The 130,591-nt window shown below is 50.3% G+C and overlaps 1 protein-coding gene across 3 annotated transcripts; it reads left to right on the plus strand.

The window, feature by feature from the left end:
- Positions 1-36,124: 36,124 nt before the first annotated feature.
- Positions 36,125-103,296, plus strand: LOC119953555. 3 transcript variants are annotated; one of them, XM_038777945.1, is made up of 7 exons: positions 36,125-36,289; positions 43,691-43,840; positions 75,690-75,720; positions 78,229-78,310; positions 89,501-89,661; positions 90,106-90,247; positions 102,773-103,296. In XM_038777945.1, the coding sequence occupies exons 2-7, from the start codon at positions 43,746-43,748 to the stop codon at positions 102,970-102,972; spliced, it is 711 nt and encodes a 236-aa protein (XP_038633873.1). In that variant the 5' UTR covers positions 36,125-36,289; positions 43,691-43,745; the 3' UTR covers positions 102,973-103,296. The 3 variants fall into 3 exon arrangements, with proteins under 3 accessions (XP_038633873.1, XP_038633891.1, XP_038633883.1); XM_038777963.1 differs by having other exon boundaries at positions 90,109-90,247; XM_038777955.1 differs by having other exon boundaries at positions 36,235-36,289; positions 43,740-43,840.
- Positions 103,297-130,591: the final 27,295 nt, after the last annotated feature.

Here is a 130,591-nt window from a genome sequence, read left to right on the forward strand (position 1 = left end):
TGGACACCAGGATCTTGGCCAGCAGTTTAGCGTCTATATTAATCAGGGCGATTGGCCTATAGGACCCACAGACCTCCGGATCCTTATCCCGTTTTAATAGCAGCGAGATGGTGGCTTGCAACATCATCGGGGATAACACCCCATTGTCCCTCGCCTCGTTAAACACCCTAACCAGCACCGGCCCCAGTATACCCACAAACTTTTTGTAGAACTCCACTGGATACCCATCCGGCCCCGGGGCTTTACCCGACTGCATGGCCTTCAGGCCCCCCATTACTTCTTCAGCTCTAATCAGGACCCCCAGCCCCTCGACCATCCCCCTGCCCACCTTTGGGAAGGTCAGCCCATCTAAGAAGTGCTTCATCCCCTCTGGCCCCGTGGGGGGATCTGAGGTATACAGCTTACTGTAAAAGTCCCTGAATCCCCTGTTCAGTCCTGCCGGGTCTCCCACCCGGTTCCCTGCCCCGTCCACTACCGTCCCTATCTCCCTGGCCGCCTCCCTCTTCCTAAGTTGCTACACAAGCATTCTGCTGGCTTTCTCCCCATACTCGTACACCGCGCCCCTGGCCTTTCTGAGCTGCTCTACGGCCTTCCCAGTGGGTAGCGCTCCCAGCTCCGCCTGCAGTCTCCGTCGTTCCCTAAGTAGCTCTGCCCTCGGGGAGTCCGCATATTCCCTATCCAACTGTGTCATCTCCTACACCAGTCTGTCCATCTCTGCCCTATCCGTTCTGTCCCTATGGGCTCGGATTGAGATCAGTTCCCCTCTCACCACCGACTTCAGTGCCTCCCAGAGCACCGCTGCTGAGACTTCCCCTGTATCGCTGACCTGCAGGTAGTCCTGCATGCATTTCCCCACTCTCTCACACACCCTCTCCTCTGCCAACAATCCCACCTCTAACCTCCATTGTGGGCGCTGGTTACTTTCTTTGCAGACCAGCAGGTCGACCCAATGTGGAGCATGGTCCGAAATAGTGATCGCCGAGTATTCTGTATCCCTCACCCCCTCCAAAAAGTCCCTACTCATAATAAAGAAGTCAATACGAGAATAAACCTTGTGAACATGTGAATAGAATGAGAACTCCTTCCCCCGTCGGCTGGCTGATTCTCCAGGGGTCTACCCCCCCATTTGTTCCATGAACCCTCTCAGTTCCCTTGCCATTACCGGGACCCTGCCCGTTCTGGAGCACGACCGGTCCAGGTCGGGATCGAGGACTGTATTAAAGTCCCCACCCATAATCAACTTGTGCGAATCCGCCGTCTTCCTCCGGTCTTTTTCCAATCTCGGCGATTCTGTGTGGCCTTCTCCAGTGGGGGGGAGGAATGGAGAAACAGAAAACAAATGTGTTAGACAGTCCGCGCATGCAGCCCTCGGGGTGGGTAGCTGGTGGCCTCAGTGACCAGGGCACCCGACAATGGGGGCCGGTATGGGTACCGATATGTTTAGCCGCCCTCCGGGTCGGGGGGTGTTTGTGGGTCATGGGTTGGTGCCAGGGGTACAGTGCTGCCTACTCACCCTGGTCGCCCTGAGGAGGTTGTGTAGTTCCTACCGGCACTAGTGGCCATTCGGGCGGTGTTGTCCATGGCGCTCACCTCCTCTGCCACCTGCGCCCAGGCACGATGAACGTCAGTAGCTGGCAGCCTCCTTCCCGGGCCAGTTACAGGGTCATCTGCCTCTCCTCCACCGCGCCCAGGAGGGTCTCCAGCTCAGCATTGGTGAAGCATGGAGCTGCTCTCCTTGCTGCCATCTTGTTAGCTGGGATGATGTGTGTGGGGAGTGCAGTGTGTATATATGGCTGCAGCTTATCAGCTTCCTGAGTGTCAATCGGGAAACCAGTGAATCTGGCACCCTTTCTCATTGATGGAACCATCAATTCACCAGACACGTGATTCCGATGTGAATCTAGGCTTTAATCGACTTACTTCAGAGCCAGCCTGTTACCTGTCGATGAACTCGTAGTGACCCAGGTTGACTCTGGACACGGGTATTTATACAGCTGCACTAGGGGGAGGAGTCATGGGCGGAGCCAAGGGTGGAGCCCAGTACAAGTTCCTAAGTGCTCCCAGCGCTACTCCCCCTAGTGGTAGGATGGCGCTACTGCGCTTACACTAACAGTGTGAATTAGTATATATACATTCCTATATTACATTCACCACACTCATTACAATTCACTTTGTTCCACATGGCACCGGTGCTAGCTGCTTAACAGTAACGGAATCGGAATAGGTGTGTCGCCAGTTGAGCTGTCGTGAAAGTCCACCAGTTCTGTGTTGGCGTCGACACTTAGTCTCAGGAACGGAGAATCCCACCCGCTGAATTTAAATGCTGGAAAGAGAAGAAACTTTTACCACACGACCTAAGTATCAGAAACAGATTACCACGACTATTCCTTCATATGTGACAGACCAAGATTGTGACGAACTGTTGAGACACCAGGTTTTGTTGTATTGTGATGATATGTGCCTGCATACATTACAATGTCAGGTGCTCGGCAGAGCAAGGGTCAACACGGGACTGGAAAGAGGCACCGCCCACGGAGTAATGTAGGCAGTCACATGGTCAGAGAATGGTCTACTCGGTAAGCAGTAAGCTTTAATGGAACAGCTCCATGCAAGAACATATTTGGAACTGAGCATAGTTAAAGTCTGCCAATAAAAGTGTTTATATTTAAACACACAAGTCTCAAGATCTTATCAACGATTCATCACCACTGCAACATTAAAAAACTCATATTAAATATATAACATGGCATAGTGTCATAATATGAAGCGTCTGTAATGGATCAAGTTGGATCCTTGGAATTATTGTTTCTAAGACCGGACGCCTCTTGTTCCAAGTGGATATGGGGGGGGTCAGATCGTTCGTAAGCATGTCGACCACTTGAGGAGTAGTGAGGCCCCCAGCAGTCAGTATAGCCATCCAGAAATATTGTTGAATCCATAAGCACCGAAGTACCTGCACTATCTATTATAGACGTAACTGACGTCTCCGTGGAAGCAAGTAGTAATGAACTGCCGGTGGCAGATGAGGTACCTGTTATTGCAGTTCTTATTAATGTCGATCCTGTGGAAATATCCCAGACGACAAAATTACACTGCCATACAAGAGACAGAAGAACCCCTCAGAAAGATTCATAATTGTCCAACTCATGTATATAATGTTTAGTTAGAATTTAGGTTATAGTAGCTTAGGCATGGAAGATTGTATTAAGGAGTTAAAGGGGGTGGAATGGAGGGCATCGCAGCAGATTAACAATCACCTGGCCTGGGGCACTAATCGGGACTCGAGTAGGGGATCACCACAGGGGGTGGAGTCCTTTTCGGCAGAAGGCACGTCGGAAGCAGGCTGCAGTCATACAGCTGCTGAATAATTCTTATAATTAAACACCTTTTGTGTTCGCGAAAGAAGTCTATGAAAGGACACCCTTACACTCAGATTCAGTAAAGCATTTAGTTTATGAATTGAAGTCCACAGAAAAGTAAGAGTAGGAGAAGCTAGTGTCATTGTAAGAATCCTTTGCAATATGCACAAAATGCTAATTGCCCATTTGCATCTATTGAAGATGTAAAAATAATGAAGTTTAAAATATACTGCAAACAAACCAATGTGATGTCGAGAAATGGCACAGCACAGCGGTGACAACAAAAGCTATAGGGATAGGTTCTGATATCACCCCTACCGGAGTGCTGAAGACCTGTACTCCAGAACTAACCACATTGCTAACTAACATGTTCCTGTGCAGCTCCAGCACTGGCTACAACCCAACAATATGGAAAGTTACTCAGGTATGTCCTGTCCAGAAAACACAGGACAAGTTCAATTCAGGAATGTCAGAATACTTTGCACCTGCCTGGGATGAGTTCAACTTCAGCACTCAAAGAAACTCAACACTGCATAGGGCAAAGCAGTCTGCTTGATTCCCTCCCCAACCCCTCATTCACGAATTTAACCTCCATTCCCTCCACTCCCAGTGCATGGTGGCAGTGTGTACCATTTACATTGCAGCAACTAGCAAAGGCTTATTTGGCAGCACTCCTCAAACCCTCACCGCCTGAAGAAACAGCCGGAGATTACAGCACCACCTCCTAAATTCCTTTTCCAGTCACACAACACTGACCCGGAAATATATTGTAGATACTTCATCATTGCTGGTCCAAAATCCAGGGACTTCCTTCCTCACGGGGCAATGGGAGATGAACAATAAATATTGGCCTTGCCAGTGGTTCCTGCATCTGTTACTGCATATACTCTTGCTATACAATACCCTTTGCTGTACAATAGCTGTTGATAATCCCTTCCTCCTCAGATCTGGATTCGAAGATAAACTCTCCTTGGTAGCCAGTGACAAGTTTTTTAATCCAGTGCTTTCCTTCAACTGCTTCCCAGCTGTGCTTTTTTAGCCTGGTTACTGATGAGATTGGTGGGGTGACTGATGTGGCAATATTAATCCCAGATAACAACCACCATGGGACAAAGCATGCAGTGAAGCAGTCAATTTATAACCTTTTGTATATGTGTAACTGATGCCTATGGCAATTGTATCAGGAGTTTGCTAAATATATATTTTCCATGAAATTTGCGAAGGTGTCAATTATCCATCTATATGATGTACATTACTGTGTACATCACATAAGGAGGGGTAGTTTTTTTTTTGGTTACATTCGGGGCTGGATTCTCACGGTCCCCCAGCTACTTGTTTCTCTGCGTCACGCCATTCACTGGCATCGAGATTCTCTACCCCTGCCGCTTATCAATGGGATTTCCGACTGAAGCCACTCCACCCCTCTGGGAAACACGCAGGAAAAAGAGAATCCCAACAGCCTTTTACAACAGTACAGCACAGAACAGGCCCTACGGCCCTCAATGTTGTGCCGAGCCATGATCACCCTACTCAAACCCACGTATCCACCCTATACCCGTAACCCAACAACCCCCCCCTTAACCTTACTTTTATTAGGACACTACGGGCAATTTAGCATGGCCAATCTACCTAACCCGCACATCTTTGGACTGTGGAGCCGTAGAATTCTGGCATGAACTTTTTAAATACATGACAAATCACATCCTCTATTGTGTTCTCTATGTGCACGATACCTTTGTCAGTTTTCATAACGTTAAAAATTTGATCCATGCTTACTTTTAAAACGTGCATTTGCAGCATTAATCCCTTGTCACTGTGTTTACACTCCATTCTTCAGTTAGAACGATAGCAACTGTGCATCCTCACTCGAGTGTGGACATCTTCATGGCTCTCGTTTATATTTGGTTCAATGCAAGTTGTGTGCATTTATACAGAGTTGTGTACAGGCAAGTTACTGCGAGCAAACACTGACAGATCTGCCTCTGCTCCTAAATAAATCAGGATTTAATTGTGCGTCAAAAGGTTCTTTTTTTTTTTTAAACTGTATGTTTAAACTAAAATGAAATAAAAATTTCTAGCATTTTTGTGATAAGTGATCCATTGCATTAAAATCATGATTATTGAGTCAGTTATGCAGTAAGCATTTTATGAGAAATTTCAAGTATGTTTATGAACATCTATTACCGTCAGAATTTTACAGCATGCAACTATTTGTACATATTCAGGATGCTCGCACTGATAATGTGATGGAGGATACGCAGAACACGTGAGTGAATCGGTGACAAAATAGCATAAGAAATACTTGCCACTGATGTGTGGGGCAGGCTGGGTCTATGTGGACTGCGTTTGATGCAGTGTAGCGAGAGACAGACTTCCAACACTTGATGAGGTGCAACACGATTTTATTTAACATCAAACTATTTTTATAGTGTGGGTTGACACTATGCTGACTTTACTGGAGACCTGATGCTAGCCTGACCAGACTTACTGACTACCACATGGTGTTTGCACCGGCTATGCTCACGAGCTCTGACTGTCTCAGAGGCTGGATCCCAAGAGAGCGGGAAAACTGGTGCCCTCTGGCTTTATAGTGGTTGTGTCCTGTCTGGTGATTGGCTGCTGTGTTCTGTGTGCTCACCTGTGTGTCAATCACTGCCTGTCTGCACTCCATTATATACATGGATGTATATTATGACATCTCCCCCCTTTTGTTTTGAAGTTTTGTGTTCAGATAATAAATATTAAGGTGCATGTGCGTGAAGATGTGTATATGTACGTGACTAAATACAGAATATGCTAAAATGGACTTACATACATAGGAAGGTGTCGCTAATGCAGATATAGGGCAGATGAAACGGTAAAAAAAACGATATTTACAGATGTCAATACGATGAGGTAATAAAGTTGTGCAAACATTCAGTCTATAAGTTTAGTCTCTGTGGCGGGCGACAAATTCTGGTTAATCGCCTCAAGGGTGAAGCAGGGGCTGCTTGCACTTGGACGCGTGGGACTGCCGCCAATGCAGTGGTCGCAGAGGTCGGCAGGATTGCTGGTAGATCGGTGGCCTCGTGGCGCGGAAGTCTGCGCAGCACCCGCCTGTTGCATCGTAGGAAAGAGCCATTTCCATGCGAGCGAGGAATGATCTCGGGGCCACTTGCTTGACCACCACAGCTATGGCGGACCAGCCGCCGTCAGGCAGCTGTACACAAACCCGTTCAGTTGGGACCAGCTCGGGGAGATCGGTGGCTGATTTCTGTTGGGCCCGAGACTGCTGCATCTTCTGTATGACCGGGAAGTTGTCAAGGTCTGGAATGTGGATGGCTGGAACCGTTATTCGCAGAGTGCGGTTCATGAGCATGTGCGCTGGAGACAACCCAGTGGACAGCGAGGTTGCTCTGTATGCCAACAGCGCCAGGTTGAAGTCTGCAGCCTTACATAGTAATCTTTTGACGATGTGGACCCCTTTTTCGGCCTTCCTGTTTGACAGCGGTTAGTGGGGGCTGGATGTGACATGACGAAAGTTGTATAGCCGGGAAAAATCTGACCACTCCTGGCTGTAAAAACAGGGGCCGTTGTCACTCATCGCCATGAGCGCTATCCCATGTCTGGCAAACGTTTCCTTGCATGCCTTAATTACCGCCGCCGACGTGAGGTCGGACAGCCTCACCACTTCGGGGTAATTGGAAAAGTAGTCGACCAGGAGGACATAGTCACGCCCCATGGCGTGGAAAAGGTCGACACTGACTTTGGACCATGGGGAGGTCACTATCTCATGTTGCTGCAGAGTGTCTTTAGGTTGAGCTGGCTGACATTTTTGACATGTAGGGCAGTTGAGGACCGTGTTGGCAACGTCCTGGCTGATGCCCGGCCAGTAGACTGCCTCCCGAGCTCTGTGTTGATATTTCTTGACCCCTAGGTGACACTCATGGATTTGGCTGAGCACCATAGCTCGCATGCTCTGCGGGATCACAATTCTGAAAAGCTTCATGAGGATGCTGTCTACCATCGTCAGATCGTCCTTGTAAAACTGGGGACACGGTCCTTTCTGCCAGCCATTCGTGAGGTGCTGCATCACCCGCTGGAGCAGAGGATCCCTGGCCATTTCGTCATCAATTTGAATGACCCTCTCATCAGAGGCCGGAAAGTTGGAGGCACAGAATTGCACCTGCGCGTCGATTTGACATACAATGTCAGTTTACTCACACTGTGTGGTGATAGACCTGGAAAGGACATCTGCAACAATGAGTTCTTTGCCTGGGGTGTAGACCAGTTCAAAATCGTAGCGGCGTAGCTTGAGAAGGATGTGTTGTAACCGTGGGTCATGTCATTGAGGTCTTTTTGGATGATGTGGACCAATGGCCTGTGGTCCGTCTCAACCGTGAATTTAGGGAGGCCATATACATAGTCGTGGAACTTGTCGATTCCCGTTAGGAGGCCCAGGCATTCCTTCTCAATCTGAGCGTAGCATTACTCAGTGGGCGTCATTGCTCTGGAGGCATACGCAACTGGGGCCTAGGAGGAGGAGTCATCCTGTTGGAGGAGCATCGCCCCAATACAGTCCTGGCTCGCGTCAGTGAATATTTTTGTTTCCTTGGCGGGATCGAAAAATGCCAGCTCCGGGGCTTTGGTGAGTTTTTCCCTCAGCTCATGCCATTTTTTCTCATGAGCGGGCAGCCACTGGAATTCCGTCGACTTTCTGACGAGATGGCGGAGGGCTGTGGTGTGGGACGCCATGTTGGGAATGAACTTCCCAAGGAAGTTGACCATCCCTAGAAAGCGGAGGACCGCCTTCTTGTCCTCTGGGGTCTTCATGGCATTGATCGCCGACACCTTGTCAGCCCCTTGTCAGGGGCTGTTTAGCACAGGGCTAAATCGCTGGCTTTGAAAGCAGACCAAGCAGGCCAGCAGCACGGTTCAATTCCCGTAACAGCCTCCCCGAACAGGCGCCAGAATGTGGCGACTAGGGGCTTTTCACAGTAACTTCATTTGAAGCCTACTCGTGACAATAAGCAATTTTCATTTCATTTCATTTCATATGGCTGCACGCCTTGCTGCGAGATGTGGTCGCCAAGGAATTTGATTTCTGATTGACCGAATGAGCATTTGGCTCTGTTGAGTCGGAGGCCATGCTCATGGATCCTGTGGAACACCCGTTTGAGGCGATTGATGTGTTCTTGAGGCATTGTGGACCAGATTATGACATCGTCGACGTACACTTGAACTCCCTCGATGTCCTCCATCATCTGTTCCATTATGTTGTGAAATACCTCTGAGGCAGAGATGATGCCAAAAGGCATTCGGTTGTAGCAGTAGCGACCGAACGGGGTATTGAATGTGCACAGCTTGCGACTGGATGCGTCCAGCTGTATTTGACAGAACCCTTGGAGGCATCCAGCTTCGTAAAGAATTTGGCATGAGCCATCTCGCTGGTTAACTCTTCTCGTTTTAGTATCGGGTAATGTTCCCTCATGACGTTGCGGTTTAAATCTTTGGGGTCGATACAGATTCAAAGCTCCCCTGATGGCTTCTTGACGCAGACCATGGAGCTAACCCAGTCCGTGGGTTCAGTGACCTTTGATATGATGCCCTGGTCCTGAAGGTTTTGCAACTGCTGCTTGAGGCGGTCCTTGAGGGGTGCCGGCACCCAACTCGGTGCGTGAACCACAGGGGTGGCGTTTGGTTTCAGCAGGAATCTGTATTGGTATGGGAGTGTGCCCATACTTTCGAACACGCTATGGTATTGCGCTATGATGTCATCAATTTGAGCCTGGAATTTTTCATCAGGTGAGGCTGTCGCCTGTGAGGATGACATGGTGTGGACTCGCTGAACCAGGTTCAGGAGATTACAGGCCCGAGCACCGAGCATGGATGCTCTGTCAGGTCCTATCAAATCGCAGCGTTGCTTTAAGTAACCTATTGGAAGCTCCGAGTTGGCATGAGCCACTTGCAGCTATGGCATTGCCATTGTAGTCGAGGAGCTGGCAGGCCAGTGGAAGAATGCTTGGTCTGACGCGGATGGTGTCGAGATCGGATTTCGAAATGAGGTTCGCTGAAGCGCCGGTGTCTAGCTTGAAATGGATGCGAGGCTTGTTAACTGTGTGGGACAGCACACCACTCGTCATCAGGATCCATGCTTAGGATTGGAAGGTGTTTCACCATCTTTGAGAAAGGCAGCGCATGCTTTGTAATGATGCCCACCCGGAATGGGGATTTGAGGCACTCGGCCTTCAGGATCTGTTGGGCTGTCGGGGTCGGAGTCTGGCATGGCCTGCTGTATCGAACGGATGCTTCTGCGCTGTGGCTGGGATCGCTGGATGCTGGGCAGTGGAGCAGATCTGCAAAGGGCTGCGTAGTGGCCAAGCTTGCCACACTGTAGATAGCTTCGTGATTTTGCCGGACATTGCCGCTTTAAATGTGCGGAGCCACAATTCGGACACATCATGACGCCAACGTCAGCGCGTTCCGTGCGCCAATGCGTATGCGCAGTGCGGTCGAATGACGTACGCACCTGCACAGGCTGGTCATCGGTCTCGCCGTCCCCTCGGTCGTGGCGCGCATGCGCTGGAGCCCGGGAAAAGCGCGCAAAATGGCCACTCTCATCAAGACTCAAGCCCTGCATTTGTGCGATGGCCTTCACCCGTTCTGCCTCGTGGGGGGTTAGCTTTGCCGTTTCTGCCGCCCTGATGTGGGAGTACCGGTTGTTAGCATGCTCGTAGACAACGCACGTTTCGATGGCGATGGTGAGGGTGAGCTGCTTGACTTTCAGGAGCTGCTGGCGAAGGGAATCGGAGTGGGCCCCGAAAACGATCTGATCCCGGATCATGGAATCAATTGTTGAGTCATAGTTACATGACTGCGCGAGGATGCGGAGATGGGTCAAAAAGGATTGAAAAGGTTCATCCTTACCCTGAAGCCTCTGCTGGAAAACGTACCGTTCAAAGCTCTCATTCACCTCAATGTCGCAGTGGCTGTCGAACCTCAGCAGGACTGTTTTAAATTTCGTCTTGTCTTCGCCTTCAGCGAATGTAAGGGAGTTGTAGATGTATATGGCGTGGTCCCCGGCTGTGGAGAGGAATAGTGCGATCTTCCTGGTGTCCAATGCGGCTCTATCTCGGTGGCTTCGAGATAGAGTTGGAACTTCTGTTTGAAGATCTTCCAATTTGCACCGAGGTTGCCGGCAATGCGGAGCTGCGGAGGAGGGCGGATATTGTCCATGTCACCGGATGGCTGTTTGCTGGTCAACGCTGATTCACTCAAGGTAGGTCCATCAATTTTCAGTATCCAAACCTGGTACCATGATGTGTTGGGCAGGCTGGATCTATGTGGACTGCATTTGATGCAGTGTAGCGAGAGACAGACTTCCAACACTTGATGAAATGCAACACAATTTTATTTAACATCTAACTATTTTACATGTTCAACTGTGGGTTGACACTATGCTGACTTGACTGGAGACCTGAAGCTAGCCTGACCAGACTTACTGACTACCACATGGTGTTTGTACTAGCTGCTGCTCACGAGCTCTGACTGTCCCAGAGGCTGGATCCCGAAAGAGCAGGAAAACTGGTGCCCTCTGGCTTTATAGTGATCGTGTCCTGTCTGGTGATTGGCTGCTGTGTTCTGTGTGCTTACTGGTCATCCTGTGTGTCAATCATTGCCTGTCTGCACTCCATTATATACATGGATGTATATTGTGACAGCCAGAGCATCAAAATGGCTGAAAGTGGGACAGTGCAAGAACTGCTTTTTGTTGAGTAAATGGGTGCAACTCTGATGTAACAATATGTGTATTGTAAGGAATGCAAAAGGTTGACAATAAGATAATAATACTTCTCACCACCAGATAGCGATAAGGAGCAATGATATAAATATCTTGTGATTTCTGGGATTCTGGGAGAAGGTTGTAAGGCGTGAGAGAGATTAGGTGCACAGCAGTGAGTTCTGTTGTAAGAGATATCATATTGTTTTTTTTAGTAACTTAAACCTTGTTGACTGGTTAGAATCTTTAATTTAATGGTTTAAATAAATCAGCTTTGTTCAATTACTCAGCTTGATGTTCTTTGTTAACACTACATTCTCAAAGCATCCTGATAGACCCAACAGAGAACATCACAGCAGCAAAATGGCAATAAGGTGGAGAACCCATTCCCCTCCCCCACCCATTTGGCCTTTCTCTTTGAAATCCAAGTTATATTTATATATATGTATCATCCCGAAAATGCTTCATGCAATCATAGAATTTACAGTGCAGAAGGAGGCCATTCGGACCATCGAGTCTGCACCAGCCCCCAGAGATAGCACCCCAGTTTAAGCTCACAACTCCACCCTATCCCTGTAAACCAGTAACTCCACCTAACCTTTTGGCAATTTAGCATGGCCAATCCACCTCACCTGCACATCTTTGGACTGTGGGTGGAAACTGGAGCACCCAGAGGAAATCCACGCAGACACGGGGAGAAAATGCAAACTCCACACAGACTGTCACCTGAGGCGGGAATTGAACCCAGGACCCTGGAGCTGTGAGGCAGCAGTGCTAACTACTGTGCCACCGCGCCGCCCTTAAAAACATACGTTAAAAAACTTTTTCACCGACTGGGTTTTCGATGCACGGACGTATGCTTGAGGATATTCTGTAATATGCGGTGCAAATGAACCCAAGCCAGTGCAGAAAAACAGCATGTTGGAGCACCAGTGTGTGACTCTGCAATACTGACTTGAATTTCCATTTGAGGCCTGCTCTTCATTATGCTGTCGTGAGAAGGGAACAATGTTGTTTCCAGGCATTGATTGCCCTTCCTAAGTGCCCGTTTAGAGTTTTGTAAGATAATACTCAGGCACGGGGCAGCTGTGGAACAGATTGCACTCATCAGGACAAATCTAAGAATGCCAAATTTCAAACGCTCAACAATTTATACCACCAGAGAAAAGGGTGCTGATTTTTGGCAAGTCGCCTCTTGATTGGCCAAGGTGATGCCATGGAGACAGCAACAGGGAAACTAGAGGCTCCTCAAGCTCCCTAGTAATCTAAAAAAAACACACAAGGCTTGAACATATTCCTTTTCTCCGCAGAAAACTGGTCCCTACATTTGAATGTATGCTGCTCCCAGCAAGCATAAATGAGATGTGTTGCGAGTGCTGGAAATATGGCATTCTTGCTGGAGCAACATGCCTCTCTTTTCAGCAATATCCAGCTCCTTTTGGGGTCATAGGCTCAGAGTAGTGTTTTTATAATATGTTTAGTGCGTCATATTAATATTTAACAGCACGTTTTGACTGCATAATCAGAATCTTTAGGGGCACGTGAGTTAGACGGGGATTCACAGCACAATGATTGTGAAAATGTAAATCTACCAAAAGTTTTGACAATGGCACCATGCTCACTAGCAACGCTGTTTAGTTAGTTATACATTTTGATAGGTTTAATGATCTAGAAAGTGGCCCTGCAGCTTTTAGGAAAGTAATTTTTCTGTATTTTTGCTTATGTTCATTGAACAGAGGTTAGCTGCTATTAGTTCCTGCTGTGACAGCCGCTGATTATGTCAGTTAAATAAGGTGTTCCAATTTTGTCAGATGTGCACAATTTGCCATATTCACAAGTCTGCCTACCGGGTCAATGCCCCCATCTGTATAAACTGTTCCAGCTGAGTTTGACATGCCAAATGTGCTGCAGCTATCTATTCTCTTTCTGACCTATATCAATCAAAATTTAAGTCCTAATAAGGGGAACAGTTAAAGAATATTTTATACCCTATCATGATTTATTTTCTGTTTCAACAAAGATCAGATCATAGATCCTTTTTGGGTTTGCGTTCTGCAATTTCCACATTCGCTGTTTGTTTTCAAGTGATGAAAAAACATTTGAAGTTTTCGAGGAAATAAAAGAAAGTCTTGAATTTATACAGCGACATTCAAGATGTCCCAAAATGCCTGACAATAGGTTCTTTAATGTGTATTTGCTGTTGTAATATACCGGAATATGGCAGCCAGTTTGTGCATAATATTGTCCCACAAACAACAATGCCATAATAGCCAGAAAATATGTTTCTGTCGCGTTGGCTGAGGGCTAAATATTTTCAGGACAGGCAATCGGACATCCTTATTTTAAATTAAGCAGCTATGAGTAAATTATACTATCTGGAATATTTTCATTTGTACAAGAAAAGAAACTGAAGAAGACATCCTCTATTAACTGATCAAAGGGGATAAATGATCAGTTCATTCGGGAGGGTGAGGTTCACTGGGAAAAGAGACATGCTGGCCGAATTTCCTCTTCTGGAGACTGAGTGTGGTGGCCGGCGGGAAGGTTGACGTGCTTCCCATTGGGCGGCGAGATGGATTCATCCACCCAATTTTCCACTTTTAGCTTAATAACTATGCATCAGTGAGGAGTTTGTGGGGCATGCAGGGATTCATAGAATCCCGACAGTACAGAAGGAAGCCATTCAGCCCATCGAGTCTGCACTGATCCTCTGAAAGAGCACTCTTCCTAGGCCCACGCTCCCACCCCATTGTCTGAGTGCATTTCCCCATAACCCAGTAACCCCACCTAATCTTTTGGGCACTGAGGGGAAATTTAACATGGCCAATCCACCTAACCTGCACATCTTTGAACTGTGGGATGAAACCCAAGTAGACAAAGGGAGAAAGTGCAAACTCCACACAGGCAGTCACCCAAGGCCCGAATTGAACCCATGACCCTTGCGCAGAGAGGCAGCAGTGCTAACCACTGTGCCACCATGTCTCACCATTACGTCATGTGTTTACGGTTCTACTGCAAAATGTAAGTGGCACCCATATAAACATTCACTCACTGCAGGCCAGATCTGTAGTAAAGTGCTGCATCCAAGGCATCCGAAAGGGTAAACCCTCCGCTCAGTAGTTCAGTGAGACCCCCCTGGGGATTATCGTCCAGGCAGTTCAGGAAAGGCAGGCGGTCCTCTTTCCTCGGGATGGGAGCAGGAGGCCCTCTTACCTCATCAGACCTGGTGGCCCAAGGCCAACAGAAAAAAAATGTCCTACAGTGCAGGAAAAGAATGAACGATGTGGTGCATTCCAGCAGGGTAAATGAAACTCCTACTCACTCCAAACTCTCACTCTCATAAAGGCATTCGGCAGTCAATGGGTTTGACTCCAAAGGGATGTCACACATTACCAGCAGATGGGACATCAGCACTGCATGTCTGCCAGACGCATTAAGCCTTGACAGGGGAAGGCTCACCAGACACAACAGGCATACATTCTTCTGACCATTCTTTCAGCCACAATGCTTGCAGTCAATCCATTTGTCTTTATGCAGGAAAATATTTCCCACAACAGAACGGAGATAGCGAAGACTAGAGGGGGATGCATGAGCTGAGGAAATCCTCCTCCCATGAGGGAGAGGCTACAGTGCTGGTTGGACACAATGGAGATCATTCCTGTGCAGATCAGATCGGCTTCCCCCAGCACGACAGTGAAGGTGCATCCTGTATACATTGATAATATGCAGGCAATGACTGTGAGTGGCCGATAATGCCGGAGCCTGTCTCATCAACCATTGATTATCCCATCACTCCATTCCAGCTACCAGCAAGAAAATACAGAGGAACAGCGCCAGAGAGCATCTCAGCCCCAGCCTCCAGACTATCTTCAATGAGGAGGCAGGGGAACCATCAGATAAAGATCCATTACTGCGTTCACCTGCACCCTACAACGGCGCAGGCACATGCACCTCAGTGGATTCTCATTCAAAGATCTGTGGACCTGCACCCCCAGATCTCTCTGACATTCTATATTCGTAAGAATTTTACCATTTATGGTAAACCTACCATACTTTGATAGACCTACCAAAATGCATTAGCTCACATTTGTCTGGATTAAACTCCATTTGCCATTTCTCTGCCCAAGTCTACAACGTATCTATGTCCTGCTGGAGCTACTGACAATCCTCAACACTATCTGCCACTCCACCAACCTCGGTGTCATCCGCGAACTTACTAATCAGACCGGCTACATTTTCCTCCAAATCGTTTATGTACACCACAAGCAACAAATGCCCCAGCACCTATTCCTGTGGAACACCACTAGCCACAACCTTCCATTCAGAAAAACACCCTTCTTATGCTACCCTTTGCCTTCTGTGACCGAGCCAGTTCTGTATCCATCTTACCACCTCACCTCTGATCCCATGTGACTTCACCTTTTGTACCAGTCTGCCAAGAGGCATCTTGTCAAAGGCTTTACTGAAGTCCATGTAAACAACATCCACCGCCCTCCCCTCATCAATCATCTTTGTCACCTCCTCAAAAAACTCAATCAACTTAGTGAGGCACGGCCTCCCCTTCACAAAACCATGCTGTGTATCGCTTATGAGTCCATTTGTTTCCAAATGGGTATAAATCCTGCACTTGTGGGAAGTCTGAGATCACAGTGGCTTTCACAGCGCTGGAAGCCAGCCTTGCTTCATCCATGTGGAACTGCGGGCAATGAAGGACTATGAAATATAGCTTTTTAATCCCACAAAGTGAAATTATTGACCCAGAATTTTCCTTTCATTTACATGAGATGTAGGCATTGCTGGTCATCCATAATTTCCCTTTGAATTGAGTGGCTTTCTGGGCCATTTTAGAGGGCAGTTAAGAGGCAACCACATTACTGTGGGTCTAGAATCACATGTAGACCAGATAAAGATGGCAGATTTCCTTCCCTAAAATACAGTAGTGAACAACATGAGCTTCTGCAACAATTATTGATAGTTTCATGGTCACCATTACTGAGACTAGCTTAATATACCGGTTTTAATTTCCACCAGCTGCCGTGGTGTGATTTAACCCTGGAGCACTAGCTTGGACTTCTGGAGTACGAGTTTAGCGACAGAACAACTATGCCACCAATCCCACCCGATGTAACGATGGTGAACGTGTCAACGTTCACCATCATTACAACTGTGAAACTGACACTAACTTGTAGCATCCGCACAAGCGCATTGGAATGTTAAAATCCCCAAATTGCTTCCAGTGATGCCTTGCAGCTGCATGGGTTGTGGGTTTGAAGAAGCTGCAGATGGAAATCTTTAGAAACTACTGAAATTGATATGAATTTCCATTTTTTATGCTGTAGATTTGCTGTCAAAAACACTCCAATAATGTTATGCTTTGTTGAATGAAGTGTCACTGGGTGTTTAAAGATGTACTGTGTCATAATTACCATTGAAATCTCTCCCTCCAAGATCAATGGAGAAACCCTACCATATGTGGAACATTTCCCCGACCTGGGGACTTACCTATCATTTAAGGTGATCAATGCGGAGATCCAACATCGTATTCAACCTGCGAGCGCCTCCTTTGGACACCTAAGGATGAGAGTCTTTGACAACCGTGACATTCGGGCTGACACCAAGAGCCTCGTGGCATTGCGGTTACCCCACACTGGAGATCCCCTATGCTTCCTGCCAAATCAGCTTTGCAAGGGGAAAGATGAAATCTCCGTCACTGAGATTGCGATAACTTTCTAAGCAGCTAATTTCAAGGTCAACGGCAAGGTCAACGGGACGTTAAGTATACACAGGCACAGGTCGGGGAACTTTGTAAATTGGAACATGCTTGTAAGTTTCAGGTGGAAGATCAGCGGTTAAGTGACTGACTTTACTTTTAGTTTCATAAGACCAGGGCAACTTATTTCAGCTCCCTGTAAGCATGATGGGGAATGACGGTTGAAAATACATTTGGATGTAAACAAGTGTGCTGGATAAATAGTGGTCTAAGATTGCCACATTTTCATATACTTGTGTCATTATATTGAAATAAATGGATAATGCTGTAATTATATTGTGTCTAAAGTTGGCAATGCAACCTCTTAAAAACCCATTTTACAAGAATGTCTTAATTTCTATTGAATTAACTATGTGTACGGTAATAGGAAATGCACACATATTACTTATATGTAAAATAATGTAAGTGGCTAAGGTTAGAATATAAGCAGCAGACATAGGAGAAAGGATAAATATTGCAATTTAATCTTATAATACTGAAAGATATGGCACATTGTTTCTTAGTTGATCTTCCATTATATTGCTGACAGGAAATTGGAAGCGAGATCATGATTTACATGTCTCTGTTGTCATGTTAATCCTTCTGGCATAATTATCTCTGCTGTTGTCATGTTGCCAGTCTCCTGTACCACTTCCTGCCATGTTGCTGAATCCAAGCCCACTGCAAAGTACACAGACCGCTGGCCCTCATCTGCTTACCTGTGCATGGAAAATATTAACTTGGGAGCTTCACTATTTCCATGCACCCTTCAGTGTTCCAGCATGGATCAAGTGTCCAAATGTTCTGCTGCCTCAGACGCCAACGATTCACCTCCGTGCTACCTTGAACATTCAACGTACCTTCTCAGCAGTATAAACAACAAATCATATGCCACAGGAGACCATTCGTCCCATTGTACCTGTGCTAGCTTTCCTGAAGAGTAATCAAATAGTCTTGCTCCCTTTTTCCCTGTAGCTCTCCAAGTGTTTCCTTGTCAAGTATATGTCCAATTCCCATTTGGAACTTGTTATTCAATCAATTTTTAATAAATATTTAAATCTTTGAAGGAATTGAAAATAACAGAAAAAAAAATTACTGAGGAGATAAGAGATTATTGAGTGAGGAGACTTGTGTGGACATTGGGATATTGTAGTTGAGTTGGAGGTGGGGAACAGGCTTGATGGGGAGTAATACTGAGCCTGGAAGCCCTCTGTTGAATTTATAAACATGAAGATTCTGTGAAAAAAGAGGATTTGTTCGGATTTGTTGAGGACTAGAGGCTTTGAGAAACATGCAGGGCCAGCCTGCAGGGAATAGGAGCAAGGCTGGGGATCAAATGTGGGAATCAATGGAAAGCAGGGAGCAAGGCTGGAGTAAAAGCAGAAAATGCTGGAAAGACACAGTGGGTTTGGCAGCATCTGTGGAGAGAGAAACAGAGTTAATGTTTCGAGTCCATACGATTGTTCTTCAGAGCTGAATAGAGGTAGAAGTGTAATGGATTTTAAATTGTTGAAGAGAGGGAGTGGAGCAGGTCGAGCAAGGTAGAAGGTCAGGAATAGGTGGAAGCTCATGTCATGGACACAAGGCAAAGGGAGTATTAATTATAGTGTTAAAGACTAAAGGCAGGTGCTAATAGTGGTAAGATAGCAAAAAGCATTAATAGCAGAACAAGAGTCTGCGCTCTCTGAAAGCAAAACATAAGAACAGATTATAGATTACCCTGTGGGGGAAGGAGGTTGGGGGGGAAAATTTAAATGGAGGAGAGAGTTTATGGTCTGAAGTGGTTGAACTCAAAATTAATTCCAGAAGGCTTTAAAGTCCCTGATGGGAAGATGAAGTGCTGTTTCCTCCAGTTTGTGTTGGAACATTGTAGCAGGGTCAAAGACGGAAATCTAGGCATGAGTGGAAGGTGGAGAACTGAAGTAGCAAACAACAAGGAGGTTGGGTTCATGTTTATCATGATGCCCATTCTGCAAAGAGGTCTCCCAGCTTGCATTTAGTCTCACCTATGCAGAGGAGTCTGGTTGATAAGCAGCAAATGCAGGAGGCTAAATTGAAAGAAGAGCAAGTGAAATGCTGTACAACCCAAAGAGAATGTTTGGGGCTTGGGAACGGTGAAGAGGGAGGAGGTAAAGGGGCATGCGTAACACCTCCTGTGATTGCATGGGAAGGGGTTGTAGTTTTGGGGATGATAGAGGAGTTGACCAGGGTTTCACAGAGGGAACAGTCCCCACAGATTGTTGACAGGCAGGGGATGGTTGCAGCATCACGCTGGAGTTAACAGAAATGGCGGATCCTTTGAATGTGGAGGCTGTGGGGTGAAAAGTGAAGGCAAGGCTGGAGAGGAGCAATGACAGGCCCAGCAATTATGACACATATTTCATTATTCAAAACGTTGAAAACACAATAATGATTAAAGGCAATGGGCAGTGGAATTAGCTCTATCCAGGAAGAGAGGCTGTAATGCTTGCTGCAGATTGGTATGTGTAGGCTTTGAAGCACCATCTAGTGCTCAAATGGGATTTGCTGGCATGATTGGAACCAAAACGTTCTGCTTACTTTATAAAGGGAACTTCTTGTGAGGGTACCACCTACAGGATGTGCAATAGGGAATAGTAACTGTTTACATTTAATCACAGCAAAACCCCATAGATGATCTTTGGATACTTGGCTGAAAGTCTCTAAAATGGGGTGTGCTAACCACAGGCTGATTTTGAAATGAAAAATGAAAATGAAAATCGCTTATTGTCACGAGTAGGCTTCAATTAAGTTACTGTGAAAAGCCCCTAGTCGCCACATTCCGGCACCTGTCCGGGGAGGCTGATATGGGAATCGAACCGTGCTGCTGGGTCTGCTTGGTCTGCTTTAAAAGCCAACGATTTAGCCCATTGAGCTAAACCAGCCCCTAAATGTATTAGTGGCTGATCTCTTCTCATGTTACATTCAGAGAGAGTCTGGACCAAATGCAATCTTCAGGTGATGCAGAATTGTGGAATAGTTTTACTGGGATGTGAGTCGTACATTCTGTCCACATTTTTATACAATACTTTGATATTATACTAATATTTATAATCAAACAGCAATATTTATGACACTTTGGGAAGCAGAGTAGCAGAGTTGGTCAGTGAATAGCAGTCTCTTTGTTATTTATAACAAGATTAAACTTTCCGAGGCACGTCACAGAAGCATTACAGAGCACCGTATTAATAAGACACCGAACCACATAAGGCGATATTAGGGCTGATGGCCAAAACTTTGGACTAAAAGGTAGTTTTTAAAGAGCATCGTAAAGCAAGTCAGAGAGGTTTGGGGAGGGAAATTTAGGGCACATACAGCTGAAGGCACGCCAACATACCAGTTAAGAGCAGGAGTTGGCCATTCGGCCCCTCGAGCCTGTTCTGCCATTTGAAAAGATTGTGGCTGATCTGATTGTGCCCTCAACCCCACTTTCCGGACCCCCCCCCCCCCCCCCCCCCCCACACCCTCCACCTCAGGAATGAATCAAGTTAACCTTCTCTAAACTTCTTCTAATGCTATTGCTATGACTGGGTGAAGAGGAGTGAACAGGCTCCTCTTTATTCAGTTGGTCACACCAAAGACTTTTTGACATTTTTTTTCCCCTCCAAGTTGCCTTTTCCAATCCAAATGTATTTACTTTTTAATAAGGACCCAATCAAACCAGGTTTTCTTGTGCCAAAAAAAGAGAACGTTTATGAGTTGCTAAACCCGACAAAAAAAAAGTGACACATGCACAAACCAAAGAAGTAAGAAAAGTTAGAGCCCACCAAATGTTAAAATAACGTGCAAATAAACCGCTTTTCTTCTCCTTGAGGTGGAGATTACATGGATTTACAGTGCAGAAGGAGGCCATTCGGCCCATCGAGTCTGCACCGGCTCTTGGAAAGAGCACCCTACCCAAGGTCAACATCTCTACCCTATTCCCATAACCCAGTAACCCCACCTAACACTAAGGGCAATTTTGGACACTAAGGGCAATTTACCATGGCCAATCCACCTAACCTGCACATCTTTGGACTGTGGGAGGAAACCGGAGCACGCACACATGGGGAGGATGTGCAGACTCTGCACAGACAGTGACCCATGCCGGAATCGAACCTGGGACCCTGGAGCTGTGAAGCAATCATGCTATCCACAATGCTACTGTGCTGCCCTAATTAATGGGCTGACTGATAACCTCTGTGCAACCCCCCCCCCCCCCCCCCCAATAAAAACACCGATGATTGCTAGAAACTGTGAGAGCCGGTGTGAGCATTCCATTTATGAAATAATTCTAACTCCTCAAAAAGTTGAGCAAGATTTCCTTTTTAATGTGGCCATTTCTTTCCCACCTCCATTTCACTTTCACTATTTTGCAGTTCCTACCTCTGAACACTCTGGTGATCCAAAGTGACCTATCCCCGTAAAAAGCCCATTAATCCCTGATTTAATGGGCCGTGATCACATAACAAGCACCTCGCACCCTTGTCAATGGCCTGTTCTGAAAATGCCCAAGAGTGGGAGGATGTGCAAATTCACTTGGGCAGGGCAGTGATGTCGACTTGAACCAGCCGCCTGGTATAGGACTTTAATCCAGGCAGCACGGTGGCCTAGTGGTTAGCACAACCGCCTCACGGTGCTGAGGTCCCAGATTCGATCCCGGCTCTGGGTCACTGTCCATGTGGAGTTTGCACATTCTCCCCTTGTCTGCGTGGGTTTTGCCCCCACAACCCAAAAAATGTGCAGAGTAGGTGGATTGGCCATGCTAAATTGCCCCTTAATTGGAAAAAATAATTGGGTAATCTAAATTTATTTTAAAAAAAGGACTTTAATCCAGGGCAAACAAGCCACAGCAGCTTGTTATGCTCCCTACACACACTGTCACTTGCAGACTTGGGTGAGCCCCTCACTTTTGGCACATATTTTAAGTTTGCAAATATTTGGAATTCCTGGGCGAGAAAGGTGAATTCTGACAAAGTTTTGACCATTGAAGGTTCCGTTGTACCAGGCAGACACATTATTTCCAAAGGAAAACTAGCCAAGCCACCACTTCCGCACAATTATCTCCGTCTAGAACGTCAAAATGGCGGTCCGATAGCGGGATTCAGAACAGAATCCATTGCGCTACCCGCCATGCATTAATAATGCACTGCCGGCAGGAAAATTGAATCGCAACGACTGGAGAATCCCACCCATAGGCGAGATTCTCCACAAATGAGGAGAGTCGTAAAGGCTGCCGTGAAACCGGCCGTGTTTCACGGCAGCCTTCACGCCCGTTCCCAGGACACGATTCTCTCCCCCCCCCCCATCGGGGCTAGGAGCGGGACCCCGTGAATCACGGCGTCGCGGCCTTAACGACCGTCGTTAAGGCCGCGGCTCCAAACCGCGCATGCGCGGGTGACATCATCACGCCATTGACGGAACCCGCGCATGCGCGGTTCCGCATTTCTCCACCGCCGCCCGACAAGATGTGGTGGCTTGATCTTGTCCAAAACGGGCATCCAGAACCCGTTTTTACGACGGCAGCGAGCTGTTGAATACTGTGGCCAATTGAAGTTCGATTGAAGTTTAGGTAACATTTTGCTGGAGTCAGTTTTAGCATTAGATAGAGAGAGAGAGATTCCTTATTACTTCCTTCAGCAGTTCTTCCCGATGACGTCTTTTTTTTTCTGGCTTGGCAAAATCAATTGTTAAAACTCCAGTCTGTATATTCCAAGAAGGAATTTGATTAACATGTCTTGCAGTCATTAATGTAGGGCACATAATTACATTTTTGATCTTTCACCTCAGAAACTTTGCCACATTTCAAGATAGTAGAAACCAACAGGAGATGTGGTTATTTCAATCTCCACTTGGTGTTTTATACGTCTGTTGGGTATCTGGCAGTTCCCATTGTCTTGACAAAATATTCCTGTTGATTCATGTCTAGCACTTCTTATTTTTAATTCCTTCCTTTCAAGAATCCGTGTTTGAGTGCACCTTGACACCCCCAAGTTGTGAAATACAATGCAACATGTCAGGGTAGGTCTACAGTGCAATCCATGATCTTTCCAGATTTACAGCCAGATATCAGGTGACTGGTGGTAACCATCTCTGGTCAGTGTCTTTCCTTATCTTTTTTTAATACATGCTCTCTTTCAACAGTTCAGTATGTTTTTGGTTAGCTGGTGAAGTTGTAGATAGATCTCACTCAGTAACAAATTGGAACACTATTATATCCTTTCTCAAATAAGGAAGCCAACACTGTGCACAGCACGCCAGATGCAATCTCACAATGCCCTGTACAGTTGTAGCAAAACATCCCTCCTTTTATATTGCGTTGCTATATTGCAATAAATGACAACATTCCATTTTGCCTTCCTAATCATTTGCTGTACCTACATACTAACATTATGTGATTCATGTACCAGGACGCCCAGATCCCTCTGAGCCACAAGTTTTGCAATCTATCTCTAAAGTGGGTGATTGCACATTTGCCTACATTATACTCTAGTTGCAAATGTTTTGTCCACTCACTTATCCTATCTAAATCATTTTGTAAACACTTTATTTCATCCTCAAAATTTATTTTCCAACCTATCTTTGTGCCATCAGCAAATTTAGCAACCATACCTTCTGTCCTTCTGTCCCTTCATCCAAGTCATTTATATAGAGTGCAAGTAGTTAAGGCCCAGCACAGATCTATGTTGCATTTCATTATTATTATTATTAGTTACAGTTTGCTAACCTGAAATTACCAATTTTTCCCTCCTTTCCGTTTCCTGTTAGTTAACCAATCCTCTATCCATGATGTTACCCTTTTTGGGGTATGTAGTGACTTTTGATATGTAATCTTGTCAAATGTTTTTTGGAAATCCAACCAAACCACCTCCTCAAATTCTCCTTTATCCTCACTGCTTGTTACTTCCTCAAAGAACTCTAATAAAGTAGCGAATCATGATTTTCCTTTCACAAAACCATGTTGACTCTGCCTGATTGCACTGAGATTTTCTAGGTGCCCTGCTATTTGTTTTCAGACTCTAGGATGTACCTAATCATGTCCTGCTGACTTGTCAGCCTTTAGTTCTAATGACTTTCTCAGTACCCTTTCCTTAGTGATTGCAATTGTTTTAATTTACTTCCTCCCTTTCACCTCTTGATTTACAACTATTTTATGGATGTTATTTGTGTCTTCTACAGTGAAGATGGACACAAAATATCTGCTCAACACTTTCGGGGGCACAGTAGCACAGTGGTTAGCACAGTTGCTTCACAGTTCCATGGTCCCAGGTTCGATTCCTGGTTTAAGTCACTGTCTGTGCGAAGTCTGCACATTCTCCCCATGTCTGGGTGGGTTTCCTCCGGGTGCTCCGGTTTCCTCCCACAGTCCAAAGATGCACAGGTTAGGTGGATTGGGGGCAGCACGGTGGCACAGTGGTTAGCATTCCTGCCTACGGCTCTGAGGACCTGGGTTCGAATCCCGGCCCTGGGTCACTGTCTGTGTGGAGTTTGCACATTCTCCCTGTGTTTGCGTGGGTTTCACCCCCACAACCCAAAAGATGTGCAGGATAGGTGGATTGGCCATGCTAAATTGCCCCTTAATTGGAAAAAATTGGGCACTCTAAATGTAAAAAAAAATTTAAAAATATAAAAAAGGTTAGGTGGATTGGCCATGCTAAAGTGCCCTTAGTGTCCAAAAAGTTTGGGTGGGGTTACGTGGATAGGGTGGGAGTGTGGGCTTAGGTAGGGTGCTCTTTCCAAAAAAGGGCCAGTGCAGACTTAATAGGCTGAATGGCCTCCTTCTGCACTGTAAATTATATGATTCTGCCATTTCCTTATTTCCCATTATTAATTTCCCAGACTCACTCACTAAAGGACCTGCGCTCATTTTAATTACTCATTTCCTTTTTAAATACTTGTAGAAATGCTTACTATGTGTTTTCATATTTCTCTTTAGCTTTTTTTCATACTCTAATTCCTTCCTCTTTATTACATTTTTAGAAGTTATTTTCAAACATTCTGTCCCATCTTCTAACCTACCACAGAATTGTATGCTTTCAATCTGGTACTATATTTAATTTCTTTAGCAATGGATGGTGCATTCATACCCTAAAGTCTTTCTTTCTCACTGAAATGTATCTTTGCTGAGTGTTAAGAACTATCCCCCACATCCACATGTTCTGGGTTGCCCCAGATTGGGAGGGGGGGGGCCTTTCTGGACAATCTCTTTTGAGGCAATGTCTAAGGTTGTGTGGGTGAGGGTGGAGCCAAGCCTGAAAGCGGCAGTCTTCGATGTATTAGACCAGCCAGAACTCTTTATGGGGAGGCACCTAGTCTTGCCTCACTAATCGCCCGCCGAAGAACCCTGCTCAGCTGGCAATCGGCGGCACCACCCAAAGTAGCAAACTGGCTGGCCGACCTGTCAGAATTCCTCCAACGGGATAAAATGCGCTATCCGCGGGTCGGGGAGGGCTTACACAAGACATGGAAATCGTGATAAATTGCCCTTAGTGTCCAAAATTGCCCTTAGTGTTGGGTGGGGTTACTGGGTTATGGGGATAGGGTGGAGGTGTTGACCCGGTGCAGACTCGATGGGCCGAATGGCCTCCTTCTGCACTGTAAATTCTATGATTCTATGGTTCACCAACTTGTCCCAAGACCTGTTCATAGCAAGCAAACAGTAGAGCAGAGGGGGGAGGGGGAAAGGGAAGAAAGGCAAGTAGAAACACTAAGCATAAAGGAAGGGGGAAGGGTTTTAGGTGGGACAAAGGCCTGGGGAGAATATAGCCACAGGCCCGTCTGCAGGGGATGAGGCCCGAGGGCAATGGAAGCCAGGGGAGCCACAACACGCGGGGCAACGCCACTGGGGCCAGCGTCAGGAAGGGTAGCTGAGGCAGAACAACCATATGGGCATCATGCTCACAGATAGAGGATAAATAAGTAGTTGGAAATATATATAGTGATCCGTGTTTATATGAATGTTCTCTCACTGTGCTTTAGTGCATATTTGTCATGTAACGTAAGTCTTTCCTTAGTTGTATTCCCAAACACTATGTGTGGCTGTGAAACCTGTAAACTAATCATACAAACTGAAAGATGTAACATAAAAGTTGTGAAAACCAATAAAAACATTTAAAAAAAAAGAAATATCCCCTTAAACATCTCCCACTGCATTTCTACTGACATATCCCTTAACCTATTTTTCCCAGTCCACTTCAACCAGCTCCATCTTCAGGCCCTTGTGATTTTCTTTAGTTAAGTTGAAAGCACTGAGGCGCAATTCACCGATCTCGTTGCACCCGACGTGGTGTCAGGATGAAGCTGTAGAATCTGTTTGCGGGATTCTTCCAGTGCCCGGGATCTAACAGCAGTGCCTGGGCGGCCTTGCTGAGGCACCAGTTGGTGCTGGTTTCCACAAACATGGACCAAATTAATGGCACCTGGGGGGTCTCCCATCCATTAGAGACCACCGAGTTGCCGGGGAAAGGGCAGGGTGGCACCTTAGCACTCCCTCTGGAATATGGAAACTTTGGTATTGCTAGCCTGGGACCCTGGCAGTGCCACCTGGGCATGCTGGCACTGACAGGATGCCAGGGTGGCACTGTCAGGCTAACCGGAGTATTGGCATGCTCCCAGGCTGGCAGTGCCAAGGTTCCCAGGCTGGCACTGCCAGGGATTGGGCCTGGCGCATCCTTACCAGGGGGAGGGGCGGGGAGAAGGAATGTTCAAGCTTGGGGGGGCAGGGGGATTGGGATTGAAAATAGTGGGTTGGGGGGGGGAAAGGAGGGTGCAATTGGGGCAGCTAGATAAAATGGAGCCCCGATCTGCGGGTGGCATTTCCTGCTGGGTAGAAATTCCCTGTGGCCAAATAAAGGTAAAATGCCGTTGAATAGCGGGGCATTTCTCAGCGCTGCACTCGCAGAGAAACACCCTGCTAAACATGTTTTTTTTCCAGTCGAATCATGCCCCTTGTGTTGGGCCCACTTTTCCTTTCCTTAAACTGAATGCAAAATTCAATCATATTATGATCACTGCTGCCCAGAAGCTCTTCAACTACAAGGTCATTAAGTGATTCTTGCATCTCTTTGCACACCATCAGGTCTAGAATAGCCTGCTCTCTGGTTAGCTGTAAAACATGCAGCTCTAAGAAACTGTTCTGAAAACACTCTATGAACTCATCTTCTAGGCTATCTGTGACAATCTGATTCAATATAAGTTGATCAAAATTATCCATGATAATTTCAATGGCTTTCTTTGAATTCCCATAGAAGAATGACCACCAATAGCGCAGTAATCAAATTCAGGGGTATTCAATAGGCCTGAATTACATCAACAAAGATACCTCAGTGTTGTGGGGGTTGAAGGAAATTATAGAAATAGGGAAGGGAAAGCCCATGGAGAGATTTGAAAGCAAGGATGACAATTTTAAAATTTATAAAGGTTGGCAATGGATGAACAGGGCTTGATTTAAGTAAGAACATATCATATGGAGCAGCGTTTCAGATTACCTCAGATTCACAGAGGGTAAAATGTAGGAGACCAGCCAGGTGTGTATTCGAGTAGTCAAGTCTAGAGGTAACAAGGACATAATAGCTTCAGCAGCAGGTGAGCTGAGGCAGGGATGATGTAACGGAGGTGGAAGTAGGTGGTCTTGGTAAAGGTGTTTGCTACTCAGGCCCATACATCTTCTCCACTGCCCAACTCCATTGTCCATTTCCCCTTCTGACTGCTGTAGTCTCCATCCCACTAATTCAATCCAGCGCCTAATTATCCATAAATAATGCAGGGGAAGATGCACTAGAATCAATGAGAGAAATGCAAAACATCCAAAATGCAATTTCTGACAATGTACTGCCATGATCATTCAGCATACGTTGAGATTTTAAGTTAAGAATAATTACATTAATTAGTAGGCCGCAGGGTAAGAATTCATCATGACGTAGGCGCTTAAATTGGACAATCACATATAAAGTTAAAGTTTTCGCACATTCACGATTGGTTGGTGGAAAGCCCTAAAATGCATTATATATGTAGAATTTTTAATGAAACTGCCATTTATAATCCACTTGAGACAGTTGTTCTGAGGTTTCGTTGAATTATAATTTATATTTTCTACAAGTGATGAATGCATCCATTTCAGATTTGCAATGTAACTAATAATAAACTTTTGTATTAAGTGTTTTAAGTGTGCTAGTTGATACATCAGGAATATGTTGATTTTAATTGACATCCTTTTGCGGTTACACTGTCTGATCTATGTTGAGAACGACTTTAAATTTGTATAGTAATTGAAACAGCTCATGGAGGATGATTATTATGTCTCATTATTCTTGAGCATTTAAGACTGATTAGCCACGTCAAGTCAAAGGATTCAAGGCTTTAGAGTTGCACTCCCAGCTCAGATGTACAAATTACACCAATCAGTGCAGCACAGTTGGGAAACATGAGCAATCAGGACATTAATCAAAGGCAAAGGAGGAAAATGGACTTTTACTCTACTGTTAAAACAATTTCTAGTTTATACTGTATCTGTAGAACATTACATTCATCGGAAATAGCGTTAAATGGCTATATAGCATAAACAAGGCATTCAGGGTTAGAAGTGACGGATCTCTATAAATGAAGCTTTTAAAAAAATAAATTCCCTTAGCGGTTCCTCTCCAGAAGGCATTAACTTGCCTTTTTGAATATTTTGTTGAATAGCTTTCGAAAAATTAGTTGTTCCTTGATTAACTACACCAGAGAGTCATTCTTCATTTTCTTTCAATCAGAATAATACTGGACACATACAGTTAATTGCGATTCAAATGAGAGGTGAAGTAAACATTTTTCATACTCTTGCCGTTGCTCCTTTTCTTTTTATGTGTAAGTGAGCTGCTACTCAAACTTGTAAAGAGGCAGGACCGCGGATGATCAAAATGCAGAGCTGGTAAAGCAACAAAGATAGAAAAGTGGCAATTATATATCCATGGAAATTCTGTTACCGTCAGGTCAAGTTAAGTTGATTTATGGTTAGTATCAACAGAGATTGCTGGAGGCAAGTCTGTAAGTGAACTTTACTTTTTATTAAACGTTCTTCTAACTATATACAGGACACGGCTTAGCACGAGGCTCCACGCAGAACCAACCCTCAGTAAGTTCCATTGACGTGTGCTCTTACATCAATGATGTCGTTGACTGTCTATTTACAAATTTAACCCATTAACCCTTTACACTACATCAAGTCTCTGACTTTATTTGATGCACTATTTATATTATCCTGCAGAAATTACATTGGTAGAGGTATGTTTGTCTCAGCTTGGACTTCTAAGGCAGGTGTGAAGAACTGAATGAATTTTAAGAAGCCAACCACAATATAATGAAAGGATGATGCAAATAGATGGACTTCAAAAAATAATGGGCGCGACTCTCCGGAAAATTTTTGAAGTGTTCTAGCGAGCAGGAATTGCCGTGGGTTTCCCGGCGAGGCCGGCAATGCGTTTCAACGTTAATTGGTGAACATAACAAGGACTCACGGGCTCCCGCCCCAAATGATGGCTCGCCAGCTGATTCGCTGGGATTGCACTCGCCAGCCCCCCGCTAACAGGTTCGAGCAGCATTTAGGCTGCACTTGCTCAGCCAGCCCCTGCCAGCTCGCAACAATGACACTGAGGAGACAGGCCCCAAGATTCGGGGATGTCATAATATCCACTCATGCATATAATGAGATGCAGACAGGCAGTGATTGGCACATAGGATGACCAATGAACACACAACACAGAACAACCAAACACCAGACAAGACACCACCACTATAAAGCTCACAGGGCATTAATACGCCCACTTTTTTGGGACCCAGACACTGAGACAGTCAGAGTGCACAAGTCAGTGGACATTATTACCATGTGGTAGCTAGTAAGTCTGGTCCAAACAGTAAGAGGTCATCAGTAGGATTAGTAGAGTGTCAACCCACAGCTGAACATGTACAGCCGTTCATAGTTTAAATAAAACCATGTTGGATCATCTCCGATGTTAGACGTTTGTTTCTAGCTTCCCTGCATCCAGTTTCAGTCAATGTCAAACCAACCCGCCTAATACATCAGGGGACCTGGGGAGGCTCCTGGACGCGGTGGAGGCCAGGAGGGATGTCCTGTTCCACCGGGGTCCAGGAGGCTGAGCTAAGGAAGCCAGTCCCAGCACCCTGGTGTGATGCGACACATACCCTTGGAGGGTGGGAAATGGGGGTGGTGGGTAGGTAAGGATGCAACGATGGAGATGGCCATATCCAAGGTGAATTGGGCCAATATGACGACCCTCACCGCTGCCTCCTGTACTGCAGCCTCCGGTTGGGCCTCAGGTTCCTCCCCAGCATCGTCCTCCAGCCCACGCTAGTCGGGCGCCTCCTCATCATCCTCGTCCCCATCCCCCTTGTCTGCGTCCTCCTCCTCAGAGGTGGCCACACGTTCTTGTCCTCCAGCCCGTCACCCCACTGCTGTGCAAGTTTGTGGAGGACACAGCAGACCACGACAAAGTGGGTGATCCTCTGGGGTGTGCACTGGAGTATACCTCCGGAGAGGTTGAGGCATCGGAACCTCATCTTGAGGATTCTGATGCACTGCTCAATGACACCCCGAGTGGCTGGATGGGCCTCGTTGTACCGGGTATCCGCTTCGTTCTCCAGCCTCCGTACTGGTGTCATTAGCCAGGTCCACAGTGGAAATCCCTTATCTCCCAAAAGCCAGCTGCCCATTCTGGGGTGGTCCTTGAAGAGAGCAGGGATGACCGACTGTCCCAGGATGTAGCTGCCATGGACACTCCCCGGGAACCGGGCACACGTGCATGATCGTCATCTGGTAGTTGCAGACGAGTAGAATGTTGAGGGAATGGAATACCTTTCAGTTGATATAGGGCACCCCCAGATGGCCCAGGGAGTGCAGGGCAACATGCGTGGCATGTATGACCCCCTGGATCTGGGTTATCCCGGCGATGGTGGAGAGCCTGCTGCCCGAGCATCTTGCCTGGCTTGGTCCATGTCAAACACGATGTAGTCATCTGCCCAGGTGTGCAGGGCATCCGTAAACTGCTGGATGCACCTGTGGGCTGTGGCCTGTGAGATACCACACAGGTCCCCGCTCGAGCCCTGAAATAATCCCAATGCATAAATATTTAGGGCTGTGGTGACTTTGACAGCCACCGGGAGCAGGTGTCCTCCTCCTCCACATGCTGCCAAATCCATGAGGCTATGGCACAGATGCCGCACCGTCTCCTTGTTGACACGGAGCCTCCTGCGGCACACGCTGTCCGTCATTTGTTCAAAGGACCAGTGGCACCTGTACACCCTGGGCCATTGCGGTACTCCCCGTCTAGGTCCCTCCCTAGCCTGATGGGCACTGGGCACTCAGGGTGTTGGGTGGCGTATGGCACAAGGGCTGCCGCCGAGAGCATCTGCAGATGTTGCCGCTGCTGCCTTCTCCGGCGTTTGGCCGCACTGCACAGCACCACAAGAAGTGGGAGAGAGTGTTAGACTGACGAACAGCAGTGGCTCCCATCCTGGGACCCTCCAATCCATCCCCCTCACCCAGGGCCGGTTCAAGGCACCGGCAACTCGGGCAGTCGCCCGGGGCGCCATGTGCTAGGGGGCGCCAGAGACTCGGGTCCCGCGCATGCGCAGTTGGGCCGGTGCCAACCAGCGCATGCGTGGTGGCCGCCCTCCCCCAGGGCGGCCCCCCCCTCCAGGGCGGCCCCCCCCCTCCAGGGCGGCCCCCCCCCTCGCCCCCCCCCTCGGGTCCGCCCCCCCCTCGGCCCCGCCCCTCCCTCAGCCCCGCCCCCCCTCAGCCCCCCCCCTCCCTCAGCCCCCCCCCCCCTCCCCCCCCCACCCCCTCGGGCCCCCCCTCCCCCCCTCTCCCCCCCGCCCCCCCCGGCCCCGCCCCCCCTCCCGCCCCCCCCCCCCCCCCCCGGCCCCGCCCCCGGCCCCGCCCCCCCCAAGGGCGCCGAAGTTCAGCTTGCCCTGGGCGCCAGCAACCCTAGGGCCGGCGCTGCCCTCACCCCTACCGAGAACCGCCTGCCCACGCACACCCAGCCACAGCGGACCCCCCTCACCAGGCCCCAGACTCTTTACCCCGGACAACCGCTCACAACATCAACCAGACCGGGCGCTAGTCCCCTCCCCGTGGCATTCACCCGCCCTCCGGCCATGGACATATCCCCCAGATCTGTGTGTCCCATCCCCTTGGTGTTCGGATGTTGGCTGCTGCATGTGTGGTGTTGCCACCCGCAACACTGTCCTGGCATTGCGGTCTGATTGGGATGCTAGGCAATGACTCCCACATGCTACATGGTCCACCCACCCATGGGAATCCACCTAGGTTGTGTGAAGTGCTCACCTAACCACGATTGGCAATTCCCTAGAGGCCTTCAGCCGTGCAACCAGGGGCCTCAGCAGTCGGTGGGGGTTATGGGTGGTCGGTGGGGCAGACGGGCAGGGACAAGGGTTGCCCCAGGAACAGGTACACATGATCCAGGGGTTGACATGGTGGTGCAGCGAGCGGTTGCTCCCCATTCCCCCCCCCCCCCCCTGCAGCATCCCCCCCCCCCAGCCGAAGATCCCGCATCTCCTGCCGAGCACAGGGACAGGAGGCCCAGTGCCCCAGGGCTCTTTGCCTGAGAGCAAGGAGGACTACTCATCTCCGCAACTTGCCACAGAAGCCCTTCCGTCAGATTCACGTTTTAAGAAGGAATACTAATCGGCACCAGCATGAGCACTTGCTGCAGAGGCCGTAGAATAATGGGATAATGGATGGCTCTCGTTAATTGTATGGAAATGGGGCTTAAGTGGTGATGATTGGTTTCTTGCCAGGCTATGAACGAGATCCCGATTTTGCCTATGGGAGCGTGCCGGTGGCATCGCATTTTTGGGCTCTTCCGCTATTAACTGGCCTTGTTTCACTTGAGCGAGAGCGCAACGAGGATGGAAGAGTGCACCCAACAATCAAGAACAATGGGACAAAACTATGAGAGTGAAACGCTCAAAGGTAAACATTAGTCAAGAGGTGAGAAGAAGAAAACTGCAGCCGAAGGTTGCTGTTCGTTATTGAATTTGTCTATGATTCTTCAATTATATTGGCTTAATGTCATAATGAAATAGTTTGGTTATTATCCACTTCCTTTACAGATATGGCAATCAATGCATTGGAGCATTTAACAGGCCTTATTACTAACGCATAAGTAATACATTTATTAATCGTACCATGTTCAATACTGTCCATAGATCAAAAAGAAGAGATTATTATTGTATTTAAATTAGGGGCATCAAGGAAATATTGTATAGTTGTACAATATTTAGGATTTAGTCGCTTTTAGCTTTATCGCACATTACTTCCGCAAGAGCTTCAGAAATTCTATTTTTCTTATCACTACCAAACAGAAAACTGGGGCGGGGTTCTCCATCAGCTGATGCCAGAATCGGGAAACACGATTGGACAGAGAATCAGTTTTGACGGCGAAATCCTAGCTGCCACCGGTTTCTTGCCAAATCGCAATTCTCCGTCACCTCAACAGCAACATCAGTGCATTCCACTCCACAGGTCAGTAAACGCCGTTGGTATATCATGAGAGGGCCTGACCCCGTATTCTCCGGGGCATCCACGATGCTCTGCCTCCACTGGGGCGACGTCCCAGTGGCGAGGTTCACTTGTGCTTTTATAAATCGGGCAACAGGCGCCGTGGCTGAAGAGGGACAGAGGGGAGGTAGGACACAAAGAGGCACGACCTTGAGCTGCAGGTCCTGACACTGGCCGGGTTGGCCAAGGTGAGGGGCCCTTCCAGGGCCAGGGGGGGTGACGGGGGAAGGGCCGTGGAGCCGGGATGACACCCCCCTCCATGGGACTGAGATGAAGTCCAGGCACGGACCACCATTGCCATGGCCTGCAAGGCAGCCATCTTGCTGCGCTCCTCACTGACCACCCACCTTGGACCCTGGTTCTTCAGAGTGCCACAGGCCGTATGGGTACTCCCACCCCCACACCCCAGCCCCCACTATCCCACCCAACCATGCCTGCATCACACCCCAGTCCCCACACCCCACCCCACCACCCCCGCACCCCACACTCCACCATACCCTTCCCCAACTTACCACCACCCGCTGGAGGGGCATCACGCCCACCTAAGGGCAACGCTCACAATTACTTCTAAGGGGGTGCTGGACAGGGACCACAGAGCACACCGCTAGCATGGGAAGCACCAGCTGACAGTACCTCTGGCAGTAGGGACCAACAGGGCCAGGGGTGCAGGGATGGGGGAGAAGAGGGGGGCACATGCGGGGGCAGAGTCCACAGTGTCAACTGGGGGCACCGTGTAGCCCGTTGGACCTGGTTGGGCATGGGGATACACACCATGGCAACATGTCAGTCTTTCACCTCCTGCAGACGATGGATATTGGAGTACAACCAGCAATGGCCTTCCTCCTAGTCGCCGCAGCCCTGAGGGATGCACTGCGGCTGTGCGAGCTGGAGTTGTTCGAGGAGGAGGGAGCTGCAGCAGCGGAGTGTGCAACAGCGGAATGTGCCCCAGATGAACAGGAGGCAGCTGAGCCAGATACCCAACAGACTGAGGAGTAGGAGGTGCAAAGGAGGCACCACATGTATCCTCGTGTGTACCAGCTGCGCCCATCATTCGAGGACCTGTCGGACCGGCCGTGCCGTCGAAGACTCCGGCTGAGCAGGATGATCATAAGGCCTATCTGCCAGATCATGGCCCACCTGGCAGCGTGGTGGAATGGGTAGCACATCCGCTCCTGGTTGCCACAAAGGTGACCGTCGCTCTGAACTTCTACACCACAGGCTCCTTCCAGGCACCGAGTGGGGACCTGTCCTGAATTTCGCAGAACTAGGTGCACTGCTACATTTGCACTGCCACGGAGGCCCTATATGCCCAGTCACTCAGCATAATACATCCACTTCAGTTTGGACCGAGTCCACCACTATGCCCGAGCAGCGGAGTTTGCCACAAGCGTCGAGATGCCCCAGGCCCAAGGGGTGCCCTACGAGCAACTACAGATGACAGGTCACTCTACACATACCGAAAGGCATTCTACTCGATGAACGTACAGCTGGTGTGTAACCATCAGCTGCGCATCATGCACATATTTGACTCGATACCCGGGCAGTGTGCATGAAACCTTCATCCTGGCACACTCGAAGATTCCTTACACGATTGAGATGCCCCCTGCCGACTGTCGTTTTGGCTCCTGGGCGTCAGGGATTATCAACTTTGGTCATGGATGATGAACCCTATCCGGAAATCACAGACGGACGTAGAAACCTGTGACAACGATGCCCATGCAGCGATCTGGGGGTGATCAAAAGCTGCTTCGGTCTCCTGAAGATGCAGTTCAGGTGCTTGGACCGTTCTGGAGGGGCCCTCCAGTATGAGCTAGGAGGGTTGCCCGCATCGTGACGGCCTGCTTTGTTCTCCACAACATCACGTAGCAGAGGTGTGACGTTTTGGAGGAGGAGGGTGAATGCCAGGCCTCTTCCAATGAGGAGAAGGTGGGGGAGGGAGGGCCTGGGCAGGACATGGGGCCAGGCAGCCAGGGAGGCCGCACAACAGGTGCACCAGGACGAACATACATGGGATGCTCTGATCGCCTCCAGGTTCACCAACTAAGGGAAGGGGGACAGGCCCGGGTGAGGGACACCACATAATGGCTGAACTACGGTCCCTCAGCCAAACCCACCCACAACTTCCTCCAATACCACCCCCCCCCCCCCCCTCCGCCCCCCCCCCCCCCCCACTATGGCCAACCCAGACCAGCCCACTCCTCAAACCCTTCTGACTGAGCACCGAGGCAGGTTGTAACATTGTGCATAGGTCTGTAATTTGCAAGCATATATACAGATACGTGCCCCAGCCCTAGCACTAAACTGTGTCCTGCACCCGTGCCAACGCAACTGATGTCTACTTTTCTGCCCATGCAAGCCCCAACCCTATGTTTAGGTGGATCCTCAGACCGGGCCTGGATTGGCCTGGCATGCTGTTCTGGTGTCTCAGGTGGCGTGGTGCTGCCCTGCTCTCAATCTGTTTTTTTTGCACTCTCCTCCGTGTCCTGCCCAAGCCCCCTTCATCAAGCTAAAGGTCATTGTCGGAATTAATGTCTCATGCCCTGCTGCACTATGAGCCATGTTTTCTTAGAAGGTCTTTACAAAGTTAATTAATCTAAGGGAAGAACATTATACATCCATGCAAACTCTGAAAAACACCAATGCGTGTGCACATAGAAATGCATCGCTGACCTGTCAGTGATTAAGTAGAATTTATTCGCAAGAGTTTATTTTTAAGTTTGTGACAAGTCACACCAGGGTTAAAGAACTCGACACTTAAACAGATAACTGAGCTCGGCACTTTGTTCACTGGAAGAAAACCTACTCCAAAGCAGCTTTGATCAATCTCACTGCAGCGACGGAAACATTCGGTAAGTCTCTTACTTTGCATTCATCTTGTGCAGGAAGTTCTGAATTTCTAATTGATAGAATCTGGAAGAAGTGCGTTTGTATTTCATTGCTGTATTTTAAACTTTAGTTTAAAAACTCAGTCTTGATGCTTTCATTGTACATAAGCTGGGTTGAGTATTTCATTATTTGTACCAGGCGTAATTTAATATTTTGTCATCTTTTTATGACCCTTCGGCATAGATTCCAAACAATGACCCGAAGAGAGCATTTAATTGGTGGTTAATTTAATATTTACTAACCATTTATAGTTGGGAAGGGGGGCTCTGTGTCTAATTCACTCTGGTAATCTCAGACACTTAGGTTAACTGCTTTCAAAAAAGAGCTTTCCATTCTGAAATCTGGACAGACAGAATACTAGTCTGACAAAAGATATATATGTACATGCAGTGCACAGAGTAAGGAAACGTTTAATTCATCAGTTCATCTCTCATGGCATTGTGGCATTGCACAAGGGAGTCAGAGCATTGGACTCCACAGGACAAGAAGTGTTGTAGCGTATTTGGACTGGAGTTGACTAAGGACTGTATTGACTGTATAGGGTGAAAATGGAATGCCATGGAGGGAAAATGTGGGGTCAAGGGAGATATAGAGGATGCAATAGATTGGGTTGAGGGGATAGGTACGATTGGATTAGAGACTGGGAAAAATTGTGGAACAAGGTAGAGATCTGGAGTAGACGATAAAACAGAGTTGGATGTGGCTGAAGAGGAAGGAAGAGCAATGTAAGTGGTTGGAAGAGAGTTGAAGTTGGGAGAAGAGGGCGAGGAGATGTAGGGAAGAATTGAAGGCTGCATGGTCATTGAAATGTGGCTAGAGTTCGAGGAAGTGACTCGATGGCTTAGATCAGAAGGGAAGGAGAGGCAGCAGAGGTAAGAGAGTGAAAGGGAGAGAGAGGGAGTGGGTGAGACATGGAAAATGGAAACAAGGAAGAGGGGAGGTTGATTCTCAAAAAGTCAAGTTTGGGAACATGTTCAGCAAAATATACCAAAGTAAACCCCCATAAATATTTTTTTTAAACTAGCATCAGTAAAAGCTTAAATCAACTCAAACATCTGACAAGGGTTTTGTTGAATGTAGAACAAACAGAACACAGTCTGAGAGAACAGAGCCAGTGGATATAGGGAGGGAGCCATGCACTATGCACAAATGAAAAGTGATTGATTACAGGTATTTCCAGAGGTAACATTAGAGCAGCAAAATCTTTCCCTCATCTCTGTCTCCATTTCTTTCCCTCTCTCTCTAATTCCAAAGGTGCGTCACGAGGTTGTTTTCATTTTGTGGCTCACACGCCTACCCAGTCTTTTTTTGGAAGGAAACACTCCATGTAAATTTTAGTCTAGGAGAGGTTTTGCAAATTCTCACCCATATTGGGTGGAATGTTACTGGCCAGAAAACCCCAGGAACTTTAAAAGGATCATCAATAGATTTACCCTGCTTCGCTCAAGAGCAGAGGAAAGTGCTTCCAGGTGTTCATGGTAGAAGTGAAAGACTTTTATTCAAACAATAGGGTTTATAGGAGGATTTCTATTCATTATATGACTTCTGGGGCTGGTTTAGCTCACTGGGCTAAATCGCTGGCTTTTAAAGCAGACCAAGCAGGCCAGCAGCACGGTTCGATTCCCGTACCAGCCTCCCCGAACAGGCGCCGGAATGTGGTGACTAGGGGCTTTTCACAGTAACTTCGTTGAAGCCTACTCGTGACAATAAGCGATTTTCATTTCATTTCATTTCATCCTGATTGTGTAGTGTTCTCTCGTTTTCTGCATGCTCCAAAAGGGAAACTAAATTTTCAGGCAGACCTTTGCTGAAATTTAAGGCCCAATTTTAGCCCTTAAAATAATGTTAAATAGTAACAATAGCAACAGAAACCTACCCTCCTGGTCTCTTTAATTTTCCTGTGGGTTGCAATTCTAACCTATATTTGAACAGGCGAGTGAGAACCAAGTAATTATGTCCGCCAAAGGGAAGGTTCCACACCGTGTTGCGAGGTTAAAAAGGACGTTTATTGCTGAGTACAGCAGAGAGTTGAGGAAAGTGCTACCCAACTGAGTGAGTTCTGGCCGGTTCTAGGTCGGCCAGTTCTATGCCAGAAGCCCTGGGTAGCCCCGACGGGAGAATGTGTGTTCCCTTAGGGATTCTGGGAAGACCAGATACCCGACACTGTAGACTTCGGCAGGGCCTAGGTTATGACACACTGGATGATCCTTCTTCAAGTATGGAGGTTTGCCTCCAATTAGATCATTGAAGACAGACTATAATTTCAACCCAACATCTTTGTTAGTGAACCACAATGTCTTATCGGCCCTCAGTGATAGCGCCCAAATATTTGCCTGCCCATTTGCCACGTACCTTTTTCCACTGGGCTCTTGATGAAGAATAAAACAGGACTTCATTTCCTTAACTGTGATGCACGATTAATTGCACGAAATTTGTACAGATTGGCACAACTGTGGCTTTATTACAGTCAGATACGTGGCCTCCTACTGCAGCTGGCGAAATGGCTGATCAGGAGGAGGTCACGCATATTTATACGGCTCCTTGTGGGCGGAGCTAGTTGGCAGGGGCTACCAGCGAACCTGTAGTACAGGTCCTACCGTACATCCCCTAATACAGGTGCACAGTGGTTCACCCATTCACCCCCTGTTAAAAATGAGTCCGGCAGGGGTGGTGTGGAACTATATACAGATTTACAAATAATTTACAGTGGGGAGGTGAAAGAAAAATGTCCATTTTGGTAGTCCGGTGCCCGTCAGAGGTTAAGTCGGTTCGGTGGTTAGACGGTTCGCTGGGAGCGACGTAAAGGTGGCGGCGATGTTGGTGCTGGCGGGGCTGGTGCCGCCGACGTCGGTGCTGGCGGTGTTGGTGCTGGCCAGTAGTCGGATGACTCCGGGAGCGTGCCAAAATCTTCCTCGTCCTCTAGCATGGGCAGGGGAAGGAGGGATGGATCTGGTGAGGCTAGTGTTGGGAGCGCCGGGGGAGGGGAGGGTGGTGCGTGGGTGGGGAAGTGTGTGGGAGCGGAACCTGGGGGAGCAAGGTCCTTGAGTGAGACTGTATCCTGGCGGCCATCGGGGAACTCCACATAGGCATACTGGAGGTTGGCGTGGAGCAAGTGTACCCTGTCCACCAAGGGGTCCGCCTTGTGGAGTCGGACATGCTTACGTAGAAGGACCCTTCCTGGAGCTGCGAGCCAAGTCGGGAGCCACACCCCGGATGTGGATTTCCTGGGGAAGGTAAAAACACATTCATGGAGTGTGTTATTTGTGGCGCTGCACAGTAGTGACCGGATGGAGTGTAGTGCATCCGGGAGGACCTCCTGCCAGGGAGAGGCTGGGAGGTTTCTAGACCGTAGGGCCAGCTGGACGGCCCTCCAAACCGTCCCATTCTCCCTCTGTACCTGCCCATTTCCCCGGGGGTTGTAGCTGGTCGTCCTGCTGGAGGCGATACCCCTGCTGAGCAGGAACTGACGCAGCTCATCACTCATGAATGAGGATCCCCTGTCACTGTGGATGTAATCGGGGAAACCGAACAGAGCGAGGATGGTGTTGAGGGCCTTGATGATGGTGGCAGATGTTATATCGGGACATGGGATGGCGAAGGGGAATCTGCAGAATTCATCGACCACACTGAGGATATATGTGTTGCGGTCGGTGGAGGGGACGGGCCCTTTGAAATCCACGCTGAGGCGTTCAAAGGAGTGGGACACTTTCACCAGGCACACACGGTCCGGCCGGTAGAAGTGCGGCTTGCATCCGCACAGACCTGGCTGTCTCTGGTGACTGTCTGTACGTCCTCGACGGAGTAGGGCAGATTGCGGGCTTTGACGAGGTGATACAATTGAGTGACCCCCAGGTGACAAAGGCTGTCGTGCAGGGCCCGGAGTTGGTCTACTTATGCGCTGGCACATGTACCTCAGGATAGGGCGTCTGGGGGCTCGTTGAGCTTGCCGGGGCAATACAAAATCTCGTAATTATAGGTAGAGAGCTCGATTCTCCACCGCAAGATTTTATCATTTTTGATCTTGTCCCGCTGCGTGTTGTTGAACATGAAAGCTACCGACTGTTGGTCAGTGAGGAGAGTGAATCTCCTGCCGGCCAGGTAATGCCTCCAATGCCGCACAGCTTCAACGATAGCTTGGGCCTCTTTTTCGACGGACGAGTGACGAATTTCTGAGGCATGAAGGGTGCGGGAAAAGAATTCCACGGGTCTGCCTGTCTGGTTTAGAGTGGCGGCGAGGGCGACATCTGAAGCGTCGCTCTCTACTTGAAAGGGCAATGTCTCATCTACTGCGTGCATCCCGGCCTTGGCCATGTCTGCTCTAATACGGGTGAATTCGTGTTGTGCCTCGGCCGTGAGGGGAAATTGGGTGGACTGTATGAGTGGGCGGGCCTTGTCCGCGTAGTTTGGGACCCACTGGGCGTAGTAGGCGAAGAAACAAAGGCAGCGTTTGAGGGCCTTGGGGCAGTGGGGGAGGGGAAGCTCCATGAGGGGGCGCATGCGGTCGGAATTGGGCCCCAGGAGTCCGTTTTGGACTACATAGCCGAGGATGGCTAGACGGGTCGTGCGGAACCCACACTTCTCCTTGTTGTATGTAAGATTGAGGAGAGTGGTGGTGCGGAGAAATTTAGAGAGGTTGGCATCGTGGTCCTGCTGGTCATGGCCGCAGATGGTGACGTTGTCCAGGTACGGAAACGTGGCCCACAGACCGTACCGGTCGACCATTCGGTCCATCTCCTTTTGGAAGACCGAGACCCCGTTAGTGACGCTGAAGGGAACCCCAAGAAATTGATGGAGCCGACCATCCGCCTTGAAGGCAGTCTATGGATGGTCCGATTTACGGATGGGGAGCTGGTGGTAGGCGGATTTCAGGTCAATTGTTGGGAAGACCCGGTACTGTGCAATCTGATTGACCATATCAGATATGCGAGGGAGGGGGTACGCGTCGAGCTACGTGTACCGATTGATGGTCTGGCTGTAGTCCACGACCATTCTGTGTTTCTCCCCAGTTTTAACCACTACCACTTGGGCTCTCCAGGGGCTATTGCTGGCCTCAATAATACCCTCCCGCAGCAGCCGCTGGACCTCGGACCTGATGAAGGCCTTGTCCTGGGCGCTGTACCGTCTGCTCCTGGTGGCAACGGGCTTGCAATCTGCAGTTAGATTGGCAAAGAGGGAGGGGGGGTCAGCCTTGAGGGTCGTGAGGCCGCAAACGGTGAGTGGAGGTAGGGGCCCGCCGAATTTGAGGGTGAGGCTCTGGAGATTACACTGAAAATCCAGACCCAGCAATAGTGCAGCACAGAGGTTGAGGATGACCTAGAGGTGGAAACCGCTAAATTCTACGCCCTGGACAGTGAGATTGACCACACAGAACCCTTGGATCGAGACAGAGTGGGATCCGGAGGCCAGGGAGATCCATTGGTTGGCGGGGTGGACCGTGAGGGAGCAGCGCCTTACCGTGTCTGGGTTAATGAAGCTTTCGGTGCTCCCGGAGTCCAGCAGGCAAGAGGTCGCTTGGCCGTTGATTTGCACTGTCGTCGAAGAGGTGGCCAGGTTGCGAGGACGGGACTGGTCCAGTGTCATCGAGGCGAGTTGCGGGTGGTCATCCGAGGATTCAGATGGGGAGCGTCAACGAGCCGGATCCAGCGTTCCAGTCCCGTGGGGGAGACAAAATGGCGGCATCCGGAGGGCTTGTTGGGAACAAGATGGTGGCATCCATGGAGCGCACGTCGTGGGGGCAGGGCAAGATGGCGGCGCCCACGGGCCACACTTGGACCTGGGGGGAGAAGAAGGCGGCGCCCACTGGTCGCACGTGGCCCCGGGAGGAGAAGATGGCAGCGCCCATTGTGCGTTCGGCTGGGGGGAGGGGGCAATTGCGGGCGCGATAGCAGCGACTGCGCAGGCCTGGCACACAGCTGCGAAGTGGCCCTTTTTACCGCAAGATTTGCAAGTGGCGGTGCGGGCTGGGCAGCGTTGGCAGGGGTGCTTCTGCTGGCTGCAGAAGTAGCAGCGGGGACCCCCAGGGTGAAAATAAAAATTGCTTATTGTCACGAGTAGGCTTCAATGAAGTTACTGTGAAAAGCCCCTAGTCGCCACATTCCGGCACCTGTTCGGGGAGGCTGCTACGGGAATTGAACCGTGCTGCTAGCCTGCCTTGGTCTGCTTTAAAAGCCAGCAATTTAGCCCAGTGTGCTAAACCAGTGTGTGGCATGGCGGGCGGTGCAGGTGTATTGATTAGGAGGGGCCCCAGTCGCGGGGGTCATTTGCGGGGTCCAGGAGGGGCAGGAGGGGTGGGCTGTGCGGCGAGCGGGGTAGGCTTGGACGTTTCGAGATGCGACCGTCATGGAAAGTGCTAAAGTTTTCGTCTCCGTTAGGTCGAGCGTGGCCCCTTCCAGCAGTCGTTGTCGGATGGGGTCCGACGCAATCCCCGTTACGAATGCGTCACGCGTGAGGAGATTGGAATGTTCAGTGGCCGTGACAGCCTGACAGTTACAGTCCCGTACGAGTGGGATAAGAGCCCGCCAGAAGTCTTCGATCGACTCACCAGGTAGTTGAACGCGAGTGGGGAGTACATGCCTTGCGAAGAGTGTGTTTGTCTTCTGAGCGTAGTTCTCTTTTAGGAGTGTCATTGCTTCCGCGTAACTTGGGGCGTCCTGGATCAACACGAACACGCTAGAGCTCAACCTGGAGTATAGAACTTGGATCTTCTGAGCTTCCGTCGGCGTGGTGGTCGCAGTGTTGATGTAGGCCTCAAAACAAGCCAGCCAGTGATTAAAGTCCTTTCTGGCGTCTGGCGAGTGCGGATCCAGCTGCAGGCGATCTGGTTTGATCCTGATGTCCATAACGTAGAAAAATCTGACTGTAATACATCGATGCACGATCAATTGCACAAAAGACTCAGATTGGTACAACTCTGGCTTTATTACAGTCAGATGCGTGGCCTCCTACTGCAGCTGGCAAAATGGCTGATCAGGACGAGGTCACGCATATTTATACGGCTCCTTGTGGGCGGAGCTAGCCGGCAGGGGCTACCAGCGAACCTGTAGTGCAGGTCCTACCTTACATCCCCTAATACAGGTGCACAGTGGTTCACCACAAACTGCTTACCCTGTTCAATCAATAAGTTTAGCACTTGTTTAATATGGCCTACCAATGAAAACTGCTTTGTATGGTATTTAAACTCTGGTATATCTCCTCATCGTCCTCCAGCTGTTTCAGATATTGTACAATCAAACTAAATTCCAAACAGCAAACGCTGCATCATTATTTATTCAGTACAGTGCCCTTTACTGCCATTTTTAGCTGAACCTGTAGTGTTTATCTAAAGTGGCAATATGCCAATCTTTGGCATCTTTTTTTCCTACCAGCTGAGAACAGGGCTTAATGACGTCTTCGTTTGATGGTGTTTTGCAATAGCTACAGATGACGGAGAAAGTTGGAACTCCAGTGAAAAGCCTTCAGTGCAGGCCCAACTTTGCCAAAGAGAAGCTGAGGAAGTTCTACACCATGAGCAACAGGTAAGACTAAAAGAACAGCATGTGCCTTAATGTTTTAAACTTTTGGAGTTTATTATTTGATTGCTACTGGCAAGGTGGAGATATCTTTTATTAAGATTCCGTCAAGCCAATATCTGCTAATCTGGTTCAGTTGTTTGCTGGCATTACAAGTGTATATATAATACAAATCTTTGGTTAAACTCTGGTTTCTGCGTTGGTCTGGCAGTGTTTGAGCTGATACAAAGAACACAGCACAACTTGAATTTGAGGTTTCACATGCTTTCATAACCAGCATTAAAGCATTTCAGAGAGGTCTTCTGTTTTGGATTCTTACAAATTTGAGCTTCAAGTACAAAGAACCATCATCTTTGTCAACAATTATATAAGGATTCCAGTTTAATGTTGGTAAAGGTCATAAAACATTGCCGTTCAACTAATATTAAAAATTTCACTGGAATGAATGAGCAGAGCTTTATCTGAGCATTTAGTGTTCACAGTTCTGCTTTGTTTATATATAAAGCAGTGTGGAGCCAACTGGCTAGCATAGTGTCAAACTGCTAGCTTCAATATAATGGCACCATTATTTATTTCAAGAATCTTTCTTTCCTGGCCTCTCCACTCTTTCCCTCACAAACACCAATTTATCTACAAAGCACAGTTCATGTCTTCACTCACACAAGGCCCTCACTGACATCAATTTCTATTGTGGTCTTGTATCTGAGAATTGGCTTTAAAATCTTGAGCTTCACTTACATTATCGTTTTGCACCACCCTATCGTCTCAGCTTCTCCAGTCAGATGTACCTTCGTAGAGCATCCATTCCATTGATACTAGATTATTACCACAAAAAACGTGGATGTTGAAAATTTGAAATAAAAATAGCAAATGCTGGAAATGCTGGCAGGTCAGGCAGTATCTGCTGAGAGAAGGAACTGAGTTTAAACCCTTCAGGTCAATGATCTTACATCAACATTTATCAGACCTGAAATGTGAACTCTGTTTCTTCTTCCACAGATGCTGCCTGGCCTGCTGTATTTCAGTGTGATACTAGATTGCTCCTAACTCACCCCACCACGGGTATCTGCCCCATCAGCTACTATGCCCTATCCTTTGACACTCCTCTGCTAAGCCCCCACTCTTTGGGTACTGCTATTGAAATATAATGGGCTGGATTCCCCGTGGCCCAACACTGATATCGTAATCAGCGATCGGGCGGAGAATTGACTCCGACGCCCAAATCGGGGCTGGCGTCGGTCAGACATGCTCCGCCCCCTCGGAAATGGCGTAATTGCGTTGCGCGCCGCACGCCATTGCAGCGGCATTAGCGCGCCATCGGCAGGCCCTCCCCCGATAGCCCGAGTTCCTGATGGCGCGAGACACGGATGGTCTCAGTAATCAGGAATCCGGCGTGGCGGCTGCGGAGTGTGTCTAGTGCCACCACACTGTGCCGCTGGCCAGAGGGGCTTCCACGAGGACTGGGCGGCTGGTGTGGGGTGGCCAGTGGGTGGCCTGTGGGCCGCAGATGACGGCTCGGGTCCACGCAAGGCCGCACCATGTTGTACTGTGTGACCGCCGCAGGTCATCACCGTGCGCATGCGCGATCAGGGACCCGGCCATTCTCCAGCCGTTTTCGGCGTGGGAGCCGGGGGTGCCTGAATCGGTGAGGGGTCAGCGCCAATTTTTTGGTGTAGAACGCCTGCAAATTCTCCGTTCAAGCCAGCACTTAGCCGCTGAAACTGAGAATCCAATTAATTTGTTCTTTAAACTTGCTGGGGAACTTAGTTAACAGCAATAAGTTTGCTAATGACGTCTATTGTTCCTTTGGTTTTATTTAAGTACTCAAGCATTAAAGACTCACTAACATATTTAAGTTGGAGAACCTTATGACTAAATAGGGTCATTGATTGAAATGATTTAACTTTCTGAACGATGTGCTGCAGCTTGGCTGAAATCTAAATTGGCCAGAACTTATTAAATATTTTTATTGCAGCTATAATCAATCAATTAACACAGGAACACTGTGTGTCTAAACTATTTCAGTGTTTTGAATACTGAATGTTTCCTGTTCTCCAATGATCAAACTTGTTTCTTTCATTATGCTATATGTGTTATCTCTGCCCTCTGCCCCACTTACTTGAAGAAAAAATACTGGGCAAGGTTCTGCATTTGAGACACTCCCACGGGAGTTGAATTGCACGTGATTTGCGCTCTGGACCACCATTTTGAGCGGACAGCCAGATGGCAAAGCCCCGCAGCTAGGCAACCCTCTTCCCCCCCCCCCCCCCCCCCACACCGCAAATCAGTCCCCCACCCCTCCTACCCCCACAAATCTGTCCCCCACCCCTCTCCGCATCGCAAAGCAGTCCCCCAGATTTTATGGGTGTGTCCCCTTCCCCAAGTATGGGAGTGACCCGACCAGGCATCCCCCCCTCCCATCCCCCCACCCCAGGGACCTCCTAAATAGGGACCACTCCTCCAGGAACTCCCAAAATAGGGACCACCCCTCCAGGGACCCCCTATATAGGGAGACCCCTCCAGGACTCCCTAAATAAGGGGTCCCCCTACTACAAGAACCCCCAAACTGGAATGACCTCCACAGGGATCCCCCCCCCCCCCCCCACAGATTATCCCAGAAAAGAGATCCCTGTATGGGCGGCACAGCAGCACAGTGGTTAGCACAGTTGCTTCACAGCACCAGGGTCCCAGTTTCGACTCCCAGCTTGGGTCACTGTCTATGCAGAGTCTATATGTTCTCCCTGTGTCTGCGTGGGTTTCCTCCGGGTGCTCCGGCTTCCTCTCACAAGGCACGAAAGATGTGCTGTTAGGTAATTTGGACATTCTGAAGTCTCCCTTAGTGTACCTGAACAGGCGCCAGAGTGCGGCGACTAGGGGCTTTTCACAGTAACTTTGTGGTAGTTATTATTATTATGCTTATAGAGCAATCCAGACAGGGGCAAGACATAAGTTGTGACACTTACCTGGAAGCGCCGAGGGCTGGATTTTCCGCACCCTCGCGCCAAAATCGCGGCCGGCGCCGGGTCTCCGACTCTGTGGGCCCCGCAAAGCGGCGTCACTGGGGAGCACGGCGCGCCGCCGGGGCCTATTCCCAGAGGGCCGCTCTGACATCCTCTGCCACCGACCGGCCGAAGTCCCGGTGGCGTGGAACTAACCTCCTCCTGCCAGTCGGGATACTCGACCTGGTCAGTGGCGGACGGATCGGAGGCCAGGCGGGGACTTATAGGCAGCCAGGGAATGACTGCGTGGGGTTTGAGGGTCGGGCGCACGGCCGATCGGCGGGTCTCCTTTGTGGGTCTACCTCGGCGGTCCGAGTCCGCCATGGAGCACGGCGCGGCCGCTGGAGGCCGGCGCCGTGTGAATGCGCGGCATCTGACCCGGAAATGCCGGGTCCCTACTAGCCCCCTGCAGGGCTGGGAATTCGTGTCCCTTTGATTCAGGATTTTCAGGAGTAAAACCCCACAGTTTTGACGCTGGCATGGGGACATAGTCCCAATAATGGAGAATCCAGCCCCATGTGTCCTTTTCTGGAAGGAGAACAATTGTGACCTGTGTTTAAACACCTTACATCCATTAGCTGCAAGCCATTCATTCATTTCTGGTAGTGGGCTGTGATTGACAGCTTCCACAAAACAGCTGTAAGCCTGCTTCATTCATCTTCTTCATGGATTAATAAGTCTAAGTGCTGAAACCACGATGTTTACAAAACACCAACCACGACAAAGAGAGTTAAGTGCTGTCAATCTTGAGCTCAGCACTTCAAGCATGAAGGGGCATGCTTGGATTGCACTTGATTCTCTTTGATGTGGTTGGTGTGTACCCCTCTAATTTGGGGCCTCTCTCTAGTTAGGAGTCTTGGTGGGGCATCCCTTTAGTTAGGAGGTCCCTGTGAGGGTGTCGTTCTAGATAGGGGTCTCTGTGGGGGCTCCTTGAGGGGGTCTCTCTGGTTAGGGGGTCTCTGTAGGGTTACACAAATTAGGGGGTCCCTTTAGTTACAGGCTCCAGCTAGTTAGGGGGTCCCTGTGGGTGGTCCCTTTAGTTGGGGGATCGTGGGTGGGTTACCTGAGTAAGGGCGTCCTGTAGGGGATCTCCTGTTTCAGAGGACCACTGGAGGGTCTCCAGTTTTAGGGGGTCAATAGGCATAGGTAGGTCATGCATTATGAGGGCGGGGCGACCCTCGGATGGACTTTGGGGGCAACTTACTCAAGGAGTTACACCCTGGACCCACCTTGAGGACCACCACGTCAGGTTTACATTTGGTGATAACTGTTGTAATCCCCACCCACGTGATTCCCGGCCCAGAGAACCAGAGAATCCCGAGGGCCCAGAGTATACCTGGTCTGTTAAGTGGATTCAAATGGGTTATTAGGACCCATTCGCATCCTCTCCCTGGCGCATGGGCGTGAATCCCGATCCTACTGTGGCGCTGATCCCGATTTTTCCCGGGTGCTCATTCTCTGCCACATTGGGGACCCCGCTACCAGTGGCAGGTAGCGGGGAATCCAGCCCACTGTTGAATTGTTCAATGGACTCCTGCACTGTAGGAATTCTGTGGAATTCTATATTGATCAGAGAATTAATATGAAACATCATTGATCATAAAAGATGTACAGCCAAGGTAGAAACGCCAGAGGGCTAAAGTCATATTAAGTGATAAGACAGTTTAACAATGGCTTGGGAGAACTTGCATGGGACACATCCAGCTGGGGATGATTGTTTCCCGTCTTATAGGACCAATCAACTAATGATTGTTTCCCTGTGCTCATTGGGCGGGGTAGTTTATTAGCACTGATTTAAAAGTTCAGCCAATGCTGAGCTGACCAGAAAGGAGCTGATGAGGTGCACTGGGCCTCATGTGGGTAATAGTGTTTGCTGAATAAAAAGATTTTTAAGAAACTTGTCGGGCTCCCCTTGCTTTATCAAACTGGTGACAAGGGTGAATTGGTGCTGTTGGCGTGCTTCCTGTTTGGCTGAGTCACCTCCCTGGAATTTCTTTTTTTAAGTCAACTAAGGTACACAGTTTGTTGCTGTGGTGGTTTTTCAGAGCCTGCGTGGATATGGGAGGTGAGTGCCGGGCAGAGTTTTTGCTGAGTTTTTGCTGCTGGCTTGTGGAGAGCATATTCTTGGAGAGGTCTGGGGTCTGACTGTTTGGGCCGTGCCAGATGTAGCATTGACTGCCTGACTCTCGCTGAGGGGTGTGTAATGTTTCTGTTTCCATCTGCTATTGTTTCATGATGTGATTTTCTGTGGCAGAATGGTCCACTGGGGAGTGTTTTGTTGAGTTTGCTGCCCTGTTGAACTTTGTTCGGGTTGTGTGTGTTGTGTTGCCTGGACTGTCCTGTGACTGATTGATTGGTTGAAGGTTTGTACTACAGCGATTCTACCTAGGTTGCTGTGACTGATGACTAGATAAACTGGTGGGTTGTATACAGTGGATGCAGGGCGTGCATGTTGATGGACCCTGCCGCTGTTGTGTTGGCTGGGCATTCCATCTAGGAATGCAGGTCCTGGGGCAGCGTGTGAGGGACCCTGTTTTTGTTTTTAAACTGTGGTTTTATGTAATTGATATGCGTAGGATGAATTTTAGCCGATCGTTCCCCTGGTGTTTTGGAAAGTGCTGTATATTCCCTGTTTCTGTGTAGGGTGTTTGGGTTGCAGAGCTGGAAGTTGTCTGTTGCCACTCCCCTGCCTAGTTCCTCTGTACCTGGAAGGACCATTGTGCAGATAAGGCCTTGGGTTGATGGGTCCAATGCCGTGTTGTGCGCTGTTCCTGGGTTTGGATGCTGGCAATTTCACCTCCTGTTGGAGTGTAGACCCAGAGTTAATGATGCAGCAGCGTGCACACTGACCCATCCTGCTCCCCTGTTCAATTGTGTCGTGGGGGATTTAATTACCTGTGGGTACCCCATGCCAACCCCTGGATTGTATGTTATCATTAGATGTCACTGTAGAATTCCATGGTTCTATTCTGGGGGCACCCTTAGCCCTGTCTGTCTGCCCTGCTGACCACCCATAGCTCCCTCTGACTGTGGAGGCAGGCTAAAGGCTTTCGCTAATAGGGAATTGGCAATCGTAGTTAAGTGAGTACCTCCTGGACTTCCGATAGTGGCTATGAAGGAGTAAGTCGCACATTTTGTGGCTCCCGCTCTGGTCGGACATTTGGACCTTTTCCCCTATTTTCTACCGGACTTGAATTGTAAAACTGGTGACCGAGGCAATTGTGTACTGAATTCCCACATTGGTGTACGGAGAGAAAGACTAGAAGTGCTCGTAAAGGCAGAAACAGAAAGACGGAGAAGGCTTAGGCTGAAGCTGCAGCAGGAGACAGCATGGCGGAGAACCGGACCTCTATTTGTCAACCCAGTGGCCAGCGAAGCAGCTGATGCAAGTTATTCAGGAAGGCTTTGTGTAGTAGTATGACTAGGGGTATTACGGTACCTGGGAGTGTAAGCTGCCATTGGTGCAGGGGACTCGCTGCCCATTGGCCCAAGTATTGTGTGCCTCTTATCTCTATTGGCTAAGAGGAAGGTAGCTCCGCCTACGAGGCGGGGTATAAGAACCCGTGTTCCCCGGCAGCCAGCCATTTTCCTGAATGTCTGCTGCCGGGCTCACTTCTTGCTAATTAAAGCCTTTTGTTTCGGACTTCACCTACGTTTCGTGTCCATTGATTGTGCATCACTTTGCAAAGCAGAAACGGGACTTCTTGGACCCGATATAAAAGAGTCAATTGAGCTTGGATTGGACTCTCAAGATCGGGTGATCCAGAAGGTAGAGAAGGAGGAACATCAAACTGCGGTGGAGTTGGAGGTGGGAATGCTGAGAGACCAGCAGAAGAAGTTCCTGGAGAAGGTGGAGCACCTGGAGAATAGGTCCCGCCGGCAGAACTTGAGAATCGCTGGGCTTTCGGGGGGGATCCGAAGGAGCGGACGCATACATTGCAGATATATTTGAGAAGCTGCTGGGGGATGGGGCATTCTCCCGGCCCTTGGAGGTGGACAGGGCTCACAGAGCACTCGCGAGGAAGCCGCAAATGGGAGACCGCCACCCCCCCCCCCCCCCCCCCCCCCCCCAAGGGCAATGGTGGTGCTATTCCACAGGTACTTGGATAAGGAGCGCATTCTACAGTGGGCCAAGCAGACACGGAGCTGTAAGTGGGACAACAGTATCCTGCGGGTTTACCAAGACCGGAGAGTGAAGGCGGCCAGGAGAAGAGCAGGCTTCAACCAGATTAGGTCGATCCTTTGCAAGAAAAAGGTTAAGTTCGGACTGTTGTATCCGGCCCGTCTCTGCATGAGGAACAGCACTTTTATTTCGAGTCACCCGAGGATGTGCTGGACTTTTGTGAAAAGGAAAGGACTGGTGGTGGACTGAGAACTTTTGAACTTTGCTGCAACGTTCATGTGGTTTTTTTTTCGGTTCTTTTTTTTTAAAGTTTCTCATTTTTCGTTTTGTGGAAGATGTTTGTAATGCCTTCTGTATTGATTTTGGGACCAGCGGTAGAGCTGAGTGAGTTAAGGTTTTCATTTGCACGGTTGGGGGATGGAGGTGTGCATGTTTAGATCTTGTTTTTTTTTTCTGTCGGGCAATTGTGCGGGGGTTGTTTGATGTTGGAGTATGTTTGAATCAACGGTGGGGAGGGAACAATATGTGGGAGACTATCCGACGCCAGGGATGGGGGCCACCAAGCTAGCTGGCTGGGCTAGCTCACGGAAGCGCGGGGGGGGGGGGGGGTGCATATGTTTAATTTATTAAAGGGGTTGGGTTACAGGGTGTTGTTCTGGGGGGGAGGGAGGAGGGTAAATGTTCTGCTGATGAGGGAGGGACTTGGGCTAAGGGACGGAGAGGAGGTTGGGGGCAGAGGCTGCCTTGGGGCGGGCCAGTGGAGGTGTGGAGCATGGGCTGGAGGCGGACACAAAAATGGTGATGGCTGATCGGCAAAGGGGGTGGGCAGGCAATGAGCCCCCCCCCCCAACTAGGCTGATCACCTGGAATGTTCGAGCATTAAATGGGCCGATCAAGAGGGCACGTGTGTTCGCGCATCTTAGGGGACTGAAGGCAGACGTGGTAATGTTGCAGGAGATGCCCCCTAGAGTAACTGACAAGATTAGATTGAGGAAAGGCTGGGTCAGTCAGGTCTTTCACTCTGGATTAGACTCCAAGACTAGCGAGGTCGCAATCCTAATCAATAAGCGTGTGGTGTTTGAGGCGGGTAGGATCGGCTCGGATGTGGGAGGTCAGTACGTTATAGTCAGTGGGGAAACTGGAGGGGGGTGCAGGTGGTATTAGTAAATGTGTATGCGCCAAATTGGGATGATGTGGAGTTCATAAAGAGGATGGTGGGGAAGATACCGGACCGGGACTCTCATAGGTTGGTCATGGGAGGGGACTTCATCGCAGTTACTGACCTTGGCTTGGACCGGTCAAGCTCGAAAACTGGCAGGGTGCCATCAATAGCAAAGAAACTAAAAGGGTTCATGGAGCAGATGGGTGGGGGGGGGGGGATCCACGGAGATTTGAGCATCCGAGGTTGAAGGCGTTCTCCTACTCGCACGTGCATTAAGTGTACTCCCGGATTGATTATTTTGAGCATGGCCTTACTGGCGGGGGTGGTGGACACGGCGAACTCGGCGATCACAATCTCACACCATGCTCCGCACTGGGTTGACCTGCAGGTTAGTAAAGACAGTAACCAGCGCCCGCACTGGAGGTTGGATGTGGGACTTTTGGCTGACAAAGGCGTGTGCGAACGGCTGAGGAAATGTATTCAGAGCTACCTGCAAGGCAACGACACAGGGGAAATTTCAGCAGCAGTGATCTGGGAAGCACTGAAGGCGGTGGTCAGAGGGGAGCTGATCTCGATACGGGCCCATAGGGAGAAGGTGGACAGGGCAGAGACGGACTGACTGGTAAAGGAGATACTACAGATTGATAGGAGGTAGGCGGAGACCCCAGAGGCAGGGCTTTTAAGGGAACGGCAGAGGCTACAGGCAGAGATCGGATTGTTAACCACCGGGAGGGCGGTGGAGCAGCTGAGAAAGGCGAGGTGGGGGGGATCTATGAGTATGGAGAGAAGGCCAGCAGAATGCTTGCACAGCAGCTTCGAAAGAGGGAGGCAGCCAGGGAGATTGGGGAAAGTAAATGACGGAGATGGGAGGCAGCCAGGGAGATGGGGAAAGTACATGACAGAGATGGGAACCTGGTTGGAGATTCAACCGGGGTGAATAAGGAGTTTAGGGATTTCTACAGTAGGCTGTACAGGCCTGAACCACCTACACGGCCTGAGGGGATGAGGCACTTCTTGGAGGGGCTGAATTTCCCAAAGATGGACGGGAGCTGGTAGAAGAGCTGGGGGCCCCGATCGGGTTGGAAGAGATAGTGGAGGGTCTGAAGGCCATGCAGTCGGGTAAAGGCCCGGGGCTGGACAGGTACCCATGGGGTTTTATAAAAAGTTATCTGGGATATTGGGGCCGGTGTTGATGAGGATGTTCAATGAGGCAAGGGACAGATGGGTGCTGCCCCCGACGATGTCACAGGCCACAATATCGCTGATTCTGAAGCAGGACAAGAACCCAGAGCTGTGTGGGTCCTACAGGCCAATATCCATGTTCAATGTGGATGCCAAATTGCTGGCCAAAATTTTGTCCTCCAGGATTGAGGATTGTGTTCCAGATGTTACTGGGGAGGACCAGATGGGGTTTGTTAAGGGTAGGCAGTTGTGGCCAATGTATGAAGGTTGTTAAATGTGATCTTGGTGACCCCATAAGGTAGGGAGGTGGAGGTAGTGATCGCAATGGATGCAGCAGAGGCTTTTGATCGGGTAGAATAGGATTATCTGTGGGAGGTACTGGGACGGTTTGGATTTGGGCGGGGCTGTATTGACTGGGTCAGGTTGCTGTATCAGGCTCCTGTGGCAAGCGTATGGACGAATAGGACAACATCGGACTATTTTAGACTACATTGGGAGACGAGACAGGGATGCCCCCTCTCCCCACTGTTGTTCGCACTAGCTATAGAGGCGTTAAGAGAGGGGTGGGGTGGAGCACAGAGTCTCGCTCTCTGCAGACGACCTATTTCTGAGTGTATCGGACCCAATAGAGGGGATGGAAGAAATCATGAGGATTCTAGGGGAATTTGGCCGCTTTTCGGGGTATAAGCTAAATATGGGGGAAAGTGAGATGTTTGCGGTCCACGCGAGGGGACAGGAGAGGCGATTGAGGGAGCTACCGTTTAGATTAGTGGGGGGAAGCTTTAGGTACCGAGGCATTCAAGTGGCGTGGGAGTGGGACTGGCTGCATAAATTAAATCTGGCCCGAACAGCAGACCAAATGAAGGATGATTTTCGGAGGTGGGACGCGCTTCCGTTGTCACTGGCTGGGAGGGTGCAGACGGTGAAGATGACGGTCCTCCCGAGATTCCTGTTCGTATTTCAATGTCTCCCCATCTTTATTCCGCGGTCATTTTTTAAACGGGTCAACAAAGTGATCACTGGCTTTGTTTGGACGGGCAAGAGCCCGCGAGTAAGGAAGGTAATACTTGAGCGGTGTCGGGGAGAGAGCGGGCTGGCGCTGCCATATTTTAGTAACTATTACTGGTCAGTGAATATAGCCATGATCAGGAAGTGGGTGGTGGGGAGGGGTCAGCATGGGAGCATATGGAGGCGGCTTCATGCAAGGATACCAGTCTGGAGGCGTTGGTAACTGCGCCTCTGCCGTTCTCGCTGGCATGGTTCTCCACCAGCCCCGTGGAGGTGGCGGCCCTGAGAATCTGGGGGCAATGGAGGAGACATGAGAGCAGAGGGGGCATCGGTCTGATCCCCAATCTGTAATAATCACCATTGTCCCAGGAAGTATGGATGGGGGGGGGGGGGGGGGGGGGGGGGGCGGGGCTCCGGATATGGCAGAGAGCAGGGATTGAGAGGATGGGGGATATGTTTATAGAGGGGAGCTTTCCGAGTGTGAGGGCGCTGGAGGAGAAGTTTGAGTTGGTGAGGAGAAACAAATTCAGGTATCTGCTGATGCGGGACTTCCTACGTAAACAGGTGTCAACCTTCCCGCTCCTACCGCTAAGGGGGATTCAGGACAGGGTAGTTTCCAGAGGGTGGGTTGGAGAAGGGAGCGTCTCTGACATTTACAAGGAACTTGTGGGGTCAGAGGAGTCGCAGACCGAGGAGCTGAAGCGAAAGTAGGAGAACGTGCTGGGAGGTGAGATAGAGGATGGTCTATGGGCGGACGCGTTGAGTAGAGTCAACACATCCGCAACATGTGCCAGGCTCAGCCCGATACAATTTAAGGTCGTTCACCAGGCTCACATGACAGTGGCCCGGATGAGCAGATTCTTTGGGGTGGAAGACCGGTGTGCAAAATGTGTGGGAGGACCAGCGAACCATGTCCACATGTTCTGGGCATGTCCGAAGCTTAGGGGATTCTGGCAGGGGTTTGCAGATGTCATGTCCATGGTGTTAAAAACAAGGGTAGCCCTGAGTCCAGAGGTGGCGATTTTCAGGGTGTCTGAAGACTCGGGAATCCAGGAGGAGAAAGGAGGCAGACCTTTGGGGCAGCACGGTAGCATGGTGGTTAGCATAAATGCTTCACAGCTCCAGGGTCCCAGGTTCGATTCCCGGCTGGGTCACTGTCTGTGCGGAGTCTGCACGTCCTCCCCGTGTGTGCGTGGGTTTCCTCCGGGTGCTCCGGTTTCCTCCCACAGTCCAAAGATGTGCGGGTTAGGTGGATTGGCCAGGCTAAATTGCCTGTAGTGTCCTGTAGTGTCCTAAAAAAGTAAGGTTAAGGGGGGGGTTGTTGGGTTATGGGTATAGGGTGGATACGTGGGTTTGAGTAGGGTGATCATTGCTCGGCACAACATCGAAGGCCGAAGGGCCTGTACTGTTCTATGTTCTTTGTGACCTTTGCTTCCCTGGTAGCCCAGATACAGATACTATTAGCTTGGAGGGACTCAAAGCCCCCAAAGTTGGAAACCTGGCTATCGGGCATGGCTAGCTTTCTATGTTTGGAGCAAATCAAGTTCATCTTGAGAGGGTCAATGTTAGAGTTCATCCGGCGGTGGCAACCGTTCGTCAACTTCTTCATGGAAAATTAATTGTCAGCAGAAGAGGGAGGGTGGTTAGTTTAGCTTAGAGTAGGGGCTTAATAAAGGTGGGACCTGGCAGGCAGACACTTCTGCACTCTGTTTATAGCTTCATGTGCATTGTTTATGTTGTTGTTGTTGTAATACCAAAAATATCTCAATAAAATGTTTATTTAAAAACCAAAGTGAGCACCTCCCATTTCCCAAATAGATCCCTGCGGGTAGGCGTGCCATGTAGCATGCGGAGGATATTGCCTAGCATCGCACTCAGTCTGTGAGGCCTGGACACTGCTTCAACACTGCAGGGGGCAATACCGTGGATGCAGCATCCAACATCCGAACACCCAGGGGTTGGGCCCCTGCACCTGGGACATTACTGTGGCCTGTGTGGATGAGTGCACCAGGGAGGGGATTTGCGCCTGGTCCAGGTAATATTGTATGCAGGGTGTGGGGTCCACTGAGCAGGTGCACCGGCCACCCATCAGGCCAGGGAGGGACCTAGAGGGGATGGCCGGCGATGGGCCAGGGAGGGACCTAGAGGGGATGGCCAGGGAGGGACCTAGAGGGGATGGGCCAGGGAGGGACCTAGAGGGGATGGCCGGCGATGGGCCAGGGAGGGACCTAGAGGGGATGGCCGGTGATGGGCCAGGGAGGGACCTAGAGGGGATGGCCAGTGATGGTCCTTCGAACAGATGACAGACAGCCCATGCTGCAGCAGGCTCCACCTCAACAAGGGGCAGTGAGACGCCTGTGCCATGTCCTTGTGCCTTGGTATTACATGACGGAGGAGCATACCTGTGCCAGATGACCGTCAAGGTCACCATAACCCTGAACATTTTTACTTCGGGATCATTCCAGGGCTCGAGTGGGGACTTGTGGCATCTCAAGCTACAGCCCACAAGTGCATCCATGAGGTCACAGATGATCTGTTTGCCTGGGGAGCAATCTGTATACTTTTTGACATGACCAAGGCCCAACAGGATGCCCGGGCAGCAGGATTTTCTGCCATTGATGGGATGGTCCAGGGGCTAATAGATGGCATGCATGTTGCCTTGGTGTCTGACAGTGCCCCACATCAACAGGAAGGGGTTCCACTCTCTAAACATCCAGCTCGTGAACGACCACCATATGAAGATCATGCGCATACTTGCACGTTTCCCAGGGAGTATGTGCGATAGCTAAATCCTGGGTCAGTCGGACATCCCCGGCCTCTTCGAGGACCATCCCAGTATGGCCGGTGGCTCTTGGGAGGATAAGGGGTAGCCACTGAGGTCCTAGGCCATGACACCAGTACTGAGCCTGGTCACCGATGCGGAGACCCGATAAAACAAGGCCCCTGTGGTCACACAGGCTGTCATTGAGCTGTGCATCGGACTCTTCAATGTGGTTCCAATGCCTTAATCGCTCTGGTGGTGCACTACAGTAAACCTCAGAGGGTCGCCCACTTTGTGGTTGTCTGCTGTGCCCCCCCCTCCCCACCACCTGGCACAACAATGGGGCGATGTGATGGAGGAGTAGGATTATGTGGCCACCTTCAAGGAGGTGGACCAGGAAGGGCTGGCAACGGGCCTGGGGAGGATCCGCAGGACCAGCCGGAGGTTGGCGTACAGGTCCTCGCAGCATTTCCTGCTCGCTCGCTGCCCCATTTAAAAACCTTTCCATTAAATCATGCCCATAGTCTCTCCTGCCCTCCGCCAGTAGTCTCTCTTGCCCTCTGCACTATCATAGAACTTCCCCTTTGGTCTTTGGCAGAGCTCTGAGAGTCATAGGGACTCCAAACGTTAACAATGACAATCCTCCCGCCATAGATGTTGCCAGACCTGCTGAGTTAATCCAGCATTTTCCGTTTTTATTTCTGATTTCCAGTAATCGGAAGTATTTTGCTTTTACTCTTATTCTTCCTGCAGCTTCCACCACCCTGCACTTCTACCCTGCAACTTCTACCCTACAGCATTTGAGAACAATTTTAATTTGAGCAAATAGTATTTTCTTTCATTAATTGGCTCAATAATTCACCACCTCTTTCTGCGTCCAGCAAAAATAATCCCACTTAGCGTTCATTAACAAACCACATAAAATAATCAGCTCTTTAGTCATTATACCTTAAAAGCCAGTGTAATGGACCACATCGGATTTTCGAAAGAACTTTAATCTGATTGTTGCACAGTACCAGAGGTTGAGGGTCGTCTTTATGTCTGGCTGTCAATGCTGAATGTGAAGAGTAATCGAAACACTTAGCTGCATATTCAGCATCGTCACACAAATGAATATGCGTCACTGACACTAAACATCACCTTACCTTGATGAGGAAGGCAAGGTATTAGAATCATAGATAAGGAAGGCGACGTTTTAGCCCCTTGTTTTATGCTGACTGTTTGAAAGAACAGTTGCTTTCAAACCCACAACCACGCATTTTGTCCATAACACTTGTAACTTCTTAATCCTCCAGTACTTTTTGAAACGCCGTTTGAAATCATGTGAAATTGATTTAGATTCGTAGAATGGTTGTGACATAGGGAATTCAGACATTTTTCCACCTTGATCTATGGTTTCATGATTTTAAATCCTCTGCTTATTGGCTCACTCACCAGTGGGTACAGCAGCTCCAGCCAAGCCTCTCATCCTCATTTTAAACCTCCATTGGATCACTTCTTGAGATTCTCCATGTTGAGAGGCTGTCCGAACATTTCCACCTTCTCCTCAGACTTGAAGTTCCTCATCCTCGGTAGCATCTCGGTAAACCTCCTTAAAAGACCGTGGCATATTTCTTGCTGTATGATACACAGAATTCCTCACCATTCCAAGTTAGGGTTTGGCCGGTGATTTATAGCATGATCTCTTTGTTTACTATATTCCATACCTCCATTTATAAACTCAAATAGCCAACATGCTTTATTTTTAACCAATTCCAATTACAAGGGCATCAATCTGAAATGTTAACTCTGGTTCTCTCTCCATAGATGCTGCCTGGCCTACTGAGTATTTTCAGTGCTTTGTGTTTTTGGTTGACATTGCCAACACCCACAGGATTTTGATTTGCTTCCTTTATCTACCTTATCAACTTGCCCTGCCATCTTGCATCAAGGTCTCTCTGTTCATACACATTTGTCAAAATCATGACATGCAGACTGTACTGTCGCTTCATATTAATCCTCCAAAAAAACTTCAGGCTTCCCAGCATTGAATATTATCTGCCATATTTCTCCCTGTTTCGGCATCCTGAAGTCTACAATTATACTTGTTTGCCAAGTTTTGCTAAAGAAATGAAATAGTTTGCACCTTTAGCTCAGCAAAGCTGTTGCAATGTTGATTTCTCCAGCAAGGATGCTGAAAAAGCACCAGCAGAAACTGCAATAAAATCCCATTTTTATGAATGTGGGTCTGACCATCAACTTACTTGATTTCGTGTCAGGTACTTGAGCCTTTAAGCAGTTGTCTACTATATTTGTCGGGGTCATGATCTTTATCAGAATATCTGGAAATAGCTTTACATCATAATTCATGTTTGTTTTGTTGCTGCTGTGTAAAGACTCCTGCAGTTCCGATTTTAAACTTTCTGAACATCTTTTTAACACCGATATTTATCGCTTTATTTTAAATACCTTCACTGAAGGATATTAAACATTTCCACAGGAAGCATTGTTTGAGCCATTGTCTACCCGGTATGAGGAGACTTGAGGTCTGCACCTTCAGCTGATTCGAGGGGGGGTGGGGTGTCAAACTCATTCTTTAAATTTTGTGAAATGGCTTCACTAATGAGAATTATGTATTCAGATCAGTTTCGGGTACTAAATGTATTTGCTTTTCCTGACCATTTTTAGATTGCTTCTCAATAATAAACATTATGCCACAGGTAGAAAGCAAGCAAGCTTATAGTGTTGGACATGCTGTTCTTGTGTCTAAATAATTCATCACGTGTACTGTAAAGATAAACCAATCACTATCATGGAGAGATCAGATATTCTTCCTCGGTGTTGAACAGGAAACATTGGCTTCGTATTTATTTATTTATAATGTTTTTGTTAGTTAACCTGTACCATCAGATTTGAAATTTTTTCAAATGAAATATAGCCAATTATTCAGTGATAGTAATTTTCAGCACTTCTTCTCTCATTGACATGTCAGGAAAAATAATTTGTTTATTTAAAACTTTATGAGAATCGGAGATAATTATAGCCAACATGCAAAGCGGGAGGCCCATGTGCATTCCATCATCCAAATTATTCTCCGCTCTGAACAACATGCAGTTGCCAGTATGTGAATAGCCATTGCTGACCTTGATAAACTGGTCAGCTCTTCCATCAAGGAAGCCATCCTGGGTGAGGGATTGGGTGACGGCATTGTGGCCACAATTTTCTGCCTACTCCTTTCTATTATCATGACCACTCCCTCCCTATCGATGGGAACATAATAATTCTCCTCAGTGCGCCTGATAACAAAATTGTACAACAGCTTCTCAAAATTGTTTGTTCATTCATAGGACATGTGAGTTGCCAGCAAGACCATTATTTATTGCCCATCCCTAGTTTGGTGGTGAGCTGCCTTCTTGAACTGCTGCAGTCACATGTGGTGTAGGTAGACCTGCCATGCTGTTGGGGAGTTCTGTAATTTTTGTTCTTTCATGGGATGTGGGCATCATTGGCAAAGCCAGCTTGCTTTTGCCCTTCCCAATTGCCCTTGAACTGCGTGGCTTCCTATTTCATTTCAGAGGGCTGTTAAGAACCACATTGCTGTAGGCCTGGAGTCACATGTAGACCAGGCAAGGGTGGCTGATTTCCATCCCAATTAGGATTAGTGAACCAGATGGATTTATTTTATAACAATCAAAGAATAATTTCATGGTCACTATCCATCAGACTAGCTTGATATTCCAGATTCCATTGTTGAATTAAAATTCCACCCATGGTCCCCATCACATTAACCTGGGTCATGTCTAGTGATATTAATTACCACGACACCACCGTCTCCACCAAAAGAGGTGATGATGAAGGCAATAGATTCCCAAGTCAGTCTGGGAATTTTGCAGGTCAAGGCATTCCCACGCACTTGCTGCCCTTGTACCTTCCTTGATGGTCGGAGTTGCAGGTTTGGAAGGTGATCTTGAGAAAGCATTGGTGAATTGCTGGAGTGCATCGTGGCCATCGTACATCCTGGAAGTGGTGGAGGGAGTGAATATTTAAAGTGATGAATGGAGTGCCAATCAAGCTGGCTGCTTTTGTGAATTGTGTTAGACTCTTTGGGTGTTGTTGGAGCTGCAGACCTGGGGAAAATGGAGAATATTCCATCGCACTTCTGACTAGGCAGCATGGTAGCACAATGGTTAGTAATGTTTCTTCACAACTCCAGGTCCCAGGTTTGATTCCCAGCTTGGGTCACTGTCTGTGTGGAGTCTGCACATTTTCTCCGCAACTGCGTGGGTTTCCTCCGGGTGCACCGGTTTTCCTCCCACAAGTCCCGAAAGACAATCTGAATTCTCCCTCTGTGTACCCGAACAGGCAATTCTCCCTCTGTGTACCCGAACAGGTGCCAGAGTGTGGCGACTAGGGGATTTTCACAGTAACTTCATTGCAGTGTTAATATAAGCCTACTTGTGGCACTAATAAATATTGTGCCTTGTTGGCAATGAGCAGACCTTTGGGAAAGTGAGTTGTTCACCTCATAATTCCCAGCCTCTGACCTGCTCTTGTAGCCGCAGCATTTACATGGCTAGTCCAGTTAGCTCACTGGCCAATAGGGGACAATTTCACTTTGTTATTCTTTCATGGCATCACTGGTAAGCTCAGCATTTGTTCCCCAACCCTCATTGCCTTTGAGAACAGTTAAGAATCAATCACAATGCTATGGCCACAGTCTAGAGTCCTACCTGGACCAGGCTAGGTACAGATGTTAAATTTCCTTCCATAAATGACATGTGGGATGCGATTAAACTAATTGGAAACAAAATACCATAGCCCCCCTGAAACACCCCCTCCCCCCATCCCGAATGCACTATGGAAGGGTCTCCTGCACCCCATCCTGGCCCAATCGTACACATGCAAAAAATGCCAGCTGGCAGCAGTGCCCACGTGTCACCAGCAGTGCCAGGGCACCTACCCTGCTCAAAAGGCATGCAGCCGGAATCCTCTGATTTCCCCTGGGAGGCTCCCATGAGTGCTGTCCCACCTGGTCCCCATTTGTGGAGACCTGTACCAAACAGTGCTCGCCTGAGTTCTCCAAAGCGAAAGGGATAAATCCCTAAGCCTCGGGTACCTGGGGAACCTTTTTTAAAATTCATTTACGGGATATGGGTATCGCTGGTTAGGCCAGTATTTATTGCCCATCTCTAATTGCCCTTCAGAAGGTGGTGGTGAGTTGCCTTCTTGAACCACTGCAGTCATTGTGTTGTAGGTACACCCACTGTGCTGTTGGGGAGGGAGTGCCAGGATGTTGCCCCAGCGACAGTGAAGGAGCAGTGATATATTTCCAAGCCAGGGTGGTGAGTGACTTGGAGGGGAACCTCCAGGTGGTGGGGTTTCCAGGTATCTGCTGCTCTTGTCCTTCTAGATGGTAGTTGTCATGGGTTTGGAAGGTGCTGTCTAAGGAACCTTGGTGAGTTACTGCAGTACATCTTGTAGGTGGTGCACACGGCTGCCACTGTTTGCCGGTGGTGGAGGGTTTGAATGTTTGTGGAAGGGGGAGCAATCAAGCGGGCTGCTTTGACCTGGACGGTGTTGAGCTTCTTGATTGTTGTTGGAGCTGCGCTCATCCAGGCAAGTGGAGAGTATTCCATTCCACTCCTGGCTATGCCTTGTCGGTGATGGACAGGCTTTGGGGCAGTCAGGCGATGAGTTACTTGCCGTATGATATCTAGCCCTTTGACCTGCCCTGGTAGCCACAGTATTAATGTGGCTAGTCCAGTTCAGTTTCTGTTCAATGGTAACCCCTAGGATGTTTATTGTGGGGGATTCAGTGATGGTAATGCCAGTGAATGTCGAGGGGCGGTGGTTAGATCATCTCTTGAAGGAGATGATCATTGCCTGGTACTTGTGTGGCGCAAATGTAATTTGCCACTTGACAGCCTAAGCCTGGATATTGTCCAGGTCTTGCTGCATTTGGGCATTGACTGCTTCAGCTTTATTATCTCAGGAGTCACGCATGGTGCTGAACATTGTGCAGTCATCCGCAAACATCCCCATTTCTGAACTTATGATGGAAAAGCAGTCATTGATGAAGCAGCTGAAGATGGTTGGGCCTAGGACACTACCCTGAGGAACTTCTGCAGTGATGTCCTGGAGTTGAGATAATTGATCTCCAACCACCACACCCATTTTCCTTTATGCCAGGTATGACTCCAATCAACGGAGAGTTTTCCACTGATTCCCATTGACTCCAGTTTCGATAGGGCTCCTTGATGCCATACTGGGTCAAATGCTGCCTTGATGTCAAGGGCAGTCACTCTCACCTCACCCCTGGAGTTCAGCTCTTTTGTCCATGTTTGAACCAAGACTGTAATGAGGTCAGGAGCTGAGTGACCCTGGCGCAACCCAAACTGAGCACTGTCTCGGTTTAACATGCAGATTTGCCAAAAAGTGATTCCACCCACACTTTAGTTTACGTTGCAATGTCTCATGAGGTTGCATTAGATCTTGCGAGGCATTGCAAGCTGGGTAGATCGCGGGAATGGGGTCTCCCGGCTTTTTTCAGCCATGCTGGGCTGTGGCATGCTGCTTTTCAGGCGCAACATGGCAATTGGATCGCGCACCCCAAACTTTTCAATCAATGATGGCTTAAAGGTCACCGTTAAGAGTCTAGTTTTTAATACCAAACTTTAAATTCCACCATCTGCAGTGTTGGAATTTGAACCCATACCCCAGATTACTCATTCGGTGACATCTGGACCAGTGACACCACCATCTTCCCTGGCATGCACATATTAGTAATTGTAACACTGTTGTATATCAAGGGGAGGTGGTTAGACACTCTCTTAAGAACGTAAGAACTAGGAGCAGGAGTAGGCCATCTGGCCCCTTGAGCCTGCTCCGCCATTCAATTAGATCATGGCTGATCTTTTGTGGACTCAGCTCCACTTTCCGGCCCGAACACCATAACCCTTAATCCCTTTATTCTTCAAAAAACTATCTTCATCTTAAAAACATTTAATGAAGGAGCCTCAACTGCTTCACTGGGCAAGGAATTCCATAGATTCACAACCCTTTGGGTGAAGAAGCTCCTCCTAAACTCAGTCCTAAATCTACTTCCCCTTATTTTGAGGCTATGTCCCCTAGTTCTGCTGTCACCCGCCAGTGGAAACAACCTGCCCGCATCTATCCTATCTATTCCCTTCATAATTTTAAATGTTTCTATAAGATCCCCCCCCCTCATCCTTCTAAATTCCAACGAGTACAGTCCCAGTCTACTCAACCTCTCCTCATAATCCAACCTCTTCAGCTCTGGGATTAACCTAGTGAATCTCCTCTGCACACCCTCCAGCGCCAGTACATCCTTTCTCAAGTAAGGAGACCAAAACTGAACACAATACTCCAGGTGTGGCCGCACTAACACCTTATACAATTGCAACATAACCTCCCTAGTCTTAAACTCCATCCCTCTAGCAATGAAGGACAACATTCCATTTGCCGCCTTAATCACCTGTTGCACTTGTAAACCAACCTTCTGTGACTAATGCACTAGCACACCCAAGTCTCTCTGAACAGCGGCATTCTTTAATATTTTATCGTTTAAATAATAATCCAGTTTGCTGTTATTCCTACCAAAATGGATAACCTCACATTTGTCAACATTGTATTCCATCTGCCAGACCCTAGCCCATTCACTTAACCTATCCAAATCCCTCTGCAGACTTCCATTTCTCTTGTTGGAGATGATTGTTTGATATGAATGTTATTTGCAGTTTTGACATGAATGTTATTTGCAGTTTATCAGCCCAGCCCAAGGCTGAATAATGTCCAGGTCTTGCTGCGTAGGAGCACACTGCTTCAATATCTGAGGAGTCGCAATCATCAGTGAACATCCCTGCATCTGACATGATCGCTTGTCGTAGAAAGTCAATAATGGAGCAGCTGAAGGTGGTTAGACATAGAAGGACATAGAACAGTACAGCACAGAACAGGCCCTTCGGCCCTCTATGTTGTGCCGAGCAATGATCGCCCTACTGAAACCCACGTATCCGCCCTATACCCGTCACCCAACCGCCCCGTAACCTTACTTTTTAGGACACTACGGGCAATTTAGCATGGCCAATCCACCTAACCCGCACATCTTTGGATTGTGGGAGGAAACCGGAGCACCCGGAGGAAACCCACGCACACACGGGCCGAGGTTCCTTCCCTGTGGAATTCCCGCAGTGATGTTCTGAGACTGAGTTCATTTTCCACAACCATCTCATTTCGTGCTTTAGCCAGCAGCAAGGTTTCCACTGATTCCCATAGATTTCAGTTTCACTGGGGCTCCTTGATGCCACCCTCATCCGAACACTGCCTTGATGTCAAGAGCAGTCATTCTCCCCTCACCAAAGGAATTCAACTCTTTTTGTCCATGTTTGGATCATGACTGTAGTGAGTTCTGGAGCTGCGTGGTCCCAACTGAACCCAAACAGAGCATCAGTGAGCAGGTTGTTGCAGAGCAAGTCCTCCTGACAACACTGTAATGAGCCCTCCCATCACTTTGTTGATTTCGAGTAGGAATTGTTTGATTGGACTCCACTTTTGGTGACAGGCCATCCATGGGCAATTTTCCACATTGTCACGTAAATGCCAATGTTGTGGATGTACTAACATCTTGTCCAGAGGCATGGCTAACTCTAGAGGACAAGTGTTCAGCACTCCAGCTAGTTATTGTCAAGACCCATAGTCATTATTGTATCCAATGCACGCAGCTTCTTCATATCATGTTGAGTGAATCAAATTGACTGGCTGAAGACTGGGGGATCAAAACTCAGTGTGACATGAGTGCAGAGTACTTTTCCCTGCCACATACTTGCCCTGCTGGTTTATATATGTTCCATAACCTTTTTCCAACTGCTCTTAAACATGACTAGAGCATACACTCAATTGTCGCAATATGAGCACTTCAACTATGGTTAGCCCATGCTTTGACTGCAGGGGTGAATTTTCCCATGAGCTCAAGAGGTTCTTATTGAGGAGGGGATTGGGAATTGTGGCGGAAGAGATTGTGTCAATTCCCGATCTGTTCCCACCGCTAAGTGCTCAGAAACCAATGGGCAATACTTCTCCAGCGTATTTTACTGCAAGCACCTCATTAAGAGGCCTCCTCAGGTGTTGTCTCATTAGGTACAGTAGCCAGGTTGTGAAGGCATGACGGTGTTCCAGATTGTGAGACAGCAAAGCCAGCCAGCAGTCTTCACAGAGCAAGTAGTGGGAGCGCTGCTGCTGTGCATGGGATACAAGGCTAAAATAAAATAGAGGAGTGAAATGACTGAAGGCATTTGCTGCCATTTCCTCCCCATCATCACAAGATCGCACAGCAGTCTCCTGGAGGTTGGAAAGCAATTGCAAGCTTCTGCCTGTGAAAGGCCTCAGGCTTGCCAATTTGCATCTTAAGCCAGTCGAGCTAAGTTCCTCATCATGGCATTCTGACCTCACACTCGGTTTGTTACCTGACATGCTGCAGACAGTGATGATCCTATATACACTGAAGAAGAATAGAGTCGCAGCCCAAAAATGGTCCAGAGTGCCAAAAATGTTCAAAGTCTGGAGAGTCAGCCCCCAAGGGTTAAACTATAAACAGTGATTAAACAATCTGGGGTTGTATTCCCTGGAATTTAAAAGGTTAGGGGTGATTTGATTGAAGTTTTCACAATATTAAGGGGAACGCATGGGGCTGGATTCTCCGTGATATCGTGCCCAAATCGCAAAACGCGATCGGGCGGGAAATCGGCTCCGATGCCGAAATCGGATTTGACGCCGGTTTTCGGCGATTTTGGCTTCTCCAAACCCCTCCCCCACTTGACAAAATTGCTGCGCCCGCCATGCGGCCCGGAAGTACAGTATGCATCTCATTATCTGCCCCGACGACCGATTCGATGGGCCGATTTCCCGACAGAATGATTCTAACCACCTTTTACAAATCATGGAGCTGGCGTGTTGGTTGAGTCGGCTGAGAGAGGAGATAGGAGTTGGCATGGGGGGGGTCCGCGGGCTCCCGTAACGGACAGCGGCCATGCTTTCTGTGGGTGGCACAATCTGAGCAGTCCGACATGACAGGGCGGTGCCCACGCACCAAGCCCCATTACGCTGGCCATCTTGGCCACCCACCCCGGCACCTGGGTGAACGCAGGGTTAACAGCCGTAAGGGTGGGTGCCCACTCCCCCTCCCCGACCACCCAGGACCACACCGACGGCAGCCTCCAGTGAGGGCAGTGACATCAAACGGTGGGCCTGGCAGCAGGGACGGGTGCCAAGAGCGAGGCACTGACAGGGTGGGGGGAATGCACGGCTGGGGCACGCGTTGCCAACTGGGGCGACAATGTAGCCCATGGTACCTGGTTGTGCACGGGTGTATGCGCCATGGTGACATGTTTTCCCCTCACCACCTACAGATTAATCATGTTTGGTCACCAAACAGTGATGTTGGCGCTTTGGCGGTGGCCGCTACCCTGCATGCAGCCCTGTGGCAGCGTCAGCAGAGACAGAGCAGAGATGCGGCAGAGGCTGCTGCAGAGGGGCAGGTGGCAGCCGCTCAGGCTGGAGAGCCGGCCGCCCAACAGGACGAGGAAGAGGAGGAGGAGGTGGTGCAAAGGAGACGCCGGGTGAGGCCATGCGTCTACCAGCACCGCATGTCCTTTCAGGAACTCCCGGACCGGGCATGCAGGAGGAGACTGTGGATGAGCAGGGAGACTGTCCGACAAATCTTCCACATGATGGCACACCTGGCACCGCATGGGAATGGGGGAGGGCTCCCGATGGCCGACAAGATGACGGTCTCCCTGAACTTTTACGTGACAGAGTCTTTCCAGTCGCCGAGTGGGCACTTGTCTGGCATCTCCCCGACATCGGCGCACAGGTGCATCCATGCCGACACCAACGCCCTGTCTGCCCTTGCGGACCGGTACGTCCAGTACCCTGTGAACTACACCCACCCTGATGCCTGGGCAGTGGGCTTTGCTGCCATCGCCGGGATGCCCGGGTCCAGGGGATAATCGATGGGGTCCATGTCGCACTGTGGCCACCAGCGGATAACAGGCCGTTGTTCACCAACAGGAAGGGGTACTACTTAATGAATATTCAGGTGGTCTGTGACCACCAGATGAAGATCCTGCACGTCTGCGCCCAATACCTGAGCAATGTGCATGACTCCTTCATACTGGCACATTCCATACATGCCACTCCCCAGCTGTGGGGTTAGTTGCTGGGCGGCAGGGGTTACTTGTTGCGGTGTTGGTTGATGAAGCGTATTCGGAGGCCACAGATCGACGGGGAGACCCGCTACAGCGACCAGGGGTGCGCTTGAGGTGCTTCAGGGTCCTGAAGATGCTCGTTTCAGGTGCCTGGACCGCTCTAAGAGGCAAGTAGGATCAGCCGCATTGTTGTGGTCTGCTGCGTCCTCCACAATATAGCCCAGCAGAGGGGCGATATGCTGGAGAAGAATGAGGAGCATGGGCATGCCTTGTCAGATGAGGGGGATGGGGGACAATGAGCAGGGCATGGGGGCTGGCCAGGCACGGGAGGTCACGCTATGCTATCGGCAGGGCCAGCAAGCATGGGACGCATTTGTTGACGCACGTTTCACCAACTAGGGGGGAGGAGGGTTGCTCGGCAGGGGAACGGACACCACAATACCACACCCCTTCACCACCGAATACCCTCCGCTCCCACAACACCGAACCACCCGCATGCACACTCCATTTCATATATATATATATATATATATTGCGGCACCAAGAGCGGGGGGGCACTAGGTTGGCAGTGACAGTGGGTCTGGTCTATGGGATGGAGGATGATGACAGCCCGCTCTGTAATGAGCTCCGTGCCCCACATCGTTAGACGATGTCTGACTCATGCCCACAGTACCGCCTTCCACCTGTATGATCCCTGCAGGCGAGCTGGTCAGTCCAATCACACGGTCCTGTCGAATCGCTGGGGACGGTCGGGGGAGGGGGCTGCACGGTCCACCCACTGGGCCTCACTCTTGCACCACCCCTCGCTCCCAGTGGCCATCACTGACCGCCCCACCCCCACACCCATCAGACAGACCACAGAGGCAGGTTTTAACAGGTATTTAATGGGAAGAGGTTATATACAGTCTGTGCCCTAGCCCCTATAACTATACTGTGCCCTACAACCGTGCCAACTTAACTTGTGTCTAACTTTCTGGCCTTAAGGGCCCTAACACTACGTCTTTGTGGTTCCCCAGATGGTACAGCAGAGAGTGTAGGACTGCTGAGACTCCTGCCCTGCGACTAGGGTCCCTGTTGGCGCACGTCCCCTAAGGCAGCCTGGCCAGGACGGGCCCGGCTGCTCCTTGGGCATCCTGGCTGGCATGGTGCCACACTGTTCTGCCCACTGCCCACCAGATGCACCAGGGATGGGGGAGAAGGGGGGAGGGAGAGTCCAAGGTGCTGCGGTGTTCCGGGACCTCCCCTGCGGGAGTCACCGGCACGGGGCCCCAGCACGTCCTCCTCCCTTGGGGTGCCCGATGGCCCCCGGGCTTCTCCATGGGACGGGGGTGTGAATGGAGACAACCCCCAAGGCCACGCCGACACCTGGCGCTGCCAGTCCTGGATGCCCGCTCTGGTATTGACACAGTTTAAGTTAGAAGCCATGGAGTTCGGGGAGTGGGCCATCTCCCTCTGTGTGTGTGTGTGTGTGTGTGTGTGTGTGTGTGTGTGAGACGCCGGCCAGCACCTGGGCAATGCTGCCGCCGCTCTCAGCAATGGTCTGCTGTGACTGGGCCCACTGAGGAGCCCCACTGCAATGTCCAGGTGGCTCCCGCATATGGTTGCCTGTGAGTGGGCAACACTGTGCCATGGCCCTTGCCTACACAGAATGCCCCAGGCCTTGCACAACCTGACCCATGTCAACAGCGTCGCCCCCATTGCCTCCACGGCAGACGCCACCGGTGCGATTTTGCCCTTGGTGGAATGCATGACCGGCACCACCCCTGCTCCTGCAGGCGAATGGACTCTTCCACCAGCCCTTTCAGGTTCTGGAAGCCTGCAGTCATTTGCTCCTCTAGACCTGGGTCTCTACCTGCACTATGGGTGGGACTGTGTATCCCAAGAGCCCAGGACGGATGTCAGCAGGCACCATTGGCCATCTGGGCAATCTCGCTGATGGCACCTGCTGACCTCCGTCCCGGCCCGGGGTACAACACAAGAGGTATGACACTAAGGGCAATTTAGCATGGCCAGTCCAAAGATGTGCAGGTTCGGTGGATTGGCCATGATAAATTGCCCTTCTGGCCAAAAAGCTTGGGAGGGGTTGTTGGGCTACGGGGATAGGGTGGAAGTGAGGGCTTAAGTAGGTCAGTGCGGACTCAATGGGCTGAGTGGCCTCCTTCTGCACGGTATGTTCTATGTCTATGTCTAATCCACCTAACCTTCACATCTTTGGACTGTGGGAGGAAACCGGAGCAGACACGGGGAGAACGTGCAGACTCCGAACAGACAGAAGGGAGGGGGTGAACAGAAGGCCTTGCTAGGCAATGGCAGAACGCATGCAAAGGTGCTAACACTGGCTGGATAGAATGCTGAAGGGTGTCACGGGGGTGGGGGTGGCATTTTCCCCCAAAGGGACTAGTAAGAGAAGCTTTGGGGGAGGTGTGCGGATAGAAAGTGCAGGGTTATGAGAGAGCCCAGCCATTCTTCATGGCCGGAATTTCAGGCCTCCGACATGTGCACACCAGGGATATGTACAGAGGGGTGTACCAGCAGCCACCTGCATGAGGAAGGGCCTTTTACTGGAAGAGTCCATTGTACCGGCTGTCAGGCCTAGGTCAGTACATGGGAATCCAATGCCAGTGGCCCTGAATTTCATTGACTCTCAACCTCTACACCTCCGATCTTCCCAGCAATCCACTTAGAATATGTATGGTATCGCCAAGGTTACTGCTTATCATCACATCAAAGAAATGGCATGGTAAAGAGATGTTCAGGAGGGCTGGTGACTGTGTGCTATCAAACTGAGCCAGACAGTCAGGAGAAGAAGGCTTTTGTCTCTGGGGCCATAGCTGTAAACGCCTGGTGCAGGGCATCATTGATTACATGCATGGGGCGATCAAGGATTCCACAGACCAGCCAGTGGCCTTCAACAAAAGTAAGGGTGTCCATTCCCTCCAGGAAGTGGATCCTGCAGGTGTGTGCATGGTTCTTGGGAGGGTAGCCACAATGCCGACATGTTAACGCAGTGCCAGGTGTGAGTTGATCCCACCTCCATTCACCTTCAGGGATGGATTCTTAGGAATAAGGGGTGCCCGCTGAAGGTAGGACTACTCACACCTGTAAAAAAATCCTTGCACTGCAGCAGAGGAGCAGTACAATTCCTGCCGTGGGCCCATCTGAGCAATCAATGAGCAGGCCATTTGGTATCATGGAGCTGAAATTCAAGTGCCGAGCCCGATCCAGTGGAGCCTCCCTAGTCAGGGTCTCGCATATTATGGTGGCCTGTTTGCAAGATCTTCCAAATCTGGTGGCAGGAAAGGCATCCAACAGCAGTATCCTCTTCCCCAGCCAACATAGAATTCCTACAGTCCAGAAGAAGGCCATTCGGCCCATTGGGTCTACACTGACCCTCTTGAAAGAGCACTCTATCTGGCTCCACCCCGGCCCCATCACTACCTAACCTGCGCATCTTTGTACACTTAACAGTCAATTGGCCACCTAATCTGCACACCTTTGGATTGGGGGGAACCGGAGCACTAGGAGGAAACCCACGCAGGCATGGGGAGAAAGTGCAAACTCCACATAGTCACCCAAGGTCAGAATTGATCCTGGGTCCCTGTCGCTGTGAGGACGCAGTGTTTACCATTCTGCCACCCCGTGCATGCCAAGCATCGATTTGCTAATCATGCAAAGTCAGCTCTATTGGATGGGATATGTAATTCATACGCCCAATATTAGATTCCTGAAGCAACCCTTCCACTCGGAACTCAGTTGCAGCAGGGTTTTCCCATGATGGCAGTGGAAACACTTTAGGTATGCTCTCAAAGCATTCCCGAAAACCTCACGGGAGTCCCTGGCTTGTGACTGATCAAAATGGAGAAGGTTCGATCAGGAAAACATTGAATGAGCAACTCAGACCAGGAATCAACACAGTCCTCAACCCTTTAAGCATCACCTGCCTTGCTTGGGGCAGGATCTGCAGGTCACAAGATGGCAGATTAGTCCAAAGAAGGCAGGCTCAAGTGGAAGAAAACAACACTACGGGGAGAGGCATTAAATAATTCATGCCCAAGGTCTGAAATACAATCATCAGGTTCACCAAACAAACTGACTATGGAAACCAATGTGACTGCCACAGACATGCTTGATGTATCCCTTGTCTACCTGTCGAATAGAAATTCAGATAAATAATTGGTGACTTAAGATAAAGTCATCTCCATTTACGGTAAATAGATCCCTGGCAATTTGGGACCAAGGAACTGAGCGAACTCGGGCCTGATCAATCATCACCTCTACGTTGACAGAGGATGTGGAAGAGGCTAATGAGCAGATGGCACAGGATCCATACAGATTTCCTACCAGGCTCACTTTTTTGTTTCACAAACCAAGCAGCCTTAGGATTGCACTACTTAAAGTAAAGGGCAGTCGAGAACAGAGCTGGGATCACAAGAGTTAAATGCAAAATAAAAATCAAAAAGACACGCCAATGGCGCCACCGGCACTCGCTAAACTGACGGCATGCAATGGGTCACCAGTCCCTTGCACTGACAGGCGAACAATACAATACAGCTATGGCAATTTGGGATTGAAATCACAAATACCTTACCTGGTTGACACAAGAGGGCCAGCAGAGGCGGGACTACCAGCCTGTATGGATTTCAACACTGACTATCCACAAGATTGCCAAGGTACCAATAGTGGCAGAAGACGCCAAGAACATTCGCCTTGAGTCAGTCCAGGAGTTTTAACAATTGGTCAGGTTTAATGTCACAGGAGATTCCTAAGGTGATGCTCTAGTGCTGAAGACTCCATTCTCTCTATTACGATCCCGGACCAGGCCCCAACAGTAACTAGGATGTTGGATAGAAAACACAATATTTTATTCTAATTTTGTAAGACTGAGGAAAGGAAACGGTATATTAAAACAAACTTTATTACTAACACAATATTAAAATACGTTTAACATCACACAAGAAAAATAGCTTACAACTACCCCCTTAAACAATGCTAATCAGTACAGTTTTTCAAAAATTCATTTTTATGGGATGTGCTCATTCCTAATTGCCCTTGAAGGTGGTGGTGAGCTCCCTTCTTAAACTGTTGCAGTCCATGTGGTGTCGGTACACTCACTATTAGGGATGGAGTCCCAGGATTTTGGCCCAGCCACAGTTAGCCTCCGCCTTTTGTTAGTTTAATTCTCCACCACCATTTACAAACTGGATGTGGTTTGAATCGTATCTGCTGGTTGTGGGATTGCTACTGTCTGCCTTCAGTGTGCTGCTTCTGCTGTTTACCATGCAAGTTGTCCTGTGTTATAACCTCACTAGATTATCACCCTCTTCTACACTGCTCATTGAGTCAGGAGTGTCTCCTGGCTTGATGGTCATTGAACAGTGAGGGGCATACAGGGCCATGAAATTACAGATTGTGGTGGATACAATTCTAATGTTGCTGATGACTCTCAGCGCCTCATTAGATGCTGAATCTATCCAATTTAGCGTGCTGGTGGTGCCACAGAACATGATGCACACATTGTGAATATGGGACTTAGTCTTCACAAGGACCGTGCAGTGATCACTTGTACCCTCACTATCAGGATTGATGTGCCGAGGGCAGCACGGTGGGGCAGCGGTTAGCACAGCTGCCTCATGGCGCCGAGGTCCCAGGTTCGATCCCGGCTCTGGGTCACTGTCCATGTGGAGTTTGCACATTCTCCACGCGTTTGCGGGGGTTTCACTCCCACAACCCAAAGATGTGCAGGGTAGGTGGGTTGGCCATGCTAAATTGCCCCTTAATTGGAAAAAATGAACTGGGTACTCTAAATGTAAAAAAAAAATGATGATGTGCCTGCATCAAATAGTGTGTGAGACAGGTTTTCCCTCATGACGGTTCTCATTATCTGGCCCAGGCCCAATCTTGCAGATATGTTCTTGCGGGTTTGATCAATTGAGTCAGTGGTGATGTGACTGAGCCGTTCTTGGTGATGGAAGTCAAGTCCCCTGCCCCCTCACCCAGATTTGCTTGTTGCCCATAATGATTCTTCCAAGTGGTGTTCATCATGGGGGAGTACTGATTCACCTGCTGAGAGACGGTATTTAGCAGAAGGTTTCCTTGCCCATGTTTGACCTGATTCCAAGAGATTTCATGGGATCTGGACTCGATGCTGAGGATTTCCAGGGCAATTCCCTCTTGGCTCTCACCCACTGATTTGTCACCTCAGGCGGCATATTGCCTCAAAGGTATGATTCTGTGAGTATGACTCTCATCAGGCTATGGAGCAGCTCTCCGAAGTTTGACACCAATTCCTTCGTTTTAGTGATATATTCTCGAGGTTTTTCTTTCATGAGTCTAGTGATGACCAAGTTTGAGAATCTGATTTTACAGAACTAATTTGAGAATCTTTTTCAACCTCTCATAAATGGAACCAACCAAGGTTTCCACAGGACTGTTTTCCTAAATTATATTTAGAATATATTAAAAACTGAATGCTGATTGATGGATTGCTTTAGAGTGTCTGTATGGCCACTGCAGTAGGTACTGGTGAATTTTGAATCAGAACTTTAATCTACATCTTTCTGGAGGCTCAAGCTCCCTTGTGAGTTGTGTAGCCGAGCATCTTGTCAAGGCTGGGTTGGCACTGCCAAGCTGGCATTTGCACACGCACGATCGGGTCGATGGTGTTCTGTGTGGGTGTTGCGGGGGGAGGTGGGCTGGGGGCCCCGCTTCATAATAGGTTGGGAGGTCTCCGAGATCAGGACGCCATATTTAAACAGGGTCCCGATCTCTCGCTACACTGGGGAGTTCCAGCGAGCAGAGCTCCCCAGTGTACAAAACATGGGGCCTTCGCGTGTGCCCCTCATCTCTAACTCTCCAGGTAAGTAAGCCCACCTTCTGCTTTACGATCTTGGCTTCACTAGCTGTAAGTGAGTCAACATGGCCCTAAAGTGTAATAGCCTTTAAGTTGCTTTATTTGCAGTTATCCCACTTTCTACAGCTAAACCTCTATGCTCGTCGTAATAAATCTACTTTGCAATCTCAGCAGTATTATTATGATTATAAAAAGAGGAGTTTTTAGCAACTCAATTTATTAGCTGAAATGACACGAGGAATCTGCAGGTTATAACGTACTGAGGTATTAAATTTCGATGGAGTTAGATATTGTACAAATATATGACCGTACGAATTAGGAGCAGGAGTAGGTAATGAGCAAATCTAGTTCTTGGAATTAAACAGTGGGCATTGTTTCCAAGTAATTTAAAGATGAATGTGTACCCTCTGACCAATACTCATTCCAATGGACTTATTCTAAATAACCGGCATGTTGTCTGTTCACTGTTATCCATTACTGTTGCTCTTGCAGTGTTATTTTGAATACTTTTGAACTTGCAGTGCAGCTAACGATCTTGCACCCTTTTTAAATTCTTGTTTGTTTCCCAGGTCACATCCTGCTTTGGAATGCAGTGGAGAGGTATGTTTTCCATCATTCTCAAAAAGTCTGACAGCATCTGCCGAGTAAGCTAAACAAAAGAGTGGCGCTTGTTCTGCCTCCAATGAATTTCGGTTTGGTGTTTGTGAATGTTCACTAACAAGTTCATGTGAACTGTGTCTACAAGGGTAATGAAGTACTGGGACACAGCCCAAGGCCATTTCACTACAGGATACGTTTTGAAGTAGAGCCTCACAATATTTACCTTTTACAAGTCAAAGCAAGTTATTCTAACTTTGCATAGATGTTTAGTGATACTTCATTTGGTATTTCTGTGCCATTTTGAATACCCGCTCCTCAGCAAAACAACTAGATTGGAACATGGTCAGAAGAGAATGGTGATGCTGTTAACAGGATTTTGATTCAAAGCTATGAAGAAAGACTCCCAAGGTTAACTTTTTTTTTGGTGTAGGGGAAAATAAGCTTGTTAAAGAGGTATGACCCAGCACTGGATCATGAATCTGTAACTAAGCTATTTTGTTTGGACCTTAGATGCATGGCAAGGGCATGAGTATAAAATGAACATAAAATTAACAAAGAATTAAGCAATAACTTTTGCTTCTCTGATATTAGACTTGTCAGGTAAATATGTGTGTTCACCCCTGAGAAAATACAGTACATTCTTCCTGAATAACTTTAAAGGGGAACTGAGTAATTACCTTATGAAGGATGGAATACAAGAATGGATGAAAAGAAAGAGGTATGATAGAATCTGAAGATTTCCTTTCCATGTTACTGGGAAAATATTTGTTTTCTTGTAAAGAAGAGTCTCAACATCTATAAAATCACCTTGGATGAATCTACAGACATACTGGACCTGACTAAAGTTTCGCTTACTGCCATTGATACCTACCCACTCAATGAACCCAACTCACTCAACCAGAGATTCTACGTCCTCTGGTCACTACACACTATAGGAAAGAAACCTTTTCAAAGCATTCGGCATCTTTAAACACTTAATTATCTATCATCCCATCAACATCTGCTTTGAAATATTTATCTGTTGCACTCAGTACCCTTGGCAACTTCTTTGCTCTAAGGGAGTTACCCCACTCCATTGGCCAATAGTTATCCCTCAATCCATACCACAGAAACGGATTATCTAGTCATTATCACACGGTTGTTCGTGGGGGTTTGCTAGGCGCAAATTGGCTGCCGTGTTTTCAATAATAAAGAATGACATCAGAGTAGTTCATTGACTGTAAAATGATTTCAGGGGCGGGATTCTCCCCTACCCGGCGTGACGGAGGGTCCCGGCGTAGGGGAGTGGCGCCAACCACTCAGCGGTCGAGCCTCCCCAAAGGTGGGCCACCGTGGGGGCACCCCCCGGGGTTCGATCGCCCGCCCCCCCTAGGACCCCGGGGCCCGCTCGCGCCGCTGATCCCGCCGTTCCAGAGGTGGTTCAAACCTCGGCGGTGGGAGAGGCCTCCCAGCGGCGGGACTTCGGCCCATCCGGGCCGGAGCATCACCGCAGGGGCCTCTCCGATCGGAGTGGCGAGATTCCCGCCACCGCCACTTCCCGGGTGACGAAGAATCTCTGCCACGGCGGGGGCGGGATTTTTGGCGGCCCCAGGCGATTCTCCGACCCTGCTGGGGGTCGGAGAAATTCGCCCCAGATGTCTGCTAGCCATGAAAGGTGCTACATGAATGCAAGTTTTTCATCTTGAAATCATCCCCTTGCTCTGTGGTGGTCTTGGCACACAGCGAGCAACTCCCTTACCTTGGTGATTTTGACCGTCAGCTAAACTTCACTCATCCTTTCTCCTCTGAATTCATTGGCCCTCCTGTTATTCTGAAAACACAGCCACATTCTGCATTCCAATTCTTTCTCCCATGGCCATAACTTTACCATTTTACGAAGGGTTTTCCAGAGCATTCACATTTCCCTGCCTCGCTCTGCTGCGACCACACGTGTAACAACAGGAAAACCTGCTGCCGTCAATCCTTCTTCAGTGACCTCCATTTCTAATCCCGTTTACAAATGCCTCCACCACACCTGCGAGGTTTAAAACTCCCCGTGTCCCAGCTGATCTCTCTGTTCTGCCCGTGTTTGTAACTGCCCCTCTTACTGTTCTACCTTCAGACCTTGGCCATATTCACCTGGAATATTGTCCGGCAAGCAATCTATCTCACTAACTCACTGTCAACTCTCCAAAAGTTTTCAATTTCCTTGATACTTCTACCACCGTAGCTTGGGTTTGGTTTTTGCCACCAGGTATCATTCTGGAATGTTTTACTGTGTTAAAAATGACGCACAGCTACAGGTTGTTAGTTTCCATGGATATGTTTTATTGAGATAAAAAAACTGTCAAAGGGTGCATAGCATAGGATGGAATTTTAGAAACACATTGCTTTTGTTGCCTTTTATGGGGAGACGAGGGGAAACATTGCGGAACCATGCCTCAGGAAGTGAAATGGATTGGACACACTCCAGTGATCCGAATGACATTGGCTAAAATTCAATTCTCAATTCTTTTTTCCTCTCACTAGAAAGTGTTTGTCAGTGAAAACACAGTTACTACCAGAAGCTTTGAGCTCTTGACTTCTGAATGCAAAATGATTGACAAAGCAGGTAACTTGGTTTCTTTTATTAATGGGATTGCCAAGCTATGAGAGTGACGTGATTGAACAGAAGGCTATTCCCTTCTGATATGTTGTTGGACTGTAATGAAAGACTCCAGACCAGACCAGCAGCACGGTGGCCTAGTGGTTAGCACAACCGCCTCACGGCGCTGAGGTCCCAGGTTCGATCCCGGCTCTGGGTCACTGTCCGTGTGGAGTTTGCACGTTCTCCCCGTGTCTGCGTGGGTTTCGCCCCCACAACCCAAAAATGTGCAGTGTAGGTGGATTGGACACGCTAAATTGCCCCTTAATTGGAAAAAATAATTGGGTAATCTAAATTTAGGGCAGCACGGTAGCATGGTGGTTAGCATAAATGCTTCACGGCTCCAGGGTCCCAGGTTCGGTTCCCGGCTGGGTCACTGTCTGTGCGGAGTCTGCACGTCCTCCCCGTGTGTGCGTGGGTTTCCTCCGGGTGCTCCGGTTTCCTCCCACAGTCCAAAGATGTGCGGGTTAGGTGGATTGGCCATGCTAAATTGCCCGTAGTGTCCTTTAAAAAGTAAGGTTAGGGGGGGGTTGTTGGGTTACGGGTGGATACGTGGGGTTGAGTAGGGTGATCATTGTTCGGCACAACATCGAGGGCCGAAGGGCCTGTTCTGTGCTGTACTGTTCTATGTTCTAGAACATGCAATCTGCCTAATTTTAGTTGATGAAATATATGAAGATAACATTTTCTGCACTGTGATTTATAATCAGTAAAGTAGAACTATTCCCCACTTGGATAACATTAGCTTCATTTTCTGGCTGTGATGCAAATACAATAACTTGTACTCAATATTCAGCCCTCCCTGATTTCCATGTCGTTCTTCATCAGCAGTATCCAGTAGCACAGGCTTGTGTTCCACATGAACGCCGGAGCACCTAAGAATTTATTTTAAAATTAATTTACAGGATGTGAGCGTCGCTGGTTAGGCCAGCATTTATTGCCCATCCCTAGTTGCCCTTCAGAAGGTGGTGGTGAGTTGCCTTCTTGAACCGCAGCAGTCTTTGAGGTGTAGTTACACCCACTGTGCTGTTAGGGAGGGAGTGCCAGGATGTTGCCCAAGCTGCAGTGAAGGAACAGCAATATATTTCCAAGTCAAGGTGGTGAGTGACTTAAAGGAGAACCTCCAGGTGGTGGGGTTCTCAGGTACCTGCTGCTCTTGTCCTTCCAGATGGTAGTGGTCGTGGGTTTGGAAGGTGCTGTCGAAGGAACCTTGGTGAGTTACTGCAGTGCATCTTGTAGATGGTACACACGGCTGCCACTGTTCGTCCGTGGTGGAGGGTTTGAATGTTCGTGGAAAGGGGAGCAATCAAGCGGGCTGCTTTGTCCTGGATGATATTGAGCTTCTTGAGTGTTGTTGGAGCTGCACTCCAGGTAAGTGGAGAGTATTCCATCACACTCCTGACTTGTGCCTTGTAGATGGTGGACAGGCTTTGGTGGGTCAGGAGGTGAATTACTCGCTGTAGGATTCCTATATTTGACCTGCCCTGGTAGCTACAGTATTTATATGGCTAGTCCAGTTAAGTTTCTGATCAATGGTTACCCCCAGGATGTTGATTGTGGGGGATTCGGCAATGGTAATGCCGTTGAATGTCAAGGGGCGATGGTTAGGTCCTCTCTTGCAGGAGATGGTCATTGCCTTGAGTGGTGAGAATATATCTTCCCAGTTGTCAGCCCAAGCCACTACCCCAGCCGACTGCTAGCTGAGAGGGGATCTGATTGAAACTTGTAAAATCTGACAGGCTGGACACAATGGGTGCAGGGATGTTCTTTCCCCAGACTGAGTGTCTAGAACAAGGGGTCATGGCCTCAGGATATGGGTCAGCCATTTAGGATTGAGATGAAGAACACTCTTCAGCCAGAGGGTGATGAACCAGTGGAATTCCTGACCACATATGGCTGTGGAGGCCAAGTCATTGAATGTATTTAAGAAAGAAATAGATAGATTTCTAGAAACTATAGGCATAAAGGGGCATGGGGAGAGAGCGGGAGTATGCGTTTGAAATAGATAGCATGATCTACGGCTGCATTGCGCCCAAAAGGGAGCGCGATGCTGCTTGGAGAGGCCTGCCGTGGACTTCCCGACAGCCAGTATGCCTCGCGAGATCTAGCCAGGTCACGATCAGGATCTCGTCCACAATGAGTGGGACCAGGTCTTACATGCTGAAGCAGGTTTTAAAACCTGCTAAGGCATGCTCACCCGGGATCTGTCAGGCTCCCGGGCACCCGGCATCTACTAGCCTACCCAGGGAGCCCCAGCCGGGCGCCATTCAGCACTGGTCTGTACAAACATGGACCAGGTGGAATGGCATCTGGGGGCTCTCCCTGTCCATTGGAGGCCCCTGGTTGGTCAGGGCAGCATGGCCCCCTGACCCCACCCCTTTAATGTGGGAACCTTGGCACTGCCAGACTGGCACCATGGCACTGCCACTCTGGCATTGCCAAGGTGCCCAGGTGGCACTGCAAAGCCAGCAGCACTGCCAGGATGCATTGTCAAACATAAGGGCCTGAGGGAGCCACGCCCATGAAAGGAGGGTGCAGGGCAGGTATGAAGGGGTCTCCAAGTTGGGGGGCTCAAGAGGGTGAGAAGGCCTGAAATGGGGGGGGGGGCCTTAGCAACCCCATAGTGGGGGGGCATTCACTTGGGAGGGTGTGGGAAAGTGCACATGTGTGTGGTGGTGACCTTGCCCGTGTGTGACTATCAAGCTCAATTAGAGATTGGGGCACGTTTTTAAAATGGTGGCCCAATCTCTGAGAAGCTGGTCTGGCCAGTGAGTTCACTTTTCAGTTGAAAATAATTCTCGGGGCGCAATTTTACCAAAAGGGAACAAACTCCCATAGCGAGTTTGTTTAGCCATGTGTTTCCCGGCGCCCGCTGCACCGAGGAAAACAAATGGTTGTAAAACACGACTTGCGTTAGCTAAGAAGCCTCAACAGGGAACGTGTGGCCGAGACCGCACTAAACCCCGTATTCTACACTGAGGAGCTCTGCTCACCAGAACTCCTTAGTATAGTGAGAGATCGGGACACAACCCCCTGAATCTTCCAGCCCCCAGCTGCACTGCACTATAGAAGGGCCACCGCATTCCCCACACAGGGCACCCCGGCCCGATCGGCAGTGCACAAATGCCAGCTTGGCACCTTAGAAAGTGCCCCCACCCAGGTGGCACTGCCAGGGTACCCAAAGGGCATTCATCCACGGGCCTCTGATCCCCTGGGAGACCCCCACGAGTACTGTTCCATCTGGTCCCCGTTTCTGGACACCTGTAGTAAACAACAATCACCCAAGGCCTCCGATGCGAAGGAGATTGATCCCACCCTCGGATACCTCGGAAATCTGCACATTAGAGTGAGGCTTTAATATGTAGATTTACTTATAGTGAGCCCGGCCACAATTGGTGAGACGTTGGGAGCCGGGTAGATCCCGGGAGCAAGGTCTCCTGGCTTCTATCGGCCATGATGCCCCACAGTGCGCTGCTTTTCAGGTGCAGCGTGGTCATCAGAGCTGGGCAGAAACTCCCAGCAAAACCCGTCACAAATTACATTTCCGTTAGATTGCACCCAGAAGGTCAGCCATAATCAAATTAAATGGCAGAGTAGGCACGATGGGCTGAGTGGCCTATTCTGTTGTGATTTTCTGTTGGACATCAAGGCCATCCCAACTGCTTGTTCATAATGAACTCATCACCGTCTTTTCTAGCTCCAAAGCCAGAAGGGAAAAGCAGCCTCTGGCGACTTTACCTTTTACCTTATCTTTAATTGGAGTGGAGCCCGGATCGATGGAGGAATGGTGCAGATTCAGTGGGAGTAAGGTGGAAATACAGGCTGGCAATGTTGCAAAGGTGGTGACAGAGCAGAGGTTGATTGTGAAGCTTTTCCCTTTTTGAAGGAGAGAGCTAGCATGTTGATTTAGCCTGAGGATCACCACACCTCTAGTGAGCAGCAAGATTGAGAATGAAATGAAAATGAAAATCGCTTATTGTCACGAGTAGGCTTCAATTAAGTTACTGTGAAAAGCCCCTAGTCGCCACATTCCGGCGCCTGTCCGGGGAGGCTGGTACGAGAAGGTGGGGCCTTCATGAAAAACCTCAGCTGGCATGGGAAATGAACCTACGCTGCTGGCCTAAGCTCTGCATCATGAACCGGCTATCTAGCCAAGTGAGCTAAGCCAACACTCCTCTACTTCACTCCAATTAAACTCTAGTCAAATGGGACTCGCCCACTCCTATTCCATGCACTGTTCAGTCCTGAGCTCCTCCCTTTCCTGACCTGGTGCAAAACATTTGGAAATGTAGTCAGCTGCATCTAATAGTCAGTCCTGGAAAAAAAACCTTTTTGTTTTCTTGATTTGTGCATTGTAGTTTCTGCTGTGTTTCTGCGTTTATTTATTTTTCTGGTGTTTATACTTCTCTTTCACTTTTTGAAAAGAGTAAATTTTCTGTGACATATATTTCTAATTGTAAAAATCTAGGGCCCTTTGTTGGATTGTCCCCAAATTCCGATGTGGAGATGCACAATAAAACCTATAATACAGTCAGTTTGCAAGCTTCACTGCTTGCTGCTAACTATGATGATTGCAGCCGGCAGCTCAACGCTGGGCACAATGTTGAGTGGCTGCATGGTAGCACAGTGATTAGCACTGTTGCTTCACAGCTCCAGGGTCCCAGGTTTGATTCCCGGCTTGGATCACTGTCTGTGTGGAGTCTCCAGGTTCTCCCCGTGTCTGCGTGGGTTTCCTCTGGGTGCTCCGGTTTCCTCCCACAGTCCAAAGATGTGCAGGTTAGGTGGATTGGCCATGCTAAATTGTCCTTCATGCCAAAAAGGTTAGGTGGGGTTACTGGGTTATGGGGACAGTGTGGCATTAGGTAGCGTGCTCTTTCTAAGGGCCGGTATAGACTCGATGGGCCGAATGGCCTCCTTCTGCACTGTAAATTGTATGAAACTCAGCAGACGGCCTACGTTTGAAGATGAAGTGCGTTCTGTCTGCGGCAGGGCTATCATTGATGACGGAGGAGTTAAAAGAACAGCAAGTACCTTGGAAAATGGTACAACCGGCCAACTGGTCAGAGAGAGTACTCTGACGTTCCTCCATTCCTCAATGCAGCGCAAGATGGTGTTAGGAGCAGAATGGTCCTCTTCACTCGAGGTCAGTACGCACTCCAGGCCGATACTGAGAATGCAGTGGGAGCTGATAGCTTTGACAAAGAGTCGCCATCTCTCCACAGATGCTGTCAGGCCTGCTGAGATTGTCCAGCATTTGTGTTTTTGTTGGAGCAGGTAGCTGTCACAGTCAATGCCAGCAGTCTCGTCCTGAGGATCTGCATGAAATGCCAGAAGAGGTTTAATGACCTCCCACAACTGGCCAAGCTGCGTGAATGCATCTTTGCACGCCATTGCCGACCAATTGCAGCATCAGCTTCACACACTGCACCATTCGCCCCACTCCATTCACTCACCTACCACAATCTCTATCAACCAGGACTCACACCTCACACACTCAGGAGTTGCTGTAAGACACCCATTCCCACACAGCTTCGACATGTTGCCAGCATAGACACATCACTCAAACATGTTGCACCAAACCAGTGAACACATTTCAATGTCTCTTGCAAGGCACGATGACTCATTATTGGAGTCGGGGACACTGAAATGACGAAGAGCAGGCAGGGCTATGTGTCCTCACCTCCATGGAGGTGATGGTGCTGTCAATCATTACAAAGAACAATACAGCAAATAACAGGCCCTTCGGCTCTCCAAGCCTGTGCCAATCTCATGTCCTATCTAGACCAACCTACTGTATGTATCCTTACCCCATCTGTTCATGTGTCTGTCCAGATAAGATTTAAAGGTCGCTAACGTATCTGCCTCAACCATCTCACTTGGCAGTGCATTCCAGGCCACCACCACCCTCTGTATAGAGACACTTCCCCCGTACATCTCCACTGAACCTTTCCCCCCTCACCTTGAACCTGTGCCCCCTTGTAATTGTCATTTCCGCCCTGGGAAAAAGCGATGAGCCATCAGTGAGGCTGTGGTCAGCTGAAACCATTGAGGATGATGGCTTGTTTCTACCTAATCCATCACATCCCACATCGCTATCATCCTGCCATATGTTATGGTTTGCCATCTGTAGAAGGTGAATCTCTTGCTTTCCATTTTTCCTTCATCCTCAACTTTGTTTTTTAGACATAGAAACATACATAGAAAATAGAAGCAGGTGGAGGAGGCCATTCAGCCCTTCGAGCCTGCTCCACCATTCCTTATGATCATGGCTGATAATCAAATTCAGTACCTTGTTCCTGCCACTCCCTCCCATATCCCTGGCTCCCGTTAGCCCCAAGAGCTATATCTAATTCTTTCTTGAAATCAAACAATGTTTTGGTCTCAACTACATTCTATGGTAGTGAATTCTACAGATTTACCGCTCTCTGGGTGAAGACATTTCTCCTCACCTCAGTCCTAAAAGGTTTATCCCTTATTCTCAAACTATAACCCCTAATTCTGGACTCTCCCACCATCGAGAACATTCTTTTTGATCCTACCCTGTCTAATCCCGTTAGAATTTTATAAGTTTCAATGAGATCTCCTCTCACTCACTTTTAAACTCCAATGAATATAATCCTAATAGACTTAATCTCTCCTCATATGACAGTCCCACCATCCCAGGAATCAGCCCGGTGAACCTTCGCTGCACTCCCTCTACAGCAAGAACATCCTTTCTCCGATAAGGACCCTAAAATAGCACACAATATTCCGGTGTGCCTTACCAACATCCCTATTCCTATACTCCATTCCTCTTGCTATGAAGGCCAACATACCATTTGCCTTCTTTACTACCTGTTATACCTGCGTATTTACTTTAAGCGACTGATGCACAAGGACACCAATGTCTCGCTGAGTATCCACCTCTCTCAATTTACACCCATTCAAATAATAATCTGCCTTCGGTAGAAGTGGATAACGTCTCATTTATCCACATTCTGCTGCATCTGCCATGCATAAGCCCATTCACACAGCCTATCCAAATCACGCTGAAGGATCTCTGCATGCTCCTCACAGCTCCCCCTCCCACCGAGCTATGTGTCGTCTGCAAATTCGGAGATGATACACTTAGTTCCCTCATCCAAATCATTAATATAGCATGTGAACAGCTGATCCCTTTGGTACCGCACTAATCACTGCCTGCCATTTGGAAAACTACACATTTATTACAGCTCTTTGCCTTCTGTCTGCTAACAGGGTGGCACAGTGGTTATCACTGCTGCCTCAGTTCCAGAGACGTGGGCCAGGATTCTCCCCTACCCAGCGGGGCGGGGGGTCCGGCGTAGCGGAGTGGCACCAACCACTCCGTCGTCGGGCCTCCACAAAGGTGTGAAATTCTCCGCACCTTTGGGGGCTAGGCCCGCGCCAGAGTGGTTGGCGCCACGCCGACTGGCGCCAAAACCAGCGCCAACGGCCTTTGACGCCCGCCGCCCGGCGTCGGGGCTGGCCGAAAGGCCTTCGCCGGTTCGCGCATGCGCCGGTGTGTCAGCAGCCGCTGACGTCACTAGCGGCGCATGCGCGGTAGGGGGGTTCTCTTCCACCTCCGCCATGGTGGAGGCCGTAGCGGCGGCAGAAGAGAAAGAGTGCCCGACGGCATTGGCCCGTCCGCCAATCAGTGGGCCCCGATCGTGGGCCTGGCCGCCCTGGGGGCAGTCCCCGGGGTCCGATCGCCCTGCGCCCCCACCCAGGACCCCGGGGGCCCGCTCATGCCACCAATTCCGCCGCCACTAGAGGTGGTTGAAACCACGGCGGCGGTGGGACATCCGCCCATTGCGGGCCGGAGAATCGCCGCAGAGGGATCGGCGCAGCGCGATTCCCGCCCCTGCCAATTCCCGGGTGGCGGAGAATTCCGGCCACGGCGGGGGCGGGATTTTCGCCGGCCCCGGGCGATTCTCCGACTCTGCGGGCGGTCGGAGAATTTCGCCCCTGGGCTCGACTCCAACCTCGGGTGACTGTGTGGAGTTTGCTCGATCTCACCGTGCCATTGTGGATTTCCTCCGGGTGCTCCAGTTCCTCCCACAGTGCAAAGATATGCAAGTTAGGTGGACTGACATGCTAAATTGCTCCTTAGGTTGGGGTTGCAGGAATAGGGTGGGGGATTGGGCCCAGGTAGTGAGTCGTTTAAGGGGTCAGTGCAGACACACTGGGCTGAAAGGCCACCTTCTGCATTGTAGGGGTTCAAGGATTCTATGATTCAGCTTTCTATTTGTCTAAAGATACTACCCGCAATCCCATGCGCTTTAACTTTACATAGTAATATGCTTTGTGAGAACTAGTTGAAGGCCTTTTGAAAGTCTAAATAAACTACATCCACTGATTCTCCCTGGTCAACTCTACTAGTTACATCCTCAAAAAATTCCAGTGAATTTGTCAACTTCCCCACTACCGCGTTAGGCTCACTAGTATTGTATATATTTCATGTTTTCTCTCTTACCCTCCTTTTTTTTTGAATAGCAGTCTTACATTAGCTACCCTCCAATCTGTAGGAACCATTCCAGAGTCCAAAGAATTGTGGACAATTACCACCAATGGATCTACTATTTCTAGGGCAACTTCCTTTAGTACTCTGGGATGAAGATTATCAGACCCTGGAGATTATCAACATTTAAACCCATCAATCTCCCCAAAATCGTTTCTCTAATACTGATTTCCTTCAGCTCCTCACTAAAACTTACGTTTCTCAGAACTTCTGGTACATTATTCATATATTCCCTTGTGAAGACAGAAGCAAAGTAAGAATTTAGTTCCTCAGCCATTTATTTGTTTCCTTTTATAAATTCCCCCGTTTCTGACTGTAAGGGGCCTACATTCGTTTTTGTCAATCTTTTTCTCCGACTTCTAGAAGCTTTTGCAGTCAGTTTTTATGTTCTCCGCTGGCTTTCTTTCATACCCTATTTTCCCGATCTTAATCAATCACTTGGCCTGCCTATTGCTCTTTCTTGGTCATTTACATACTTCTTCTTTGAATCTAATACAATTTCTAAATTTCCCTTGTAAGCCATGGTTTGGTTAGAGTTCATTTTCCACTCTTGCGCTAAATAGGAATAACAATCTTTGGAGTTCACCTATTCGTTCCTTGAATGCCTGCCATTGCCTGTCCACTGTCCTTCCTTTCAGTAATGTTTCCCAGTCCATCATAGCCAACTCGTGCCTCGTGCTATCTTAGTTACCTTTATTGCTACCTTTTATGTTTTACTTACCCAAGATCAACCATTTGGCCACGTAGTGCTTGGGAAGCTAAGATCCTAGAGAGAGACAAGACTGATGAAGCAAAAATATCATCACTCAATCTGACAGTCACAGCCACCAGTTCAGATACTGGCAGTGAGCTTACTTAAGGTTAGCATAATGGTGGGATTGGCACATGATGGGTGTCTATTAATGTGGCCCACTCAAATGGGCTGTGAGGTGGGGGTGGGATAGCATTGTCATGGGACTTGAGGGAGTAGAAACCTAACAGCTTCATGCTAGATCCACATTACCTCCTTTCCGATTGACCCTATCCCCAGACATCCAGCCTCAGTGAGACAATCTCTCTCTCTTCTCACAATCCCAATCGCAACTAAGGCTACTTTTATGTGGTTGACTTGTGATGCAAACTTGGGGCCTCACCTGTGCTCTTGTGCAGGTAATTACAGATCATATCAGTGAGTCGGAATGCAATTTCAAGATGCCAGTCGAAATTTAATGAGCGACAAGCAGGGATCACTGACTGTCAGATCCTCAACCACGTAAAGCTGGCTGCACTCACGAGGCCCCAGGTTTACAAGTGTGGAATCTCCCAGGCAGCAGATCAATGCTGAATTAAGGAGGTGACTACAGTGAGGGCCAGATCATTTTGTGCACTATCGAACTGACCTGGTATCAGCCCTAGTGGCCAATCCGCTTCAGCGGCCATTGCAGGATTTCCTCAAGTGCAAGGTGTAATAGATTGCACTCATTGAACATCAAGGCTCCCTTGGATCAGCCAATAGCCTTCATTAACAGGAAGGGGTTCCACTTGATCAACATGTCTTCCACCTTGGAAAGCACTTCCTGCGGCTAAGTGCCTTGTTCCTCTGGAGCAGTCATGCTGCTTATTTACTATGGCACTCTCCGGTGCCACAGCTGTTGCAGCCCTTTGCTCAACATCTTCAAAGAGAAGGATGCCCACTGAAGACATGGCTACTGACACTGATGAGGAAACCTCACACTGCAGCCATGGATCGATCTGGGCCAAGGTCAAGCAGCTCATTGACATTCTAAATTTGAGATTCTGTTGTCTGGGAGGAGGTAACAGGGTGGGGGAGGGGGGGTGGGGGATAGGGGCAGAAATCAGGGCTGCCGGTCAAAATGGTGCCCCGATCTGCGAAACCATAACGAAACCATACTTCGTTTCAAGTCCACTGAATTGGGCCCAATATCTTTTCTTAAATAAGGGACCAAAACTGCTCACACTACTCAAGCTGCGGTCTAACCGTACCATTACAAGGCTTCCCGACTCTTGCACTCCAACCCCCTTGAAATAAGGGCCAATATTCCAAGAGTCTTCCTGATTACCTGCTAGCTTTGTGGATCGCGCACAAGTACCATAATTCCCTTTGCATTGCAGTTTTTCTCCATTTAATAATCTTTATTATTGTCACAAGTAGGCTGACATTAGCACTGCAATTAAGTTACTGTGAAAATCCCCTAGTCACCACACTCCGGCGTCTGTTTGGATACACAGAGGGATTACTCGTAATGTACAATTCACCTAACAAACACATCTTTCGGGACTGTGGGAGGAAACCGGAGCACCTGGAGGAAACCCACGGATGACACGGGGAGAACGTTAGCAGTGGTGTCAAATCAGTGTTAGTCGCTGACTGACATCATAATTTATCCATCTTGCATACATCCAGTGCAGGGTTTGACGCATACACTACTGTCTTCTCAAGGTGGCGTTCCCCGTCAGCTCTTGTAAGTGGGCAGAAGTGTCGCGGACGCCATTTTAGTACGAAAGCAGCATCCATAGAACCAAAATTATTCATGCCACTGAGCCAAATTTTGTAGCATTGATTTTGTTTGCTGATTAAACATATTCTATTTGAAGCATCATTGATAATTTTATGCATTACATCTACCAACTTCCTCTAGATTCATTAACACCATACAATTCAGCCAATTTCCAGGATTCTACTGTGGACCTACTGCTCGATCTTTCGAATAAGGTTTCGCCACAGAGATTTGAAAACACACCAGATACCAGAAGACTTAAAGCAAATGCGTTATCTTCAAAAACGTGTCACACACAGGAGGTATCTTAACATGTCAATGTGTGCTTCCATGGGTCATTTGTACCTGTTCTTGATCTTTCCATTAAAGAAAATAAACTAGACTGGGTTAGTTGTCATTTATATTTATACCCACCATTAAATAAAAATCAGATCAGCCCAAATCGTGTTCAGCTTCTTGATCAGGTATTTTCCGCTTGTCAAGAGTTCAGTTAAGGGTCAATATCGACCCATGTTTTCCTTGTAGATTATCTTTCTGATTAAAATGTAATGGCAAAATACAGGTTTCCATTATTTTTTGAGAGAAAAACTGGGTATTCAGTGAAACAATATCTGAATTGGTGTTAATATTCTAAATCCATTTGCTTACCTTTTTAGAATAAATCCTAACAACGCCACAATGGAGAAGTATAGATTTTAAATATGATAGCATACACGGAGATGGCTTGATAAATATTTTTAAACCAGCAGGTGATTGCACGGAAATGTCCAACATCCATACTGAGGAAGGGATCCAATAAGACAAGAAATGAAGATGTTTATGTTTCTCACAGAACAAGGACTGCAAGAAGAGTTCGGTTTCGAGAACTGGATGAGATCATTTTTCACAGTATGTTTGACCACATTTTGACAATCCCGTATTGAAAAAGGGAACCAGATGGATAAGGTGCACAATATTGAGTTATTGGAAAGGGATGAGCCTCGATGAGCCAAATGTCTTTTTTTTTAACCTCTAGCTCTCTTTTGAGCAAAACAATTTCAGGCTGAATAACTCACTTTCGCATATGTGCTTGACTCACAAAAATGGATTCCTCATTGAGAATATGAGAATATTGCTCACAATGCAAATTGTATTACGAGTAATTTCTCATTTTAAATTTTTAGAAGATCAGTTTGTTTCAGCAGGCTTAATATTGCTGAGTTTTCTTTTTGTTTTGTTACTCAAATCTGCTCCTTTCTGTCTTCCTACCATGCACATATGTATATGTAGCAAATTCCATCTAGGAATAGGAACAGAATGCTGGGAATATTTACAGCAACTCTGGCAATGAGCTACATCGAAAGCATTGACTACCTTTCTTCTTCAAATATTTGTCAATCTGCGCATTTCCAGAACATATATTTTTATTTGAAAGTTTCAGTTTTGTTAATTTTAATCATATCTCTGCGGGCATCAATTTGTTAGTACGCAATCTAAAAAATTGTCGCAGAGTTTAATTTACTGCATTGGAAGAACATGCATTTTAAAAACATACCATTGGTGCGGGAGGGAGTGAATTTATTAAGTGCCTTACAGAGAAAATAAGCTTGCGCTAGCCAGGAGTCAACTGTCTGATGGGCTACGTGAATCTCATTATCCTTCTGATTGGGTTTCCCCAGGTGGTTTTAGCTCTGCATATATTGCTGTCAGCAGAATCTTTTTGTATTCTTTTCAAATGTCTTGTAAAATTTCCAGCAAACCTGACCTCCTCCTGTTAGTGGTTAACTTCCTCCACATAGACAACACTGGTTGGCCATTGGATAGTTATTTCCCTCCTCTCACTGTTATGCCATCACTGTGGTAAAGAGGATGTCTTGGTAGCTCCACTGAAAATGTTGTGATTGTCATCTATGTTAAGTGGAGTGCACACTCTTTCTCTGTTAGCTGCTGAGAAATCATGGGAGGGTTTCTCACTCCCCATCAGTCAGCAGGTTTTTAGGGCGGGGGGGGGTGAAATTGCAGGGACAGGATACCTTCTGCCCCTCCACCCTCCCCCCACCACCCTGACCTCACAATGATTTGACGCTAGGGCAGGCGGGGCCTCGGGTGGGAAACCTGCACTCTCCCTAATTAAAGCCCTTAAGCAAACAATTAACAGCGGCCACTTAAGGGCCATTTCCTGCCCAGTCTCCGCTCTTTTGTGCTGGCAGCAGGCCAATTGAAACCTGAATATAAAGAAAGACAGGCCTCAGACAGAAAGTTGGGAGGAGGGGGCTACATCAGAAGCCACTTTCTGACTGGAAGTGGCCTTTCCTGGAGGCCTGATGAACTCTGGGCCACCTTCTCTCCCCCCCCCCCCCCCCCCCCCCCCCCCGCCGCCACATGACCGATCACCCCACAGGCGACCTCTTTCCCCCTCCCAAGGAACTTCCATATTTTACCAGCCTGCGATCCCTTTCATTTAGCTGGGTCTTTGGTTCCTGGAACGTAGGGTGGAATTCTCCCAGTGGGCGGCTCCAGCGTCGCCTATCCCTCTGACAAGAATGACAGAGTCCTGCACCAAATTCTCCACATGGAACTTCATCATTAATTATGCACAGGCGAGATCCACCTGACTCTCCAGGCAGGCCAGCTGTTGATTGGTCCACCCGCACCGTAGCTGACAGGTTTGAAGGTGCCGGCACCATATTTAAACATCAGCCCAGTACCACCCTATCATTCTGTCCAGCATAATGTCTTCACCAAACTGCAGGATGCCAGCAACTCAGGAAAAAGGCTAGCAGCCTCCAGAAGAAGTCTGTGCCTTAACCACCCTGCCCCCGAAACCGGTTACCTGCAAGCGACCCAGGTCCCATTTAGACCTCTTTGACCACTTGTTTGTCAGCCTAGTCAGGGTCCAGCTTCCCTCCCCTCGGTCTTCACTCTGCCTTCCATTGTTCCCCTTCTTTATCCACCTCCTTGCCCCTCTATCTGCCATTCCGAGCCCTCACCCTTCCCTACTCCACTCATTGCACAGCCCTTTGTCCACATATTGCCCTTGTCTTTGACAGGCCTTAACCACCACTCCCCGTCCTCACCTCACACTCTGTCCCCAGATGAACCTCGGAGACCTTTGTTCTCATGGCTGCATAGGTGCCAGAGCACAGAGCTGTCCAGATAGACACTGGCACCGGGGGGGGGGGAAGGAAACCACTGTACACCAGGCATAAAGCTTCAACCTGATGATACAACACAGGACTACCTGCGTGCCACAAGGCATAAGAGCAAGTAATAGACAGCGCTAAGCACTTTCACAACCAATGGATCAGATTTAAACTCTGCAGTTCTGTTGCAAATGCTGGTAGACGATTAAATACCTCACTGAAGGAGGAAGCTCCACAAATATCCGCATCCTTCATGATGGAGGAGCCGAGCACATCAACGACCTTCAGCTTCTTTGTTCAGAGGTCGCAGACAAACATAGGTTCAGTCTATAGGTTTAAAGGTCTTTGTTCAATTTTAAAATTTAGAAATAGTAATGAGGATATCTATGTATTATAAACGTATACAGTGAGGTCTTGGACTCTCACACTCATTAAAATAATCTGACTGTAATAGGTGTAATCCTATATGACTGTGATCATGCTCAATTATCCTTCTTGTCCAGCCTTTGACATGAGTCACCACACTATTCGCCTCAAATCCTTCTGCTCCATTTTCTAGTTCAGCAGGACTCCCCTCACCTCTTTCCAATTCTCTCAACTCAGTCATAATCAGTGAATCCGCTGTAATCTCTTCTCTCCCTGCTTCCCCCGCCCCAGGATTCTTCCTTTGCTCCCTCCTATTTCTCATTTGCACGCTGCCGCTTGACAACATGATCCAAAAGCACAAGGTCAGATTTTGCATCTTTGCTGACAGCACCTAGCCCGAACCTAACACCAAGGGCGGGATTCTGCCGCTGGCCAGAAAGGCCTGGTTTAGCACCGGGCTAAATCGCTGGCTTTGAAAGCAGACCAAGGCAGGCCAGCAGCACGGTTCAATTCCCGTACCAGCCTCCCCGAACAGGCGCCGGAATGTGGCGACTAGGGGCTTTTCACAGTAACTTCATTTGAAGCCTACTTGTGCCAATAAGCGATTTTTCATTTCATTTTTCATGTGTTTCTTGGCAGCAGGAGGTGGAACGCCGTTCACTGCTCCCGCCGCTGTCAGTGGGATTTGCCATTGAAACCACCCTACACCATGAGGGAAACCGGGGGGCAGAGGTGTGCTGCCAGCGGGACCAGCAAACGGACGGAAAATTCTGGCCCACATCTTTCAATCCATCCAGTGTGTCAGATTTCTCTGATATTCAGAATTGAATGAACACAAAATTTCTTTCAGCTAATTGTTGGCAAAGCCATAGTGTGCAATGACAATTTTATTTTGAATTTTTAAATTTGATATTTCATTCGAATTATTCCCTGGGCATATTGCTCACGAGAAATTAGAATTCCATCATCTGAATAGCAATCGTTTAAGGAGACGGGGTGAAAGCTTTTCGGTTCTATTTTCACACACTCAGCTTTCCATTCGTACCAGGAGTATCTAAAGCCATTTGATTTGGAAAAGGTAATGATACGAGTGCCTGAAACTTTAGATCACCAAAGTGGACGGGATTCTCCGACCCCCCCCGCCGGGTCGGAGAATCCCCAGGGGCGGCATGAATCCTGCTCCGACGCCGGCTGCCGTATTCTCTGCGCCAGTTTTCAGATGACACCGCGCTGGTCGGGGGCCGTTGACAGCAGCCCCCCGGGCAATTCTCCGGGCCCCAAATGGGCTGAGTGGTCGTTGGTTACTCACCAGTCCCGCCTGTGTGAATTGGACACGGTCCCACATGGCGGGACCTGGCTGGTAGATCGGCTGGTGCGGTCCTCGGGTGGGGGGGGGAGCACGGGGGAGATCCAGCTCCGGGGGCAATGCCCCCACGGTGGCCTGGACCGCGATCGGGAGCCACCGATCTGCAGGCGGGCCTGTGCCATGGGGGCACTCCTTCCTTCCGCGCCGGCCTCTGTAGGGCTCTGCCATGGCCGGCACAGAGAAGACACCCCTCTGCGCATGCGCCAGAACACGTCAGCCGGTCTGCACATGCGCGTGACCATGCCGCCGGTTCTGCGCATGCGTGGGACCACACCGGCCCTTCGCCGCCAGTTGGCGTGGTGCCAACCCCTCCGCCGCCGGCCTAGCCCCCGGAAGTGCGGAGGATTCCGCAACTTCTGGTCGGCCCGATGCCGGACTGATTTGCGCCGCTTTTTACTCCGCCGTTGGGCAATTGTGGGGATTGGGGAGAATCCCACTTGGTGTATTTGTAATATGCATCAGTAAAATTGGAATAATCGATGTGTGCCAGCACTGTGGACGTTGTTCTTGGGCAAACAATAACAGATTTATGGGTGAATTCTCTGTCTCTAGATGCCCGAAGTGCATTTCCCCGTGGTACAGAGAATCGGAAAATCGCGATCGGCATCGGCAGGCTCCGATCCAAACACTGTTCTCTGATCACTAGGTGGATTCCAATCACTCAAGCATCTGATTGCAATGTACTTGCCGCTCTTTAATATGGTTGATGTTTGTAAATATTGAGGTATCAGTACTAAGAGTCACTTATCGATGAAGGGCGATGAATGATTCAAGACTGCAGTTGTTCTGTGGAAGCTGTCAATCACAGCCCACTACCAGAAATGAATGAATGGCTTGCAGCTAATGGATCTGAGGGGTTTAAACACAGGTCACAGCTCTTCTCCTTTCAGGAATGGAGTCTTGCACCTTCCAGGTGAGCTTTACAGCTGTATTTTCTTTCACTAAGAGGGTCTCTGGGGGAGGGGGGAGAGGGCCATCCGCCATCCCCATACTTGGGAGGGAGCGGGAAGGGGGGGGCAAACAACAACCCGGGGGGAGGAGGTCAGGGTAGGATGCTGATTTCTGGTGCAGGTGGGTACGGTTGTGGGCCTTTTGCGATCGGGCCGCTCACTCGAAATGGCAAGATTCCCTCGGGAATCCCTCGTATTCCGCACCATGCATAAATGTGCATGGCAAGGGATGTGGAATTGTTTCCCAATTTGCGCTCCCAGAAGGAACGTAAATTGACTCCAATTCTCCTCCGGCAGGAGAACAAAGGGCAGGATTTTCTGTTGCTCAACACCAATATCGTAATCGGCGATCAGATGGAGAATCCCTTCCAAGGCCCAAATCGGGGGCGGCGCTTGTTTGACGCCGGTTTTCGATTCTCCGTCCCCTCCAAAATGGCATCATTGCGTCGCACAGTGTCTGAACGGCGTTGGCGAGTCACCTGAAGGCCCTCCCACGATGAGCCGAATTCCCGACCACGCAGTTGAGGTGTGGTCTGAGTAGTCAGGACTGTGGGCTGTGTCCAGCGCCGCCACAGTCGGCTGGGAGCTATGCTGCTGGCCAGGGGGGCTTCCACGAGGGCTGGTGACTGATGGAGGGCGGCCAGGGGGGTGGCCAGAGGTTGCTCTGTGGGGCAGTATTTGGCAGGTCAGGTCTGCACTCAGCCGGCGCCATGTTGTACGGTTGTATTTGGCACTAGAGCCAGGAGCTTTACCCGGCGCGGCATCCAGCCCCAGAATCGGTGAGAGTTCGGCACAAATTTTAGCGTCGGAAAATGCAGGCATCAGCACTTGGCCGCAAAATCGGAGAATCCAGCCCATAATCCCCCAAACGCAGAATCTCGCCCCTGTAAATGAGAGAATGTCCTCCACTCTTGAGATTGATGCTGGCCAATTGGTCACAGCCATTTTCTATTACTGTGTATAAAGGTTTGATGCCAGTGGAATAAAGGATCCTGGTTTTGTTACCTTGGTGCAGTCCACGTGCTTGAATCTCATGTGACCCTTCCAAGTCAGTCTGCTTAAAAAAGATTAACACAGAGCAAAATCTCCGTCATGCTTGGATTTTTCTTTTGCTATCATAGAGGGTTGCCAACTGTGACTGAACATATTCCTGGAGGCTTCATCACGTGACTTGTCCCTACACTCCAGCCATTATTCAGCCAACACCTCCATCCTTGTGATACACTGCCTTCCTGTGCCAATTGGGATGTAATATATACATTATCCAATCGGATGATGCTTGACTGTCTGCCAAGCAGCCTTTTATCCCATTTTTCAATATCCTTGTACCTGGTAACGTGAAAAGTTCAAAGAAAATGGCAAACAAACCATCTTTAGTAATGTCCCGGTGATTTCCTCCAGGGTTGAGCAGAGCAGTGTCCTGGAGATTTCTCGTCAATTGCTGGAGACTCCAGGCCAATCCTGGAGGACTGGCAACCCCAGCGTGGTATTCGAGATATGTAGGCCAGGATTCTCCGAGCCTCCGCAACGAAATCAGAGTCTCAGAGCCCCGAAAATAGGGTCGCCGGGATGCGATTCTCGGCGGAACGCAGAATCGCCGCCAGCCGCGCTTGTGTGGTCGACGCAGGGCCGGTCGGGGGCCATTGAAAGAGGGCCCCTGTGGCGATTCTCCGTAATCGACAGGCCAAGATCCCGCCGAGTTCCTCCAGCGTGGTTCCCGTATGGTTCCACCCAGCGGGAGCTCAGACTCGCAGCCGCGCTGGCTGCCCTGGTGGGGGGGGAATCAGACTCTTGGGGGGGGGGGGGGGTGGTGCTCCACGACGGACAGGCCTGTGATTGGGGACTACCGATCGGTGGGCATACATGATCCTGGGGGGGGGTCTATCTTCTCCCGCGCCGGCCCGCTGTGTGGCTCCGCCATGTTGCGTGGGGGCCGGTGCAAACACGGCCATCACACAATGCATGGAACCACGGCTGGAAATACAGGAGTTGCGTGGCGCACGCCGGGGCTCTGCTATCCCTCTTAAACCGGAGAATCACTCCGGACTTTTTGAAAAAGGTTTTCAGCGGGTGTGAGGACATAGCCCCGTTTCGGAGAATCCCGGCCGTAAACTTTTCAGTAAATTCTGACTGGTAACACTTCATTATCATTGTTCTTGTCAATCTGAAGTTCCAGGTTCAGCACATAAGGTTCATTTTGGATCAAGTTTGTATGTATGGCAATTGCCTGTGGTACTGAAATGCTTGTAAGGGTCTGATTTAGCACAGGGCTAAATAGCTGGCTTTTAAAGCAGGCCAAGTGTGGGTTCAATCCCCGTACCAGCCTCCCCGAACAGGAATGTAGCGACTAGAAGCTTTTCACAGTAGTTTCATTTGAAGCCTACTTGTGACAATGAGCGATTTTCATTTCATTTGGAGCATATTACACACCCTTCCTCAATCCGAGAAGTTTTGGGCACTAGCCACATAGAACATAGAACATTGAACATACAGTGCAGAAGGAGGCCATTCGGCCCATCGAGTCTGCAGCAACCCACTTAAGCCCTCACTTCTAACCTAGCCCCGTAACCCAACAACCCCCTCCTAACCTTTTTTGGACACTAAGAGCAATTCAGCATGGCCAATCTGCACATCTTTAGACTGTGGGAGGAAACCAGAGCATCCGGAGGAAACCCACGCAGACATGGGGAGAACGTGCAGACTCCGCACAGACCGTGACCCAGTGGGGAATCGAACCTGGGACCCTGGCGCTGTGAAGCCACAGTGCTAGCCAGTAGTGCTACAATGCTGCCTTAAATTTGTAACATACCATGCTGTCATTAATTTGGTAACATTGTTACCAATTACCGGCCCTTTTTGAATCTATTGTTTCAGACTTTTCTTGGTGCGAGTCAGATGCTGAAGGGATCTGAATCGTGCTCGACCCTCCTCCTGTGTGAGCGACATGATGGAATTCTAACTTCTGGTCAGCAACAAGCACAGAGGATAATGAGGATGAAATATTGATTTTTTTTAAAAAATCGACAAAGTGCATGAACAATTTTACGTATAGCCAGCAATGGAGCATTTCTGAAAGGAGCAGTATTGAAGAGGAGCTCATTGGAATTATTTGTTTAAATATGTGGTAATTTTCCATCATGCAATTTAAATAAGTTTTAAATGAATATAATATTCTGCTTACTATTGATTTTCATTTGGCATTCACTACTCCACAGGGGTGTTTTTCTCCAAACTAATCTATTTTGTGCTCTCAGGGGTAACATTACTCTTTGTTTGTCGTTTTATTTCCTGGTTCTGGCTTTTGCTTTCTTTCTCTTTTAAAGGACCATTGATGCCAACACTCCAGATGCATGAATATGTCTTTCTAGTGTCTGGTCAACACAACACCTTTCTGCAATTAATTTTTGTCTGTAACTGTGCTCACGGCTCTGCGTTTTAAAAGGCAACTTGCTTTTATTATGGGAGCCAGTCCAGATGGCCTGCAGCTAATATCCAAGCCATAATCACACAGCGCCTGCACTAAATTCAGTGTCATTATACATGCAAAATAAACTGCTGAGCATAAAATTTACTTTCTCTTGCAGCACGAAGCCACCGTATCTCTCCTGTAAGTTGTATCAACTGCTATCATTTCGGTGGTCGTCTGAATTTTCTGCAAAGTGTCTTCTTCCTTGGTTCCCATTGTTTTTTTTTTAATGTATTTTTGACACAGGATCATTTTAGTGGGTATTTTCTTTTCACACACATTTTCATGTTTGCGGATAAGCAACATTTGCCAGAGTGGAATATCAGCTTCTGATGGAACCAGTTTGTAGGGAGGATTGGGGGCCTCAATGAGTCTCTTGACATCTGTAGCCTGCTGAGAGTTCTATTGGAGTCAACAGAAGTCCTAGTGGGAGGTAACTCCAGAGGTAACTAGTCAATTCCCCAAAAGACAACCTACTTGTGGCCTTGGGTGAAGGTTATATCCACATTCCTTTTTACTGGATCTTCTTAAAAACATGCAAATATGGACACGTCTCAATGGAACAAAAGATTGACCCCATTGTAAGAACATAAGAAATAGGGGCAAGAATTAACCATTTGATCCCTGGAGCCTGCTGCCATTAAATGAGATATAATGACTGCTCTCACTGTGGCTTTACCTCCACTTTCCTTCCTCTTACCGCCCACCCCGCGCTCCTTTACCCTGTAACTTTTGATCTTTGATTTCTTTTTCTAGTCCCCTGTAGGAGGACCTAATTATGCCCGCTTTTCCCTGACTGGAATTTCAGGTCGGTTACTGAGGAACAGGAGCATTTGCTCTGATCATCATCTGGTATTTTGGCCAGGATGTTTGTGAGCCCAGACTTAACCCGATTTTATATAATTGTGCCGTCCTGTCCATGCATATCCCAGCAGCAGTTGCTCACAGATGCTCAGTTTACCTGAATTAACTCCTGACCTAGAATTTTGCAATAACAGCAGAAAATGCTGGATAAACTCAGCAGGTCTGGCATGACTGTTCTTCAGAGATGTCCTCTGTAGCATCTAGCACTGGCCCAGGGTGGAGCATGCAGCACAGATCAGAGATCAAGGGTGCGGTTCAGCAGCCTCATCATGTCCAACTTGGTGTCAGGACTGTTGTATTATGTAATTTGGAATAACACAAGCTCCCACTTGATGCAGTTTTGAGCAAAAAGATGCTCCAGACTTTGAAGTGAGTTCAATGTGTTTTATTGAACTATTAGCACAGTTCTCAATGAGTTCGACTCTCTGCTAATCTAAATATAGTAGCTCAGTCTAACTGAACCAGCCATGCTCTAAGCCACGTGCTGGGGTGTGATGCTGAGGATATGCCCTGTCTCACTCTGTAGATGTTGGTCTGTGGCAAGAGGCAGGGTGTGAGTGCCTCATCCCTTTTATAGTGAGATACCACCCCTGAGTGTCCTGACTGCTCATTGGTCGTGTCCTATTCTATGTGTTCATTAGCTGCATGTTTGCATATCATGACAAGGACGAGGCCATTGAATCTCACGAGAGACCTCTCGTGACTCAACGGGATCTCACGAGACGTCTCGATCTGGGTCTTGCCCTCACTGGGCATGATCCGGATCTGAATATTTAAATGAGAATGATTACTAATTTCAATACCTGGGTGCCAGATTCACCTGGAACCCAGGATGCACGTGGTCCTCACCAGCTGTGCCTGGGAGACCTCGCCAGGCCGCTGTTTAGTACTGGTCCATGCAAACATGGACCAGTCGTGACGGCACCTGGGGTGTCTCCCAAGCCCCCGGGTGGTCGTATCTGGGCAGGGTAAAACCTTGGCACTCCCTCTGGCACCTGGGAACTTTGGCAGTGTTACCCTAGGTAGGTGCCCAACGCCTGTCTGGGTGGCACTGTCATGATGCCAGACTGGCAATTCCAGGATGTCTAGGTGCGAGGCTGCCACTGCCCAGATCCAGTCCCAGGGTGCATTGCGAGGTAGAGAGGATCAGGGGTGTCCCTGGGGAATCTTCCCAAGATTGGAGGAGTGAGGCGGTCACAAAAACAGCGGGTGAGGGAATTGGGCCAGCTGGTCAAAATGGTGCCCCAATGTGTGAGGAATCTTTTCTGCTGCACCCTCGGCAGACAGAATCTTCCCGAGGCCAAATAAAATTGGCAAAGTGTCGTTGGATAGCTAGGTGTTTCCCAGCGCTGCAGTTGTTGAGAAACACCCCGCGCTAAATGTGCCGCAACATTAACTTGGGTCTGCTGAAGCTGAATCGCGCCGCAAGTCTGTCAGCTTCTTTGTTCAGCCACTTTTATTCTCAGCTTGGCTTATTTGGCAGAACCTTTACCTCTGACTCTCAGATGTGACATTAAAATAAAACCCAGTCTCTATTTGGGTGGTGCAAAAGAGCCCATATAGCATTAATATGATATATATACAAGTTTCAGCCATGTCTCAATTGTTAGGTTGTGGGTTCAACTTCCACTCCAGGGGATGCTTCAATGCGGTACTGAAGGATTGCTACACAATCACAGTTGTCAGCTTTGGGATGAAATGTTAAATCAAGGCCCTATCTGCCTTCTCAGGTTGACATAAAAGATCATGCATTGGATTCCCCAGTCCCCCAGCTGTGTGTTTCTCAGTGGCATGCTGTCCGCTGGCAGCGGGATTCTCGACTCCCATAGCTCATCAATGGAATGTCCCATTGAAGCAGCCCCGTGTCACCCGGAAACCCACAGGCGGGGGTGCACTGCCAGGGGCAAAGGAGAATTCCGGCCCATATAATGGAAGAGTAGGGGTGTTATTCCCCGTGTCCTGGTCAATCAACATCACAAGAACAGATTATCTGATCATTATCGCATTGCTGTTTTTGGAAGTTTGTTGCATGCAAATTGACTGCTCCTTTTCCTACATTACAACAGTGACTACACTTCAAAAATGCTTAATTGCTGTAAAGGGCTTTGGGACACCCTAATGTCATGAAAGCTGTGCATTAACACAAGGGTGCTATTCTCCACTCCCCACGCTGGGTGGGAGAATCGCGGGAGGGCCGGGTGAATCACGCCACACCGCCCTGGCACCCCCCGCGATTCTCCCATCCCCCCCCCAAAATGGCGTGTCGCGTTTTGCGACACGCCGCTCGGAGAATCGCCGTTCGCCGTTTTTCCCGGCGGCCGGCGATTCTCCAGCCCGGATGGGCCGGGCGGCCTGGCGACCCCAACAGGTTCACGCTGGCGGCAACCACACCTGGTCACTGCCGGCATGAACAGCGCGTGAAAGGTAAGTGTGGGGCCTGTGGGGGGCGGAGTTTCACTCTGGCGTTGACACTCAGTCTCCCTTTGGGAGAATCGCGCCCAAGTTCTTTTTTTGTTGTTCACAAAGACAACACCAAGCACACTTCAAAATGATAGGGATAGTTGATGACCGACTTTAAATAACTAGATTGGAAATGTTGTACTGGTTAAGCGAACACTGAACAAACTGTTGGACAATTGTTGAATAAAGGTAATGCAACATATGTTTAAAAAAAAGATATGCTAAATAATTAACTCACACATTGCACAGGTGTTATGAAAGAATCTTATTTCTTCAGAGGTGATTCAGGTGAGCGTGTGTAAAAAGTGGCAAGATTAATCGTATTGCTCTTCATGGATCAGCAGCACTGTGTTGTTTTTAATGGGAATGTGTGAACATGTTAAATAACAATGTTGAAATGGAGTGCAATTGACAAATGGTATCAATGCAACTTTTTACAACAACAATAATTTTGCCGTGGCACAATTGAAGGAGATGGAGGAAGGCACCTGCAGTCAAATAATTGTGCCTGTCAGGTTTCCAGTTCACTTTAAAACCAGAAGAGATAGGAAAAAAATAAGTATCATTAAATTGACTGTTCTGAACTCCTAAGCCCTGGTTTGCAATCAGTGGTTGAATTGAGTCTCTGGTTCAGTAATCAGTCTCTTGGCGGGCAATCTTGGCTTATCCTTCCTGTAAAACTAAAACAATAATGCAGATTCAGAACATCACTGCACTCTGCGCAGGTGTCATTTTTCTATATTTTGAAGAATATTGTAATGGTACAAAAATGTTAGTGTTGTATTTTTGTGACCTGTCTGTATTTTGTTTTTAAACCAGCGAACGGATGTAATTCCCATTTGCCAACAATGCGTCGCAACTTATTGATGATCATTTTGCTGAGTCTGATGATCGTATTGCTGTACTGTAGTGAGACTGCATCAAACTTCTATGAGCAACTTCAGTCAAAACTCAACAGCTATTTCCTGGAAATGAAGCACATGACTTTCAGCTGGGTGACTTGGAGTCGGAAAAATTAAAATATCCACAGATGTCGCTCGCACGCTGAGCAACCTCGTCTGGAAGGATCCCGTTGCAGAATAATCTTCAACTGCAAATAGAAAAATGTCTGCCGTAAGTGACTATATTTTGGCAGTGACTTGGAAAAGTGTGAAAAAAGGGAAATGGCAATAAGCAAATTACTCGAAGCAAAAGTATTGATTATTAAAAGTACTGCTTGAAATTGCTTTGGTTATCCAAACATGTGCAATGCCGTAAAATGTCAGCCAGTCAATCCAATACATGATCCCTACATTCAGCATTATAAACAGATCAATGTACAATAAACTCATTACTGGCAGTAACTTGAAGCAAAGACTATCATTGCCATGCACAGAAAGGTGGATGGTTCCTATACCTGCAAACCATATCATCTGCAGCAAAATAACATCCCATGCAGTTTATTGCAACAGTTTGAATCAGGTGGGCATAAAATGGTCGTCTTGTTCTTTTCAAAGTTAGTTTCAAATTTCCTTCTAAAAATAGGGGTTTTCCTTCCCATTCCAACCATTTTATACAGCAGCTGCAAGTTCAAAACATACTTTCTTTCTTTTTATGGAATTCAAAGGAACCTGCTCTTCCTCACAGAGACCAGCGTACCTGCTTGGTGCCTTTAAACATGTTCAGATTCTGGGGACAGCACAGCGGCACAGAGACCATCGTACCTGCTTGGTGCCTTTAAACATGTTCAGATTCTGGGGGCAGCACGGCGGCGCAGTGGTTAGCACTGCTGCCTCATGGCGCCGAGGTCCCAGGTTCGATCCCGGCTCTGTGTCGCTGTCTATGTGGAGTTTGCATATTCTCCCCATGTTTGCGTGGGTTTCGCCCCCACAACCCAAAAGATGTGCAAGGTAGGTAGATTGGCTACGCTAAATTGCCCCTTCATTGGGAAAAATTAATTGGGTACTCTAAATTTTTTTTTTAAGTGTTCAGATTCACTGACTTTCTTAAAATTCAAAACTAGATTACCAGAGAATGTAGTGCAATCTGAACGGTGTGAATCACATAACATACAAAGGGGAGAGAGTCTCCTGTTCCCCAGCCGCGTGTTTGTCGGCGGAGCGCTGTTTGGTGGCAGTGGGATTCTCTCTTCCCGCTGCTTGTCAATGGGGTATCCCATTGAACCCACCCCACATAGCGGGAAAGGAAAATTCCCGCTGACAAAGCAAGCAAATAATGGTGCTTATGGTGAGAAAAAATTGAGTTAAAATAGGTGAGATTTGAACTCATTCAAAATCCACCCACTCTCACGGTTAAACCGGGCCAAATGGTTCAAGTCAATGCCCTGTGTCAGACGTTCGTGATATCACCATTATTAAGCAAGTACAGAGCAAGGAGGGGAGTGTGAGGGTGGGAGGTCCCAGAAAACAAAGGGAAGATCTGTGAATCGGTGGGAGGCAGGAGTGATTGAATGACTAGGAAAAGAGCAAAATAGTATGGATGCTACAAATCTGACAGATGAAGACAGTGGACTGGATTCACTGCCCCACTGCGCCCCACATTTCTGCCCCGACCCGCCGGTGGGATACTCTGTTACGCCGGCTAGTCAATGGGGTTTCCCATTGTGGGGCTGCCCCATGCCATTGGGCGCTGGCAAAACAGAGAATCACACCGGCAGAGAATCCCGCCCAGAATATGCTGGCAATATTCAGACAATAGCTGTGGGGAGAGAAAAACAGAGTGATGCACAATCAATGACTACTAAGCGAGATTGTAGTACAACTGAAGGCTTTAATAAGCTAGATGTTTTCCCCAGCAGCTCAGGTACAGAAAGGAAGCTGCTGGGGCTGCAGGGGCTCTTATACCCCGCCTTGCAGGGCGGAGCTACCATACAGTCTCGACCAATAGACAACATTCATTATCCACCAATGGTGTTTCAACATTGCTAGGTACCGTAATACCTCTAACCAGACTACCACACAGAGCAGGACCCACCCCTCCCCTCACTCCACAAGCGGCGTGTTTACCAGCAGTGGAGGCAGCTGACCATTAGCGGCCAACGGGATCTGCCAGTCCCGCTGGCGTCTGCGCCGCTTATCGTGGTTAGCTCGTTCCGCCGCCGGGGAACCTGCCGCAGGGGGAGCTGCCTTCAGTGGGACCGGATGATCCTGTGGCCGGGAAGGGCTGGAAGTTTCTCTCCAGATTTTCAGGTCGATTGCCTTTTTTTTTCAGGTTCGCATTTTTCTGTTTTTATTTGTGATGAAGTGACATAAGGAGTGAATGGTGCAAAGTAAATGGGACAAATAAAGAAACTGGATCTAGAGGAGCTATAAATGACAGTAACAAAACCAGTGGCAGCACTTGATCCAGAAGCGGAGAGCACCGGAACTCATTGTATATGCAACAGTTGATGTTTTGAAATAGCCCCTCAAGCTATTTGCACCCACCGTGTTTCTAACAAGCACAAGATGGCCACTCAAGATGGCCGTTGATCCCAGTCTGTGCATGCAATCCTGCCCATGCATGCACAAAAAAATACAATCATATCATTGATCGGAGACAATTCACAAAACCTGTCTTGAAAAATAACTTCTGTGATCGGGGAAGGGGAATATTAACACAATCATGGAAACTTCCCCTTCCCAATTATAAAATGTTTAAACATCTCTGAATGATGCGGTCTGCGTATATAACTGCCGCAACAAGCTTATCGCATTGAAGTGAGTTGGAGATGGAGGGGAAAGCCGTACACGCGCTTCATTTCTGGCTCGCATTTAAATTTCTGTCAGTTTTTTTCAATTTATTTCCGCATGCATTTTTCTTTTTAGTTTGGAATGTCAGTTTAACTTTTTCTTTAGTTTTGATTCTGATCTCTGATGTGTTGGGTAAGCTGGGTTGGTGATTACTGCAGCAGTGAGAGAGACAGGCTTCCAACACTTAAAGAAATGCAACTCTACTTTATTGAATTCTTAACTATAATACATGCTTTAACTGTGGGTTAACACTATGCTGAGTTGACTGGAGATCTGAGGCTAACCTGACCAGACTGTCTTACTACCACATGGTGGATGTTCTAGTTGTTGCTCATGGGCTCTGACTGTCTCAGAGGCTGCATCCCAAGAGAGCGGGAAAACTAGTGCCCTCTGGCTTTATAGTGGCCGTGTCCTGTCTGGTGATTGGCTGCTGAGTTCTGTGTGTTCATTGGTCATCCTGTGTGTCAATCAATACCTGTCTGTGCACCATCATATACTTGTGTATATATTAGGACAATCTTCATCGCTGGCAATGATGTCATGGGGTAAAATGTTTCAGTGCGTCCAACATATAGGCCACAAACAAGGCTATTTGCAACAGAGTGACTGAATTAGCAACCTTCCCTTGAAGTGTGCAGTTAAGAACTGTGCTGTTTTAATATATGTCGTTAGCTGGGCAGAAATGTAGTGTGACCCACAAGAGACTGTGTTATTTTGGACTGTGTCAGGGCTTCTTACAGGAATCATTTCAACTGGATGATGACTTAAAAGGATTCTTTCTGTTTTTGGTGAAGCTCATGGGCGGGTTTCTCAGTTTCGCCGACACAGAATTTGTGGACTTTCACGACAGCAAAACTGTCGCCAAACCTGGACTGATTCGGTTACTGTTAAGGGGCTGGCCCTGGTGCCATGTGGAACACAATCGATTCCAATGGAAAATGGTGTAGGATTCATTGGGTCCGTGATTGACACTTAGGAGGCCGACAAGTTGCAGCAGCACATACACATTACAATCCCCGTGCACACTCATCCAGCCAACAAGATGACACTGGTTCTGCTGGAACGCGCCCATACAGCGGATGGATCAGTTGGAGCCAGAGGGCATCTAGGTTGGTGGCCTGGGGGGACACCCATATGACCCGTGGCCCTAAGTTCACAGTGGGCAGTCAGTGGTGTGCAGCTGCATAGCTGTCTTAAAGGCTGCGGCAGTGGTGTTCCGTGTCCGTCCACCCCGACCCCACAGCCCACCTCCTGGCCACCCCCCCCAACCCCGGCCAGCGGCATAACTGTCAACAAACTATGGCGCTGTTGGATACATTCCATGCGCCCTCTCTATCCCTCAGCAGCCCGTTTCATGATTTTTAAAAGCACAATTAAACCGTGCCATCAGGAACTTGGCCCATCTGAGACAGAGCATCACGGAGGCCGCAGAAAATAGCAGGTCAGGCCCGCTAATAATATGCAAATGGTGTCTACTGTACGTGCGTTCAGGACCACATTGATACCACTGTTGAAGTGGCGTAGAATAGCGTTTCGGCATCAAATCGGCACCAGCGGCAATTTTTGCATTGGAACCTACTCTCAGTCCAATCACGTTTCATGATTTTGGGGCGGGATTCTGTGACCCGGCCCGGTGGGGGGGGGGGGGGCGTGAATCCCGCCCCGCCGCTCCGACGCCGACCGTGATGTTCTCCAGCAGCCACAAATTTGCACCGAAGGCAATCACGCCGCACACCTTGCAGAATAGCGAGGGCCAACGTGACGCTGTGGGCCCCGGGGCTGCTCCAATTCTCCAGGCCAGATGGGCCAAAGTCCCGCCGACATGACCACGGGTGAGTGCCGGGGAGGGTGTGTGCCGGGGAGGGAGGGGCTGGGGAGGGTGAGTGCCAGAAGGGTGAGTGCCGGAGAGGGTGAGTGCCGGGAAGGGAGGGCGCTGGGGAGGGTGAGCGCAGGAAGGGTGGGTGCCGGGATGGCGAGTGCCGGGAGGGAGGGGGCTGGGGAGGGTGAGTGCCGGGGAGGGTGAGTGCCGGGGAGGGAGGGTGCCGGGAGGGAGGGGCTGGGGAGGAAGGGGCTGGGGAGGGTGAGTGCCAGGAGGGTGAGTGCCGGGGAGGGAGGGGCTGGGGAAGGAGGGTGCCGGGGAGGGTGGGTGCCGGGGAGGGTGGGTGCCGGGGAGGGTGGGTGCCGGGAAGGTGAGTGCCGGGGAGGGAGGGGGCTGGGGAGGGTGAGCGCCGGGAGGGTGGGTGCCGGGAGGGCGAGTGCTGGGGAGGGTGAGCGCCGGAAGGGGGAGCGCCGGGAGGGTGGGTGCCGGGTGGGAGGGGCTGGGGAGGGAGAGTTGCGGGAGGGTGAGTGCCGGGAGGGTGAGTGCCGGAACGGAGAGTGCGAGGAGGGTGAGTGCCGGGGAGGGTGAGCGCCGGGAGGGTGAGTTCCGGGGAGGGTGAGCGCCGGGAGGGTGGGCGCCGGGAGGGTGAGTGCAAGGGGGGTGAGTGCCGGGAGGGTGAGTGCCGGGGAGGGAGGGGGCTGGGGAGGGTGAGTGCCGGGAGGGAGGGGCTGGGGTGGGTAAGTGCCTAGGAGGGAGGGGCTGGGGAGGGTGAGTGCCGGGGAGGGTGAGTGCCGGGGAGGGTGAGTGCCGGGGAGGGTGGGTGCCGGGGAGGGTGGGTGCCGGGGGAGGGTGGGTGCCGGGAGGGTGGGTGCCGGGGAGGGTGAGTGCCGGGAGGATGAGTGCCGGGGAGGGAGGGGCTGGGGAGGGTGAGTGCCGGGAGGGAGGGGCTGGGGAGAGTGAGTGCCGGGGAGGGAGGGGCTGGGGAGGGTGAGTGTCGGGAGGGAGGGGCTGGGGAGAGTGAGTGCCGGGAGGAAGGGGCTGGGGAGGGTGAGTGCCGGGGAGGGTGGGGCTGGGGGGGTGAGTGCCGGGAGGGTGAGTGCCGGGGAGGGAGGGGCTGGGGAGGGTGAGTACCGGGAGGGTGAGTGCCGGGAGGGTGTGTGCCTGGAGGGTGAGTGCCGGGGAGGGTGAGTGCCGGGAGGGTGAGTGCCGGGGAGGGAGAGTGCCAGGAGGGTGAGTGCCGGGGAGGGAGGGGCTGGGGAGGGTGAGTGCCGGGGAGGGTGAGTGCCGGGGAGGGAGAGTGCCAGGAGGGTGAGTGCCAGGAGGGTGAGTCCCGGGAGGGAGGGGCTGGGGAGGGTGTGTGCCAGGAGGGAGGGGCTGGGGAGGGTGAGTGCCGGGAGGGTGAGTGCCAGGAGGGTGAGTGCCGGGAGGGTGAGTGCCGGGAGGGGGAGTGCCGGGAGGGTGAGTGCTGGGGAGGGAGGGGCTGGGGAGGGTGAGTGCCGGGGAGGGTGAGTGCCAGGAGGGTGAGTGCCAGGAGGGTGAGTCCCGGGAGGGAGGGGCTGGGGAGGGTGAGTGCCAGGAGGGAGGGGCTGGGGAGGGTGAGTGCCGGGAGGGTGAGTGCCAGGAGGGTGAGTGCCGGGAGGGTGAGTGCCGGGAGGGTGAGTGCCGGGAGGGTGAGTGCCTGGAGGGTGAGTGCTGGGGAGGGAGGGGCTGGGGAGGGTGAGTGCCGGGAGGGTGGGTGCCGGGGGGGGGGGGGTGAATGCCAGGAGGTTTAGTGCCGGGAGGGTGAGTGCCGGGGAGGGTGAGTGCCGGGGAGGGAGGGGGCTGGGGAGGGTGAGTGCCGGTGAGGGAGAGGCTGGGGAGGGTGAGTGCCGGGGAGGGAGGGGCTGGGGAGGCTGAGTGCCGGGGAGGGAGGGGGCTGGGGAGGGTGAGTGCCAGGGAGGGAGGGGCTGGGGAGGGTGAGTGCCAGGGAGGGAGGGGCTGGGGAGGGTGAGTGCCTGGGAGGGAGGGGCTGGGGATGGTGAGTGCCGGGGAGGGAGGGGCTGGGGAGGGTGAGTGCCGGGAGGGTGAGTACCGGGGAGGGAGGGGCTGGGGTGGGTGAATGCCGGGAGGGAGGAGCTGGGGGGGTGAGTGCCAAAAGGGTGAATACCGGGAGGGTGAGTGCCGGGGCGGGTGAGTGCCGGGGCGGGTGTGCCGGGAGGGAGGGGCTGGGAGGGTAAATGCCGGGGAGGGAGGGGCTGGGGAGGGTGAGTGCCGGGGAGGTAGGGGCTGGGGGGGTGAGTGCCGAGAGGGTGAACACCGGGGAGGGAGGGGCTTGGGGGGTGAGTGCCGGGAGGGTGAACACTGGGGAGGCAGGGGCTGGGGGGGTGAGTGCCGGGGAGGGAGGGGGCTGGGGAGGGTGAATGCCGGGGAGGGAGGGGCTGGGGAGGGTGAGTGCCGGGAGGGTTAGCGCCGGGGAGGGAGGGGGCTGGGGAGGGTGAGTGCCGGGAGAGTGAGTGCCGGGGAGGGAGGGGGCTGGGAGGGGGGGGGCTGGGGAGGTTGAGTGCCGGGATGGTGAGTGCCGGGGAGAGAGGGAGGGGCTGGGGAGAGTGAGTGCCGGGAGGGTGAGTGCCGGGGAGGGTGAGTGCCGGGGAGGAAGGGGGCTGGGGATGGTGAGTGCCAGGAGGGTGAGTGCCGGGAGGGTGAGTGCCGGGAGGGAGGGACTGGGGAGGGTGAGTGCCGGGGAGGGAGGGGGCTGGGGAGGGTGAGTGCCGGGGAGGGTGAGTGCCGGGGAGGGTGAGTGCCGGGGAGTGTGAGTGTCGGGAGGGTGAGTGCCGGGAAGGGTGAGCGCCGGGGAGGGAGGGGCTGGGGAGGGTGAGTGCCGGGAGGGTGAGTGCCGGGAGGGTGAGTGCCGGGGAGGGAGGGGGCTGGGGAGGGTGAGTGCCGGGGAGTTTGAGTGCCGGGGAGGGAGGGGGCTGGGGAGGGTGAGTACCGGGGATGGTGAGTGCCGGGGAGGGTGAGTGTCGGGGAGGGTGAGTGCCGGGAAGGGTGAGCGCCGGGGAGGGAGGGGCTGGGGAGGGTGAGTGCCGGGAGGGTGAGTGCCGGGAGGGTGAGTGCCGGGGAGGGAGGGTGAGTGTCGGGAGGGTGAGTGCTGGGAGGGTGAGTGCCGGGGTGGGAGGGGCTGGGGAGGGTGAGTGCCGGGAGGGTGAGTGCCAGGAGGGTGAGTGCCGGGGAGGGAGGGGGCTGGGGAGGGTGAATGCCGGGGAGGGAGGGGCTGGGGAGGGTGAATGCCGGGGAGGGAGGGGCTGGGGAGGGTGAGTGCTGGGGAGGGAGGGGCTGGGGAGGGTGAATGCCGGGGAGGGAGGGGCTGGGGAGGGTGAGTGCCGGGAGGGTGAGCGCCGGGGAGGGAGGGGGCTGGAGAGGGTGAGTGCCGGGAGGGTGAGTACCGGGGAGGGAGGGGGCTGGGGAGGGTGAGTGCCGGGAGGGTGAGTGCCGGGGAGGGAGGGGCTGGGGAAGGTGAGCGCCGGGAGGGTGAGTACCGGGGAGGGAGGGGGCTGGGGAGGGTGAGTGCCGGGAGGGTGAGTGCCGGGAGGGTGAGTGCCGGGGAGGGAGGGTGAGTGCCGGGGAGGGAGGGGGCTGGGGAGTGTGAGTGCCGGGAGGTGATTGCCAGGAGGGTGAGTGCCGGGAGGGTGAGTACCGGGGAGGGAGGGGGCTGGGGAGGGTGAGTGCCGGGAGGGTGAGTGCCGGGAGGCTGATTGCCGATAGGGTGAGTGCCAGGGTGGGTGGGGGCTGGGGAGGGTGAGTGTCGTGGGTGGGGGGGGTGGGGTGCCTGGCCAGGTGGCAACAGTTGCGACCATGCAGCCTACGGCACCTGGCTGCGGAGGGCGGGTATGTACAATGATGATGTGTCATCTATCCCCCACTCCCCACCCACTGCAGACCGTAATGTTTTGGGCACCACCCAGCGATGTTGGCCTCCCTGGCGGGAGCTGCCCTTCTACATGTTGCCCTGGGGGACCTGGACCAGGAGCGTGCCATGGAGGCGGCGGAGGCTGCCGTAGAGGAGCTTGCCGCAGAGAGACAGGTGGCAGGCGCCCAGGCTGGAGGACCACCCGCCGACAGGACGAGGAGGAGGAGGAGATTGTGGTGCCACGGCGATGGAGACGCCCGATGAGGCCCCGTGTGAACCGGCGCCGCTCGTCGTACCTGGGTCTCACGGACCGGGCATGCAGGAGGTGACTGAGTATGAGCCAGGAAACCGTCGCCCATATCTGCCACCTGATGGCACACCGCCTGGCATTGGGGGAGGACACGCTCTCTCGGTGGCCGTCAAGGTTACGGTGGCCCTGAACGTCTACGCGACGGGGTCATTCCAGTCACCGAGTGGGGACCTGTCCGGCATCTCGCAGGCACCGGTGCATCGTGCAGTGACGGACACCCTTTATGCCATCGCAGACTGCAACATCCAGTTCCTTGTGGACCGGGCCAGCCAGGATGCCTGGACAGCGGGATTCGCTGCCGTGTCCAGGATGCCCATGGTCCAGGGGGCGATCGATGGGATGCATGTCGCTGTGCAGCCACCTGCGGATAACAGGGCTGTGTTCACGAATAGGAAGGGGACCTACTCCATGAACATTCAGGTGGTCTGCGACCACTGCATGATGATCCTGCACGTCTGCGCCTGGTACCCGGGCAGTGTACATGACTCATTCGTATTAGTGCAGTCGTTCATCCCCGTAATGTTCGAGGGACGTCACCCCCAGCTGAGGGGCTGGTTGCTGGGTGACTGGTTGCTGGGCGACAAGGGTTACCCGTTAATAACGTCTCTACGGAGGTCACAGACTGATGCGGAGAACCGTTACAACGATGCCCATGGAACGACCAAGGGTGTGGTTGAGAGATGCTTTGAGCTGCTGAAGATGGCTTCAGGTGCCTGGACCGATCTGGAGGGGCCCTCCAGTATCCTTCGGACAGGGTCGGCCGCATGGTTGTGGTTTGCTGCATCCTGCACAGCACAGCCCAGCCGTGGGGCGATGTGCTGGAGGCAGAGGGCGGGGAGGGGGAGGGGGAATGGGAGGAGCAACACGACGAAGGGCAGGCCTCCCCAGATGAGGATGGGGGAAAAGTACAGGACAGAAGGGCTGGACATGGAAGGGAGGCTGCCCACCGTTACCGGCTGGGCCAGCGGGCACGGGACGGGTTGATAGCCGGTTCACAGACTAGGGGGGTGTGGGAATAGCCGGGTATGAGCACAGACAGCACATTATGGCACCAGGCTACCACCCTCCTCCTCCCCTCCCACCCACCCACCCACCACCAACCACCCTCACATCACCCCCATGCATACCTCCCCTCCATTGCACATCCACCTGCGGCACACTGGGCAGAGCTCACACAGTCGCCGATGGAAGCGTGTCTATTGCAGGCCATGGAGGATGATGACAACCCGCTCTGTGATGAGCTCTGGGCTCTACATCATTGGACAATGTCTGACCCATAGCCACAGCACCACCCTCCACCCGGACCGTCCCTGCATGCGGCCGTGACACTGCAGCGCAGGGTCCCGTCGTCTGCCCGGGAGGGATGGAGAGGGCGACCTGCGAGGAGGGGTGGGGGCACACTCACCTGAGGCCGACGTCCTATCACCCCTCACACACACACTGGCACTCACCTCACACCACACCCCCACATGCATTGGAGAGAGCACAGAGGCAGCTTCTGCAGGTGTGAAAGTGATTTTAATGATAAACAGTTCATACACGTGCCCTAACCCCTATAACTAGTCTGTGGCCTGCATCTGTGCCAACTTACTCAGTGTCTAATTTTGTGGCCTTACGTCGAGGTTGTTCCCCAGACGGTACAGCAGAACTAGAGGTGGGCTCCTGTGATTCCTGCCCTCTAACTAGGGTCCCCTTTGGTGGCCGTTTCCTGGGGCGGCCCGGCCTAGGTGGGCCAGGCCGCAGTTCGGGCGACTGGGATGGCGAATTGCCAGCCTGTCCAGCCCGTTGCCCACCAGATGCACCCAGGACGGAAGGCGGGGGGGAGGGGGGCGGAGTCCAAGGTGTCACGGTGTTCCGGGACCTCCCCGAAATGGGCCCCAGCACCTCCTCCTCCCTCGGGGTGCCCGATGGCCCCCGGGCTGCTGGGTTTGCGCCATGGCCTGCAGAGACTAGGCCATGACCTGCTGAGACTGGGCCACGGCGTTGAGTGCCTCTGCGATCTACTGCTGGCTCTGCCACCACGAGGGACCCACGGGCGCCGCCATTTTGGGTCCCGGACGACATTGTGGGTCCTGGGCGCCACCATCTTGGGGCCCCGACCCCACGTGCGGCCGACGGGCGCCGCCATCTTGGACCAACACAGAGGACCCCACCAGCGACTACTCCGCAAGTGAAGACAACCCAGACCTCCTGCCACGACTCACTGCAGTGACTCTCGACCAGTCGCGGCAACGCACGCTCTCCACGGCGACGACACAGATCCTTCTCAATGGACACGAAACGAGCTGCCTACTAGACTCCGGGAGCACAGAGAGTTTTGTCCACCCCGGTACGGTAAGACGCTGTGCGCTCCCCGTTCACCCGATCAAGCATAAGATAGCTCTAGCCTCAGGTTCACACTCCGTCCACATCACCGGGTGCTGCGTAGCGGACCTCACGGTCCAGGGGAGGGTTTTTAAAAATTACAAACTCCTCGTCCTCCCCCGCCTCTCCACACCAGCACTCTTAGGACTGGATTTCCAGTGCAACCTGCAGAGCTTGACCTTTAAATTCGGCGGCCCTATTCCCCCCTTACTGTCTGCAGCCTCGCGTCCCTCAAAGTGGACCCCCCTTCCTTGTTTGCGGACCTCAACCCGGATTGCAAACCTGTCGCCACTAGGAGCAGACGATACAGTGCCCAGGACCGGACCTTCATCAGGTCCGAGGTCCAGAGGCTGCTGAAGGAAGGAGTCATCGAGGCCAGCAACAGTCCCTGGCGAGCCCAAGTGCTGGTAGTTCGGACTGGGGAGAAAAACCGAATGGTCATTGACTACAGTCAGACCATCAACAGGTTTACGCAGCTGGACGCGTACCCTCTCCCTCGTATTTCCGACCTGGTTAACAGGATCGCGAAGTACAAAGTCTTCTCCACGGTGGACCTTAAATCCACCTATCACCAGCTTCCCATCCGCGCGAGTGACTGCAAGTACACCGCGTTCGAGGCAGATGGGCGCCTCTATCACTTTCTCAGGGTTCCATTCGGTGTCACAAATGGGGTCTCGGTCTTCCAACGGGAGATGGACCGAATGGTTGACCAATACGGTTTACGGGTGACCTTCCCGTATCATGATAACGTCACCATCTGCGGCCACGACCAGCAGGACCGTGACATCAACCTCCAAAAATTCCTCCATACCGCAAAACTCCTTAACCTCACATACAATAAGGATAAGTGCGTGTTTAGCATCGACCGTCTAGCCATTCTCGGCTACGTAGTGCGTAACGGAGTGATAGGCCCCGACCCCGAACGCATGCGCCCCCTGATGGAACTCCCTCTCCCCAACTCCCTCAAATCCCTTAAACGCTGTCTGGGCTTCTTCTCTTATTACACCCAGTGGGTCCTGAACTATGCAGACAAAGCCCGCCCCCTCATCCAGTCCACCTCATTTCCCCTGTCGATGGAGGCCCGCCAGGCCTTTAGCCCCATCAAAGCGGATATCGCAAAGGCCACGATGTGTGCTATCGACGAGTCCCTCCCATTCCAGGTCGAGAGCGACGCGTCCGATGTAGCTCTGGCGGCCACCCTCAACCAAGCGGGCAGACCCATGGCCTTCTTCTCCCAGACCCTCCACGCTTCCGAACTCCGCCACTCCTCGGTGGAAAAGGAGGCACAGGCCATAGTTGAAGCTGTGCGATACTGGAGGCACTATCTGGCCGGCAGGAGGTTCACCCTCCTCACAGACCAGTGGTCAGTGGCTTTCATGTTTGACAATGCACAGAGGGGCAAGATCAAGAACGACAAGATCTTGCGATGGCGGATCGAGTTGTCCACGTAAAACTACGATATCTTGTATCATCCTGGGAAGCTCAACGAGCCCTGTCCCGCGGTACCTGCGCCAGCGCGCAGATTGACCGCCTTCGCACCCTCCACGCGGACCTCTGCCATCCAGGGGTAGCCCGCTTCTATCACTTTATCAAGACCCGCAACCTGCCCTACTCCATTGAGGAGGTCAGGACCATGACCAGGGACTGCGACATTTGCGCAGAGTGCAAACCGCACTTCTACCGCCCCGAGCAAGCGCATCTGATAAAGGCATCCCGCCCTTTTGAACGTCTTAGTATGGACTTCAAGGGTCCCCTCCCCTCCAACAACCACAACACCTACTTCTTAAGTGGGATTGACGAGTACTCCCGCTTCCCTTTCGCCATTCCCTGCCCCAACATGACCACGACAACCGTCATCAAGGCCTTCCTCTCCATTTTCTCCCTGTTCGGTTACCCCGCGTACATCCACAGCGACCGGGGGTCCTCCTTTATGAGCAACGAACTGCGTCAATTCCTGCTCAGCAGGGGCATTGCCTCTAGCAGAACGACCAGTTATAACCCTCGGGGTAACAGGCAGGTCGAGCGGGAGAATGGCACAGTCTGGAAGACCGTCCTATTGGCCCTACGGTCCAGAGATCTCCCTATCCCCCGTTGGCAAGAGGTCATCCCCGACGCCCTCCATTTAATCCAGTCTCTCCTCTGCACTGCCACAAACCAAACGCCTCATGAATGTCTTCTTGTTTTCCCTTGGAAGTCGTCCTCAGGAACCCCACTCCCGACTTGGCTGGCCGCCCCCGGGCCCATCTTGCTCCGGAAGCACGTGCGGGTGCACAAGTCCGACCCGTTGGTGGAATGAGTCCAGTTACTCCACGCTAACCTGCAGTACGCGTACGTGGAGTATCCCGACGGTCGGCAGGACATGTTCTCCCTTCGAGACCTGGCACCCGCCGGCGTGCGGCCTCAACCCCCCACATCAACACCCTCCGCCCAGTCCCACCCACCCCTGGCGCCCCCGCAACCCAGCGCACAGGAACCCCCTCCCCCGGCCAGAGCTTCACTAGCACCAACCAGGGGTACGGACACAGAATCACGACCGCCGCTCCCAGAGTCAAGGACGGCCACCGGCCCGACGTCACCGGCACCGCTGCGACGGTCCAGCAGAACATCGAGGGCGCCCGACAGACTGATCGCGTCGATCTGATGTTCCACAGGACTCGTGTCATTCAGAGTTCCAATGTACAAGTTGCACGTTTTTGTTCTTTGATTTTCTATTTGTGTACTGTTCATTGCTGTTCATTGTATCTGCACAGTCGTCGCGAGCCAGTGGGCAGCCACCATTTACCTCGGTACACCTCGTTCTCTCTAGTCATACCACCAGTCCAACAACCCCCCCCCCCTTCTTACTCCTGCCCCCCTCCCCCCCCCCCGGCTTCTTTCTCCATAAGGGGTGAACGTGGTGGTATGACTAGGAGGTTTACGGTACCTATCTGCCATTGGTGCAGAGCACTCGCTGCCCATTGGCTCAGGTCGGTCATGTGCTTCTCTGCTGATTGGTTGAGGCTAGTCATGTGACTGCTCACCCATTGGCCGAGAGGCAAGTAGTCCCGCCTACAAGGCGGGGGTATAAGAACCCGTAGGACCCGGCAGTCGGCCTTTCTCTGTAAGTCGACTGCCGGGCACACAACTAGTTGATTAAAGCCTGATATTTGGAACTTCTTCACGACTCGAGTCCAATTGATGGTACATCACCCTCTTCGATCGTCCCTGGGTCCGTGACTGTATCGGACCTATGGGTGGGTGTGGTAACTCCAGGAACCCGGGACCCAACTGGGCAGCAGATGGTTGCTTGCGCCAGGCTGCCCTCCGACCGTCCGGCTGCTCCTACCTCCACCTGCTGTGTCGGGATGGCTGTGTTGTGCGCACCAGTTGGTGTACCAGAGGCCTCATCGCTAAAGTGCCCAACCGAGGTGAGTGTCTCTGCGATGGTGGAGGGTGTAGAAGATAGCAGAGGTGTAATGTCTAGGTCCTCATCAGACCCGAAGTCCGGGCTCCACTTGAGTGGTGCTTCCTGTCCGTCCGTCCCCTGTCCATCCGTCCTCTGTGTGTGGGTGTCCTGTGTGTGGGTGTCCTGTGTGTGGGTATCCTATGTGTGATTGTCCTGTGTGTGGGTGTCCTGTGTGTCGGTGTCCTGGGTGGGTGAGTCCTGGGTGGTGTGTCCTGTATGTGGGTCTCTTGGGTGCTTTGTCATGTGTGTCAGTGTTCCGGGTCGACTGGGACGGGGGCCTGTTGCTGTGGCTGCCCTCCTCGTAGCTAGGTGTGGGCCACCAGCGTCGCCGCCCTGGCACTAGATGGGAGCAGCGTACGCCTGATGTTCCGGGTCTATCCCTGGCTTGCGGGCACCCTGGCACTGGGTGGGGGTGTCGTATGCCCAACAGGCCGGGTCTATCCCTGTCTCGTGGGCACCCTGGCACGTCCTGGGGGCGGTCGGCAACCGCAGGGATGGGTGGGTCGATGTTTGGTCCTGCACTACACAATAAGGCACGCATGGTTAGATATGCAGGCGAGGATGGGGAAGGGGGAAAGAGAGAAGGGGAAAGGGGGGATGGGGAATGGGAGGGATGGGGGGAAGGGGGGATGGGGAAAGGGGGGAATGGGAGGCAGGCAGTGGGGGGTCTCACTTGGTGGCGCGCCCCAACCTCTGCATCCGCAACCTCCCGGTCCTCGTGTCCGCCTGCAAGGTCCTGGGCCCTCTCTTCAAGAAGGGTGCAATTCAGGTGGACCCCGTTTGGTCCTCTCGCGCTCCAGGTTGTTATGAGCGCACTTTTCCTTCGGTGGGGGGGGGCAAGGATAATGGGCAGTGTTAGGCAGACATATACATGCGGACCAGCGGTTGTGTGTATGTTGGCATAGGTTAACAACCCATCCTGCCAATGCAGCCTGCATGGGTGGGTGCTGCCATGTCGGTTTCAGCTAGGGCTGTCCCATCCAGCTGGGGGGTTGGGGGGTGGGTACTCACACTGGCTACCCTGACTAGGTCATTGACCTTCTTGTGACACTGGACACCTGTACTTGCTGTCACGGCCACGGCACTGACGGCCTCTGCCTCCTCCCTCCACAGGCGCTGGCTGAGGTGTGGTGCGGCCCTGCTGCCATGTCCGGGGTACAGGGCCTCCCTCCTCTGCTCTACTGCGTCCAGGAGCGCCTCGATGTCGCGCTCCTGGAACCTCGGCGCTGCGCGGAAGGCGGCTATTTTTTTGGGTCTCCAACGGGGGTGTCTTTTGTGCTGCGACGCTGTGCAGCGTCAATGACGGGTGATGCCATCGTGAATGGCATCACGCCACTGCTAGCCCCTTCCGGGTCGGAGGTTTTCCGACGTTCTGGTTTGCCCGACGCCGGAGTAATTCACGCCGTTTTTGACGCCACGTTGGGCCATCGCGCAGATGGCAGAGAATCCCGCCCTTGGTGTCAGTCAATGGAAAATCCAACCTCATGGCTTTGACAGAAATAAATTGCTGCATTGGCTAATTTTAGATAAGGGATTGAATGTGGGAACGGACTCTTATCCTAAAAAAACTACAGTTTGCTATCACTAATGAGCTTTAAAACCATTTAACATGTCCATAAGTGGGAAAAAGATTGTTCGTTCTTAAATTTCTACTGGGCAGTTAAGAAATAAAATGTACCATTCTTATAGATCTAAATTCTTTCCGCAGAACAATTATCTAAATTTTAAGCTATTACCTGTTTATATATTCTGTTATTTTGTTGGGAATGCATTATGTTTCACATTTTATATAAATATTTAAAGTGCCTTTCATACTTTTGCAAATATACATCTTGCTATTAAAAGGCAGAGTGCATATGATCCCCACCCATAAAACTAAGGGCTTAGAAATAACTTAATTTTACCATGCAGAACTCATTGCAAATTGCTTTTCAGTAAGCATTAGGCCCTTTAAAAATGCATAACATTTTGAATGTAATATAAATAAAAGAGCAAAACGTGGTTTAAAATTCATATTAATATAATCAATTTATGAAAATAGACCTATAAAGTTGAACTTAAAGTGTGCGTTTTTCAAAAATTTGCATTTTTAAATTCTGCTTCCTTTATCTGGGTTGCATTTGAAATGTGCAAAAGCATTTAATTGCCTCCATTTGGATTTTTATGATATCATCCTGACCATTTTTCATTTAAAAGTTATAGTATATTATAGTTATCACAGTTATCTGGCTACTCAGAGTCTCTGAAGGGAGCAGTATGTTATAAATTGCATCTGTGATTCTAAAATGAAAAAATATTAATAAAGTTGCCGAGCTGTGCAAATGTAACACCTGCTTTTATTTCCGCAGTTACCTAGATGCGCTTTGTTAGGGTTAAAGGTGAGAGATTGAAACTTGTAACATTTGGTCATGTTCCTTCTGACCTCACTATTTAGGACAGTCATTTAATTTGATGGAATTCGCCATGCCAGTTTGAAGTGGGAATAAGTTCATTTCAAATGTTTGTAAGTTCTAAGACTGAACCAGGAGCTGGCAACCAGAGTGGCGAGGAGGAAAGTCAAATAGACAAAGGTTACAGTTGGTTCGCAGAAACTTCTAGTTTTTTTTTTAAATGGCTTCATTCTCCCTCGGGCAATATCCTGGAACACTCTCCCTAACAGCATGGTGGGTGTACCTACACCATACGGACTGCATTGGTGCAGGAAGGCGTCTGACCACCACCTTCTCGAGTCCAATTTGGGATGGACAATAAATGCCTTTCTAGCCAGTGACACCCACATTCCGTGACCAAATACATTTTAAAACGGTAGGTGGAAAGGCCTGTTGCAATGCTCCAGTGAAGCTCAATGCAAACTGAGCGAACAAGACCTCGTCTTCCAATTAGGCATGTTGCAGTCTTTTGGAATCAACATTTTGAGTTACACAACTTCACACTATGAACTTCCCCCTCTGTACTGACCCCTTTCCTTTTTTTTTATTTCCTTAGTTTGCCCAAATGCAAATATCCCCTGACCCTCACAGGGCCATCTATCACTTGTTCTTCTGTTTTTGCTTTCATTGAGCGCTGACCTAATAACACCTTGTGCTAATTTTGTCTTCATGCACTATCAGCACTTCTTTAGTCCTTCACGCTACCATTGACCTACCTCTGTCTTGTGGCCATGACATCTTTGTCAATCTTTAGCTGTCAACTATTGCTAACCTTCTATTCTGCTTCACCTCCTTCACGCCCTTTCCAACTATATAACCATATTTCTACCCTACTTCAGTTCTGAAGAGGAATCATATGGACTCCATGTTAACTCCTTTTTCTCTCTCCACAGATGCTCCAGACTCGCTGCGTTAATCCAGCCCTCGCCGGCTGCCATATTCTCCGGAGCTGGGGTTTTGGCAGGGACGGGAATCGCGCCGTGCCAGTCGGTGGCTGCTAGCAGCAGCCCCCCACCCGGCGATTCTCTGGCCCGCGATGGGCCAAGTGGACGTCCGTTTTCAGCGGGTCCCGCCGGCGTAAATCACAACAGGTCTTTACCGGCGGGACCTGGCTCCACGGGCGACCTATAGAGTCCTCGAGGGGAGGGGGTGCGGGTGGATCTGGCCCCAGGGGAGTGCCCATACGGTGGCCTGGCCTGCGATCGGGGCCCACTGATCCACGGCCGGGCCTGTGCCGTGGGGGCACTCTTTCCCTCCGCACCGGCCGCTGTCAACGTCCGCCATGGCCGGTGCGGAGAAGAACCCCCCTGCGCATGCACTGGAATGACGCCCTGGCGCTCCCGCACATGCGCCAACTCACGTCGGCCGGCGGAGGCCCTTTGGCAGGGGTTGGCGTGGCGCCAAGCCCTTCCGCGCCATCTGACATGGCGCCAAACACTCCGGTGCCGGCCTAGCCCCTGAAGGTGCGGAGGATTCTGCACCTTCGGGGTGGCCTGACACCGGAGTGGTTCACGCCACTCCTTGACGCCGGAATGGCCCGCCCTGCCGGTTCGCGGAGAAACCCGCCCCTGAAATCATACTGAAATTTTAGGCCGGAATTCTCCAGCTTTTGGATTCTCTGTTTCTGCTGGCAACGCACTCCAACCCAAGGGTTTCCTCGTGGTGTGGGGTGGATTATTATGATCCCGGATCAGACCCTAACAGTTGCTAGGATACTGGGCAGAAACCCCAATATTTTATTTAATTTGTAAGACTGAGTAAAGGATACCTTGCTCCACGAGGGATTCCACACACAAATAGGCATACGGTGTATTAAAGCATACTTTGTATTACTAATAGTATTACTAACTTTAACATTGTGAAGAAAATAGCTTTTAATTATGAGTTAAATAATGCTTAACAATGACAATGCAACACTCTTAACTTCTATATTTTATCCCCACTCAAGCAAACCCCAGCTTGGGTCAAAAAGCTGCTGATCTGTACACATACAAATCTTTACCTGAACTGAAACTCAGCATCTGATTGCTTCAAACCCTGGCTCCTCCCATTAACTACATCATCTTACTAAAAACAAATATAATGGCCAGAACTCTCCGGCCATTTCAATTCTCTTTTCCTGATGGCAGCATAATCCCCACTTTGACGGCGTGGGGTGGCATCAATGGGAAAGGCTGCCACCGAGAAACATGCTTCTGGTGGACTGGAGAAACTAACCCAAAATGGGCGCGATTCTCCATCCCCCACGACGGGTCAGAGAATAGCGGGAGGGCCTTCCCGACATTTTTCCCGACCTCCCGCTATCCTCCCCCCCCCCCCCCCTCCCACGGCCGCCCCACGACACGAATCGCTGCTCGCCGTTTTTTACGGCGAGCAGCCGTTTTTACGGCGAGCAGCGATTCTCCCCTAGCCAATGGGCCGATTTCCCAGGCCTTTACGGTCGTTTTCACGAACTCCAACACACCTGCTCTCACAGTTCGTGAAAACGGCCGCAAAGTGCCGTTCTGGAGAACCATGCCACCGATTGGCACGGCCGCACCACGGCCATGCCAAGGGTGGCATGGGCCCGCGATCGGTGGGCACCGACCGCGGGCAGCGGGTCCAAACCCCGCGCACTCTTTGTTCCTCCGCCGCCCCGCTGGATCAGTCCGCGGGGCGGCTGAGGGACATAACGGCCCGCGTATGTGTGGGTTTCACGCATATGCGCGATGACGTCATAGTTTGCGTCAGCCGCCGTTAACCTTGGCGCGCGGGCTTAGCAAAGTTCGCTAACCTGCGATGCCGAGGTTCACGGGGCCCCGCTGCTTGCCCCGACCGGGGAGCAGAATCGGGTCCCGGGAGGGGGCACGGAGGCTGCCGTGAAACACGGCCAGTTTCACGGCAGCCTTCACGACTCTCCGCATTTGCGGAGAATCGCGCCCAGGCTGTCTCTAATTTTCTACTCCGCAGGGAACCTTCTTTATACAAACAAAATTCCATGGCCCCAAGCTATGTTTTAATTATCCTTTGTAGACAAAGTGACTGGGCGGGATTCTCCGACCCCCCCCCCCCCCCCCCAGCATGTGCCACGGGGCCTCTTTCAGCGGCCCCCGACTGGCGCCGCATCGATCGCGCATGCGCGACTGCCACCGATTTTCCGGTTGCCGGAGAATCGCATCGCGGTGCCGGACCCGATTACGGGTCTGAGACCCCATTCTCCGTCCCCCGCTGACCGCCATTTCGGCAAGAAGGCTCGGAGATTCCCGGCCTTTATCTTTTTTCAAATCGCCCATTGAAATTACTTTTACCGCTGTAACAAGGAATCCGAGTTAATTGCGTTGCTTCCTAATTTCATTATCTTCTTTTTTTTAATAAATTTTGAGTACCCAAGTCAGTTTTTCCAATTAAGGGGCAATTTAGCGTGGCCAATCCACCTACATTGCACATCTTTGGGTTGTGGGGGGTGAAACCATTGCAAACACAGGGAGAATGTGCAAACTCCACACGGGCAGTAGCCCAGAGTCGGGATCAATTTTCTTCTATTTTTAAGGACTGTTCTGTTTACCCTTCCTCCTTTTGATGGCCACGGAGGGGCAAAGTCAATAGCCTCCTCCTGTGCAGTTGGTAGTGCAGCTCATCAGTCTGTACCAAGGTGAAGGAGTCCACAGTGACTCTCCTTTCAATTTTGACTGCTTTTTATTGGGGCAGCAGCAGCTGTGCTTCACGCTTCGAATCTCTCCCTGGCAGCACAGTTTAGATAAAAGAAAAATCATCATATGGTGAACCGTGGCCACTGACCCGTGTCATAATATTTAATATCACTCCGTGGAACTGAAGTCACATGAGCATTCCGTTAATTCGGGGAAAGTAAAGTGTAAGACAATTAATTGAAAAGCAGCAGTGAAAGCTAATTTCTCCCACCTTGCATTGAAGAGCTGGAGGTTCAACTACATTGATACCTTTTCAATTTAGAAGAGAATAAATTTAATGTGGCTTTTGAGACTTAATTATGGTATACTTCATCTTGAAGTCTATACACGCCCATAGTTGCTGGTTTAGTGTGAACTTTAAAATGCATGTCAAGATGGAAGGAAGGATGTGACTGGTTAAAATACTTCTGAAAACAAGCATATTATTTATCTTCCAAAAGGTATTTCTAAAATCTCTGCTCATGCGTGCATCAGTCATTGTGACCTACATGTGACACTGACATAATTTCAGCAAAAAGAAAGACTTGGGGCCCGATTCAATGGAAATATTTCTCAGAACCATTTCAGACGTGTGTGGTGGGTTGTTTCTTGACAGCCACATTTGAGAGATCCCGATCCGTATTCAATGGCAATTAGTGCAGAAAATGAGCCTCCACGTGAGTCTCGCCTGAACTGGCTGTCTTGTCCTCTGATTCGCCAGACTGTAGCCTCGCTGTGAACAACGGGGAGTTGCCTTTTAACGCTCCCTCACCATTCACTTCCAGCCAAAATACAAACATGGCAGTGCACAGACCTGGGGCGGCATTCTCCCCTACCCGGCGTGACAGAGGGTCCCGGTGTAGGGGAGTGGCGCCAACCACTCAGGGGTCGGGCCTCCCCAAAGGTAGGGAATTCTTCCCACCTTTGGGGGCCAGCCCCGTGCCGGAGCGGTTGGCACCAGAAGACTGGCGCAAAAAACCAGCGCCCCCGGCAGCGGGGCTGGCCGAAAGGCTTTCGCCGGTCGGCGCATGCGCGATGTGGGGTTCTCTTCCACTTCCGCCATGGCGGAGGCCGTGGCGGCCGCGTAGGAAAATAGTGCACCCAGGGAACTGGCCCGGAGTCTGAGCGGGGGGCCACGATCGCGGGCCAGGCCACCGTGGGGGCACCCCCAGGGTTCGATCGCCCCCCGCCCCCCCCCAGGATCCCGGGGCCCGCTCGCGCCGCTGATCCCGCCATTCCAGAGCTGGTTCAAACCTCGGCGGCGGGAGAGGCCTCCCAGCGGCGGGACTTCGGCCCATCCGGGCCGGAGAATCACCGCAGGGGCCTCTCCGATCGGAGTGGCGAGATTCCTGCCGCCGCCACTTCCCGGGTGGCGGAGAATCTCTGTTACGGCGGGGGCGGGATTTTCTGCGGCCCCAGGCGATTCTCCGACCCTGCTGGGGGTCGGAGAATTTCGCCCCTGCTCTCTGCTTTGGAGATGCCGATCTGCCCAGGCTTCTCGACTCTTGTGGATGCGAGATGGGATATCCTGTTCCTCCGAGGGTGTCAGAGGCCCAGCAGCAGTGTCAAGAATGCCGCCTGGGAGGCAGTGGCAGTGGCAGCAGCTGTCAGTGCGGGCAGCATGACCAGGCGGATTGCTGTCCAATGTTGGAAGAAGACCAACGATCTCCACTGATATGCAAGGGTGAGTTACCACCTCTCATTTCCACTGCCACCCATCAATTTCCCAAACCTTCACTCCAAAAGATTACTCGCTGATCCCCCGTACCCTCCCCAAATCCGATCTTCGTGCTTGTTCCTCAGCACCCGCTGGCACTCACCAGCACAATCCCTTCATGTCCAGATGTGTGCCCACACATGCCACCTGCTATAGACCCCCCCCCCATGACGAGATTCTCCCAGATCTGGTGAAAATGATAGGACACAGCCGTGACATTCAGGTGATGTCAGGTACATTCCAACAGTGGCATAGCTGATTGGAGGAGTCTTAAAGGCTTCGGTCACAGGAGATGTTGTCGACCATGCATGGCTCCAAGGTCAGCACTGCTAGGGTAGCGACCAAAGTGAAAAGCCTGGAGCACGAGGCTTTTGAGTGGTGGTGTCCAAGGCATGGTTTAGCCTGTGGCGACTATTGCTGAAGGCCTTGATATGTCCCAGTCACTGAGGGACATGTCCCAGATGCAGGTAGACATTGCTGAGGCACTCCAGAGCGTGGCCCACTCATAGAGAACCATCGCTGAGGGCGACGACACCATGGTGCAGGCAATGGGTAGCCACTGGGACTGGCAAAGACAGATGATTCCGAGGCTTCTGGAGTTCACTCCAGTTGCCCCTCTGTCCCATGGAAAAACCCAGAGCCCAATGGACACCGTCCCTGCGATGGTGGAGAATCCCACAGCTCGGGTATCTTGGTGGGCATGGTCCAGGTTGAAGGTGATGTAGTTGGATGCCTGCACATACATGCCATCCGTGACCTCCAGACACATCCTGTGAGCTTTAGCTTGTGAAATGCTTCACAGGTCCCCACTCGAGCCCTGGAATGATCAGGTGCATAGAGGTTCAGAGCTGCAGTGACCTGCACGGCCACCAGGTGTGGCTGTCCTCCTCCTCCAGTGGGTGCCATGTCCACGAGGACATGCCACTGTCTCATTGTTGAGACAGAGTCTCCTGCGGCACATGGTGTCCGTCATCTCATCGAAAGACCAATCCCTTGGGCCATTGCTGGCCTCCCCCTCTGGGTTCCTCCTCAGCCTGATGGGCGGCCAGGTCTTCAGGGTGTGCGGTGGACCCCTGAACATGGGGTGCCACCTCGAGCCTGCTACATTGCTATTGCCGGCTTCTCCGCTGTCTGCTCACCTCGGCTGACACCAGCAACACGAGGGCAGCCTCTGTGGGATCCACACCAGCAAAACATTTTTAGATCTGGAAGGAATTGAGAAAGGGAGAGTTGGACATTCCATTAGGGCTTCCAGCCCTAGACCCTCAAAGCCCACAAGCACCCACCCACCCCTCCCAATACCCATGACTCTCGTGCCTTCTCTCAGAGTATCGTCCATGAGCCAGTTGCGCTGGACAACCTCGCTCTGCACACTCATCCCCAGCCACATCTGGAGCCCCTGGACCCCAGGCCTCTGCCGGGAACGTTAGGGAGGCCATGCTTAAGTGTCCTCCCCTGATCCACACAGTTGCCCCTTGGTCACGAGTAGATCCTCAGTGCTGAAGCCCAGTTCATGTTTGATTGTTGGCAACTGCCTCTATGATGTTGACGCTCCGAAAGTTCGGGCAAACTGTTCAGGCGTCAAGGTTTCCTTGAAATGCTGTGCACTAATCATCCTCTGAGTCATGTCACGTGTACTCTGGAGGAGGCACTCGAGAGTTGAGAATATTTTGTTTATTAAATGGTTAACAGTAACAAAGATTCGAAAATCAATGATGTAACATTCCACATATCACACTAACCATTGAACAACAAGGAAACGTTACATCAGCTCATTTTCGCAAAAGAAAAACCTCAAACACATGGTATCACCGGTCGTTGGTTCCTCACAGAAATGGAGGATAAGCCTGAGAATGTTTTATCATGTCTAGGACTTTGTCGGGAAATGAACAGTCCATCAATGTGTGACTTGTTCTATGTATCAGTGCCATTCTCCGTCCAGGAACCAAATCCTGGCATCCACATATTCCATTGGCGATCAAGGTGCAGCTAAACATCCTTGCCTTCCAGCATGTTTTCCCCACGGCGACGTGCTAGTGACAGGCAGCACTCACCACACCAGCAACAAAAGCACCAGCAATCTGCGCAAGCATTTCTTCATCTGTCATTAGGTGGCCCATTTGGATCAATGTCACACACCAGGTCCCGCAGTGTCAGCTTACTTTTTAAAAATAAATTTATAGTACCCAATTATTATTTTTTCCAATTAAGTGTCAATTTAGTGTGGCTGGTCCCCCTAAATCTTTGGGTTGTGGGGGTGAAACCCACGGAGACACAGGGAGAATGTGCAGACTTCACAAGGACAGCGACCCGGGGCCGGGAACAAACCTGGATCCTCAGCGTCGTAGGCAGCAGTGCTCCCACTGCGCCACCGTGCCGCCCTGCGTCAGCTTGCTTCAAACAGGATTGCCTTTTGACTCATACATCCCCCTTGAACCCAGTGTTCCAGGACCCAGGTACCTTCGAAAAAAATTGTCCTTCTTTCCGGCCTCAGAAAAGGAAGGACACAGCAACAGCAGCCTCCAGGCATTTACAGCCACCAGCAGGAGCAAACAGCAAACACAACCGGCAAATATTTTAGTTTATTGATGGTATCAAATTACAAAACACAATATAATGAGGACACCAATCACATGCCACCCTGGACACATTCACCATTGCCGCACCCCCCCCCCCACGACCTACATCAGCGGGAATGCACACCAGCCCACAGGAAAAGGCCGTTCCAACATGGAGCAAGGTGGAGGAGAGAGAGAAAAACTTTCAGTCCCAACAGAGGCACAGTTCAGCCCGGAGCACGTCCAGCTCATTATAAACCAAACCAAATAACAGTGAATCCACCGGCTGCCGAGACATTGCAAGCCCCCCCACGCCACGCAGCCCCAGCAGCAGACTCATATCAGTGGAAAGACGCCCAGTTCGTGTACAGGAGAGTATGTGTGTGAACATCAGTACGTTCACATAAGAGTGTGTACGTATACAGACTAGTTAAAAAAGAAATTAAAATATATATATATCTCACTTATTGTCACAAGTAGGCTTCAATATAGACCAAATGCAGTACAAGAGAAAAACAAGGAATACCTGTGACCTCCACGGCTTCCATAACGGGAGCAGCAGATGGTTACTGAACCGGTAGTCTATGAAAGTGTCCCAGCGAACTTCCGGGCTGTGCAGTCAAGCCGGGCCACCGCCCCTCCTCACCAGCTGTATCGGCGTCTGATCTTCCATCACCACGCTGTCTGAGAACCGGGCCACAGGAACACAGGGAGTTTAAAAAAAAAATAATTTTCAATTGAAAAATGTTGTATTTATATAACAACAACGAACCGCAATAAAATACCAGCAATAAAAATAATGATAACAGTCATAAATATTCGCCCATCCTCAATGAACAACAAAACATATTAACAACAACTTAAATGAACACAATATTAAGTTAAATAACCCCCCCCCGGCCCGGGTTGCTGCTGCTATTGACCAAGATACCTATCTTTGAGCCAGAAAGTCCAGAAAAGGCTGCCACCATTTATAGAACCCTTGTACTGATCCTCTCAGGGCAAATTTGACCCTCTCCAATTTTATAAATCCCGCCATGTCCCTGATCCAGGTCTCCACACTTGGGGGCCTCGCATCCTTCCACTGCAGAAAGATCCTCCGCCAGGCTACTAGGGACGCAAAGGCCAAAACACCGGCCTCTTTCACCTCCTGTACTCCCGGTTCCGCCGCAACTCCAAAAATCGCGAGACCCAACCTGGTTTGACCCTGGATCCAACCACCCTCGACACCGGAACACAGGGAGTTTTAACACGTGACCCACAAGTCCAGAACAGAATACACAATCAACACACAAAACAAACCTTTAAAAACACCCACAGACTGCATGAGGAAGTCATAGAATTTACAGTGCAGAAGGACGCCATTCGGCCCATCGAGTCAGCACCAGCCCTTGGAAAGAACACCCGACCTTACCCACACCTCCATCCTATCCCTATAACCCAGTAACCCACCTAAACTCAACAGTAGCCAGGTTCATGGCTCTGCTGTCCAGAAGGGCGGGAAAAAGAGTGGAAGGGCTATAGTCCTAGGGGATTCAATTGTAAGGGGAGTAGATAGGCGATTATGTGGTCAAAAACGAGACTCCCAAATGGTATGTTGCCTCCCAGGTGCACGGGTCAGGGATGCCTCAGATTGGCTGCAGAACATTCTGAAAGGGGAGGGTGAACAGTCAGTTGTTGTGGTACATATAAGCACCAATTATATAGGTTAAAAACGGGATGCGGTCCCACAAGCAAAATTTAGGGAGTTAGGAGCCAAGTTAAAAAGTTGGACCTCAGAGGTAGTAATCTCAGGATTGTTACCAGCGCCACATGGTAGTCAGAGTAGAAATGAAAGAATAGGCAGGATGACTGCGTGGCTTGAGAGATGGTGCAGGAGGGAGGGGTTCAGATTTTTGGGACATTGGGACCGGTTCTGGGAGAGGTGGGACTACTACAAATTGGATGATTGACACCTGGGCTGGACTGGAACCAATGTCCTTGGGGGTGCTTTTGTTAACGCTGTTGGGGCGGGTTTAAACTAATGTGGCAGGGGGATGGGAACCAAATGAGGAGATTTGTGGACAGTAAAGAGGTAGTAACTAAAGCCTGTAAGGTACTAGATCATGAAGTCAGCATGACTAAGGGGAAGAGTAGGCAGGGAGGAGATGATGAATGCAAAGGGACTGGTGGTCTGAGGTGCATTTGTTTTAATGCAAGAAGTGTAGTAGGTAAGGCAGATGAACTTAGAGCTTGGATGATTACCTGGGACTATGATGTTATTGCTATTACTAAGACTTGGTTGAGGGAAAGGCATGATTGGCAAATAAATATCCCAGGATATCGATGCTTCAGGCGGGATAGAGAGGAGGTAAAAGGGGTGGAGGAGTTGCATTACTGGTCAGAGAGGATATCACAGCTGTGCTGAAGAAGGGCACTACGGAGGACTCGAGCAGTGAGATGATATGGGCAGAGCTCAGAAGTAGGAAGGGTGTGGTAACAATGTTGGGGCTGTACTACAGATCTCCCAACAGTGAACGTGAGTAGGAGGTACAAATATGTAAACAGATTATTGAAAGATGTCGGAGCAACAGGGTGGTGGTGATAGGAGATTTTAATTTTCCCAACATTGTCTGGGATACACTTAGTGTCAGAGGTCTAGATGGAGCAGAATTTGTAAGGAGTATCCAGGAGGGTTTTCTAGAGCAGTATGTAAATAGTCCAACTCGGGA

The sequence above is a fragment of the Scyliorhinus canicula genome, chromosome 2, assembly GCF_902713615.1.
Source record: "Scyliorhinus canicula chromosome 2, sScyCan1.1, whole genome shotgun sequence".
Taxonomy (NCBI): domain Eukaryota; kingdom Metazoa; phylum Chordata; class Chondrichthyes; order Carcharhiniformes; family Scyliorhinidae; genus Scyliorhinus; species Scyliorhinus canicula.

Bases quoted from the DNA above. Each gene is read 5' to 3' on its own strand.
- LOC119953555 (XM_038777945.1), top strand. From the start codon at position 43,746: ATGACGGAGAAAGTTGGAACTCCAGTGAAAAGCCTTCAGTGCAGGCCC. The intron at 43,841-75,689 runs GTAAGACTAAAA...TTTGTTTCCCAG, and splicing joins TTCTACACCATGAGCAACAG to GTCACATCCTGCTTTGGAAT. The intron at 90,248-102,772 runs GTATGTTTGACC...TTTTTAAACCAG, and splicing joins GGATGAGATCATTTTTCACA to CGAACGGATGTAATTCCCAT.